Source organism: Magnolia sinica, chromosome 8 (assembly GCF_029962835.1).
Source record: "Magnolia sinica isolate HGM2019 chromosome 8, MsV1, whole genome shotgun sequence".
NCBI lineage: Eukaryota > Viridiplantae > Streptophyta > Magnoliopsida > Magnoliales > Magnoliaceae > Magnolia > Magnolia sinica.
In genome coordinates, this window is record NC_080580.1 from 15,380,981 (window position 1) to 15,525,159 (window position 144,179).

Genomic DNA, 144,179 nt, shown 5'->3' on the forward strand with positions numbered 1-144,179 from the left:
CCTGTTCATCAGATCCATGAACACGGCCGGTGCGTTCGTGAGACCGAACGACATCACAAGGAACTCATAATGACCGAAGCTAGTCCTGAAAGCGGTCTTCTGCACGTTCTCATTTTTGACGCGCAACTGATGATACCCTGACTGCAGATCAACCTTCGAAAAGTACTGCGCCCCTTTCAACTGATCAAACAGATCATCGATCCTAGGCAAAGGGTACTTGTTCTTCACAATTACTTGATTTAACTTGCGATAATCAACATGGATTCCATTTAACAAAATTTGTCACAATACAAGTAGTGCAGCATTACATGAATTACGACAGGGAAGGCATGTGAAGAAAAACATCTAAAACTTCAACCAACAAACAACTTCCAACTACAAAGCCAACAACGACTACACACAAAAAGAAACAACACAACAAAGTAAAGGACGACTACAATGACAATTACTTGTCGGAATCAGGAGATGGAGGCGGGGCACCCTTATCCTGCAAGAAACACAGGATAGACTTCAGAGTTCTAGTCACCTTCTTGAACTTATGCTTCACAAGGCCTCGAGGATCCACAATATCCTGGCGTAGACCAGCCTGCCCTTCCTCAAGCCAAGCGATACGGGCATCCCTGGCAGCCTGATCTGCGCTCTGCTCTGGTGCCACAGGAGGAGAACTCTCACTCGTATCCTGTGCCTTAACTTTTTTCTCGTCCTGCTCTGTTTCTTCTTCAATCTCAGCTCCACCTTCGCCATAACTCTCATTATCATCGCTCTCTATCTCATCCTCACTTTCTGAGGCTTGTCGACAAGGACCAATTTCCATCTACTTAAGGGTCGTCAGATTAATGTGGTGAACAGGTACGTGCTTTTCTGCCCCAAGCCGATAGCCAAACTCATGTGCAAGCTTACAAATGAGTCGGCCAAATGGGAGCGACTCGGTCCTCCTAGTCGAACGAGTGGTGAGAATAATCTAGCGCAAGATGTACGTCGGCACACATAACTTCGCTCCTTACTCCACCTGATACAGAAAATCTACCATCAGGCGCGTACACTCGCTGCGGTTGCTCCACCTTGGGTATACATTGAACGTACACATGTGGTGAAGCAAGCGAAAGTCATCCGTCATGTTGGTAGCTAGAAGACTTCTATTAGGCTACCATTCGACCAGACGACCACACAAGAGCGGGGTGCGACGATCCCTCTCGCGCATATTATTCAAATTCTTCTCACTAGCATGCACCTCACCAAGTGGCACATTCAGGAGTTGGGATATCAAAGCGACATTGACCGTGACCTCTCGACCGCTTCCACAAGGAATCTTGAACTACAGAGGCTCTAGCGAAGGATCACGAATGTTGGCATAAAAAGCTCGAACAATACTTGCATTGGCGCGATATTCGCCCTCAAACAAGGGACACTAACCAGCCTCTTCCAGGCGCTCTAACAACAGAAACTCGTCATACAGCCGCGGATCACCATGAGCCTCAAAAAGGACCCTACGACCTTCATAGACTCCATGAGATAGCTCCGCCAACAAGGTTCTTCCAATGGGAGTTCGAGGATCAAGGTCCCGCTTGGTCTGAAATTCACGGGTGGCGGTCGTGCTCGCGGCGGCACCTCTCGACCTCCGTGCACGGGTTGGGCGACTAGGCCCGACTTCATCCACGGGCGCTCTCTTCTTCCTCATTAAAGAAAGAAGGGTAGAGATGGAAAAGATGGTCGTGATAAACTCAAAGAAGGCCATGAGAAATGAGAGAAATAGGAGAAATGGGAAGGATGGTGAAGCTTCCACACACTTGAGATCCCAAAGAGGTATTTGAGAGCCCAAATGAGAAGAAAAGAGAGTAAAATCAGCAATGGGGTGAGGTTTTTGAGATGGGTTGGTTGGGTGTGCACGAAAATGGAAGAAGAAGGAGATTAGGGAGAGAGTTTGGTGGAGTTTTAGGAGAAACTTGAAGAAAAGGAGAGCTTGGGAGGGTATTTTGTGAAGGAAGTAGGGTTTAGAAGGGGTTTTAATCAGCAAACCGTGGAGGGGTGGGCCACACTAGGCCCTAAATTCGTCGGCCCGCCCAGCCTGGCCCGCTGATCGGCGAGGGCTCGCCGAACCGGCGAGGACATCGCCGGTCTCTGGACCTTCCGGCGATGACTCACCATTTGGGCGAAGTCCTCCTTGCCCCTTACCTTGAAAATGATGTGGGTCCCCTTGGAAATGCCCCGATCGGCCCATTTGTCCAATTCGACGCCTATCGGGCCATTTGGGTTAAAATCTGATTCAAACACTGATTTACTGACAATTGAAGGGTTTAGATGGAAAGATAAACCATCTAGACTCATTAATAGATGGTCTACAAGAGATTTTGGGTCGCTGTGTGTGATCAGGAGTGCGGACAGACTCGATCTCGGCGATCATTTTCAGTAAACTTTCGCCGATATAAGCAACGACACACATACAGAAATCCTACGATAAACTCGCACCCAAATACATTAAAATGGCGACAGCATGCGGTGTGCGACCATAACCCAGGTCCGACTTAATCCAATTATACTCTAATACCAACTTGTAACGCCCTGAAATTCGGGGGTCGAGCATAACTCAGCTCCCGAGTTTCAAAACATCACTTATGCAACATATTTAATGATGGATGTATGTTGTCTGTAAGAGTATATAAAACATGGAATAGATTACGCCAAACTGCAACATGATTCAGGGATAAGTGAAGAACGCAAGCGGAAGACTTAAAGAAATATATGTGTACATGTGCAAATCCCTGAAATACATATACATACCAGGTCATACTTACAAGTGTTACTATCAAAATTACAAACATTAAATGATATCATCTATTCCCAAAAAGAAATCCCAAAATCCCACGCATCAGAACAAGGCTCACTAGAACCCGCCTGAAAACTGCATGAAAGAAAATGCAGCCTCATCATCATCAAACTCCTGCTCTGCCTCAGGAGCCGCATTAATATCTGCAACTAAAACAGAGTCTGGTGGGTGTTTAAACACCGTCTCAGAACGTGGGAGTGAGTGATCAACTCAGTGGAACAATAAAGCAAAGGTTAACATGTTATCAATTCAATCAAGCAGTAATGATAAAGCAGAATAATCAAACATGTCCTAAGTACTCTTGTTAGTGCAAGAATGTATGTAGAATGATACGTGCCCTTGTGCGTACACCCTTAGCGTCTTCATCTTACGTTACGCATGACATCGCCTGAAAGTGCGCCACCTCTTCCAGGCACATGCAAATGCGGTGCATGAACATGATTACCAAGTTGTTATTAGTCCTTTTCATACAGCAGGATTGGGAAGCTAAGGTACCTTCTTCATATCAATGTCCAAAACAGTGATCCATTCTAGGGTCGTCGGTCCTAGACATCTCATACGATCATATGGTTTTAGGTCGTTGCAAAGGGCTCGTCACCAATCAATGCACGCCTATCATACCTTTGTTACTACAATAAGGCTCATCACCTCAATGCGGTATCCAGGCATGCTCGAGGTCACTACAAAGGGCTCATCACCAATCAATGTAGGCAGACAGTACGAATATAGTGTCCCATACCACCATAATCGGCTCACGAGTTTGGTTGCTCACTGGTCACTATGGGGAGACTTGTCACCCCAGCGTAGGCCGACAGCTCGACCACGGTATCCCATACTACCATGTCCGGCTCATGAGTCTTAGCGGATCCATGTACAATGGTTAACAGGATTTGCACTGGTAAGTTTGGTACCTTAGATTCAAGAAGTAGCGTCCATACATGGTGAACATACATCGGACAATCGGGTTACTTGACGAATTCGACTAGCACGAGCGCACGTTGAGTTGAACGATATAGAGTGCACAAACACTCCGTGTGGCCAAACCACTGCCGACAACTCTAATACGACTCGGGTTTGTCAAATCACGTCCTACGTGGCGAAAGCAACTTCAGCCACGAACTCAAGGCCGATTACCGATTTCCTGGACTATTCATAGTCCCAAACACATTCCACTACAACAGATATTCATATCAACGATTTAGAATAGTAATGGAACAACAACTCAAGTCATGTGATATGTAAGCAATTGAAGAATATCAACATAAAATGGATTTAAACATAAGTAAAACCTGAAGTTAAACAACAAGGAATTTGACTTGCAAATAGGAAATCATACACCACAATAAGAGAGTTGAGAATCGCTTCTCAACGCCCGCAATTAAGTTAATACATTACACTTTAGATCATTCAGACATTTCTACAAATACTTAGAATACATAGTTCAACATACATGACGTATGTTGAAATACACGCATTTGGACAATTCCTTTTGCCAAGGAATTGACACACACACATCTAGTACAAATACACGACAAATAATCATGGCAATCACATGTTCATATTTTATACGTATACGGTACTTTATACATATACAAAGAATACATAAATCTCAATATAACACATGCATATCAGGAACGCATAATAAACATAGCATTTGGCATGTAAAATCTCATCCATAACAAGAATAAACCATTAGCTGACATTGAAAGCCTTGAAAACCATAACCTATACAATTAAAGTTCACACCTTAAACCAGAAAAAGAGCACCGACTGATTCAGACGATATGTCTTCGTCAACGGCGACAGGATAACCTAAGGCAAGAATAGAAATGAGCTACAACAATACATAGACTATTCTAAGCTCTAAAACAAATTAGGGTTATGTTAACTTACCTAAGGATGAACTTAGAATCGCCGGAATAACGATTCAAAAGTGATGGTTTAGGATATAGAGTAGCAGGAAAGAATCTAAGGATGATTCACCAACTTCTCTCTCACTTTCTTTCTCTTTTCCCCTCTCTTTCTTAGCTAGGGTTAGGAAATTCGTATGTAAAAGAGAGCTAGGGCTTTAAGGTCTATATATAGGCCTAACATTGATGAAAATAGCCCCAGGGCCAAGGTATACTTAGGTTATAACCAAAACAGGCCTCTCTCGATCCAACGGAACACTTCTGGTGGTCCTTTTTCCACGTGAGGTTGGACTTAAGCTCACTGACCATGGATCTAGGTCAGACTGAGTTTTCGTACCGATCGACTTTACAGATCAGCCGTGGCGGACTACACTCAATTCAACGGTCACCGAAACTCGATCAGGTTCACAAGCATCATGACATGCCTAGGCCATCTTCCCTGATCCGAGGGTGAAATTGGGTTAGAATCCAACGGTCAGATTGCTTAAAATCATCGCGCAAGTGACACGACTTAGATTCATTTAATTTCTCACTGTTCTCACACTTTTCACTCTGGACTCAATCAAATCGACCCAGAACATCATCTGGACTTGATTTTTGAGGTGATGACGAAGTCCAACATGGTCACCAATACTGCCTAAAATCATCGCTATCGGACTTTCGACGCGCGGTCCAGGTCCGATCCAAAGTTTTCAAAAATTTTCAAGAGCAACTGGATTTAGCGATGGATCCCAGATTTCAGAGTAACATAGCGCTAATGATGCTACACGTTTTGAGTCATGCAGATCAAATTTAAAGCGATTGATGCTAATTTCACAAGCAATCGAGGTTAACGCTAATTACCCCACAATTAACTTCTATGGAAAATAGTGGTAGTACTCGGGTCTTGGCACGAAATTTTTCGGGTCATTACACATCCCAAAATTGAGGCTGATCCAAAGCTCAAGCAAACCACACCATTAAAAAAAACAATAGGGATTGAATGCCTATTGTTGAAAGCTTTTTGTGGGCCACAAAAGTTTTCACAAAAAGTTTTGGATCAAGCTAATTTTTATGTTTTTACATTGTTCAAGTTTATGTAACTTATGAATAAGTTAGATGGCTAATAAACATCACAGTGGGCCCTAAAAAGGTTTGAACTATTGCCACTGCTTCCTATGGTGTGGCCCACTTGAGCTTTGGACATGTCTCATTTTTGGGATCGTGCCCTAAAATGAGCTCATAACATGAATGGACATCAACGACAAAACACATACATCATGGGGCCTAAAAAGCTTTTTGAGTGCTGAGCTCGGTACTAGTGGGGTCACTGGCCAATCCAAGTCCTTGGATTTGACTACTATTTGGGCCATGCCTGAAATGACATGCCAAAATAGATGGATGACAGGGACAAAACACGTGCCTCATAGTGCTTCCTATAGATTGACCTTATCAACATCTTGTATGACAAATAAACATTACATCAGTCCACATAAAGTTTTTAATAATAGACATTAAATCACTACTGTTTCCTTAAAGTATTGTCATTTCATTTTAGATTTGCCCATTTCTAGACTCATTTCTTAAAATAATGATCCAAAATGATTTAACTGCGTAACAAATATATCATTATGGGCCCACATAGGCACGGAGTAGCATCTGGTATTGTGGATAAGGGTGCAGATTAGGTGCTACCCCGCTGTTCACATCTTGGGACAGGCGGAGGCTCCCAGGGACCACCATGATGTATAGATTTTATCCGCACTGTCCATCCATTTTTCCATGTCATTTTAGATTATTATCCCTAAATAAGGCAAATCCAAAGCTCAAGTGGACTACACCACATATGCTAATGACGCCCACCATTGAAACCTTCCTAGGGCCCACCATATACTTTATTTACCATCTAAACTATTGATATAGTTATATCCATATGGATGGTGTGAAAAAACAAATATCATCTTCATCAGAAACTTTTGTTGTTCCAGACAATTCTCCAACGGTAGGAATTTAATCTCCACTATTTTGTCCACTTGAGCTTTGGATCTTCTTATTTTTGTGCTCATAATCTAAATTGATTTGAAAAAAAATAAAAGGACGGTGCGGATGAAATCCATACATCACAGGGTCCCTCCGATCCCTGCCTGTCCTGAGCTCCGAACCTGCGGGTCACCGAGACATCCGTGTCCTGAAATCGGATCGCGTACTTAGTTACTCTGCTTTTTTCATACTGAGTAAACTCTGTTGGGCCACCATGAATGCATGTGGTTTATCTACACCGTCCATTCATTTTTAAATATCATTTCAGGTGTTGAGTTCAAAATTGAAGCACATCCACAACTCAACTGGACCATTCCACAGGAAACAGTGGAAATATTGATTTCCACTGTTGAAACCTTTTTAAGGACTACAGTGATGTTTACTTGTCATCCAACCTGTTAATAAGATATGAAGTAAAAGCAAAAATATCAGCTTGATTTAAAACGTCTGTAGCCCCAATAACTTTTCAATGGTAAACTTTTAGATCACACTGTTTCCATTGATGTGGTCCACTTGAGATTTTTATAAAATTCATTTTTGAAATAAAGCCCTAAAATTATCTGTTAAAATGGATGGACAGAATGGATAAAGTGCATGAATGAAATTGGGTCCCACATAGTTCAGTAAGTACACTTAGGGCACTAAGTTACTCAGTACCCAATCCGCTTCCCCGTGTCCTCGACGGCGGATTAGCTAGAGTAAGGCCCTCCGTGTCCTCCGCCGCGGATTGGCTACTGACGCAGCTAGTTGCTACGTGGCTACTGTCGTTGCTAAAGGGTACCGAGTAATTTAGTATGCTTTTATCATACTAGTAAACTTAGTTGGCCCACCCTTTAACGTATGTAGTTTATCCACACCGTCCATCCGTTTTTCCATCTAATTTAAGGGGTTGAGCATAAAAATGAAGCATATCCAAATATCAAATGGATCATAACACTATAAACAGTAGAAATAATGATTTCCACCGTTGAAACCTTTTTAGGTTCCACAGTGATGTTTATTTGTCATCCAACCTGCTCGTAAGATCATCCAGACATGAATAAATGAAAAACACAAATATAAGCTTGATCCAAAACTCCCATGGCCCTCAAGAATATTTCAATGGTAAACATTCAATTCAATCATTTCACGTGGTGTGGTACATTTAAACATTGGATATGCCTCTTTGTTTTTTACTAAGGACAAAAATGAATGAACTCAGCAGATAAAATACATAACACGGTTAACCTCTCAGAGCTTACTTAAGTGAGTTACTCACTAGGCAATCTGCTTCTCCGCTAAGGTGCTACGTGAGCCCTAGCATGATTTACGAATTTTATCCATGCCATTCATTTTTCTTGTACAAATATAGCATTTAATGGCTTGATCTAAAAAAAGAAGCCATCTAAATGTCAAGTGGACCACTTCACAAGAAAACAATAGTAATTGAATTTCTACTATTAAAAATCTCTTAGGCCCATTATATCATTTGCTTGATATCTAATTTGTTGATTAGGTGAAACACATATAAACAAAGAAAAAAAAAAAAAAAAAAGATTTCAGCTTGATCCGGAACTTTTGAGGCCTCAAAAAGTTTTGAATAGTGGTTGTTCAATCAACATTGTTTTTAGTAATGTAGTCTACTTTAGAATTGGAACTACCTTATTTTATTTTAGGCTCATGTCATAAAATGATTCAAAGAAAATGGATAATCAACATGAATGAAACGTATGCATCATCGTGGGGCTTGAAGAATACTGTGGTTACTGGTAGCGAAACTTGCGGGTAGTTCCACCTTTGGCTTTTTAAGTCCAAAAATCTAATCCAACTAGCATTCAGGTGACCCACAAGGCATGAAAAAACTAGAGAGGGGACATCAACCATTGATTTGTGTTGGGCAACCGTGCATGTATATGTGTAAAAATCTGACCATTATGAAACTAGGTGAACTAAGTGAGAATCAACTGTAGACGCTCCTCTAAGTTGTCGTCGTTTCGATGGCCCACCTGAGTTTTGGAAATGGGGCCCTGTAAAAGCCCTACTGATCAGTGCTGTGTGGGAACGACTATGATATATGTGTTATATCCACGCCGTGCACCCACATTTACAGATCATTTTTATGGCATTAGACAAAAAATGAGATAGATTCAAATCTCAATTAAACCACACCATAGGAAAACAAATGGTAATTAAATGCACACCATTAAAAAAAGTAGCACTTGAACGCTCACCCTTAAAAACTTCTTAAGAACAAAGTTTTGGATGAATACTGTGTTTTCCTTTTATTTTCCTGTGGTGTGGTCCACCTGAGATTTGAATCTACCTATTTTATTATCTCATACCATAAAATGACCTGGAATATGGATGGACGGTGTGGATCAAACAAATACACCATGGTGTGGCCCACAGAGCACTGCCCAAGATGGTGATACCCCTACCATACGGTTACCGTGGAGCCCACCTTGATATATGTATTGTGCATCCATCCATTTTCTCATATCATTTTAGGGCATTATTTAAAAAATGAAGTAGATCTAATTATCAGGTTGACCATACTATAAGAAATAATAGTGATTTACCGTTAATGAACCACAAAAGTTTTGGACATAGCTGATATTTGTTTTTCCCCTCCATCCAAGGAAACGCACTGGCTACTCCCCCTAACACCATCCCCTTTGCTGGTGGTCGGTGCTCCGTGGGACCCACCATAATGTATGTGTTTCATCTATTTTGTTCATCCATTTTTAAAGATCATTTTATGGTTTGATCCAAAATATGAGACGTATTTTGATATCAGGTGGACCACACCACATGAAAACAATAGTGGTTGGGTATCCATTATTCATATCCTGTAATATTTATTTGACATCCAATATGTTGATTAGGTCATACAGGCCTATATGAAGGGAAAAAACAAAAATCAGCTTATCCAAAACTTTTATGGCTCTAAAATATTTTTTAATGGTCAACAATCATTCAACACTGTTTCTTATAATGTGGTCCACTCAAGATTGTAATAGACCTCATTTTTTATCTCAGATTGTAAAATGATCTTTAAAAATATATGGACAGCATGGATGAAACACACACATCGTGGTGGGCCCACGGATCACCAACCACCAACCATCGGGTGGTGTCAGGGGAGTAGCCAATCCGTTTCCTTCATCCAAGCTTTATGTGACCTTGTAAAAAGATAGGATGGTAAATAAACACCAGGGGAGCATTAAGGTGCGCCCTAAGAAGTAGGACCGTCAATCCCCACCGTTTTTTAGGGTATGGCCCACCCGATAATTGGATATGCTTTTTTGGGATAATGCCCTAAAATGACATGGAAAACGGATGTATTTTCCGTTTCCGGAGTGGAAACGGATTGGCTACTCCCCCTGACACGAGCCCCGGAGCTGGTGGTTGGTGCTCTGTGGGCCCCACCATGATGTATGTGTTTCATCCATTCCGTTCATCCATTTTTAAATATCATTTTATGTCTTTATCCCAAAAATGAGAAGTATATAAATCTCAAGTGGATCACACCACAGGAAAAAAAATGTGATTGGATATCCATCATTTAAATCCTCCAAAGGCCTGCTGTACTTTTTATTTGACATCCAATCCGTTGATTAGGTCATAAAGACCCAGATGAAGGGACAAAAAAAAGATCAACTTGATCCAATACTTTTATGGCCCCCAAAAAGTTTTTAACGGTTAAAGTTCATTCAACACTGTTTCCTGTAATGTGGTCTACTTGAGATTAGGATATATCTCATTTTCTGTGTATTACCATAAATTGATCCAGAAAAATAGATGGACGGAATGGATGAAACAAATACATCATGATGGGCCCACAGAGCACCGACAACCAGCTCCGGGGCTGGTGTCAGGGGGAGTAGCCAATCCGTTTCCATACGGAGTATGCATCAAGGTGGGCCCCACGGTAAGGTCCGTACCGTCTTCGGTGTGGTCGGGCCTCAATTACTAAACTACCCTTATAAGGAAAATGACTAAAATGCCCTTCCCCTGGGATCCTATTGTTAAAGCCAAAATGCCAGCTAGAAGCGCATCCAACTACGTATATGAGTATATATATACTCAGCCCCGAAACCAACGGAATCCCATTTCTCTTCCTTCCTCACTCACAGACGGATAGAAAACAGGAAAAAGAAAAGAAAATACAAAAACCCACAGAAATTTCAGATTTCACTCTTTCAAATGCAAAGACAGAGAGAGAAAGAGAGAGAAATCTGAGAGAGAGAGAGAGAGGGGGAGAGAGAGAGAGTGAGAGATGTCGAGGAGCTTCAATAGCCCTTCTAGAAGCCCTGGGAATTCGAGGTTGCAGCACGTGGGTGCGGTTTCTCAGAGGCAGAGATCTACGGCCGTGAAGAAGACTCCAGAGCCGCTACGGCGGGCCGTGGCCGATTGCTTGTCGTCGGCATCGTCGCTGTTGTTGCCGTCGTCTCACCATGGGAACCCTTCTGTGGCCGCCTCGGAGGCTGCGAGGAAGCTTCGGGTTTGTAATTTCTGTGGGCAGACACCTTTTGGCTTCTCTGTATGCATGGGGGTTTTTGATCTTGAATATATGAGCTTTTTGTGCATTTGTTCATATTCGGAATGTAGTTATTATAATGAGATCTTTTGGAGGTGGTTTTTAGTTTAGTGAATGGATTTTGAATTCTGGTTTTGAAAGTCCCTTTTGTTTTTCTGAATACTGGTTTTGTTCTAGAGGTGATTTTCGAAGTTGTTGTTGGTGCTTAACATTTTGAAATTTGGGTCTTGTGCTAGAGGTTTTTTGGAAGTGGGTTTTGCTTGTTTTGCATTTTTCTGTTTATTTTCATTTTGTTTGAATCTTGGATATTGTTTTAGAGGTGTGATTGCAGTGTGTTGGTTTCCTGCTTTTTGAGCAATAATAATCTTTCTAATTGTGGTTGAGTTCTCTTTTATTTTAGTGTTGCTACTTTTTGGTTTCGAGATGAGAGAAAGATGGCACCTTTACTGGAGAATTCTGAAGATTTTCTTTCATGAGTGACATTCATGGTGGCATATGCCCCCTGTTGTGAATCCAGATAATTGGATTCATACGCCTATTATTAGTTCCACATTCATTCCTTTTGCATTCCCTTCATAGGGAATATGTTGTGATTCGATGGAGGGATACTGTGAGAAGTCCACATAAGTAACGCAAGACCCACAAATCATGGCAATGCTCCAATGGAAGTGCTGCAATATAAGAATTTTCAGCTACCAGTTATCATTCAAATGATAAATCTTGCTAATAACATCAGAAATAGAGAAGAGTGTCAAGCAATCTATTTATTTTTTGTTTTTGAGGGGGGTGTTGGACATGGACTCATTCCATTAAAGTTTGGGTTGGGTCTGAGTCGGATCCAAGTGAAAGCCACACACCCATTTATTTAATGCGTCAAGTCTTAGTATAGGAGGAAGTGGACTTGGCCAATTTATCACATGGGTTGAGTTTGGGTCCAGTATAGAATTTGTACTTGAGTTTTCACACAAATAATGTTCCAAACTATCCAATGGTGGTAGCTATCAATTTTTATGGTAAAGAATAAAATGTCATGGAGTCCAAATTCAATGGGTATAATTAGATAGTCAGGGTAGTTTGGTTGGCGTTATTATTGATATATTCTCCATTGAAAATGGCCCCATGATTTATAGTTCAAATTGTCACAAGTAGTACATGGGTAATCACGTTTTAGGAAAAAAGTGGTGAACCATTGTAGTCTAGTCCAAAAGGATAAAAAAAAGAACCTATATGCTTAATTAACTGCTTTTTCCTGGGTTTGGTTCAAGTCCGAGTGTGGTCGGGTCTGTGTTCAGTCCATTTTAGTATGACCAAAATCAGATCCATCTAAAAATTGGGTCCGGGTCAGGTTGATTTTGAGAGGACATATACCCCACCTATTTTCTAATTAGGGTCAAACTTTTGGACTGAATCTGCCTCACAGGTCTAAATTTTGGACCCAGATCCACTAATCGTTGGGTTGGGTTCAATGAACTATTGGATAGGCCCGACCCATTTGCACCCCTATCCTAAGTCCAAATCCAAGTTTGGATCTTAAAAGAGCTCAAGTTCTTAGATGTTTTTGAGTCCAAAATCACATCAAAGTTAACAACCAATAACGAGGTTTTGTATGACTTGAACTTTAATTCTAATCATCATAGCCTTATTCTAGCTATTAGGGGTTGGCTTTACATATATTATTTTGCCAAGCATTCCTATCTAAGGACCCGTCCTAGGTAAGTGTACAAGCCTTATATTCCGTCTCACCGCCTCCAATCAAGTTTTCCTCACCTTCATTCAGGGGGTGCAAACGGGTTGGGTCAACTCCATGCATAATTGGATCCTACTTGACAGTTAGTGGGGTTTAGGTCCGAATTTAGACCCATAGGGCGACTCTAGGTCCAAAAGTTCGACCCAGGTTACCAATGGATTGGGTTTGGGTCATCTCAAAATCAACTCGACTTGGATCCAGTAGTTAGTTAAATGGGTCTGATTTGGGTTATATTAAAATGGAGTTGACCCAGACCCAAACTCATTAAAAAGTATTTAATTAAGCACACAATTTTTTTTTTTTTTCCTTTTGGGCTAGACTATAATAATGGTTCACTATCTTTTTCTAAAATGTGGTTACCCACCCACTACTTGTAACAATTTGGACTTTGCAAATTATGGGCCATTGTTGTTGGAGAATATACAAAAAATTGCACTAAATGGACGATCCTAACCATTTGATGTTACTTGTTAAATTTGGACTACTGGCCATTTTATTCTTTACAATAAAAGTTGATAGCCACTATCAATTAGATGGTTTGGAACAATATTTGTGTGAAAAGTAAATTATAATTTTTATCTGACCTTGACCCGGCCCATGTGATAAATGGGTCGACTATTTTCGAGTTGGACTCGACCTGAATTTTAATGGGTTCTATCTTGGTCAAAAATTTTGATCAATTTCTTAAATAGGTTAGGTAGGGGCCTGCCTCTTGACCCAACCCGACACACTTGCACCCCTATACTCATTTTAGATTTCAACCGTATCAAGGTTCCCTGCCTTATTAAGGTTGTCTTTAGCTTTTGTAACTAGGGTTGGCAACATGTCCGGTTATGGTTGTCAAACAACCATTTACTCCAAAAGCTTAAGCTGCCAGAGTGTGGTGTATCAATGTATATCAAGGGACTTTATCACTTCAACACCCCCCGCATGTGCGGGGTGGGAACTCCGCACGGGAACATACTGACGAGGGTGGAGGGACACTCACACCATAAATAGGCCGGGCTTGGGTTTGATTTCCCGGTCCCTGGGCCGAATCTGATTTTTCCTGACCCCTCGTGGGAGAATAATATATTGGTAAGGCATATTTGCTACTCTCGAGATTCGAACACAGGACCTTCTGCTTTGATACCAAGTAGAGAATGATTTGATGATAATAATGTGAAGAAAAGAGGAGAAGATTGAGAGAGAAGAAGAAGGAGGAGAGTTTGGGAAGGATGCTGTGTTAGGCGTACTTGCCCTAACACACAATATTTTATTATAATATAGCATATAGTACACCGCAGGAGAAGAGGAAAGTGTATGCATGCACTTACACTAAAAGGGTCACTACTAACCACATACATAACTACTAACCACATTCACAATGCACTAGTATTCTCTATAATGGTTGGTCTAGGTCAGCCCTAGCCCAATCAATATACTAGACATGCTAAGCATTATGGCCCGAATGCCTCCCAGGATCTATTAACAGCCCACCTAAAATTCATCAAGCTCAACTCGACTTGACCTAGCCTGACTCGCGACTTGACCCAACCTTGCATGACCACACTTGGTTTTAAGAATGCAATATGAGGCTAAAGGTATGCCAGCCCCACTCAATTAGTGGACAAACAAAATACATCATGTATGATGTATCTATAGCTATCAACTTTAATTTGTTTTGGGTTTTGGGCAGTGGTAGGTCGGTTCATTTGGTCCATCCATTGATAAGCTATATGGGTAGGTTGTGTTGAGTAGGGTTCAACCTGAGCCCGACCTATTTACTTAAACGTGCTACATTTTCCAACCCTAGCCCAACCAACTACCCATCTAGCCTGCCCCAAACCCACCGTAGAAGTCAGTTGGGCTAGTTGACCCGTGGGCTGACCTGACCCATTGCGGCCCCTATCCATAATCAATGGATGAACCATCTCGATCATCTCTCCATCATCATAATCTTGTGTTGTCACTATGCTTAGGCTGATTCAAATGTCCCCTACTTTGATTCTATCCTTTCTAGTTTCTATTCAATCCACATTCTACACCCATTTCAACATCCTCATCATTGCACTTGTCCTCCTCTGTTCATGTTGCCTCCTAACATCCCAAGACTCTGCCCATACACCATAATCAGTCAAGTGGCTGTAAGCCGTCTTATTTTAATCTCCCTTAAGCTTCATTGGCATGACCACACAACACTCTAGACGCACATCTACACTTCATCTATTTAGTTCCAGTTCTATTGGAAACATCCTCATCGATTTGTCCATGCTTTTGAACTTTAGACCTGAGGTAAGGAAACACGTTGCTTTGAGAAATCTTTCAACCATTGATTTTGACCAAAAACTGGCTTCCGCAATTATACTGCTGAGTTTACATTCTAATTCTAATAACAATTAAAGATCCCTTACAAGTTAGCTTTAAAACTTCTACACAATTGAAAATTATTAAATTGCTCATATTTGAGCATCTACCAACTGCTAAAACCCCAAACTGTTACGTGAATGGTTCCTCCAAGGTTCATTGGATTTGCCCTTGCATCTTATCGTACTGGCGTATTTGACAGGTAGTCTGTTACTATATAGATGAATTTGACAATGATTTACTTTGATCCGTAAGATTATCCAATTTCTGCTTCAGTTTCTGCCTTAAAGTCATTCTGTATGAAAATACTATCCCATTACCTTTAGTGCGAAGTTTCAAAACACCCATGTCCTTTTGGGCCTTCCCCATGTCCTTTTTACCCAGTGTAGTTCTTGGTCTCCGTTGCACGTGGTCAAACTGATTCATTCTTACCTATTGATTCTACTCCTAAGTTCCCTTGAATGCATTTCATCTTCCAAACTTTTTGATAAGGCATGCTTTACATTGTCTTGTTTTGGTAGTATGAAGTTTGGATGTATTTAAGAGTGGCTCCTTTTAGTTGATCTATCTTGATTCCATAAGTTATCTAAGATTATTATATTGGGGTGGGGTTTCCAATCTTGACTTTGTCATCGAGCCTGTAACTGTATTTTGCTGCCATGATCGGTAACAAAGTACAGTAATGGAATGCTTGTAGGTTTTAAAGCTTGTAAAAAAGTACAATGTAATGGAATGCTTGTAAGTCATCTAAGATTATTATATTGGGGTGGGGTTTCCAATCTTGACTTTGTCATCGAGCCTGTAACCGTATTTTGCTGCCATGATCGGTAACAAAGTACAGTAATGGAATGCTTGTAACCGTATTTTGCTGCCATGATCGGTAACAAAGTACAGTAATGGAATGCTTGTAGATTCATATCAACTCTTCATTAATAGCCAAGTTAGGATGCATGCATGCTACTCATACACGTTCAATTCCATTTAGACCCCACAATGATTTTTTATTTTATTTGAGAATCTCAGCTTGAACTAAAGCATCATAAGAAAAGCGTTGTGGACTTGAGCATCATCTAAATATCCAAGCATCCCACAGTATGGAAGAAGCATGAAGAATCTGAAACATCAGTCACCTCAGGTAGGGCAATGGATCCATTCAGTTATAGCAGTAGAATCTCAACTCCTCAAGCCATTCCCGGAGGAATTTGCAGATCCATGAAAAGATACTTCATCCCACCAAAAGAGAAGGAACAAGTACGGCGAGGGGTAGAATAGAGGGTAACCGAGGGATGAGTGGTGAGAAGGGCAAGGAGAGAAGAGAAAGGTAAAGTGGTGGCAATCGAAGAGTCGAGTCATCGTTCCTAGCAGTTGTAGGAAGAGGAAGGGTGGACTATGGTGAGGAGGAATGTCGAAAAACATGGAAAAGGGATGGGAAGACGGAGATTCCATGAGGTTTTGCCTTTGTGAGATAACATCTGTAGGAGTTGGATCTCATGGAGGGGTTGGGAAGGTAAGGACATGTGCCGTTTTTCGAAACGGGTACGCACAAGAATATGTTGGGTCGATCTCGAGAGAATATGATGGAAATCCTAAGAGGTGGCAGGAATCAAATGGGCAAATTAGAGCTGTCCACGTGTGGGGAAGACACATAATCCATCATCATATACGACAAAGGATGGCAGGGGGCTCGGGAGTGACGTTGGGGTTGAACGGAGGTTCGGATGACAGATGCTTCTTTTGAAGAGGGTTGGGGAATGGAGAGGAGGGTTGGAAGTAGGCTTGGAGTTGGAAGCAGGGTTGGTGTTGACAGATGTAGAGGAGTAGGGGGCATGTGGTATCGGAGAGTTCGACACGTAAGGGGGAGAGTCATAGTGAGAGAGGGAATTTGGCCAGGTGCTTTTGGCGGGAGTCAAAGCGAGGTGACAGGTCATCAATACAAGGGATGATGCCACGTCCTTGGTGATAGGAGGCTCGTGCCAGGCGTCTCGAGCTGATGGATGAGGATGCAATAGATGGGTGGCCAACGGGGAATCGACAGCCAGGTGGTAACCTTAAAGCCAAGGTGGGAGGCAGAGTTTAAAGAGAGTAGGGCACCCGTACTTAGTTGCCAGTTGAAGCAACATCGACGATCATGCTCAACTTGACATGTGGCTAGGGAGAGCATGGTGATAATTTTTCGCTTGTCTCTCTTGTCATGTGCGAATGAGGGTGGGGATTTCTCACATGGTCCTCTATATTATAAAGATTGCTCGTTGGAGATTTACTTTTCGGAGTCAGATAACTCTTGTTACAATTGATAAATTGATATATGTGGCGCGAATTTGAACTGTTTCTTCTCTCCTAGTGGAAGCGGTTGCCCAATAGATGTAGACGTGGATGATAGTTTGTGTGGAAAGGAAGCAAAGACTATTCAGGCACAGACCTTGTATAATTCTATTGATGGGCCTTCTCTAAAGGAAAGTACTAGAGGGAGGGTCGCGAAGGAGATGCAGGTGTTCTTGCCAGCAGAGGAGGTTGCCAGTGACGGACACTTGATGATGCTCTCAATCTTACATCACTGCAGGCTGCTAGGGAGGTGTCGGGTGAGATAAGTACAAACGCAACACTACTACTTCAAGTTGTGGAGGTTTGTCGATGACCTGATGATGCCCATTCGTTGTTGGGCTAAGAGCTGGAGTGGTACAGAGACATGATTGAGCGTGTGGAGAAGTGGGTGGGGTTATCGTTTGGTGTAGGTGACAAAGATGTTATGCTTTCATCCAATTTGTCGAGAAAAGGGGAAATCAGAAGCAAAGGGAAGCACAAATGCAGATGCCTAGGAAGATTTCAAAGGGATAGAGAGAATTGCTAAACTTGGAACGCTCGATAAATTATGATTCAGGTAGTAAAATTAGCTATGGGAAGATGGGGAGAGGGGCTTGAACAATTTCCCAGTGAAGATATTTAGTTGGAATGTCAGGGGGCTAGGAAGTAAGGACAAGAGTGGTCAAGCTAAGGATGTGTGTAACAGATACAAGGCTCAAATCATTTCACTACAGAAAACAAAGCTGGAGTCATTCGACGATAGGCTGTTGGACTTAGTTTGGAGAGTTAGAAACAAAGGTTGGTTTGCATTGAAGGTAGTAGGGATCTGCGAGGGGAATAACGGTCGCTTGGAACAAGGACAACTTTTGGAGCGTGGAAGAAAGCTCAGTTGGCACATTCTCTGTCTAGTTTTCTTTGAAGGAGATGTCATCAGGCTTTAGATGGCTGCTCACAACAGTCTACGGACCATGCCATCTTGATCGAAGGCATTTATTCTGGTCAGAATTGAACTTTGTTAGCGCAAGTTTCAGCTTACCATGGTGCATGGGGGCCGACTTCAACGTCATCAGATTTGCGTATGAGAGGTCGAATGGAAGTCGAGTGACCAAAAGTATGATGGGCTTAGAGGAGTGGGTCAACCATAACGAAACAGTAGATGAACTGGCGGGATGGGCTAGGTTTTTGTGGACTAATGGGAGGGAAGAGCCAACGCTGTCTCGGTTGGATAGGTTTTTGATGTCTACTAACTAGATTTAAAAGTATCTGCTAGTTTAGTTGCGAGGACTTTCTAGACCAATATCTGATCATCAGCATATACTTCCGGAAGTTGAAGAAGAGAGTTGGGGGCCCAAGCCAATTAGGTTCGAACTCATGTGGCTGGAGCTAGAAGGATTCTTGAATTTTGTCAAAGAATGGTGGCAATCTATTGAGATAGATGATTTTATTGGTTTCAGATTGAGTTGAAAGCTCAAATTATTCAAGGGCAGATTAAATGCATGAAAAAAAGGAGTTTTATTTATTTATAAAAGAAATGTTGAAGCCAAGAGCATTTTAAGCGAAGAACATTTCTTTTATATTTATTTATAAAAGAAATGTTGAAGCCAAGAGATTAAGTGAAACAAATGCTAGAAGTGTGTTCGATTGATTCAATATCGATGAACCTTGAAAAGATGATTGAAGGTATCTGAACTGACGAGCGAAACTAAAAGAGGGAAATCTCTGATCTGATTGCACCAGACTTGGTTTGATAGCTCGAATTATAGAGCATTGGGCATATAGAAGGCTATTACTTTGATAGCTCCTTCATTTAAAGATGGGGTGACCTTCTTGCTTGGTGAGGAGATTCGTATTTGTTTTTGGGAGGATACTTAGTTCAAGGATAGAGCATTGGAGCTTAACTTCTTGAGGCTTGCAAGGTTAGCTCCAACAAAAAACATAACGTAGCTAGTTGTTTCTCTTTACTTGGAGCAATTAGTGTTATAAGCATTGACGATATTGGCCGATATATCCCATGAACTAAGCAGTGGGACACTTGTGCGATACGAAATGCACAAGTAGTGGGATATATCCAACATGTTCGATCCGGTGGGCATTTTCGATTTTCGATATATATTTTTTTCCTTTTCTATAAATCATATTAAATTAGTGTCAAATTGTTACAAATCCATGAATTTTCATGTTTTGCGAGGAAAATCATGGATTGGGAGCTTCGATTTTGAGTAGATAGGCCAAGTTGTGGAAAATTGAAAAAAATAAAAAATTTCCAATTTCTAGCAAATCGGTTGTAATCTTTGTATCCAAACATAAAATCAAACATGTATGTAACCTGATCTAGTGATTCTTCTTTTGCTTTTGAATATATTGCTTGTGTTTCCACACGTTTTCTCTTACATTTATAAATTATATGAATAGACTTTGAATATACTTGCATCAATTCATTTAGACAATGCATAGATTAGTACCCCATACAAAGAAAACCTATTATGTGCACTTGTTTTTTGTAATGTTTTGATTTATAAGTGTGTATTGATGTCTTTTTTAACAACCACTGAAGTTTCATTGAAAAATTTGATCAATTTCCCAACGTTTCCCCTTGTTTCCAATAACAGTGATATATTATGCGATACAACCGATATATCCCATGCGATAATTGATATGTATCCGTGTCCCAAGGGCATGATACGTAACGCGATAGCGATATTTCAAACACTGGGAGCAATTACATTATATTCATCCATCCCAGGCCTTAAGGGATTCACTGGTTTGGAAAGCTCACCCATTGGGTAAATTTTCAGTATGGTTTTTCTACCAATTGACACGGAAAATGTCGGATACAAGGAGACTAGAATTTTGACAGGGGTTTTGGTTCTATGGTGCACGTCCCAAGGTGGCGGCTTTTGTATGATTGGTAGGGAGAGAGGATCATAACCATAGACAATCTCTAGAAAAGGTCTATGATTCTTCCTAATATTTGTGTTACGTGCATGAATGATGCAGAATTGATAGATCGTCTCTTCATTCATTGTCCATTTGGACGGGAAGTGTGGAATTCGTTCCTAGCAGTTTTTAAAGTTGATTGGGTAATGCCGGTATCAGTAGAAAGATCTTTTATGGGTTTTGGCATACGGGGCGGGAAATTGTAAAAGGAAGAGTCAGTGATCTTGTTGGCAGTCTTATGGGGGGAACGCAACAGACGCTGCTTCCTCAACAAAATAGGAACTTGGGAAGAGTTAGCTTGGAAGATCAAAAGGGAAGTGTTAGAATGGGCGTCCGGGATAAGGAATGTAAAAGCTTGTAAAATTATGTCTTTGCTCAGATTGTAATTTTGGGGTTGTATTCTTTTCTGCAATGATGTTCATCAAAGCAGTCCTTGAATAAAATTAAATCAGTTATCCTTAAAAAATAATAATCCTGAAAGATATGTTCTTGATGTCGTGTAACTACAAATGTCATATCTTCTAGATAACCAAAAATTCCAAGTTTCTTTGTTGAATTTTACATCAAGTTGAGTTTTACTGGCAGGACTATCTAGCTGCTCCATCAACAACTGACATGGCTTATAGTGTACTTTTGGAACATGCACTTGCGGAAAGGGATCGCAGGTATGTGCCATAGATTTGTTGTAAATGGTAGCAGGTATGTGCCATGGATTTGTTGTAAATGGTAACAGGCATGTGCCATGGATTTGTTGTAAATGGTATGGTTGAATGACTTTATATTTACCTAAATTTTGTTTTGCGAAATTTCATGATCAGGCCTTCCTTTGGTCGCATTTCTCTCTGATCCTTCCCTTATTTAAAGACAACAACCTTCTATGTAATACTATTATTTTCTTTTCTAATGTTGAATGTTGTTTGCACCAGTCCAGGGGTTGTTGCAAGGTGTGTGGCAGTTTTAAAACAGTATCTTCTTCGGTAAGTTGTTCTTTGCAGCTTTTGGTGTTTGCTAAGGTATTTGGCAGCAATCTTTATTGCTTATGACTGCACGAGAATCCTCATGAATGTGACAGGTCCGATCTGTTCACCAGTGGGCCCCACTGTATTTGTTGTAGCCTGAAAAACTCTCCAGCACCTTATTTTGCCCACCTGATGACTGGACTAGCCTGCTATAGATCCACAAGACATACATGGTGGGGCCTGTCAGATGAATAGCCTGGATTCCACATCAAGTTAATGTGTTGACGGAGTAGAAATATAGTAATGAGTAGGGATCATATTTCTCTTACTACCATGTTTAGAAACAAAGTTAAAATTTGATTGCCTTTGTTTTCGATTCTAGAGCAGATTTGGGAACACTCGCTTGTTTTTTGTTTTACCTTTTTTATAAGCAACGATTTAGAATGGGCTATAGCACTTGCGAACAGACAAGGTTAACTCTTGCTAAAATTTGGCATTATTAGATCTTGGATTTCTTATGATAAGGACAGAAAAAGCTAACAAAATGGTATGACCTGCATTATGGTCAAGGTATTGATGATCTTACTTGATTAGAGTGAGTTCCACAAGATGTAGTAAATGTTGGTCAAATTAGGTTGGGTATTTGAACACCAAATGGCAATTCATTAAATTGAAGTTGCAGACTTGTGATGTGATCCAACCTTTGTATTTTAATTGATATTATGTAAGCTTTGTTGGTTGAATAAATAAAAGAAAACAGAACAGTTTTGGAAATTGTCTTGGAGTCTCATGCATCTATCATATGTATGTTTTCCAATTGCTGCAGATATGTACCCAAGGAGCAAACATTACAACAGATTGACTCTTTTTGTGTAAATTGCATAGCTGAATGTGCAACTGTCACAAATCGAACAGCATCTACGTCGCTAAAATCAGTGGGCCAACATTCTGCACTATCAGTGACGTCTGGAACTGTTCGTCCGCCCTCATCACCAGTAGCCAGCTTTGCATCTGGAGCACTAGTGAAGTCATTGAATTATGTTCGTTCTTTGGTGGCTCGACATATGCCGAAACGGCCATTCCAACCAGCAGCATTTGCCGGGGCCTCTACTGCATCAAGACAATCTCTCCCAACTTTGTCGTCTTTATTGCGTAGATCTTTTAATTACCAGTTAGGCCCAGGGCCTCTCAACGCTAGGGAATCTCCTGAGAGGAGAGAATTTTCCGGTTTGTCTGCTTTGAACTCACCAAGTTCTGAAAGGGCTGATGTGGACGAAGGCATCAAGTATATTGCTATCGATGTCCTTAAATGGAGATGGTCTGGGGACAGAGAACAACAATCATCGTCTGTCACAACAAAAAGGTACATAATCTTACTCATTTTCTGCTTTCGTATATCTTTGCAAGAGGCTGTCCACATGTGGCCACAATTGCCAACACGAATGTCAAATTCAATCTGTCTATCATTCCGGTCCATTGTCTGTGGCGCAAAAACAGGCAATCCCCCTCATCAGGTGGGTCCACATTCAACACACACGTGGTTCACCTGATGAATGGACTGGCTTGATTTCTTTGGCCAGGGCACAGTACTGAGGATAGTGGGTTCATTCAATCAACCCATTATTTCCCCTTCCATGCAAATTAAATGCAAACAGTAAAATCAAATACAATATGACTCGTTAACTTGAGTACTAAGCACCTCTAGATTAACATCACACTAATCAATTTTGAGGCTCTGACTGAAGGACTTTGAGAAATCACTTGTCAAAAGCAAGGAATCATTCCCTAGCAATAAACAACTTCTCCCCTTTCTCTATTTATGTAGAAGTCAACTACTACATACACCTTAGCAATACCTATCCAGAGAAAAACCTAGCCTAAAACAAATCTTAACCACTCACGACTCCAGGAATAACTTGAAGCAACCCTAAGTTGACCTAGAAACTACAATTTGTGCTCCTATTTACTTTGCACTGTGTTAAAATTCCCTCATTAAACTAATAAATTCATCCCAAAGAGAAAAATTCTACAAAACAGCAACACAACCATCTTGTTCTCATGGAAAAGCAAGGAAGAATGCTCACATATAATGGGTCCCACCTGATGGAGCTCTTTGATCCGTCGTATCTTTGCCACTTTTTCATGTGTGGCCCCTTGATCTGTATCTATCTGCACATAGAACTAGCAAACCTCTTATTCACATTACATTTGATTTTGCATTGTAATAGTTTCCTAAGTAGATGTTTCATTGGGTTAGTAATTGATTCTGATATCATCTGCGAGTGAAAATTTTAAGATTCCACCTGTTCATGAAAATTCTAACTTTTGTAATCCAGCGATGGTGTTAGGAGTGCCCAAGAGCTCCATATACATAGTTTCTTAGAAGTTGGCGCTGCAGCTCTACTTGTTGGTGATATGGAACCTAAAATGAAGGGCAAGCCTCAGAAATATCCCTACACTCGAGATATATCTGATCTTGATCCACTCCTGCAGCCCTCGACAATTGTGACTGCTACTAATTTTGCCTCAGCTCCTTCCCATTTGAGAGCTATAACTGCCTCTAAACGCATGAAACCAGGCGCTCATCAAGTTTGGTATGTCCGTTTGCGTACTTCTTATTATTGCGCTGTTCCATTCTCCACTGTTATTTTAAATTTCATTTGTTTTCTTGTCATATTGGTGGGTTTTTTTTAGAGGCAGAGAGACGTGTGGGTCCCATCCTCAATTGCACCCAATTGATCTTATTTTCTCTTGTCTTATTGGTGGGGTTTTTTTAGAGGCAGAGAGACGGGTGGGTCCCATCCTCAGTTGCACCCAATTGATCTTGTTGATCTCACTACTACCATTCTATTATTCCTGGATACATTATTGTGTACAAAAGGTAAACTTGTAATTTTACAGTTGATTAATATAAAGAGGATAACTTTGGGATGGGTGTTAGAGAAATACCCTACATTGTCTTTCTTCTCCTCCTCTTTGTATGCATCTAACTGATATCTCATCTATGGTTGAGATTTGACATGTTTGATATTGGTGACTAGTTTTTGTTTTGCTTTTTATTTTTATCATTTCACAGGGCCGAGTTTTTTTTTTTTATAAAGTATTTATATCACTGCAGTTGGGTTATACTTGATATCTTGTCCCCTTCTCCGTTCCTAGTTAATGATATGTTCCCCTATAGGAAACTTCTCCCCCCCTCCCTCTCTCTCTCTCTCACACGCGCGCACACGCACACACACTATAGTATCTTTCTAAATAAAAAGTGTGCTAGGTTGTGATTATGATTTGATTAGTGTGACTGGGATTGGATTTGATTTAAATAAAGAAGATTAGGTTTGTAGGAAAGGTTTCTAGGTTACTCCCTATTGGACATGTTTCTCTGTATGAGGAGTTGTAATGGTTGGAGAGATGGCAATGAAGAAAAATATTAAGTTTGTTTAAGGTGGATGATCACCCATTGAAGAGAGGGGCATAAAGAATTGGTATCAGAGCCATTGTTTGAAACATGCTTTCAGGCAGTTAGAGATGGAGATGATGATGTTGCGGGAAGGTTTTGAGTAGCAACATCAGGTCACGATGGGATAACTTGAAGTGGTGGAAGAAAAACAACAATGGCTCATAACCAGCATCGAGGTTAAGTTGGATCAGTTGCTGAATAAAGGGAATCCTATCCACGACAAGGAACAATGCGACTCGATGAGCGTAGAATATTCCTGCCATGAAGCAAAGGATGCATGAGTCAGTTCCAACCATCAAGTAGAACAGGGTGTTGTTGCCACTGACGGAAACATTGGAAGACTGATCGGGTGGATGAGACACTAGAAAATCGAGTTTCCTCGGTTTGATGGGGAAGACTCTCTTGGATGGACCTTTTGGGCTGACCAATGCCGATCAAGAAATGGTAGAGCTAGCGACCATCCATTTGGGAAGAGATGAGACGCCATGTTACCAATGGATGGTGTGAAATTTCAGCGAGGTTACCTAGGCGGAATGGTGGTACAACACTGCCATCATGAAGGCACTAAGAAAACCCCATATGGATGTCATATGGACAACTACCACCCACGTTAATATTTATTCCTTGGAATGACTCGAGTGAATCAATGCATGAGAATGGCAAGACCATGATTGGGTGCCAAGTCTTTTCAAGAGAAGCTCCAGTGGTCCCAGGGATGCATGAAGTTACAAAGCACACTTGATGTGGACTCCCAGTTGATGAATGGATTTATCATCAGTTTCACTGAGACTGACAATTGGTAGATGACTCCATGTAAAAAACCGGGCATCACTGCAGCAATGGTTTCCAAACTTTTACCCTTGAGGACCCATGTTTTCAATATTGGTTTCGATAGATGCGTGGCACCCTTGGGATATGGAAACATATTAGGTATCACATGAAAATATCGGATGTATCACGTAATGTATCGCTGTTTTTGGGAAACATTGGGAAATTGGTTGAATTTTTCAATGAAATTTCAGGGATTTTAAAAAAGACATCATTACACACGTAGTACCTGAAAGATTACAAAACTCAAGTATACACATTAAGTTTTCTTTGTATAGGGTACTAAACTATGCGCTGTCAGATATAAGTGATGCAACTGTATTAAAATCAGTTCATATAAAATAATAAATAAACAGATCAGTAATATTTCAATAATTCATATCACTTATTTACACATTCAATGTACTAAATGCTGACACTAAGGGCCCGTTTGGATACTACCAAATAAGTAGCTTTTTTAACTTACATAAGTTAATAAGTTACTTTTCTTAAATAATTTAGTTTGGTTATTAAACTTAAATAAATAGCTTTTTAGAAAAAGTAACTTATTTTCATAAGTTATTTTTTGTTGCTTTTCAACTTCCAAAAGTAACTTATTTCCTTCATTTTCATTGGTGACACAGTAACTTAGGAAATTATTTAAGGGAATATGCCCTCTGTGACCACGAACCCTTTCTAAGTTCATGAGATTGGAAAATCATCCAATGAATGGGTAGATGATCTAGTGGGCCCCACATGATCATGGCCCATATTAAGGTGGCCCCACATGATGGACGATCTATATCAAATGTCCACCCCTAATGATGAATGATCCACATCCAAGGCGAGCCACATGATGGGCAACCCACATCAAAGGTGGCTTCACATGATGGGCAATTAATAATGGTGGGCCCTACATGATGGATGATCCACATCAAGGTGGACCCCACATGATGGACAGTCCACATCAAAGGTCGGCCTAACGATGAGAGGCCCATGTCCAAGGCGGGTCCTGCATGATGGACGACCCACATCGGAGGTGGGCCCGCCTGATGGATGGTCCACATCAAAGGTGGGCTCCACATGATGGGCAATGGATATTGAAATGAGCCCCACATGATGGACAATAACATTGATGGTGAGCCCTACATGATGGATGACTAATATCAGAGGTGAGCCCTACCTAATGAACCGCGCACATTAAAAGTCGGCCCTAATGATGAATGACCCACATCAAAGGTGGGGCCTACATAATGAATGATCCACTTCAAAGGTTGGCCCCACATGATGGACGATGGATGTGAGGGGGACCAAACAAACTCTCGGAAAATTACTTATGATGTTAGAAACCAAATATGCTTTTCTGCTTTTTGGATGATTAGTATGTTATTTACCAAACATACTTATCTGTCGATCAAGTAGAAATCAAGATAAGCTACTTATGGCATAGGTAGCTTATCTAAAGTAATTTACGATCCAAACACCACCTAAATATGTCCTACATATATGGTGCATTTATTTAAAAATATTTTCTTAAATTTTTTTTATTTATAATTTTTAAAAATTAATCAAAATTTGAAAATAAATAAGCATGATTGATGTTAAGATCAATATGCACTCATAAATACAAAATATTAGGCTTTGATCTCGATTTCTACCGCCAAATCCCCTTTCCTTTCCAAGCAATCGAAAATGGGTGGTCAAAATTTCCTTAGGAATGTAATGAAAGCAAAAAGTTTCATAAAAAAACAATTTTTTTAATATTTTTTTATATTTTTAATATTTTTAATTTGTAGAATTTTTGGCGATTTTTCCAATATTTTCGTAAGGGGGACTTGCACACTTCAAGGTATTGTTGATACCTTGCAATGCATTGTGTTACATAACGATACATATCGATACCTTACAATACATAGCGATATATCGACCGATATAGCGATATTGGGAAGTTTTCCAACTAAAGCTTAGTATCGTATCGGTGCTGTGTGATATCGATAATATCGATCGATATTATCAATACTAAGACATGGTTGTCTAAGGGGAGTGGGATTTTACATTCCCCTTTAGGAAACATATTTATATCTATCTACCTATATTTGTCTCTCTTAAGATAGTATCTAAATAAAGAAAGTGTAGTCGGTTATGATTAGGATTTGATTATGTTATTTTGTTTGTGACTGGGATCTAATTTGATCCAAATAAAGAAGATTGGGTAAGTAAGAAAGATTTGTGGTTACTTTATATTGGGTTGGTTTCTCTATTTAAGGAGTTGTAATGGTTAGAGAGATGGCAATGACGAAAAATATTTTGTTTGTTGAAGGTGGATGACCTCCTACCCATGATATCGACTTACCTCTTTCCTCTTTCTTTTTTCTTTTTCCCCATTTAAACACTCGCATTACAATTTCCCTAGTCATAAAAATTAAACTCTGTTGGCGTACTGCATACCCATAATTAGTGTTTGAAATATCAGTATTGCGTTATTTATTGCATCCTTGGATACAGATACGTACCGGTTATCACATGGGATATATCGTTTTTATCATGTAATTTATCGCACTTTTTGGGAAACATTGGGAAAATGGTTGATTTTTTCAATAAAACTTCAGGAATTGTTAAAAAAAGACCTTAATACTCACTTTTAAATAATGCCATCTCAAAAAAGGAGTGCACATAATAGGTTTCCTTTGCACAAGGTCCTAAGTTATGCGCTGTCTGTTCGAACTAATGCAACTATATTCAAATTGAATGCATGACATTTAGAGTGTATGCGATGATCATTTCATCAAACATTCCTAAATACTTCGAAATTAGTCTCAATTGACAGCTGGTTGAAGGAAAATTTCGAAAAAAGATTAATATTTTAATAATTTTTAATTAAAAATATTTTTCATTTTCCAAAAATTGACAAGGACTTAACAAATCAGTAGATCATCCCTCATACATGCTCGATTTCATGTTTGGAGTGCAACATTGCAAGCAATTTGTGAGACATTGGGGAAAATTTGAATTTCTCCAAAATTTTCCAAATCAGACCACCTACATTCAAATTTCGAAATTAGAGTGTATGTGATGATCATTTCATCAACTAGTCCTACATACTTAGAAATTAGTCTCAATTGATAGCTGGTTGAAGGAAAACTTTGACGGAAAAACATGGAGAACACGAAGAACCAATGGATATCGAAATCGAAGCTCCAACTCCATGATTTTTCATGCAAAACATGAAGAACCAATGGATTTATCACCATTTGACACTGATTTAACATAATTTCAACACAAAAGGGTTCGGAAATTGAAAATGCTCACTGGATCGAACATGTGGGATATATCGACACTACCTATGTGTTTCGTATCGCACAGGTAGGATACAAGATATATCGGGGGATATTTTGGCTGATATCGTCGATATTTGAAACATTGCCCATAATGTTTCTGTAGTTATCAATGTTGTCAAATTGCATATGCCATGGTATGTGACCAGCATATGCTGTTCGCATATGCGATCGCATATTGCTCTAGTTTTTTTTTTTTTAACGGGAAAATTGAAAAAAAATCTTAAAAACTGGGTAAAACTATGCCTAGTTACTACAAGTGATTGGATTGGGTTCTTTTACCTATTTCATTGTAGTGTTAGTGTTTGAGACTATTAGACCATCTATAAATTAAGTTATATATTAATTATTTATATTATATTTACATAAAATTTAACAAAACAATATGTGATTGCATATGGAGTATGCCATCACATACTCGCATATGCGATCGAATACTTATTGCACAAAAAAGTAGGCCATTGCATACTATGCTGGATGGCATATGTGATCACACATGACAAAAATGGCAGTTGTGGACTGATTTTCTTGTACTTTTATAAGCTCTGACAATCATTATGTCCTTTATGATACCGATAGTGGGACAAGAGATATGGGTTGATAGTGGATAGTGTTCTAACCGTATGCTGACATGTTCAAATCATTAAGTGCATAATATGTCTTGTAGTATATTAATGTTCAAAGGTTTGCCAAGCCCACAGACATGTATAAGGCATCCCACTTATGTGCACATGTATCAGTGGTCAGGTTTGATACTTAATCTGTTCATCAGGTGGGTCACACTGTGCAGGTACCCTGGCTCAAAAATAGGCTGCTCCACTCATCATGTGGGCTGCAATTTTAGAAACAAATGGAAAGCTTTGAAAAGCTTATACCAGTTCTTTCTACTATGTCCATTTCTTCTTAGCATTGTGTCCCTACCTGATCGATGTACCAGCCTGATTTTTGGGGTAGATCATCTCCACAATGGGATCCACCTGATGGAGGGGTTGGATCTCTCACATGTACCACATGAATTCATTTGGTGATGTTTAGATGGGATGCCTTATGCATGAATGAGGTTCACAAATCTCAAACATGTACATGTAAGCTTCAAAAGCCTCAAGACATTGTTTATCAATCATAAAGATATATGAGTATGAATGTAGTAAATTCGTGAAGAGATGAGTATTGTGTAGCTTGCTGTGTTTGAATTTTCAGTCTGCTTCCTTTTTTTTTTCTGAAAGCTTATTCCATCCTTAAAAGATATGAGGGATACAAGCAGTCAGAATTTTTGGAGCAAATCCTTACCCATATCTCATCCAAAACGTTGTATCCTTATCCGCATCACATTGTCATGGTTTATGAAGGCTCAACATTCTGTCTGCAGTGCACACACGCCCGAATTCAAGTTGCTAGGTTCTGGTGCTTTACATTAGTCTGCCACAATCAGGTCTGAATTGCATGAACTTTTTCCCAGGTGCCACTCGCTCTGAACAACACTTCAGATTCGTGTTCCTGCTCCTTATTATGATCAGTTTATACTTGTAGCATTTTGAAACAAATGCTTTACTTCACACGTGAGACTCCTACGCTCCAGTTCCTAGCTCTTCATGCATTTATAGATCTGACTAGGGTCTTTCTATATGTTAGAGCCAGGCTGCTATATGTGGATACCATGTTTCATGTGTTTTTGTTGCTCTGTATGAAATGTGATGTCACTATTTTGATTCTTTCTGAGTGATAACTAAAATTTATTAATAAAAAACATTGAAGCATACGACTTAAATGAAGGGAAAGTATGGGCTGATGGCTAGTTTGGTAGTTTTTCTTTGAGTCGATGTGCACCGGCTGGGTTATGCCGAAGTCTGTGGAAGATCTGCTTTGGGCATGGCATGGAGGCGGGAAGGGTATTCATGGAAAAGCTGAGTGGCGATTGCTTATTATGGCAGTTTTCTGGGTGATTTCGAAGATGAGAAACGACAGATGTTTTAGAAATGTAGTGGAAACTGAAGAGAAGGCCACTGTCAAAATGAAAAATCTCATCTCGTATTGGGTTATGTACGCCTAGGGGCTATAGGCTGTTTGGCCTTGGGCTCTTTTCTCTTTTTTGCTGTTTTGTTTTGGGGTGTATTCTTTTTTCGCGTCTTGAGAGTCTTTAATAAAATTTCCATCACTTCTAAAAAAAATAAAAATAAAAAAGAGCTGATGGCTAGTGACCCTCTCATCACTCCCTTGTTTGCAAGGCTCTCGGCCTTCCCATTTGGGTTGCTAAAAATACAGGAAAGGGATATATTAAAATCCTGCACTAGGGCTCTTATCTTGGGCATTACAGAAACCAAATTCCATGGCTTGTTGTTCCTGGATGTGGAGAAGATAACAGCTGAAAGCTGTCTTGGGCCGCCTTCAACCGTTACCATCCTGGTGGAACTTGGATAATATTTTTAGACCCTCACTAAGGGCAATAACCTCTGCTCCATTTGGATCCATGTTGCCTCCTGGCCCCAAGAAAGACATTTGCAATCGCTTCTTGAGGAAGCTCCAACATTTAGTTTCCATGCACTGAATGTAACTAGGCATAGTTTTACCCAAACTAATGCATTTAATCAGAATGTAATCGTGCTTTGTGAATCTTAAAAAAAATGTAATTGTGCGGACATTGTGTGTGTGTGTGTGTGTGTGTGTGTGTGTGTGTGTGTGTCTATATATATATATATATATATATATATATATATATATATATATATTACGAGTGTATTAATTTCAGAATCTATTATGGACACCCTCATTTTGGCTGTATATGCCTTTTCGTTCTACTTTTGGTGCCTGAATAGTTCTTTTGGTACTATTCTAGCACCATGAGTAGAAAAATAGGGGTGCATGCAGCAAAAATGCAGGGTGTAACTGCGGATAGCATTAGCCCTAATTTTATGTGGGATGCACATTGCTATTTAAGCATTATTTGCTTGATTATTGTCTTACTTGAAACCTTATAGCAATATAGAATTGTATTATGGATGCTGTTTGATTTTATGTCAGTGGAGAGTTTCTTGCTATGATTTTGACGATTGAATTTCTTTTCCCAGGGAGGATGTTCCTGTAAACACATTCCGTCCCCGTGCTCACCCTCTTTTCCAGTACCGGCATTACAGGTATCTGATGTAAAGCTTTCTCCATTCTGTGTGCTGATTTCAAGTATTGAGGTCTGTCATGTGTGTGTGTGTGTGTGTGTGTGTGTGTGTGTGTGTGTGTGTGTGTAATATATATATATTAGAGACTTAACAACAATCAAGTGATGTGAGAGTCTGAAATTCTTCCGCTTCTTGAGTTGTCTTATCATAACCTTTTATGTATATATATATATATATATATATTGTTAAATAGAATTGATCATTAATCATTAAGAACTAAAATCTACACTTGTGTCACTTGTAAATTGATGTAGGCAAATTTTGGAGTGCTATTCTATAAAAAAGAGTTAAGATATCTCTCTTATCAATGCCTTACTGTGGACAGTGAACAGCAACCGTTGCGGTTAAATCCTGGTGAAGTCTACGAGGTTATAGCTGCAGTTTGCTCAGAGACCTCTTCACCGAATGCGAATCTTATGACAATGTCATCCAGATTAACTAACCGCAGTGGAAAGCCTTCCATGGATGTTGCAGTCAGTGTCCTTATCAAGCTTGTAATTGACATGTATGTTGACCAGATTTATGGCTTATTAAGATGATCTTCTTCCATTTTGTAATTACTTCCTAGAGTTCTCTGTTGCATAATCTTTTCCCATATATATGCTGGTTTCACATAATGTATTTGTGTATAGAATCCCTTTGGCTTTTTTTTTTTCCCAACTTGTGCTCAATTGCAGTGCAGTTTTATACTAAAATACATATATGTCATGTCAGTGTATGGAACTGACAAACATGTCCATGTCCAAGTCTCATTGGTCTGCTGCAACTCAAATTTCTTCCTGAAGCATCCACATTGTGTTTCTTACAGCTTGATTGGCAAAGCTATCTCTTGGATGTTGGATGAGAAGAAAAATCCAATATCATTATGTGCTTGCTGTAATCTTCTCAATGAAGGACTGTGGCGCTTCAGTTATGAAACACTGGAGATCATACCCTCAGGACTAATTTTTGGAGTGCAGGATTTCATCCTTTCAATATTTTTCAGTTTAAGGCAGATGATGAATTATTGTTATCTGACTTGATAGATTACAACCAGTATGGAAAAACTTGATTCTCTCCACTTGAAATTAACATCTGAACTTAATCCATAGTCATTATAGAGTAGCACGAAAAAAGGATAACGTAGATATGGATTGTTTTATTCGTTCAATTTTTCCCCTTTATTCATATGCTTTATTAAGTGGTCATGCCCTCCTTTTGCAGGTATGTCTTGGATTCTCGGACTGCTGCTCCCCTAACTCTTTTTATGCTGGAGGTGCTGTATCGATCACATCTCAACTTCTGTCTATGATAAATGGAGCCAAATTTTCTCAAATGTTTTTTAATCTCTTTCAGGAGATGCTTAAGTCACCAAGATTGGCTTCTAGGCTTCGAGCTTTTGATTTGATTCTAAACGTTGGAGTTCATGCCCAATTATTGGAGCCCATGTTACCTGAATACACTCCCACAATTGAAGAAGAGGAGGAATCTTCTCAAGAATCCTATCCTACCAATGAAGCAGAGAACGAGACAATAGCAAAGGAAAATATAGAGCCTGACAAGAAGGACAAGCGATCCTCGGCTATTGATAACTTCGAGTCATGGCTTTTGGGCATTCTGTATGAGATTCTTCTTCTTCTTGTTCAGGTATTCCTAATTTTCTTTTTTGCGAGCTCCACTGCATTGTATTAAAAACATTCCTCATGTCTGCTGAGCTCCTGTTTAACCATTGGCTTGCAAAATGCATGGCAAAGCCTACTCTGATGTCTGCATCTTCAGCTTCTTGATGCAATATTGAATTGATTCGCACAAGAATTAGTTCTCGTGAAGGAAACAGCTGCAACCTTCCTTAGTATTCATAATGAGGAAGTAGTCTTCAATTGGCAGTTACACGACTTCGAAATCTAACTTGAAAGTAACATAACTGCAAGTTGGAGTCCAGGCCCTCAATTTGAATACTTGGGAAGGTAGTTGAAATTTGGTCAGTGCCACCTTATTGACCAACGACAGCAATTCAATTCAACAGTATATGAAACACAACCTTATTCATCATCATCTATGCCTTATCCCAACTAATTGTGGTCAGCTACAGCCTACATGAATCCTGTTCTGCCATTCCACTCTATCAGGGGCCATAACTTCAGTTAGACCATAGGTCATCAAGTCCCAAACACAACCTTATTAATTATTGTTATTACTATTATTATTGTTGGAAGTTCTAAAGAGCCATGTTTCTGTATGTTCCTACGAAGCACCATATTGGGATGATTTTATTCTTATTAAATTGTGTTTTTATCTTTGATTCTCATTTACAGTGTTCTCGTCTCTTGTAACCAACTATTATTATGTATAGGCCATTATAACAGAGATAATGCATCATTTCATTCTTCGTCATTCTATATCTTTCATTGCTTTCTTCTATTTCTCCAATATCACATGTTAACATGGTACTGGAGTGGTCTTGTGGGTTAGTTAATTACCCCGTCATCTTCATCATCATGCTGCCTCCAGTCTTTTGTCTGTGTTAGAAGTTCTAAAGAATCATGGTTTGTTCCTATGAAGGAACATACCGGGAGGATTTTATTCTCATTGATGGTGTTCTTATCTCTTGTAATTAATTGTTATTGTAAATGAGCCATTGTGGTAGGGATAATGCATCCTCTCATTCTCCATCATTTTTTATCTTTCATTTCTCTCCTCTTTCTCTAATATCATAGAATTTAGGAATTATTATTATTAGTATTATTATTATTATTATCATCATTCATCACCATTATTTATTAGTTTCTATAGCAAAAAGAGAAGATCATTACTATGTGAAATCTTTATTTTAGTTGGTGATGCACATTTAGTTCTTTTTTAAGGGAACGATTTATATGGTTTTATTTTGCTTGCTTTGGTGCATCTTCCTAATGTTCCACACCCCCCCCCCCCCCCACCAAAAAAAAAATAATAATAATAATAAAAAAAATAAAAATAAAAATAAATAAATAAATAATAATCTTACTCAACAGTTCCCATCTAAGTTCGTTTGCTAAACATTGGTCTATATTTATGTGCTTAGGTGTATTCTACTACATTTGGAATTGTTTTACTAAGCATACTACTGCATCTTCTATTTAAGTGATCTGGTGCTTTTTTTTTTTTTTTTTGAACAGTTGGTCCTTCTATATTGTCAACCATGTAAGTCATAATGTCTGCATCTTGAGTTTTTTATTTTTATTGTAGATAGTCAAAAAGTTGATTGCAATGTGAGATCTCTAAACTGGCAAAAGAAGGTTGTTGAATCATTCAAATGAATTTGGGGATAGGTTCTTTTACATTTTTCTAGAATAATTTCTTCACTTCTTTTACATGTAGAGAGATTGTAAGCTGCATGACGTCATGGGATCCTTAAAGAGGTGGGAAAAAAAAGAAAGAAAGAAAAGGGAAAAAAAAGAAAGAAAAATTAAAGAAGGGTCTGTGATTTTCAAGGATTCAGAACCAAGGGTTCAAAAAGACTTAACTCTAGATATGAACCTTGGTTATGGAGATTTGAAGGTGTTGGTATCCCTTCCCCCTTTTAGTACATGGTTACTATTTCTTGATGGTGTTGGTTTGCTTGGAAAATTAAGAAGTGGAAATTCGGCAGCTTATCAAGGTGAATTTCTAAGCTAATTGAGAAGGAATTGAAACAAAGAACACTGAAAGAGCAGGCGACAGTGAAATACAGGGAAAGAGATGTGTATAACTGCTGCTCAAAATCTCCAGCAGGTCATGCTCAGTATGGCAGTTCTCCAGAAGCTCTTCTCCGGAGCTTTGATCCTTTAAAGGTAAAAGGAGGAGAAGAGTAGACAAAGCACTCAACTCTGGCCTGATATCTAGCCTAGGTATAGGTTGGCTCCATAATTTTTGTGCGCCAGAGTTTACTTCTCTTCTTCTCACTTTGAACCCCTTCTTCCAACTTCCATCGTTGTCTTCTCTAGGATTTATGCAAGAACTTTTTGTCATTCTCAGAGGTTTTGGGTTGCTAAGTGAGCTAGAGGTTGGGATTTGAGACCAGTTAGGAGGGAGACCGTTTCAATAGAGCAGGATGCCTCTGTTTATAGTTTTAAGCAAGATCCTACAGGGAGGCTGGTTGTGGGACTGGCAAATTTCTCTAATGGATGGGAGAGAACTTAAGGTTCTTGTTTTTAATTTGGGTTTGTCCGAAGTTTCCCTTGCCAATTTAGATGGCTGATATGTCTAAGTTAGGTGTTTGGGATTTTTAGGGTGAATGTATCATTTAGGTTTTCTAATCAAAGGCATGAGAATGGGAGGTTTGTATGGCTGCTCTCAGTGTTCTTCAGAAAGATCATTTTTGTAATTATTCATAGAAGGGTGGTTTTCCATGTCTAGGAACTGATTTTATTGTTGGACTGGACTTCATCTCTGTTTCCTTGTTAGCTGGCCCTGTTATAAAAACATTTCCAATGTTGCTTAATGTGATCTCATGAATGCAATGACTTTGTAAAAGGAGAAAAAACAACTAAATTGTCTGTGGGTTTGATCTGAAACCTAGGACAGGGCTATGATGGCTTTACGTATTCTGTTTCGCCAATCATTCCAGATTCAAGAAGCTTGACTGAAGTTTGATGGACAACTACCCATCTAATGTTGGCTATCCTTTACTGAGCTGGGGACCATCACGTGCAAATTACAATATGCATGGGTGCTTTTGTGGACAGGGAGAGTGGAGTACAGTTATCTTGGTTATATCATATATGACCTTCAAATTGCTACATGCATGGGTGCTAAAAGTTAGTATCAAAGATTCTGGAATCATGCACAAGGCAAGGCCTGATTCATGCTATGTTGGGTTCCTTTCTTAAGAAAATTCTTGAGCAAACTTTGTTCTTCTAATGTTTCCAGTTGTTTTAAAGACTGGTTAGTGTTTTATAGGGTTGTAGCTGGAGTAGGCAAAAGTGTGTCCATGGCCATCCCATGAGCTAACGGCCTGATTCCAAGCCCAACTCAAACCCACGATCTATGTAACTGGGCTTGGCCCAGGCCCAGTCTACTAGCAAGTACTCAACCCAAAAGTTTTAATTCAGCTGGACCAGACCAATCTATCCAGACTCTAGGCAGATTCAAGACCTGGTTTGACCCGCTTATTATTAGGCCTCAAGGACCAATCCACTGGCCTCAAGGCTCAGGCCAAAGACGGAGGAGGGCCTTGCCAGTCCAGTTCAGTTATAGTTACTTTTAGGAGAGCATAGTGACAATATTGGCAATAATTTTGGAAAACATGATATTATAAAAATGGAAATATTGCTAAAATTTAATGAATGTTCAATTATCATTATGATTGTAAATATCGTGATATTACTGTGTCATTTTGTGAATTTCTGGGAATCATGGTTTTTATACTTTTCTTAACACTTTGTATCAATAAAGGCAAAATCAGCTATCCATGAAGGTAATGGATAGTGATAACTGATACATGGGACCGGTCTCGAGGCCCCTTCCTTAGGGATGAGAATATGAGAGCTCATTAACTTCCAGAGGATAGGGCCTTAGATGGGATTGCTCAGTGTAACACATTCTGTAAAGCAGTCCCTAAATAGTTGGGACAAGGCTATGGCAGTGATGATGACTACGATGATTGGATATCCCTGCCGGATTAACAGATAAAAACCCCCAAATTTTCAATGAAATCAAGGTGCCAAAAATTGCTGACATTGAGTTTTTTCACTTTGAAGAGAGGTGTTTGTCATGTTGGTTCATCTAGAATGTATAATAGTTTCTTAATGTTCTTTGCTTATAACAACATGCTGATTTTGCTTCTGCTGTTGCATTTTGTTGGGTTTCTCAGACGTATTTATCTGTCTTTGTAATATCCTTCAAACCTTTCACAGACGGAAGAAAGAGAAGAAAGAGTCTGGGCATCTGCTCTAAGTTGCTTACTCTACTTTGTTTGCGATAGAGGTAAAATATGGAGGAGCAGATTGGAAGGTCTTGACATAAGGGTGAGAAACCTTGTTTTTTCTGATCTATACTTGATTTTTGAATATGCCAGTAGTGTAAATTGGTCACTGCTAAGGTTTAGTAATGCATTTCTTCTTCAAAGAGGAATTGTGGCAATTGTGTAAATTGTTCATTTCTAATTATTTGGTTTGATCGACCCAATTCTTGGAAGGGGAGTTATATTATTGTCCTCAACACCAGTATCATCTGGCCTTAAGCTGTACTAGTGGGGCCCCTGGTTCGGTGGTACAAACACTCTTGACCACTGATTTGATGGGTCCATCATGGATGATGCACCAAGCCCCAAAAAACCAGATTGGGATATCCTATCCACTGAATCTTTGGATTTGTCCATTGAATGTGGAGGGTTTTCTAATCGTTATTCAGTGGTGCCAGTCAGAGGGTTAAGAATTGAGATTGTCTAGAGGATTTTTGGGGCATTGTCCATCCATGGAGGGGGTCAATGATTTTTTTTATTGAACACTAACAATATCATTAATAAAAAGGCCGCAGCCAAAAATACATGTAAACAACATATTTACGACGACTACCATGAAACTGGGAAGTGGCTCAAGAGATTCAAAGCCAAAGCCCATTCCATAACCTCACCTTTAGCCCTATTGAACACGTCTATGGCTTTCCCTTTTCGGTTTTTGAAACATCAATCATTTCTCTCTCGCCATAGACCCCATAGCCATGCTAGCATACTCAACCTCCAGATTGTTGACATCCTTTTCCCCGTTCCCCCTCCGTGCCATGCTAAAAGAAAGGAATCTATTGAACATGGAAGTACCCACACCACTCCAAAAAGCCGAAAAAAGTCATTCCATCCTTGTCTTGCGAAAGAGCAGTGGATGAGAGGTGATCAACAGATTTGGCATTTTGGAAACAAAATAGACAAACGTTCGGAAGAAAGAAATTCCTTTTGCAAAGGTTGTCCACAGTTAGCAACTTGTTTCTCCCCCACTAGCCAAGTAAAAGCTGCCACCTTTAATGGAGCACCATATCCCCATACAAACTTGATGCAGGACATGAAATTTAAATATGATGTGTGAGATTTCAGGCTTAAGATCACGTTAGTTCAGAAACAATTACACAAATTCCACATCCCACACAAAAAGTCCAAACACTCAATTAAGGAGAATCTATGCGGGTCCAGGCCTACCCATGATAGGGCCAGATCAGTAAAATTTATGAACCAAACGATGCTCAAAGATAAGAAATAATCATCCACACATACATAGTAATCAAACCCTAATCCAAGGGATTTCCCAAGTTCAATTCAAGAAATCCTAGGGTGAGAAAATGGGGGCAAATAAATTGGGGCTAATGCAAGCTAGGGTTAGAGTTTATGAAATAGGAATGAAAAGAGAAAAACAAGAGGAAAACCTGACCCAGAGAAAGGTCCCGCGTGCAGACAATGACCCGGGGCTGACGCACGTGCACAGGTGGGCTGGCCGCACGTGTGATGGAAGTCCGCCTTCCCAAATTGACACCTAAGCCTTAGTCGGCCAGGGGAGACCTCCAATCCCTCCAAGTTTGATGACGATCCGACGTAAGGTCGAGGCGTAGTGCTCCGCCAAAGTTTCAACCTTCCTACAGGTCCAGATTCTGAAAATTGGCTGTAGGGGAATGAATAGCTGTGAAAGCTGGGAAATTCAAAGCAATAATGATGACAAAAGATGAGATATAGGGATGGGGATAGATGTGGCTTCATACCACGTAGTTAGCCCTTTAAAAAGGGAGGGCTTCGCACCCACATTTAAATTCTTCCACAACTCACTAAGAGAGCAGAAAAATAAAGTAGGAATTTTTATTAAGCTTAAATGAATTAAAAGAACTGCAAGGGGTGCCTATTTATAGGGAAAATCCTATACCCCTAAATTCGCGCCATGTGCGCAACCTATTACTTGGTGATGAAGTAAACTAAAATAAAAATCAAACAAAGAAATCTAAAGCGTTCATGATGTTCTAAATAATAACAATAAGCAAAACCTAAAATATGAAATCAATCCGACTAGTGGCTCACGATCATGAGATCCCATGGTGGACTTTTCTTGACTATCGGGTCCACTTTTTGAACAAAACTTCGTCTTCTAGCTAGGAGGCCCTCCCCGAACGTCGTCGTCGAGCCAAATTGACGGTGGGACCCTCCTACTCCGTGCGTACGTGCGTAGGTGGGGTGGCATGCGTGCGCATGTGCGCGAGATGTCCCCATCAAAACTTAGTTGGACATACCCCTTTGCTTGCAACACGACCACTTAACATTCAATAGAAAGACTTATCCAAGAAATTTCTTGATTTATCTTTTAACCGTCTAAGGGAGTCCAATCCATGCTTGCAATTAGTGGAGACTCCTTGGCTAGCATCTCAAGAAGATGAACAAAATCCTCAAACTCTTCATCGTCAGGATCCCTTCTACACAGGGAGCCCACACCACATCCTCTCCCCTCATGGAAAAGCAAGAAGCTACTTTTAAACCTTCCTCCCTCGTTATCCTTGCTAAACTTGGGAACATGTCGCTCAATTTGATATCTCCCCCCCATTTATCCTCCCAAAATCTAATATTTTTACCATCCCTCAAACTAAAACCTATAGCAAAGGGAGATTTGGTCCACCACCCGATTTTATCCACCCCATATTTCCTACCCAACATCTCTCTCCACCTAGCTCCCGATTCTACGCCGAACCTTCACACCCATTTCCCTAACAATGCAAGATTCATCTTCCCTAAAGTCCTAAGGCATGCTCCTTGACCAACTGGTTTACACACCTGATCCCATTTCAAAAGATGAAATTTATGCTTCTCTTTCGCATCTCCCCATAGAAAGTCCCACCTTACTTTCTCCAAACTATTGAGCATTGATTTGGTACTGGAAGATTCGACATTGACATTTTGATCAGGGTACTTCTCCCACCTAGGGATAGATATTTAGAATGCCATTTAGAAATCTTCCACTCGCATCGGTCAATCACTTTATCCCACATAACCATTGTTGGTCTTCCAATACACAACGGAAGCCCTAGATAAGTAGGCGGAAAGGAACCCTCCCCTGCACCCGAAGATCAACGCGAACTTCTGAATTTCTTCTTTTGATAAACCGACCCCTAAAATCTCACTTTTGATGATGTTAACCTTTATACTCGGCATTGCCATGAAGCAAAGTATAATCGACCGCAAGTTTTGTATGTGCCACTCGTTTGCCTTGCAGAAGATCAATGTGTCATCCGCATATTGGTGGTGTGAAATCTGGAACTCCGAGTTATCCACCCCAAAGCCTTCCACCAAGCCAACCTGATGAGGACATTATATCACGTACACCTTTGTGTACGTATCAGAGGAGACGGGCCGCACCGATTTGTCTATGGCTAGACGAGTACTCATGTTCATGTTGAAGACCCCCTGTGCATGTGCAAGCATCTGGAAGACCCCACACTGGGAAGATGCACATGGGTTGCTTTAGGGAGTGATTTGGACCGTTGGATTTGAGGGACGTGACGATCGGGCTGTTGATCGTAGACCATTCTCGTCATCATAGGACATAATTATGTTTTAGGATTTAGTTTATGATTGATTTATGCTTCGGACACCTTATGAGTGATTTTATTTGATTTTTCATTAGACTAGGATTATTTTGGTCAAAAGTCATTAAACAAGGTTTAATTTGCAAGTTTGGAAAAGTCTTGAGGCTATATAAAGAGAGGGGGGTGCATGTGACCTCCTCATTGCTTGTTTTTGTGAAAAAAAAAAGAAAAAGAGAAGATAACTCTCTCTTGTTTTCTCCCTAATCTTCATGTGATGTGAGGATGTCTTTCATGTGAATTGGAAGGAAGATCGGTGCGAGGCCTATTTTCATCAACGGAAGTGCGAGGCTTCCATCTATCTCGACATTCACATCTCTTCATCAACAATCGATGTATTTTCTTCAAGTTTCTTCTTTTCTTCTTCCCCCTTTCTCCAAATCCATCAACAACCTTTTGATTCTCCTCCTTTATATCATTCTTGACAAGCCGAACCATAAAAAACCAAAACCCAACCCTACTTAGCCCACACATGTGACCGTACGGCCAACTGTGTGAACCCATAGGGCTGGCCATACGGTTCCAACCCTTGTCCCTTTGGCTTTCCACTACCCATACAACAAAACCGTACATTCTCTTATCTAAACCCTAACCCTAAACCTAAAAAATCCCAAATCTTCCAATTTTCCCAAATTACCCAACTTTAGATATTCAAAACCCTCAATTAAAACCCAAATCCCTACATTCCCCACATCCAAAATCCGAATTCCCTTATCCTAATACCTAATACCTAAACCTTTTAACCCCTTTACCCAATTTACTCCATCAACCCTAATTTCAAGTTTTCCCTAATTTTCCTAAACACTAATCTCACCCTAGGTAGTAATAGACGTTCCTTTTTAAATTAGGCTTAACCCTATGCTATTTGGATGTTTCTACATCCATTAGATCCTAGTTTCTTGTAGGATGATGTTAGGCACCCTAGGCTTAAACTATGCATGATCTCCTTTTAGAATTTTGATATTTGTGATGTGATGGTAGCAAGCTTTGTGATTTTCATTAATTAATTGAATTTTGCTGATTGATATCTCACATTATCTGAGATCATGTATTGGTCCTACATCATAACCTATGTCCATTTCTCAATTAATCTGCTAAATGTCTCGATAACTGTCATAAATAAGTATGGAGATAGAGGATCACCTTGTCGAAGGCCTCTCGAAACTGAGAAGAAACCGTTCAGCGATCTGTTAACCAGACTAGAGAATTTGACCGATCTCACACGCTTTAGTATTCAAGAGCGCCATTTCACTCCACAGCCCTACCTGCCCAACATGTAGTTCAGGAAAGCCACATGGTCACATGCCTTCTCAATATCTAACTTAACAACAATACCTTTGTCTCCTCATCTATTGCATGATTCGATACATTTGTTAGCCAACAAAGAACTATCGACTATCTGCCTGCCATCCACAAAAAGCCCCTTGAGAGACCGATATTACTTGACTCAATACCGCTCTGAATCTGGATGCCAAAACTTTTTCAAGAATCTTATAAGGGCCACCGAGCAAACTAATAGGACGGAAGTCTCTAAGACATTCAACACCATTCCTTTTAGGGATGATGGCTATGAAGGTGGCTCCTAACTCCGTTGCTATTGTACCTTTTTTGTAAAATTCCTTCATGAAGCCTATAATATCCCCCCTGACCACCTTCCAAAATTTATGATAAAACAATATTAGAAAACCATCCGGCTCAGGGGCTTTACGCTGCCTTCTGACACCGTTTTCTTAATTTCTTCCTTTGAGAATTCTTGTTCCAATGCTTGCTCCGCTTTTAAGGAAAAGAAGTCGAATTGCAGGTTATCAAACACTGACTCGCGCGAAAAGTCCTTAGACAATAATAAGATTTAATAGAAATTGACTATAGATACACATATCTTTGCATTGTCCTTTATTCTTTCTCCTTCCACCACTAATGATTTGATTTTGTTTACCTGCACTCTAGCACTAGCGATGCCGTGGAAAATTTTGATATTTTTATCCCCCTCTTTCAGCCAAGTTGCTCTCGATCTTTGGCGCCATTTGATTTCTTCCTTCAATCTCGCATTATATTTCACACGACTACCTCGCGCTACGCTCTCCTCTTTTGACAATTCCTCCACCTCTTCTTTCGAATCCAACCTTTGTATCTAATGAACTGTGAAGTCTCCTCCTCCCAACCTTGCAAATGCTCTTTTTTTTCACACACACGTTTCCTTTTTCAGTGTCTTTAATTTCTGAAATAGAGAAAAACCTTCGCCTCCTTGCACCGAAAAAAGATGACCACCAATCTACTACCTTCCCCGCAAAACCTTCAATCTCTAGCCAAGCAAGCTCAAATCTAAAAGGATGCGGACCCCGATCTTCCTCATCCAACTCCAATAAAATTGGACAGTGATCGGAAATAGGCTTAGATAACCCTCTTTGGTGAATCAACGGAAAACTTTTGGCCCATTCTAAGGAGATTAGTAATCTATCTAGCTTGGATTTGATTGGGTTAGCTTGTCCGTTTGACCATGTAAACTTCCCCCATAGGTAAATCCACCATCTCATTTTTCAGGATTCATTCAGAAATTTTTTTGACCGTTCCGAGGAGATTTAGGAATCTATCTAGCTTGGATTTAATCGGGTTAGCTTGTCTGTTTGACCATGTAAACTTAACTTCTCCCATAGGTAAATCCACCATCTCATTTTTTAGGATCCATTCAATTTTATTTTATTTTTTTTCATTCTTTGGGTGATCCGACCCCCGTTTGATTTCTCATGTAGAAATCTAACAACATTGATGTCCTCACCTACATACCAAGGTAGGTCCCATTTACTTCTACTTCTCTACGTAGGGCACCATCTGGGATTTTTCTGCCATAGCCTGTCAACCCACAACCTCACTCCCTGACGCTAACTGCTGAAAGTATGCCCCCGTTGACTCTGTTGCGCAGGCTTCTCTGCTTCGATCTATCTTCTCCTTGTTATGTAACGAAATAACGCTCCTTGGGATGCTCGAGGAGAGCGTCATGATTGCTTGCCCTTGAAGAAACTGATTTTGCCCTAGCTCTGCCGTCAAGGGAGTATCCTTCCTGTGTTCAGTTGATTTTTGCGGACGAAATGCCCCAAAACTGCCTTGTAAATCGTTGGGTACAATGCATGTGCCATCACTTAAGACGTTGCTCAGATGAGTCTCTAAATGGCGAGAGAACTGTCATCCACATGGGCACGAAGGTCCATTTGAATACTCAGGTCGAGTTGGAGACCTTTGTTTCCACCACTTGAATTAAAAGCTACGCCTGCCACCTCGCCACGTGTCAGCATCTTCGATTTTTCTGATGCGTCTCGAGCAGCAACTTCATTGCATCGATTGACACACCTCTTTTGAAGCTTCTTCTGTACCGCACGACGGAGACTTCAACCGAAAGGTTGCTATTTCTTTTTCTCTGCCAATGGGAGAGCAACTGCAAAACGTCTCTGCCGGCAGTATTTCACGGGAGCATGACGGGCAGACACCTTAATCAGAACTCTCCTCCGCCATTGACAAAAATCTTCCCTTTGCCCCATCTTTCTTGTGCTGCTCCTCCAACTCTTGTAGCACCAAAATCCGGATCTTAACATCCTCCGCCCTCAAAGTGATCGTTTGGGGGTGTGAAATCTACTTCCTCCTTCGAATTTTTAGCCATGTGAAATGTAATTCCTCACTGTTATCTGTTCGACTGTCTACCGTTATTACAGAGCCAATAAAAACTCTAATTTCCTTGAAAAGATCATCCATCCAAAATTCCAACGGAATATTCCAAAACTGATACCAATGCTCCTCCCAGCCAAATACCGACCAGTCCTCCCATTTCTGGATGTTTCTTACTACCCCTTTTCTATCTGCATTGCAGGCTGCAGATATGGCTTCCGCACGTTCTTTGCATCCCTGCAAAATAAGCATGATATCCTCCAGTATTCTCTTTACAACTATGTCCTCTTCCTCTATTCTCTTGCACTTTTGGAATAGCCACTCCACTAAGCCCGACTCCACGACCCCGGTACTAATTGCGGTGGCAAAGCAGAACTCCAGAGTCTTCATAGAATCCTCAAGGACTTTTTATGAATTCTCACTTGTACACCTTCCGTAGCCACCCTCCAAAACCATTTTTCCTTTACGTCTTGTATATCCTCTGCTACAGTGGTCCCTTTTTCAAGGTCATTTGTGACAACGTCCTTGAAGGACTTGCCATTTGTCGTCAGCCCTTCAGATACCCCTTTGGAGACCCCCATCTTTAGTCTTTAACCCCACCTCTCTCTGGCCCATCTTCTCTTTTGTTTTGGCATATGCAACTCCTGGTTTTGGTCCAGGCCTTCTCTTCTTTGTTCTTCCTTTCCGAGCCATACCTGACCTTATGAACTCTTTTGAGTTTCTTTCCTCTAAAGCTCTCCCCATTCAGAAGCTGAACTGCCCTTTCGTTCTCTTCTTCAGTGCTCCTACAAACGAAAGCTAATCCTCTGATGGAATTAGAATCCCTTTCCCTCGGAATCACTACTTCCATTACCACACCGGCACCTCCAAATACCTGTTCAAAGTTGACCGGCATCCATCCTTCTGGAAAACTTTCTACAAAAAGAGTAGGATATTCAGAAAGAGGCATGGAGCCCTTCCTACCTGATCCTCCCTTCTTCCTATGGTGATATTCCAACCCCCCTTTACATTCCCATCCTCCATATCCAAGGTCTACTCGTATTTCCAGGTTAAATTTGAAAACAAGGGGGCTTCATTGGATCAGCAGTCTAGATTCTCTAACGAGGGGCCCACCAAATTATGAGCATTGGCAATGGTTAGGTGATAGAGTATAGGATACTTATGAACAGTACTACAACTATACATACTATAGATAGCTATCACAAATTCACAATGGATTCATGTATGTCTATTAGGATCTCTACACCTCCCTCTTCTATATATCCCAGTCATTCTCAATGAGATAAACACAATGTACTTTCCACAATATAGTCTCTTTTGATTAACATGGTATCAAAGTCCTCGATTCAGGGCCTTTTATCCTCACTGTTCATCTTCAGCATTGTCACTACCACAGCTGAACCTATCTTCATCTGTAACCAAGCCCACCACTGGCCCAAAATTTGTCTGATTTGGTGCTGAGAATCTGTCAAATCTACATGCATCTGCTTCCCAGTTCGCCATTGTTGGCTGGGGCTGGCCTGTGGACAATCCTGCAACCTCATCTCTGCTGCGGCAAAATCCTCTTTATCCACCATCTCTGCCATATGTGGCAGAACCCATCAATGACATTACTACCTTTATCCATCACCGGCCACCCACCCACCGCTGTTCTCTAATTTGCCATCTCTGATCGACGGACCGACTGCCACCTTCGTCAAAACCCACCGTCATCTTTGATCAACTGGAAACCACCTTCCGGCACCGTAAAATTCGGCGGGCAGCATAGTCATCTCTATCCCATCCAACTTCCGGTGGTTAATCAATATGTCACCATTGCATCTCCAACCAAACTCTGATACTCATCATCCTGCTACAGCCTCTAGCTCAAATATGTTAACTCTGAATCTGTCAAAGTTCTATCCCATCCACATCTTTGTTAAGATCCAACCTGAGTTGGATATGTTTCCAGTCATCATCTCCAGCATCAACCCTGCAAGAACCGATCACCTTCTTCTTCATCCGTTGCCGGTGATAAATCTAGCTGTCTCGTTGGCATGTCTGCACTCGATCTTACCAACATGTCTCTTATTGTCAACAGCCAGTAGCACAGTCATTTGTTGATACACCCCTTTGCTGAAACCCTCTTTACCTGTAATTCTCTCCCCCAAATTCTAGCAGTTTAGACGATCAACTTTGCTTGCATCACACCCCACAATGCTGCCCCAAACCCAATCTGCCGTTGACCTCTTATTTGCCAGTACCTAGTCATCATTTGCTGGATCAGTGATCGATTCTGTTGCCTGCTGGCGTCTTCGACAGCCCGCACCACACCAAACCCACTAGTTGTTGCTCGCTGCTGCCACAAAAGCCCCCACCATCTGTTGAAGAAATGAGGAAGAAGGGTGGTTGGCCTCTATTCTGCTCTCTTTTGGTGCTCTTTAGGAGCATCACTTTCAGTGTTCTCTGAGTGCATGGAAATGTCTGTGCACGTCCGCTGCCATCACCTCCATTTTATGATGTTCCTGAGACAACACTCAAGCTTTCCTTCGTCGTTCATCGTATCATTTGATCAGTTCTAGCCTTCTAGGCATAGATCACTCACATTTTGTGCATTGTTGCAGGTGTGCTTTCACATGCAGTTGAAAGTGTAGGCCCCCTTTAACCATTGCAGGTGTAGTTCACTCACCAGTTATGCATTGTTGTATGTGTGTATTTGTGAGATTTTGCATGTAAATGGTCATTTGGTGGCTCGATGGTTGTCGAGTTTGGATGGCCTACTGTGTGAAGATTTGACGGGTGATGAAAGCTTGAAGATCTTGTATTCAAACATGTTGTGTTTGAGGGGGAGTGGTAGCGGCGCATGATGGTTGTCATCATGTTTTCCATGTATGTTTGAAGCTGGGCATGATTGATATCTGCAGATTCATAAAAAGAATAGAAAAAGAGTAAATAAAGGAGAAAATAAGAAGGAATAAAGGAATGGAGAGAAGAGTGGAATGGTTAGAGAGAGAATAGCCTCCACACGTCTGCACTCTATTATTTTATTAAGGCTTTCGCTTATTTGCTGAACATACAATATTGCCCCTCTTACTTGAGTGACTTAAAGAGAGATATAACCATGGGCCTAAAACTCTATCCAAACGCATACTGAAACCCATAAGCCATAGGGTCTACATGCTGGACAATTTACATTTGACACTCCCTCTCAAGCTGGAGCTTTAATATCATGCATGCGCAGCTCGGCTATAAGCTTTTCAAACTGAGACTTCCAAGTGCTTTGGTGAACAAATCTGCAATATGATCATGGGAACAAATATATGGCATGACAATTTCTTTTTGGAGTTGATTTCACTTTGTCATCCCATGGAACACTGCACTGGATTGTTGGTGATTTGTATAACAACTTGATTGTCGTAGTGTGAATTCATTGGATTTTGAACTACAAACTTCGATTCTTTTAGAAGTGATTTCAGTTAGACAAGTTCACAAGTTGTGTGTGCGCCATGGATCTATATTCCACTTCAGCGCTGGATCCTGCAAAAACATTCTACTTTCTACTCTTCCAGATAATCACATTACCACCAGCAAAATTGTAGTAGCCTGTGGTCGACTGCCTATCATGTCTTAACCCTGCTCAATACACATCTGAATAACCAGCTACATCAAAAATGGCTATGAGATCCATATAAGATACCTTTCCCAGGAGCACACTTTAAGCATGTAAGAATCCTCATGACTGTGGCTAAATGTATAGCTCTGGGAGCTTGCATATACTGACTAACTGCACTAACAAAGAGGGCAATATCGAACCTAGCGATGGTTAGATAATTTGTCGACGAGTCTTCTAAACATACCCAGATTTGTCAACAACTCTCCTTCGTCAGGATCAATTCTAAGAAGTGGATGCATTGGTGTATTTGTGGGTTTGTCATCTAGCATACTTGTTTCTTTCAACAGATCACAAACATATTTCCTTTGGTACAAATTTATCGCAACTCAATATCTCGCCACTTTGATATCTAGACAATACCGAAAGAAACTATTAAAAAGCTTTGAAAGAAAGGAAAGACCGGTGGGGTTGGATGTCCAATCCTATTGTATTTATAAGACAAAATATGCAAATTACATAAAATACCTCTAGGTAAAAGGGAAAAATTGGAAACAGGAAAAAACTTAAGAAATAACATATAACTAATAGGCCCAAAGGCTCACAACCCAAACCAGGGGGCTCACAACAGACCCATATATACTATGACACTCTCCCTCGAGCAAATACATAGATATCAATCATGTCTAGCTTGCCTTGAATATGTCTTCCCACTTTAGTTGAAAGGGCCTTTGAAGATATCAACAAGTTGATCTATAGACCTAACAAAGGGAGTAGAAATAATGTGAGCAGTAACCTTCTAATGAATAAAATCAGATCAGTGAGTAAAAAAACATCCATGATCCTCAAAACAAGATGAAATATGTATAAAAGAAGAAGAAAAGGAAGAGAAGAAGAAGAGATGAAAAATAAATATGCTTTGAAGGAGAAAGATCAAGAGAGAGATGCAAAGAAAGAAATCCTAGGAACAATCCTTAGGCTCTGATACCCTTTTAAGTAGAAAAGCTTTGAAAGAAAGATAAAACCAGTAGGGTTGGACGTTCAATCCTATTGTATTTTATAAGACAAAATATAAAAATTACATAAAATACCCATAAGTAAAAGAGAAAAATTGGAAATAGGAAAAAAGTAAGAAATAACATAAAACTAATGGGCCCAAAGGCCCACATCCCAAACTAGGGGCCCACATTAGGCCAATGTATACTATTACAAAAACCAAGATCTTTAATTTGGATCTGGGAGTGAAGAGGTGATTTTAGTTTGTCAATTCCTTCCAAATCATTACTTGTAACCACCATATCATCTACATATATCACAAGCACAATATAATCAAATGTAGTATGCCACGAGAGAACTTAGGGATCTAACTCTTCATTCCATACGATATCACCATTGTACTGAAATTTTCAAACTAGGGTTCTTAGTGACTTTTTCAACCTTTGCACACCTTGGAAGACTCCTTGTGCAACATACCCAGAAGGGTGCTTCATAAACGCCTCTTTTGTATTTCTCCATATAGAAAAGTTCCTTCACTTCTAGCTGAAATAGAGACCAATCGTGATTTGTAGTTATAGAGATAACAACCCGTATTGAATTGAGTTTCGCCACCGAAGAAAATGTATCTAGAGAATCAATTCCATAAAGTTGGGTGTAGTCCTTGGCTACCGACCTACCTTTGTAACGATCAATTGATCCATCTGGTTGAAACTAAATCATGCAAACCCATCTACATTTAGCTGGTGTGTTACTTGTTGGAAGATTAGTTAATTCCCATGTACCGTTGGAATACATGGCGTTCATCTCTTCATCCATAGCCCTTTTCCAATTTGCATGCAACAATACATCCTGAACTATCTTAGCAATAGAAACAATGGATAAAGCAAAAGAAAATTTCTGATAATTGGTGGATAAGTGATTAAAGGTAAAAAAATTGGAAATAGGATATTGAACGCATGAACATTTACTTTTACGAATAACAAAAGGTAGATTAGTGACTACTTCATTATATACGGAAAAATCTAGAACCTCAGTAGGTGTAGTAGCTGACGGTGGGGAGGGAGAGGAAATAGTCTGTACTAGGTCTTTTATCCTTTTCTTATAATATGTCTACGTGAAATCCCTCTGAGTTGTTTACTCAATAACAAAATCTAATGGAAACACATTTGGTAGAGGAACTTCCATAGGAGTAACTTTTGCAACACGTTTAGATTTAATATAAAAAGGAGCATTCTAAAAAAAGTTTACATCCACTTATGTTTATTAAGTGAAGGACAACAACATTGATAACCTTTTTGCTATTAAAAAAACATTTAAAAAAAACACATAGGTAACCTTTTTGAGTGTGTAGCCCAGAAAAATGCATTTAATGGAATGCTCCTATTAGGGTCTGTTTGGCCGGGCAGACTGGATGGGATTAGATTGTATTGGAAGGAGCAATCCTGGGATTGGCCGGGCGTGCCAAATAGGCACGTTGAACTTCTGCCTGGATTGGAGCAATCCCATGGGATTGCCAGTAATCCACTGACATCACCATCATTACCTTGAAATCCACCCAATCCCTCCCAGTGTTCGAAATATCGATACTATCGACCGATATTATCGGTATCGGGCTCTAGCGAGACGAAACTCCTCCGATAACCCCCGGAAGATACCGAAAATCCAAAACTTCAGATATCGGCCGATATTATTGTCGATATCGCACCTGGGAGAGCATCATTATGCGGAAAAAAAAAGGAAAAAAAAAAAGAAAAAAGAAAAACTTTCAACTGTAGATTTCGGTACCTGTAAAGAAGAACGCCTGATCGGAAGCTGTGTTTGATGGGCCATTTGAATCGAAGCCTTTGATTTGGAGAGATTTGGCCGCGAAATCCGCCGAAATCATTGAAATAATCGGCATTTGGGAGAGATTTTAGGGTTCCGGCATCCGGAACCCTCTCTGCTTTGAAAAAAAAGGGCCCCAAGCCCTTATGTAGAAGAAGCGGATGGGCTGGTGCATCGCACGTCACCGACGTGTTGACGTCACCAAGTTATGTGGGTCCCATCATGACGTATATATTATATCCAAACCGTTCGTCCATTTGGCGAGCTCCTCGTAAGGCTTTATTCGAAAAATAAGACAGATCCAAAGATCAAGTGGACCACACTGGAAAAAAGCAGCGGGATATTGAACGTCCACCATTGAAACCCTTTTGGGGTCACAAAAGTTTTGGATCGTGTGATATTTGTTTTTCCTATTCATCAAGGTCTTTGTGACCTCATGAACAGATTGGATGGAAAACAAACGTTATGGTGGACCCTACGAATGTTATAACGGTGAGAATCATTGTCCTCACTGCTATTTGTGGTGTGGTCCAATTGAGGTTTGGATGTCACTCATTTTTGGGTTCGTGATCTAAAATGATCTCTCCAAATGGATGAACGGTGTGAATATAATAAATACATTATTGGTGGGGCCATGTAACTCTTATCTCCTTTGAACTGTTTGTACAACGTGTACTACGGAACCGGATTGCGTACTGAGTAACTCAGTACCCCTAGCGTACTGAGTAAATTGTGTGGGGTCCACTGTTATTTTTTTATTTTATCCACTCCGCTAATCCATGTTAAAAGATAATTTTATGGCTTGATCCCAAAAATGAAGCAAATTAAAGTCTCAACTGGACCAGACCACAGGAAACATTTTGATTGAACCTCTACCATTGAAAATTTTTTGGAGGCCAAAGAAGTTTTGGATCAAGCTGATGTTTGTGGTTTCTCTTCATCCATGTCTTTGTCATCTTATGAACAGGTTGGATGACAAATAAAAATTACTTTGGACCCTAGGAAGGTTTCAACGGTGGAAATCATTATTCCACACTGTTTCCTCTGTAATGGTCCACTTGAGCTTTGGATTTACTTCAATTTTGGTATAAACCCCTAAAATTAGCAGTAAAAGTGGATGGACGGTGTAGATAAACCACATACATTCACAGTGGGTCCAACTGAGTTTACTCAGTACGATAAAAGCGCAGAGTGACTCAGTACGCAATCTGATTTCGTGGACGTCTGGGCTTCGCATGAAGTTCATGCGCTGAAAACTTAGGTAGGGTCCACCGTGATGTTTGTGAGAAATCCACTCTGTCCATCCGTTTTTTGAACACATTTTAAGACATGGGGCCAAAAATGAGCCGGATCCAAGACTCAAGTAAGCCGAAAACGTGAGGATTGAAGGTCCATAGTTGAAATATTCGTGGGGCCACAGGTTTTTAATCAGTCTAATATTTGGGTATTCAATTCATCCCAGTAGTGATGACGTAATGAACGGTATGGATGGAATGTAAACATCACTCTCGACCCAGGAAGGTTTCAACGGTAGGAATTTCCCTACCCACCTTTTTCTTTAGTGCGGCCCACTTGAGTCTTGGATCCTGCTCAATTTTTGCCTCAAGTCTTAAAATAATCTCACAAAACTGATGGATGGAGTAGATTTCTCACAAACATCATGGTGTGCCCCACTCCTGCGAAAGAATTTAGTAGGAAATCCGCGTCCCATCTTGGCACGACACATGCCCATACCTCGTATGGTACACCAGCCAATCCACACCCTCCATCGATTTTCATAAGTAATTTTAAGGCATGAGCCCAAAAAGGAGACAGATGAAAGATCAAGTGTACCATACTACAAGAAAATGTGGTGGCAATGATGTCCACCATTGAAGCTTTTTAGGGCCCACCATAATGTTTATTTGCCATCCAATCTATCCATGAGGTTTGACAAACCTGGATGGGAAAACATAAATATTAGCTTTATCCAAAGAAAATTATAGGCCCAAAATAGTTCAATGGTAATCATTCAATGAACACTATTTTTTGTGTTGTGGTCCACCTCAGATTTAGATATGCCTTATTTTTCAGCCCATGCCCTAAAATGACATGTTAAAATGAATTTCAATTGATGTTTGGATGTGACTCATTTTCATACATATCTTTATACATTTATAAATGGTATGCATCATATTTAAATATATTTACCTTAGTTTAATCAGATAACGCATAACTTAGTACCTTATACAAAGGAAATTTATTATGTGCACTTCTTTTTTGATATTTTATGATTTAAAAGTGTGCATTAAGGTCTTTTTAAATAATCCCCAAAGTTTCATAAAAAAATTCAACCATTTTGCTAATGTTTCCCCATGTTTCCCAAAAAGTGCGATAAACTATGCGATACAAACGATATATCCCGTGCGATAACCGATACGTATCTGTATCCCAAGGGTGCGATACATTGTGCGATACCGATATTTCAAACACTGATCCCTCCTAATCCCATCTATTTTGCCTGGGACATGTTTGGGTGGACGGATTGGAAGGGATTGGTCGGGCGGGCCAAACATACTCGGTGGTAGATTCCCTGGATATAGCAATCCCATGGGATTTCCGGCAATCCACTGGCGCATCCATCATTACCTGCCATCCACCCTAATACAATCTAATCCCATGGGATGGGCCCGTCCAAACACGCCCTTAGAATGCTCCTCTACGCATGCCAGTATAATTGGAAGTAGCTAAGGCGACTTATCAGAACTAGTAACATGAGCACTGTCAGATTCGTTCCCAATAGAAACTCGTTGAAGTCTAGCATAAGCCTTTGCAATTGAAGAGATTGATGTACCACCCAAAATCTAATCTTTAGTAGAGTGGTATTCTTTTGAAAGGCCAGACAAGAGTTTCACAACTTTCATCTCTTCCATTTGCTTCTTTATAAGAGTTACGTCTGAAGTAATGGGGATGATAGATTGAGTGTTTTTCCCAGATATTGGTTAGTTTGGCAAAATATTCCTCCTAGGCAATGGGGACAATTATGCGATCTTTCTTCAAGATGATCTGATCTTCTGACTCATTCCGATGATGGGGACAATTATGCCTTTCATTTTAGCATTATGATATTCCTTCCAAGGTTGCGGTGCTCTCTTGGCTGGTAGGTAAAAAGAAAGTGCTGATGATTGATAACCTACAATTGCGAGCTATGGTTATTCCTAACAGATGTTATTTGTGCGAGCAAGTTGTAGAGACAATTAATTATTTGTTTATTTTCTGCTCCTTCACGTCCAAAGTGTGGTACAATTTCTTATCTTATTTCAATTCGTTTTGGGTTATTCCTAGCAACGTGAACAATCTTCTTTGGGTAGGGTTGTACACGAATTGAGTTAGCTCGGTTAGCTCGCTCAACTCGACTCGAAAAAGCCCGACTCGACTCGGTTCGAAACTCAGTTTGAGCTGATTTTTTGAGCTCGAAAAAATTTCGAACCGAGTTCGAGCTTGCCCAAGCTTGACTCGACTCGGATCGAACCCCAACTCGAATCGAACTCGGATCGATCTAGTTCAGTGACTCGGTTACTTTGATATTGATGTTGCTCACCAAGTGTTCGATGAAATGACCTAATGAAGTACCGGCTGGTGGCAAGGAAGGTATGTATATGAAACAAATACCTTTTTTCTTGAATTTGATGTTGCCTACAAGGTGTTTGAAGAAATACCTGTAAAACTGTTGCTGCTGTTTTACATAAAGTGAGCATTTGAAGGTGCAGTTCATGTGTTCGTCAAAATGCTGCATAGGTGAACTCGGCTCAAACTGGCCTGAGCTGCTGACCGAACCGAGCTGAGCTGGCTAGTCAGGCTCAAGGACCGAGCCGAGCCGAGTTGAGCTGTGCCAAGCTCGACTCGTGTACACCTCTATCTTTGGGTGTGGCATGAAGGAGGGTTGGTCATCAAGAAAGGGGCCCTGTGCCACATGGTTCTTCCTTGGTGGGGGATTTAGAACGAGCGGAATAGATGTTGTTTTAAGCATGTATCTCGGCCTGTTGAGGTTGTGATCCGGCTTGTGAAGGCCTCTATTCTCAAAAGCATTGATTGATCGTTGTTTTTTCCCATGCTTTTTTATTTCTTTCTTTGGGCCTTTGCCTTCCGTGTATTCTTTTCTTGCTGGCCGTTGCTAATGGGTCTTTAATAAAATTCCGTTACTCTTAAAAAAAAAAAAGTTTGGCAAAAATCTTCATTCTGGAAAGAGAAAATCTCCTCATATAACTAATACACTTGAGATATATTTTGTTTAGAGAAGTACATCTTTTTCATGATATCCCACACGTCCTTCACGGTATTCAAGAATACCAAGTCGGAACTAACTTCAAGTTCCATGCTATTCAACAACGAAGATCTAATCTAGGCATCATCACGCATCCACTGTCAATACTTAGAATCAAATTCCTCTGGCTTGGGTTCCGCGAGGAACTAATCCTTCTCTCGGGCTAAAAGAAATACCTCAACGGACTTAGCCCAGAGTAAGTAATTTTTCCTGTTTAGTTTTGCGGATGTTATTGATGCATTGAACGAAGAATTAAGAATTCCTCCCAGTGATGAGGGATCAATTATCACACCTTTTGGGTGCATAACCACCTTGAAATTGTTTTTCTTCAACTTTATATGGAAAAACTTTGATCTATGATCAGATTTACACACAACTACACTCCATGGCAGTAAAAATATGAATTTCCTGCCCTTCATCATCTAGGTTTCACTCAACCATTAACTATGCATCTCAAAGCTTTGTCACAGATAGCATAGATCTATCAAAAGACAGCCTTTCAACAGAAAATACTGGAAGAAAACCACTTTAACATCACCTTTACGAAGAAATCAGCAAGCCTTCGTCTTCCAGACTAGGCTCCTACGCTCCCTTTGCAAGTGGTTGCATTTACTTGATGATGAATGCAGAAAACATAGTGTTTTCTGCAAGAAAACCACGAAAAATACTTTTTTCTTGAGGTCAATTAGCACACTAAGGTTTTTGGGGCCTCCATGACTTGATTTGGGTGTTAGGGTTTTAAAGAGGAGATTTAAGATCCGAATCACACATGAAATAGCTCTGATACCATGTAGACTCGTAAAAAGAATTGAAAAAGAGTAAATAAAGGGGAAAGAAGGAAGAGGCATGGAGAGAAGAGTGGAACGGATAGGGGAGAATAGCTTCCTCATGTCCCCACTATTATTTTATTAGGGCTTTCACTTATTTGCTGAAATGACAATATTGCCCCTCTTACTTAAGTGACTTAAAGAGAGATACTATAACCATAGGCCTAAAACTCTACTCAAACATACAAAAGCCTGTGTGGTCCACACACTGGACAGTTTTACATATAGCCCTGTGCTCCAGCTTGAGGAGGAGTGTGAGAGTGAAGGATACGTATGTACAGCTGCACATCCTATTGATAGATATCATAATGGATCCATGTATATCTATCAGGATCCCTACAGTTCTCTACAAATCTCGCTCCTCTTCTATATATTCCGGTCATTCTCAATAAGATGAGCACAATAATGTTTCCACAATGTAGTCTCTCGCAATGTACTCTTTTTTATTAAAATTAGGAACTTTCAACTAAACCATGGACCCCTCTTTTACACCATCCTCCCTCAGCAGCTATGTCTGCTGAGATATACTACCCGTTAATTCCTGGTGAGGCTGGCCCAATATGAATGTAAGCCAAGTATTTAGGCTCCATTTTGGGCAATGACACTGTAAAAAAAAGTAGCACTGTTTGAGAAAATTTAGCACCTTGGGGAGTGTGGTCAATATCACTTCCCATTGAAAATTAGGCTGGCAGCTAAATCTCAAAGAATGGTGATTTGGCCTTCTACACTGTTTCATTTCTAGCAGAATATGCAACATTCAAAAGGTGCCTGATATCTTCATATGAATTTGACATTGTCATGCCTTCATTATTTGCAGGTTATTAAGGTGCTTTTGGAGATTAGCAGGGAGCATTCTTGGGCAGCAGCAGTTCGTTCCAAGCTTATTTGCATGTTGACAAACATGTGCTATCAAGTTCCTAATGAGTCCATGGATCCTGACCCTAATATTCCAATATTTGTTGTCGAACAGGTTGATCTGCTTGGAGGGATTGAATTTATTTGCCTTGAGGTATTTATATTTACTCAGTTACAGATTGATGCATATCAATGTTCTCTTTTCTTTTCAGACAGTTATTTATGAAGTTTAGAAACCATATTTGGGTCAATATAAATCCAGTGTTCGAAGTATCAGTATCGCAGTGTGTATCACATTGCAATCTGAGGGAAACACCGGGCAACTTTAGGAAAATGGTGGTATTTTTTCAGTGAAACTTCATGCAATGGTAAAATAGTAAAATACACATGGTTTCACACTTTGAACTCAAAATGTTGCAAAAAACTAGGCTGAATCTTATTCCCTTTTGTCTTTCAAAAAAATAATTTACAAAAGAACTGTGGATAGTAGTTTTTCATTGCTTAGGGGACAAAACAATGCCATGTTGGACCAAAAATGCTCCAAATCTCTCTCTGATCACAATTTCTCCACCAAATTCATGTGTTGATGTGAAGCAACTCAAGTGGAGTTGTGAAAACACAACTACAACGAGAATCCCCCTAAGAATTTAACTATATCTGCGACTCGGATTTTAGGAGAGTGAGTTAAGGGTTATTTTAAGAGTATAGAAGTGGTTAATTTCATACCTATTGGTATGATATGATTGAACATTGATGCATTTTCCTTTTGTTATTTCTCTCAACTGATAGACAGGCAGACATTTTGGGAAATTGGGCCTATAGTTTATTGTTTCGAAGTTCTGTTCTCCTTCTACATGTACTGTTTTTTCAATCTGGTCCCTGTTAAGTTTTATTTTGATTGCTGAAAACTGAAGGTAATTGCTGGATTTTGTTTCCCTAGTTGATGGAAATCTAATTTGAAAAAATTCTAATTAATTTCTGGAAAGTCAATCTCAAGTGCTGGAACTTTGTGCAAAGTCACTGGAAATTGAGTTTAGTGCTGATTTTCATTAATCCGTGTGGTTAAATTTTGGTGGTGGAAACTCATTCTGGGCCTATCCGATTATTCTTGTGATTGATGATTGCAATTGAACAGAACATCTAATCCCTAGGTCAACTGCATCGGTAAGTTTCTAGTTTTTTCTTTGCTAATATTTCCACAAAATATGTCCTTAATGTAGTTGCTGTTGCTTTTACTTACATATATATATATATATATATATATATATATATATATATATATATATATATATATATTATGTCCACAAAATAAAATAAAAAATAAAAAATCCTCTCAAGTTTTTATTTCTTCGCAAATTAGCTATGGAGGATGTAATAAAATATTTCTTGGGATCCTTCTCTGTGAAGCTTACACCTTCTTGTTCTTCTTTTCCACAGTATTCACAAGCAAACTTGAGGGAAGAAAAGAGGAATCTATTTCTTGTTCTTTTCGACTACGTTTTGCATCAGATAAATGAAGCTTACGTGGCTGCTGGAGCTTCCGCATACAGCTATGAAGACATCCAACCGCTCGCTACAATGCTTACTCTTGCAGATGCGCCTGAAGCTTTTTACATTGCTGTTAAGCATGGAGTTGAAGGCATCGGAGAGATATTGAGAAGATCTATTTCTGAATCATTGTCCAGATATCCCAACTTTGAACGCTTAAATACGGTAGATTTCTCTGAAGTCTGAATTGATGATGTTAATTTTCTTTTGAAAGCAGAATGCAAGTATATGATATATCTGAGATTTCTGTGGAAATCTTGCAGGCTTCTTGCGTTTTGTCTTTGCAATTTATGTGTGAAAATTCTGTTTTGAGCAATGATTTAGCATTACACCCACCCATTCAGTAAATACACTGTTTTTCTACTTCTCATCATTCAAGAGTAAGAGATTAGTTAAAAAAAAATTTCAGCAGCAACAATTTTATTGAAGGAGCAAACTAAGGGATCTATCCATTAACATAATGGATAATAGAAACTTATATTATTATATAATTTAGCACAGAAAGATGTTGCCTGTCCAAAGTTTAGGGTACAAAGTCATGGTAAGACGGTTATGATATGGCCATATCGGCCCCCTCCATTACAGAATATGGGGGTGAATTGGTCAACTGGGAGAAAAATGGGCTGTATTCAGCTAGTATCAATAGACTCTCCTGCTCCCCGCACCCCCCCCCCCCCCCCCCTGCATTTCGACCCCAAAGAAAGCTTAGAAAATAAATCTGGGCCTATTTCGGCAATCAAAAAACACAAGGTTGAGTCAGATTCAACGATTCGAACGAGAATTGATCATTTTGTGGAAAATTGGGAAATGGGGATAATCATTTTTTTGTCTTTTTTCTTTTTTTTTTCCCCCTTCCTGAAATGCTAATCAATTTAGTAAAGCACAGCCGAAGCCAAAGAATACAAGAAAAACAGGAGAATAAATACAAATCATTCACTTTGGCCATTATTCACCAAATCATGCTTGATGCATTTGATTAGGGCGCCATTGTTTGACTTTGAGCAGGTCAAGCTGACAGACATCATTCTTATTAAAGAATGGTCTGATAGACCATTGAATACATGTTAAAGATACAAAAAAAAAAGAAGAAGATAAACTATGACGTTTTACTCTTTTTTTAGCCCAATAATTTTTCAAGCCATTTTGGGCCCATACAGTCTGAAATGCCCTGTGTCATATCATTTTTGGGGCTGACCGATATGCCTGCTGATACTGTTATTCAAGGCCTTGGTCTAGATATCCATTACAAATCTATTTTCTATAAAGTTTCTTTTCTTTTTGCAGCTTTTGGAGAAGATCACAAGGAGGCTTGATTCAACTATAAGCATGTTCACTCATTTGGATGAGGAGTTCTCGTACATGATCCGCATAACAAAATCTTATAAGTCTTTGGAGAGAATTGAGCATGGACTTGAGGAAGTTGATGTTGGCATGAAAATTAAACTTTCTTGGGCTACTTTACATTCTCTTCTTCACTCAGAACGATCTTCCTATCGCCATAATGGCTATATTTGGCTTGTTGAATTGCTTGTTTCGGAAATTAGTGAAGGGGATACAAGTATTTGGTTGAATATCAGTAATTTACGGAAGCAAATTGGAATTGCTGGTAATCAGGATTCTTCAATGGACTCGTCAGTTCCTTTACCCATTTGTATTTTGTGTGGGCTACTGAAGTCAAAGCACAACTTTATTAGATGGGGATTCCTTTTTGTCTTGGAGAAGCTTCTTATGCGCTTGAAATTGTTGTTGGACGAAAATGAGCTGCAGCAGAAGGGCAGTGGGGAAGTTGTTAGTTCTGGTCAGAGAGGTAACTGCCTGGATGAAGCAAATGCAGTGATAGACATAATGAGCAGTGCTTTGTCCTTGGTTGTTCAAATCAATGAAACAGATCGAATCAATATCTTAAAGGTATTTATATGGAACTTTCTTTCAATTAACATCCGTTGAAGAAGTATGTTTCCCAATAAAGATAAATAAATAAAAAATCTGTTGATATTGATTTTGAGGCAATCTGTGATTATGAGTATGCAAAGCTTCTGTATATTCATGCAAAATGTCAAATGTGCTATTGTCCGTCAGTTTCAAGAAGTGACCCAAAACATAATGCCTTCCTAAGTTGACCGTGATTGAATATGAAGTTTGTTATCGTTTTTAAGGGCCCATTTGGAAGCTCCCAGATTTTTGCTGGATGGGATGTGCACACTCAAATTGCGATTCTTATGCAACTTGTGGTTTGGAGCAGAAAATGCAAATAAACTGGAGCCTGCCTAATGTGTTTCTTGTTACTGCTCTGCCCCAAATACAAGATGGGCTGGCTATACCGAAAATTTGGACTGAATCCTGATTTGGGCAGACTACTAAACAGGCCCTAAACAACAAATACAAGCCTACCTGTTCTGCTATTTACACCGAAGTCAGTTATCATCGATGAATCATTCTTCCTTCCATCATCATTTTCAGTCTTTCTCCAACAATCCAGGGTTGGTTTTTAAATGGTGGATTGGCAGAAGTTATATGATTGGCTGCCCACAGAACATCAACCTTCCTCCTTTACCTGTGTTCTGTACCAGTCTTGGTAGAGGCTCTTGCCCACCATTTTTCCGACTTCCCTTGCCGACATTATTCGATCAACTAGAGGCTATTCACCTTGGAGATGTCATCCGAATTTTTAACGGCTGTCGCCATGGCACATCAGATACCACATGACATGCAGTGCTCATGGTCCATAGTTCCTAATTCCCAAATTAATTATGGGCTATTCCTGCCTATCTATTTGAGATTAATATAAGCTATTCTGGGAATCTTTTTTACATACTTGGTTTACACTTATTGATTAATGGCCTTTTGTAAGTATACATAGCCTTAAAACTTCTTCTTTTTTTTGTTTAATCTGATAACCACCTCTTATTTCTTCAATGCGATTTATTTCTTTCTTTTTTTCATCTAATTGACTTAACTTTTCTTTATTAGGCATGAGTGTTCAAAGAAAGTGTTGCAACACATTACCTCTCCACATGTTTGTTGTGACAGATCCTCTCCTGACTTTGTTCTGTCTATTTGAACAGATGTGCGACATGCTACTTTCTCAGTTATGTCTGAGAGTTTCCCCTGCAACTGGAGTGTGTCTTGGGGATCTCACATTCCTTGGTAACCTTTTTGGGTGTACAAATGAGAGCGGTAGGGCCGATGGAGGTCCACGTGTCCTGCAACAAGTAAAGAGCCATGGCAGAGATGAGCTGTTGGGAGATATCGGTAGCAGCAGTCAGCCGGATCACCCGCCTTTAATTTGCAAGACCACATCGATGGCAGCATTGCTTCTTAGAGGATATGCTTTTGTTCCTATGCAATTGGTGGAACGTGTTCCGACTGCTTTGTTCTATTGGCCATTGATTCAACTAGCTGGTGCGGCAACAGATGATATTGCTCTTGGTGTTGCTGTTGGCAGCAAAGGAAGAGGCAATCTACCTGGGGCTACATCTGATATTCGAGCGGCCCTCCTTTTGCTTCTGATTGGGAAATGCAGTGATCCTGCTGCATTTCAAGAAGTTGATGGAGAAGAGTTTTTTAGGTAAATGAGCTCCTTACTCCCCCATGGAAAATTTCTAAGATGAATTAAATGATCCTTAACCTGAGGATATTCATGGTATCCTCAGGTTTTGCAGTTGAAGCCCATGTTTCAGCAATTCCAGCCAATGATATGCTGGGTCCACCGTCGATGGTCCATGCCCCAAAATTTTATCCATCCAATCTTTGGCCTTTTGTCAGTTGATGTGTGCGGTTATTGTATTCCTTTCTGAACCGTCTATTTAAAATCCATCAAATGACAGGTTATTCCATGGAGATGATTTTTGGGGCATGGTCCATCCAAAGTGGACCCATCAGATCAATGGTCTGTATCACCAAGCGATGGGCTCACTAATCAAAACTAAGGACCTGAGGATGCTCCACAAATCCTTGAGTTGAGGATCTCATGATTCCTCATTTTGTTAATTCGGGTCTTTCCACATATCAAACCTGTTGCCTTGTGGTTTTGCAGGGAACTATTAGATGACACAGACTCAAGGGTCGCATATTACTCTTCGGCGTTTCTTTTGAAGGCATGTGCATTATCGTTTCTAACATGTGCTCATCACATGCTTGTTTCTTATTTGGGTTTCTAACATTTTGAGAATATTTACTGATTGGAGCCTGTTGGATCAGCGAATGATGACAGAAGAACCTGAAAAGTACCAGCGCATGCTTCAAAGTCTAATTTTCAAAGCACAGCAGGTGGGTCCAGTTGGCATGCTGTTTGAAATCAGGCATTTGAATGTGTAATTTTCCTCCTTGAATAATAGATATAGAACTTTGGCATTTGAAGCTAACTCATGTTGTCCTGCTGATCAGAGCAACAACGAAAAGCTACTGGAGAATCCATACCTCCAGATGCGTGGCATCCTTCAGCTGTCGAATGATCTTGGAAATCAACTATAATCTAATTGACCTGTTTGTATCATATGTGGGTTTTGCTTGGCTTGGACAAACACAGCTAACATTGCACTTCGGCAGCTTGTGCTTGTCAAAGAGCAACAAGTTGGAATATCTGGCTGGCATTCGACACCATTATAGCCATCAGGTGATTATCTTTCTCAAATATTTGGAAGAGCTTCAAAATGCTGTATTTGGCCCGAAAAGGATTAAAATTTTTGTACTTTATCAGGCCACATATCAATTTGGATGGGTATGCATTGATATGGGTGTCGGATAAGGCTGAATAATTTGGTTGTATCTTAATAGAGGTTACAATGCTTGGGCTGAACCAATGGTATTATGGTTTAGACCATCTTGGTTTACGGTTGAGCTCTACATTTCAATGATTCAGATCATTTATCTTGTTGCCCCACCATGGATGGGTGATTGACCCAAAATCTCCACCCTGGAACAGCCCTAGCCATCAGGTAGTTGGATGTTTTCCTATTTTGGATGCATATTACTTTTGACTATCCATTCACATGTCAGAATTGGATGGCTAGGAATCCAACATGGGTGGCTTTTTTCAGTATCGTCCATCCACTTTGTGTTCCACCAGATGAACTGTCTAGATCGCCAAAAGGTTGGCCCCACCTGCATGGAATACTTACCCAAATGAAAAGCCATCAGGTCTGACCAAGGGTTGTATATTTCCTCATCTTAATAGTTGAATGGCCATCATCTGTACGGAATGCTGGCCTCACATGGTTGCTTTAGACATCGATGTTTAGGATAGCATCTCGCTGGTCATTTTCTGAACCAGGTTCCTGAAAATGCCAAGTGATATCTATCTGCATCTTTATCACCGTCACCCCATGTTGTAGTGGGTGTTGTCGGTTGAAGTGGGCCTGATGAAATTTGTTGCAGTTTTGTTCCAGGCACCCAAGCAAAGCTTTTGAATAGCATTTTTCTGTTAGGAAGCAACAACTGAAGTGCACCATGTACAGGAGACCTTTGGAATAACTGAATTCATTGATTAGTTTTACTACTTCCTTCTGCCACCAAATGTGGTCGGGTGGACCTTTTTTATTTGATGTTCAGGTACCATCTAAAACCCTGTTCTTCTTATTATTATTAATGTTATTATTTTGGTTATATCTTAAGCGTCATGTAATAGCTACTCACAACAGTAGGATTTTGAATCCTATTCTCCCCGCCAAGTGGGAACTTGGCATGTGAGAACGAGATACGGAAGTTCATCAGTCGTGTACCCCAGTGTCTTTAGTTTCAACTTATTTGTGGCCAATTTGATGGCCGAACGCCTGGTTTTCAGGCTGCCACGTTTACATGCACATGATGGATCCCTCCTTATGGTCTGGATCTCCCATGTGTGTCAGATTGGCACTTTCGTGGGGAGAGGAGGATTCAAACTCTTCCAGTGAGCAGCCATTGCATCTCTTCATGTGATTTGGATTGGTGATTTGTTTGTTTCCTTTTTCCAGGTTGAAGCAGTTCCAAGTTCTGTGTTTGAAGAGAACTTTAATTGGCATTTCAAGATGTGCTTTCTCTGTACAACTGACTTCCCTCTTTTAAATTTAATTTGTACTCATATCTTTTTGGAAACCGAGGTTCATGCAATGTTTTTGTGAGGCATCCTCGGGTAATAAACTGGTTCTTGTATTTTAGTGAAAACAGGAGCTGAAAGTTAGTAGTGGACGGTGGAGACTGATGATGGCCGGTCGCATCGCTGCTTCTCGTACGTCTTTTGATCCTTTGAGTGATCTTTCAACTATGTAAATCTCTTAACTTGCTTGTTGTTGTTGGTTTTTTTTTTTTGGTCGCTGTTCTATCCGACAGGGATTGTTGTAAAATGGGTTGTTGACAGATTCACTTGGTAAATGTTATTTTGAGTGTTTGATTCAGATGAATCATTTGGGGTCTTTTCTTTGAAAGTTAGCAGCAGGTGAATGGTAATTATATGCATGGCTTTTTTCACCTGTTCCCAAGATATATGTACAAACAGATCCAGACCATTTATCCAACAGTCCCACAATTTCTGGGCTATGACCTGATTATGTGTACAATAGAACAATTCGAATCACTCAGTCGGAAATGACTTGTAAATGGACGTCGGTCCTCTTTTCCTCAAATCAAGTGCTTAGGAATGTCCGTCTGGGCTGTTTTTGGGCCATGCCCCTTCCCTGGCATGGCCCGCTGAATGGATGGTCCGGATCATGTAAGCTTGCCCAGTTCCCGATAGGAAATGGTGTGATCATGGTTGCAATTAGCTTCATACAATTAGAATAACTGGTAACAGCAAGCAACAAGGTTGGAAGCTACAAGAAAACATGCATTACTCCTGAAGTTCCTTTCAGCATTTAGGAGTAGCTATTCTTTGATTGATCATATAGGCAGCCGACCCAAGTAGAGAACGGACATCCAGTGCCTATTTGAACCAATCAAAGGAGCGGAGGCACCCCTACAATGAAATGGTCATTCTCCTTTGGAACTCGTTTGACCTATTGCACTTGTATTATTGGCTTGTAATTTTTATTTTTATTTTTTTTTAATTATATTTCATATATCATCGCAAATGCTGTACGGCTTGAGTCGGGAAGACCCGAGAGGGCCCTCCTATCGTAAAAGCAGAAGCACGAGAAAGGAATGAAGAAGTAGTAGGGGCTTGAGGTTCTCCCTGCCTGCACTTCCCATTCAAGCCAGCTCATCTGCTGGGCAATTGGCTTATCTGGGGCAGTGCGAGAAGTGGACCATGAAGGAGTGAGAGAGAGCGTCAATCCTTGTACACCAATACCACATGGACCATGAAAGGGAGGTGCCTGAGATGAGGGCAGAAATCACAGACAAGGAATCACTAGCAATCTCCACAAAGCCACGGTTAGCACAAAGGCTGAGCCCATCAAGGATTGCTCGGATTTCAGCACGGTGTTGGATCCGATTCCGTAGGAATAGGAGAACGCGAAGAGAGTATGGCTGGCCTCATCTCTGGCTAGAGCCCGAGTTACCCCGAGATGAACCATCAATGTTTAGTTTGATCCAGCTAGGTTGCGGCCTGACCCATTTAACAATAGAAGGAGCTGATGGGGGGCTGTGGCGAGAGGGCATGCGTAAGGCATGGATGGCTGCTGATGGAATTCCGTCGATGGAGACATTGGCAGGGAGGAGGGCTTAGCTGGATGATCCAACGATGGATGTTGGCTAGAATGTTGGAGGTTGAAGCGTCGAGTCCGTCGAAACAAGCTGCATTCCTGGCTCTCTACAGCTCCCAAAAGATGAGTGTTGGCATGAGGCCCGGATCTTTGGTGTGGAGGTGGCCGCAGTACACCAGAGCGAGGTCATTCCAACAGCCATTGCAGGGGGCAGGCTGCCCATGCCCACGGCCCTGATGAAGTAATCCCAAACTGTCTTGGCTTTGGAGCCTACCAGAAATAGGTGATCAATGGATTCCGTCTGTGGAGTTAACGGAGCAGGGCAGTAGTTGCATCTAGATGCAAATGGGATACCCTTACTCTGGATTCTGACATCCACTGGGATTGCCTTGTGGATGAGTTTCCAGGTCAGCAAGGGCAGTTTGGGAGGCAATTTGGGGTGCCAAACCCATCTCGACCAGGTCTTCTTCCTGCTTGGAGACGGAGAATCTGGGTTGCTAGGCTAACAGAGAATTCCCCTGAAGAGGAGGGAGTCCAGAAGCATTTGTCGGCCGTGAGAGAGGTACAAATACCTTCATCCCTGATATGGTCGAATACAAACTGGGGCAGTAGGTTGCGCAGGGAGGTGAGACCATTCCAGCCAGTGGGCCCTATCAGATCCTTGACTGAAGCCTGCAGGAGGGACGCGGGGATCGGCACAGTTGCCCATTTGAGGAGGGGGCCTAGGCCAGACCAGTTGGTCGTCCAGAAATTGCAGTCAGCTCTGCCCACCAGCCAATGAGAGTAAGGAGCTAGCAGCAGGGTGAGTTTGTGAATACGTTTCCAGATTGGGAATGCTACTGCGCACGCAGGGCCTGCACCTTGCCTTTGCACGTCAGCTGCATATTTGGCTCTAATGAATTTAGGCCAATAGCTGGATACATCACGGTGCTGGATCAGCCAAGCCATCTTGAGGCGGAAGGCTTTCATAACTATTGATAGGCTTTTGATCCCTAGGCCGCCTTCCGATTTTGGGAGTGCAATCGCTTGCCAGCTGTGTCAATGACATCTTTTTTTAGTTCCCTTCCAGCCCCAAAGGAAGTCAGCAAAGGAACTTTGGAGGTCTTTTAAGATGCTAGTTGGGACGTCCGTGGCAGCTAAGACGTGGATGGGCATCCCTGATAGGACGTGATTGAGAAGTGTTAACCTGCCAGCCTGTGCGAGGGTTCTAGCTTTCCAACTGGCCACCTTGTTGAGAACTTTGACAAGGAGTGGCAAAAAATTAGGCACGCCGAGGTCTGCCATTGAACTTTGGAGGTCTTTTATTGGCTGGTAATTAGAACTTCTGTGACTTTTTTGAAGAATTGCAGTTAATTCATGGACTTCTAGTTCTCCGTAAATGATAGGCCAACTGCTTGTGAATTAGTAGTTTTGGCGTGTTTGGTTGCCGCATGTTTTGTTTTATTTTATTGTTTCAGGCCATTTGGTTGTGCCATAGAAGGATTAGCCAGGGAAAACAACCCGAGTAGCGGTATGCTTGACCCAGCGAGCCTATCCCAGTTTTGGGACTGGGTTTGGACCTACTAGCTTAGCCCGTAGGCAGGGCTTGGGTCAATCAATTTTTGACCTGGGATTGGGTTCAAAGTCCTTTTAGCCAAACTGGGCCCACCTTTGTCTGTACATGTTATATCCTACAAATATGTTATTCTAATCCTCATTTCGGCAATACACATATATTGCATATAGACTGTTGATTACGTTCTTCTAAATTTCTGTTTCTTTGTGAATGTATGGCCCACTTGATCATCAACGGCTGAGGCCCATCTGATTTTTTGGCATCGAGAGGCTCCTAAAAAATCTTTTTTTTTTTTTTTTCCTTTTGTTGGAAACTGTTATGTATGTATGATCTAAAACACGAAGTTTGCTAATTGGAAACGTGGGAGCGTTGCCTGTAGACAATCAGGCACACGTGACAGTGAAACGAACACATGTAGAAGATCTGGGCTTTCCATCTGTTGAGCTACACTGTTTGGGTTTTCTACCCTAAAATCAGGATATTTTGCATCGCAGGTGGGCCACTAATCAAATACAGAACAAATTGACTGAAATTTTGTTTTAACCGTCAGTTTACTGTGCATTGGGACCCACTTGAGGACTGAAAAGATCTGGTCTTTTTGAGGCAGAAGATCTGAGTTTAGAGGCAGCCCCTGCATCTTTAAGCTCTGTGGGCCCTGGCGATGTCCATCTGACATCTGGTCGGGCCATCAGATTTGCCAGTTCACAACCTGAGCCCAAGCCCAAAAATCAGGCAGATCTAAAAGTCAAGTGGGACACACCTCAAGAACCAGCTGGGATTGAATACCGACGGTTGAGAGCTTCCTGCTGCCCACCATGTTGTTTGTATGCCATCGAACCCGGTCACAAGGTGATCCCTACTGGGATGAACGGAAAAAACAAATAGCCTGATTTAAAACTTTTGTGGGCCCCTGATGCTTTCGATGGTGGACGTTGGATCTTCGTTGTTTTTTTGGTCGTGTGGACAGTTTTGAGTATAATATAGTAGGATTTGATTGGACTATAACCTACCATAAAAGAAGAAACCATCGAAATGAAACGGTTGATGATAATAAGTATGGGACAGAGAAAGAACCCTAATTTTGTTTTATAAGGGGTAGAAAAAGTATAATATGAGATTTGATTGTAGGATGAGAAGGACGGATTGGGATTGGGTACTTAGCCCTGGACCAAGCATCCTCCACTTGAAGGGTGACCAGATTTGATTGGATAGCAGGTTGGTGTAACCTCATGGCTCAGGGTTGGTGTGACCTTATGGCTCAGTGGTGGACTCACAAGAGTTTCAACACGAGGTCATGGGTTCGAGCACCCATTGTCCCGTGAGTGGGTAGGCGTGTGTGAGTGCGTATTAAAAAAATAATAATAATCATAAAATGAAATTGGTGAGAGGGAGAGACATAGATTGCGTAGTGAGGCGCTCACCAAACTTTATGGTGATGTGAAGACTCCACGAAGCCCACTGTAATATATGTGTTCTATCCATGCCGTTTATCTAATTTTCCAACGCATTTTAAGGTGTGAGCCGAAACTTGAAGCATATACTAAGCTCAAGTGAACCATACCACAGATATCAGTGGGGATGAAGATGTCCACCGTTGAAACCTTTTAAGGGCTCACATTAATATTTATTTGTCATCTACTCTGTTGATAGGGACATATATACCTGAATGAAGGAAAAACACAAACATCAACTTGATCAGAAGCTTTTATAGTCCTAAGAAGGCTTTAAAGGATGCTTGTAGATCTTTCAACCCAAATATACGCATATAATGGTAAGGGAACACGTTGATAATAGAACATTCTTCTATTGTATATTTTAATATATCTCTTTATATATAGGCATGCTCACCTATGCACGTGTGCACCTTTGCACATGTGTCATGGGTGTCGAATCCGAACGGTCCATAAGATGTGGAATCCCATGAAACCTTAGAGGGTGAATTTTCACCCTGATCTAAGATTCTGGTGGGCCATAGAAAAGAGAAATTCAAATCAAGGGAAGAAACTGTTTACATTTTTTATGGCCCACCGAAGTTTTGTTTCAAAGTAAAAATTGGTACCAAGGGGTTTCATGAGGTTCTGCTTCATGTGGACGGTTCAGATATTCGAGACTCATCAGATATGATGAGTTCTCAAAAAAGTTTGTATGTCGTACATATGAACTGGTTCGCAGGTGAACGTTACGCTATATATAATATATATTATGATGAATTCTTAAAGAACTTGTAAGAAACTCTTTATAATAAGATAGGGACGGGAAAATGAGATTAAAAAAAGCACATGGCATACATACACCACCCTCGCGCGAGTGCGAATCAGAGGTGTATGCGTGCCAACGAATTGATACCGGCCGACGACGACTCCCTTTTTCCAAAATAGCAATAGTCTAGCAGTGGCTGCAGGTGCGGGGCACATGATCCAGTGGTCCCGCATCAGTTGTAATTAATTAAAGTTGCAAATCTCAACTAAAACGCGTGGCTTTTAAAGCTGGTCCGTCCGTGACGTGTAACCCACATGCATGCCAATCCTGTCGGCAGAGGATTCGGTCATGCTTGGGTTGCACCAATTTCCGTCAGTCCATTACAGTCGGGTCCAGCTTGATATATGTGTCGTATATCTGGACCGTCCATCCGTTTTTTCAGATGATTCTAGGTTAGGTTCCAAAAAATAAAATAAATTCAAATTTCAACTGGACCACACCACAGGTGATTGAACATTAAAAGACAAGTTTTGTACAAAGCCGATTTTTGTGTTTCTCTTCGTCCATGTCTGTCTGGCCTGTTTTTCGCATTATAGTCCACCTAATATCTTTGTATAATTTAATTTTTTAACCCATCTAGTAAAATGAGCTGGCAAAACTAATGAACGGTGCGGATATATAACAGGGACATCAAGGTAGGCCACGGTCTGAGCCTGACCGAACTCGGTGGTACCCCAACCTCACCGAATCCGCTCCCCGTCCTGTCAATATAAAATGATTAGAGGGTGGTCCTCGTGGATGATGAGGCGGATTGCATAGTGACAGTGCCTGCACGGAATCTGATATTCTCATGATGTATGTGTTTAATCCACGCCGTTCATCCATTTTATCAGCTAAGTTTAGAGTATGAACTCAAAAATGAGGCAAATCCTAATCTCAGGTGGACCACCCCACAGGAAAATAGTAGTGATTGAACGCTCACCATTAAAAAGCTTCCTTAGGTCTACTGTAATGCTTATTTGTCATCCCACCTCTTTATTATTTTACACAGACGTGGATGAAGAGAATGCACAAATTTTAACTTGATCTAATTTTTCTATGGCCTCCGATAAGTTTTTAATGGTGAGCGTTCAATTACCACCGTTTCCTATGGTGTGGTCCACCTTTGATTTGGATATGCCTCGTTTAGGCTCATGCCCATCAGGGCATGTTTGGACAGCCAAATCCCATGGGATTGGATTGTATTACGGTGGATTGTATCTTTTTCGAGAAATTACTGACTGCATAAGTGGATTGCTTGCAATCCTATGGTTTTCAAAATCTAGCGAGTCACCTATTGGGATGTTTGGACAGGTGGATGGGATTTGCCCTATCTAATCCATGTCGTGTTTAGACGGGCATGAGATTACAACATATTTTATATGATACACCAGAATCGTTATCATTGGTGTGACTGATAGAAATCTTTGATCAGATCTATATTTAGTATTTATGGTTTAAATACGGGTTTGCATCTGATAGACGGAGTGGATTTACATGCATATACATAGTGGACTCCACATAAGTTTTATATCATCAGCCAAGAAACATGTGCGCATCTCTGCGAGAAATACTACCAATCCTTCGAGATATCTAGCAAGAAAATTCCAAATCCAGCATGAAATTCATCCAAATCTACCCTCCAATCCCATCCTTCTTCACTCCTGCGTAGCCCAAACACAATACAGACGCTGCTGAATTAAAAAACCTATCCACCCTAATCCCTTCCAATCCCATCTAATACGCCCGGCCAAACGGGCCCAAATGAGTTGGCAAATGGATGAACAGTGTGAATAAAACAAATATATGATGGTGGGCCCACACACCGACCAGTGACTTGGTACTGGCAGGGTCAGTATGCAATCCGCGTCCCGTGGATGAAGCATATGAAGAAAATCGCATTCAATCATGGCTGTTCATTTAGTGGCAATTCCATGATGGTTTAAACGAGGTAGTCAGCGGCCTGAATTTAACTGGCAATATCAGAAGGTCGAGGTTGTGCAATCTGACGGTTAGGATTGTTGGCCAGTATGATTTGTACGTCTTTGGATATGGAGGCTACCGGGTATCCCCCATGACATGGCCAATCACAACGATGGGCCACCTTAGCCGTGGGCACGAGGGGCCTGCAAAACTGGGTATTTTCCTGACCGTGGGGTCCACCTTGATGTATGTGTTATATATCCACGCCGTCCATCAGTTTTTTCACTTTTGAGGAGATGGTCCCAAAAGCTAAGCAGAATCAAAACTCAAACTTTTTTTTTTCACACGCGCTGCACGCCCACGCACGCCTGGTGGGATTTCACCACCTGTGGGTTTCGAACCCAAGAACTCTTGCTGAAACTCCTCAGGGTCTGTTTGGGCGGTGGGATTAGAAGGGATTAGTGGGATGAGATTCAAAAAACATAATTATTACCCATCCCAGGGATTGTCCCCTGTTGCCATGGGATAAGATTAATGCCCTGCTTTGTTGATAATACGGTGGTCCACTGAATGGATATACCCACCATCATTTGAGATTACTGTGCATAACACACATGTGTTATATCTAAACTGTTCATTTGTTTTATAATCTCATTTTATGGCATGGGCCTAAAAATGAGGTAAATCCAAAACTTATGTGGCCCCAAAGAACTTTTCGATGGTAAGTATTCAATCTCCGTTGCTTTCTATGGTGGGGTCCACTTGAGCATTAGATTTACCTGATTTTTTGGCCGATGCTCTAAAATAATCTCTATAAATGGGTGAACGGTGTGGATATAGCCCACACATCATGGTGGGGCTTACAGCAACTTGCTAACATTAAGTGAAATTGGCATGGGACCAATGCAATTCTATTTAATGTAATTCCAAGCTTTTCCATTCTTTCCAAGCACGGAGGGGAATTGGCACAGGACCGATGAATCCCATCCCACCTAATCCCTTCTAATCCCACCGCCAAAACAGACCCCCCTGTTTGGGCAATTGACTTTGGTGTATTAAGGTGAATGGAATTATCATGTCAGTTATATTTAATGTCGTTAGTGGATAGTCAGGTGCTTTTGGGAGTAGATGCCAATCCCATGCTCAGTAGGTGTTCTGTTTGGGTGTTGTATATTGCAATCAACAAGCAGCTTCTGAAAAGAGGCGGTTTGTTGATTCCACACGCGTGTGGTAGCTATGCCCATCTACACGCCTACACATGTGCTAACATAAGATATGTGTATAAGATTGGATCTTTTCATCAGGTGAAATACATTATTTAGATATACTTCAAAGAAGTTCATACTAATTCACAAATAAGGTGGGCCATGGATTACAAAACAAATGGACGGCCAAGAAAAGTTCCTTTTGTACATTGTGACCCAGCTGAGTGTTTCTACCTGAGAAGATCTGGGCATTATTAGCAACCACATGGAGAGCTCTGATCTTTCACTTGCACTTGATATTGGCACGTGTCTGCCTATAGGTGAACTGGGCTCTATACACGTGTGTAATTAGCTATTCTCTGTAGCAGTGGGCGACGATTTCAACAATCCTTCTCCATTCCCTCTGAATACGTCAGAAGACGAAAGACCTCTCATGTTCATCGCCGTCTAAATAGGCCAAGTGATGGGATAGGAGGGATTTTATAATCCTATCCCACCTAATACCCTTTAATAAGCTATAAGTCTTTTGTCCAAATAGGCCCTCAAGTCTATCACTCAGGCAAGGATCAAAACCTGATTCAAATCACAATGTAGTAGTAATTGGATGTACACCATTATAAACTTCAAGCTGTGATAAATAAACATCGTTGTATGCCTTACAAAGTTTTTAATGGTGGGCATTTAATGAACATTGCTTTCTATGGTGAGGCCCACTTGAGATTTGGATCTGCTTCATTTGTTGTTAAAATGATCTTCAAAAATTGATAGGCTGGATATACAACATATACATCAAGGTGGGTCCCTCGGATAAGGAAATATCCCTTACGGTTTTATCCGGCTGACAACTAATCCGCTCCCCTGCAAATGGACGGTTAAGAACGGGTAAATAATACGGTACAGACGTTCCTATCAGATGCGGTTTGGCTAGTTACGCTGACACCAGCCGGATGGCTAGTGGTCAGTGATATGTGGACCCACCATGATGTATATGTTTTATCCATGTTGTCCATCCATTTTGAAATATAATTTTAAGGCTCTATCAAAAAAATGAGTTAGATATAAATCTCAAGTAGACTACACCATGGGAAACAGTAGTAATTGAATGTCCACCAATAAAAACCTCGTAGGCCTACTATAATAGTTATTTGAAATCTAACCTCTTGATTAGCTCATACAGACTTGAACGAAGGAAAAAATATATATCAGCTTGATCCAAAACTTTTGTGGCCCCCAATAAGTTTTTAATGGCGGGTGTTCAATCAACACATGGCGGTCCCCTTGAGATTTGGATCAAGCTCATTTTTTGGCTTATACATTAAAATGATTTTTAAGAATGATTGGACGGCATGGATGAAACAAATAAATCATTGTGGAGCCCACGGAGCACCGACCATAGTTGGCTAGTCGCAGCGTGAGTAGCCAATACGTTTCCGTTCCTATATTATTGTGAAGCCTCCCTCACCTCCACCGTACGCGACGGGAATGACAGGCTATGCGGGCTGTTAAACTAGTTGGCCCTACCATGGAGGTCCATGCCCCACCAATAGGTGAATCTTAGCCATGATATTGCCGCAATTCCCCTCCCAGATGTCAATCTTGGGTTATCTTCACTTGTCACTGTCCATTTGAAGGGCACCGAGTACATGTCCAGGATCCTCCAATTTCTTTGATTTTGAATCGTAGACCATCCATGCTAGGAAACACTATATTAACGGTCCCGATCTATTGAAAGGCAGGCTCCATCATGAAAAACGGTTGAGATCCAAGTTCCTAACAACTTCAGCAATCGGATGCTAGGATTGTCGAAATCACATCTTGTGAGCTACCTCATGTCCATGAGGTGGATCACCACATCCCCGGGCAGAGGTGGGCACAGGACAAGTCGATTTGTCCCACTCATTCACATTCAACTCGACCTGAATTGAACCGGTGAGTCGATCCAAACCAAGTAGGTTTTACTCAATCTAAATTCAAACTAAGATGAGCTCAAATTATTTAATAACTTAATCTAACTGACTCGAAACTCAATCTAATTAGACCCGATTGGATCTAAAATCCAACTAAATTTGTGTTCGAGTGTGTATATATATATATATCTCTAGCTGCCGCACTTTATTCTGACTTGATCCCAAACTCTCTCTCCCTCGCTCATACTCCTCATCTTTTAAGTCTGACAATCACCAACCACTATCACCCCGTCCCTTCTCCTCTCTTTCATGTACACTCTGGGTTTCTCCCTCTCTCATCTCTCAATCTAACTCGATGCCAACTCAACCTGACTTATACTTTTGACCGGATCAGTCCAGGCCGGACTCAGATCAAGCCAGAAAGGCTGGACTCAGGGTTGAATCACCTATTTCAAAATCGGATGGAGTCGAGTCAGCCCTAACTCGGTTCGACTCGAGTTCCAGGACCCTGGGCATACTACTCTGTACTAATAGCCACGCGCCTTTATCCAACCTTTCCCAATCAGATGCTAACACGTGTGCTATTCCCTCCACCCAAACAGCGCTTCTCTTCCTGCTATAGAAAATTGCATGTTACTCCACGACAACGGCGAAACTCCGTTTACGTTGGATCGAATTTCTGTCCAGAAATCCCTGAAAATTCCAAATCTCCTTTCAATCTCATCTCTCTCAGACAAAATCCAATGTAGGATTTCTATTTCTCAGAAATCTCGAGCTTCTGTTTCTTCAAAACGAGAATCTGTCTCCCGTTTTTTTGAAATTAGGGTTAGGGTTTGGGAATCTTCGCCTTCTCAAATGCGTTGTTTGATTGGACTCTCAGCAGAATGCCGCAAGCTTCGACGTCTACGAGCTCTGCTTACCTAGCTGCTCTTACACAGGAGATCGAGAAAAAGCTCCAACGGGTGGGATTTGCCGATCCGAATTCATGAAAATTTGATGTATTGGATCTCTTGTTTGTGTTATTTCATTGTGTTGTGTTTTGATTGTGGAAATGAGATTGGAATTGCTGTTTTCAATGGTGCGTTTGGACGTTCAATTGAATTGAATTGCGATAAGTTGATTAGTAGAGTGGAAATGACCAAGAGGGATTAGCCCTCTGATAGAGATTCTTGTCTTTTCAACTCCCAACTCAAAAAATGCATGGAAATGTAGTTGGGTTTCGATTGACATTATGAAATTATCAACCTCCGTTCTGGCCATTTGCCTTTGGATTTAATTGGAATTATTGCAATCAGTTCAACTGAGTGTCCAAACACTCTCTAAATCATGCTTCTGGTCACTGTTTATTTATTTTGTGGATCTACTGAAATTTGATTTTTAGGGGTAGTTTGGATGCGATGGGTTTAGAAGGGCATAAAGACTTTGTTTCCAGGAAACAAAGTCCCTGAAAAAGAGATTCTGCTTGTCATGTTTGGGTAATTAGGTGGAATCCAGAAACCATGTTTGAGTATTGGGAAAGAATTTCCAGGAATTATACTCTGCATATTCACAGGAGAGGGAATTTGAAAATACGAAAGTTGACAGGGAATTCATTACCCTGCAATTTGTAAGCTAGACCCTACCAAGGAATTTCAAAATGTTTCTTTTGGTGGAAATGGATTCCAACAGGAAACCAATTCCAAGTATTTCCAGGGGCCTAAACACAAGAATTTGCATCTACCTATGGTTTTCATTTCCATAGTGGCTATTTTCCAGACACCCAAACCACTCTTTATGAATTGAAGTGGTTAGGATTTTGCTGTCTAATGTTGAATCTTTATGGTTTTTAGATGATGCCATGGTTCATTCTGGCTTGGACAGATTCTTCTTGAATGAAAATTGATATGTTTGATCAATGGCTGTTTTGTCTTTGCAGGCACTAGCATCTCAATCTCAGCGACTCAACTTGTTGCAGGAGCTGTTTGCGGATATAGCTTTAGAGGTTGATGTTCGAGCTAGGGGTAAGGAACCAATGCATTCTCTGCTTTTTTTTCTCTCCTGAGTGTGTATGCTCAGCAATTCTGTTTTGGCACTTTCAGGCTTTTATTTAAAAGGAAAAGAAGATATGAAGGGTGTTTGATTGTGCATACACTTCTTGACATACCATTACCAGTAACTTAAAGGTGCTTAGTTTTACAAGTGGGGCCCATTGCCTGATGATCAAAACTGTGACATGATGTGCTCTGTCCTCACCGTGGATGGCCAATGCCTGTATGACATATACTGATATACATACAGTCATCGTTTCATAAGATGACATCTCCAGCTTTGAGACCCTAGTCTAGTGAGGTCATTTGCCTAGTGTGTCAGTGTTTTTTTTTTTCTCAATATGAAGTTTTTCTTATATCTGGTACGAGAAACCCACATAAGCCTGAAAATGGATGTCCCAACTCATGCGTAGGCCATTTACCATGTGCCTAAAAACAACATCTAAAATTAACATTGCCCAGGAAATTATATATGACAACTGCCAACCTTCCCTATTTGCATACGGACACATGGGTGAACCAAAACTTGTTGGCTGGGGCTCATCTTCAATTGGAGATTTGCTAAGTGTTTCTCTTCAGCAACAGTTGGCTATTCATTAGTTATTAAGTTGGCTGAATTTGATGCTTGCCTCCCTCTTTCACTAATAGTTGACTGCATGCAAGTGAGCTTTGGAATATTATGAGTGCTGAGTAAGGAAATCCAAGGAAAATAAATACGAGTTCCTGTTTATCTTCTTTATTTTTGGTATCGTTCCCAGTCCATTTACATACAATTGACTGGACGCTTTGATGCCTGTGCACAGATACAAACAAATTTGCTACAGGCCAGAGCCAATATCCTAGTTGAACATCTAACATTAGCGGCCTTGCATGTTATTTATACAAGTTGTGTCATCATTATTTTCTAAATGATTAATTGTGAAGATATGTTCAAAATGGAAGAACAAAGTTATGAGATCTCTCAGAAAATGTTCAAAAAAAAAAAAAAAAAAACTTGCTATAAAATGGTAGAGGTTGAACCACTGAACTTGTGACAAGTAGACTTGAGAAGTAGCTCTAGTAGGCAATTTTTGTTATATGTAACAAGTGATAGTGATAAATCTCATGGTGTTGAGGCAATTCATGTACATATAACCCTCCTTATCATCATCACATTGCCATCTCACAGCCTTGCCAGCTTTTTGGGGTTAGGTTTACGGATCTTGTTTCTCCAATCATGCCAAAGTGAAGGTTCTATCCATGGTAACATGCCTTCATGCCCCTTCTCACCACCTTGAGCCAAGTCCTTTTAGGTATTCCTTTCATTCTCCCTTCAAGCGCATTAATCCTAATCAATGTTTCTTGTGTTATCCAAACCATCTCCAACTTTTGTAAAACATGGTCAAACCATCGCAATTTGCACGACATTTTATCTCCTATTGGGGCTACTTAGGCTGCTAGAGATGTCTTCATTCTTGATTCTATCCTTTCTAGTTGTTCCACACATCCATCTTAACATCCCTATCTCTCGAATGTTCATCTTCTGCTTGTGCTTGTTCCTAATTGCCAAGACAGCCCCCTATAGAATAGCCTGTTGATTAGTTGTGTTATAAAATCTTCCCATTAAGTTTCACTTGAATGCAGCTATCAAACAACTCTCCAGAAGCATGTCTCAACCTCATCCACCCATCTCTATATCTACTACAAAAATCCCCATCGATCTCTCTATCCCTTTGAACTATAGATCCAAGGCATCAAAACACAAAGAATCTCCGAACCATCCTTCTCATGGATTAAAGGTTTGCCCGGTACTAAGTCAACCTGGTATCAGTGGAGAAAGATCTGGGTTCCTTGCTCCATGTGTTCTTAGGTATGGTGTATGCATTGTTCGGAGTATCACCGTATTATCGATATATCCTTGATATTATCTATATCTCCAGCTCAGTGATGCCGATAACACTAGTGGTGATACCGATAACATTGGTGGTATAAAAAATTCTACATATTGGCAATTTATCACTAAGTATTGCCAATCTATTTTTATCACCAACATATCGCCAATCTTTTTTATTATGTAAATTCTAGGCATTGCTTGTGTCGCCAATGTATCACCAATATTTTCGACTGTGTAAATTCTAAGTGTCGCTTGTATCGCCAATGTATTGAAAATATTTCGATAATATTGCCAATGCATCGATATCGCCAAAAATATGTTTATCAAAAAAATTTTCCATTTCAAATTTTATTTTATTTTATTTATTTTTATGGGCGCATGGTTGTGTGCGGTGTTCAAATTGTCAACGATAATATCAATAATATCATGATATTATCGTTATTGCATTGTGGGCGATATCAAGACAACAATCTTTTGTTTCCTTTCCAGTTGTTGACGATTTCTCGGCGAAATATCACGTGTTGTCGATATTCTGAAATATCGATGGATGTTTGAATGGATAGATGGGATTAATGGGATGGTTGGACTGATTTCTTAGGATAACACATGCTTTTATGTCCCCATTAAATGGAAACTTATCATGTATGCATTCATTTTGCAATTTTTTGGTCCCTAAACATGCAAAGATGTGTATTTTAGTATCTCTTGAAGTTTCATCGAAAAAATTCCACCGTTTTCCCTATGTTTCCCTACATGTCCAATTATTGGTGACATCCATATTATTTCTGTATCCCCGGCCAACGAAACTTGTAGCGGTACCAATATTTCTAACACTGGGTGTATGTATGGTTGCAATGCTTATTAGCATGTGGCGGTAATGCAGGGGCATTTTCACACCTGGCTCGAGTGGGGTGGCCTGTGGGATGCAGGGACATAGTTGGGGTGGGCGGCCTGTGTGAGGCGTGCCCCACTCATGTGAGGAGGGTGGCTCGTATGAAACAAAACCCATGTGAAGTGGGGCCCACAAGGTGGGTTTAGCCAAGGTCCTAACTCATGGGATGTGGGGCCCAGGCTATGAGATAAATGGATTAATTCGTCATGATCTATCAATTCAAGCTTTTAGAGCAAGTGATTAATTGTCCTGCGTCAGGTGGTCAGTAGTATATTGATCACTTGGTATTACTAAGGTGACACTATATATGAGTGTGTATTTACATTTGTGGCATGTGTACCTATGTGTGTATGTGCATATCTCTATAATGTTACTGTGAATATTGATGTTATGTTTTTAGTTCTTATAGATTGAATCTTGTGATCTACATGCAAATTGAATTTGGACTTCTGTAGCTAGTCACAGTGCACTTGGATTCTGGTGAATATTCTAATATTCCTGTACTACAATTGAAAACAGACATAATTCTTAGCAGCGATGAAGAGGAGGTTACTTTAGCAGAGGATGGAATCTCTAGCTGCTTGTGCTTTTACGACGTGCTTGCTGACCACTATGTTAGGATGCCTGAAAATGGAAAACCTATCCTTGATTTAATTGTGCAACTTTGGAGCCAGTCTTTTGCATCTCATATATTTGCCCTCCTTTTTCACAAATGGGTAAGACATGCATTAATTGAATCATTTCATTGCAGAATTTGCTTCCCAAACTTCCTTTTTTTAAAAAAAAACCAATATCTATAGAATCTTTATTATCGAAATATATTTGTGATAGAGTAGTGTTTGAATTATCTCCGATATTATCTTTATCTCCAGCTCAGCAATACCGATAACACTGGTAGCGATACCAATAATGCTGGTAGTATAAAAAATTCCAGGTATTAGCAATATATCGCTAAGTATTGCCAGCGTATCAATATCGCTAATGTAATCGCCAATATTTTCAACTATGTAAATTCTAGGTGTCACTTGTATTACCAATGCATCAATATCGCCAATGTATCACCAATATTTTCGACTATGTAAATTCTAGGTAATGCTTGTATCATAAGTATATCGATGATATTTCAATAATATCGCCAACGAATTAATATCATTAAAATTTTGTTTATTAGAAAAAAATTATTATTATTATTTATTATTTTTTTATTTTTTTATGGGCACATGGTTGTATGTAGTGTTCAATTTGTCATTGATAATATCTCGATATTATCGATATCGTAACATGCGTGATATTGAGACTACAATCTTCCGTTTCCTTTCCAATTGTTGATGATTTCTTAGTGAAATATCACGTCTTGTTGATACTTTCCAATATCGATGGATGTTTGGATGGAAGGTTGGATGGTTAAATAGGCCGGGTGGTATGGTTGGACTGATTTCTTACAACCAGTGTTCGAAATATCGGTATCGTGTTATGTATCGCACCCTTGGGATATGGATACATATCGGGTATCGCATGAGATATATCGGTTGTATTGCATAATGTATCGTTGTTGTTGGAAACATGGGGAAACATTAGGAAATTGGTCAAATTTTTTAATGAAACTTCAGTGATTGTTTAAAAAGAGTTTTAATTGTATGAGGTCCTAATCTATGCATTGTCAAACTGAATTGATGCAAGTATATTCAAAATCTATTCATATAATTTATAAATGTAAGAAGACAAGTGGAAACACAAGCAAAACATTCAAAAGCAAAAGAAGAATCACTAGATCATGTTACATACATGTTTGATTTTTATGTTTGGACACATTGCAACCGATTTGCGAGAAATTGAGAAATTTTGATTTTTTTTTTCAATTTTCCGCAACTCGGCCCCGTCCCCTCAAAATCTTGAAATCGAAGTTCTCAATTCATGATTTTTCATGCAAAACATGAAAAAACATGTATTTGTAACAATTTACATTGATTTAACATGATTTACAAGGAAAAAAAAAAAGATCGAAAATCGAAAATGCTCACTGGATTGAACATGTGGGATATATCGCACTACTTGTGCGTTTCGTATCGCACAAGTGGGATACAAGATATATCGTGGGATATATCGGCCGTTATTGTCAATATTTTAAACACTGCTTACAACAACACATGCTTGTAAGGCCCCATTAAATGGAAACTTGTTATGTATGCATTCTTTTTACATTTTTATTTTATTTTATTTCTGAATATGCAAATATGTACATTTTAACATCTCCTGAAGTTCCGCTAAAAATTCCACCATTTTTCCAATGTTTCCCCGCATTTCCGGTTATCAGCGATATCGATATTGTTTCCATATCCCTGGCCAACGAAACTTGTAGGGATGCCGATACTTCGAACAACTTGGCTCCACAAAATTGAGCCTTCCAACAAATAGTATCAAGAATTGAATGAAATCACACCGGACATTAGATGTGGAACCACTAAAAACTAAGAACTTATGCATTAATAAATTGCTTCATATTGAAAACTTGTTTTAGAAAATTTATCTCTCGTTCCTGCATTTCACCTATGGAGATGGAATGATTTGCTGCACGCCTATTGAGCTTTTTCTAATGGTTGCCAAGGATTGAATAAAAGCAGATTGGATGTTGGATTGGGAGAATATTGCGATCCTCTTCTTCATTCGTACTGAAACTTTTTTTTTAGGGTATTTGAGGAGAGTGAAAGAGCAAAATATTCCAAGGATTGGGTGGTTATGTCCAATGTCTAGTTGCAGAAAGCATGAGGGGATTGAAAATTCGTCAATCATGGTGAGCTGTTGGTATGATCTGACCATGAGTGAGCTGTTGGTATGATCTGACCATGCCTGGGTTTCTCTTCAATATTTTTAGTAAAGTTAGCTGCTACAACTCATAAGCAGCAAATGCAAGATGGTCATGCCTATGGTTACAATATTATGGTTGTAAGCGTTCTTCAGTTACATATTCTGGATCTTACATTCATGAAGTGGTGGCAAGTGCAAATTTTAATGAAACCTAATACTCTAGGATATGGTGTTGAACTGGAGGGGTAATGCTGAAAGTTATTTTAAAAAAAAACTGCTGTTGTCCTTCACATGCACGCGCATGCACAACAATCTCATATTCATGAGGTAGTGGTAAGTGTGCAAATTTTAATGAAATGTAATACTCTAGGATATGATGTGTGGAATTAAAGGGGTTATGCTGAAAGTTACAAAAAATAAAAAATAAAAAATAAAAAAATCTGTGGACACTCTCTCTCTCTCTCTCTCTCTCTCTCTCTCTCTCTCTCTCTCTCTCTCTCTCTCATATATTGGTGTACAATTTTTTTTAAAAGCTTGACTTAAATAAAACTTTGTAGAACTTTTTATTTGCACTTCTTGCTTTTTCTTTACACCTGCTTACTTTCATATTGAGAAGTAGCCAATATATGTTTGGTCCTGCGATGCAGTTATTTGAAGTGCCACTTGAAAATTCAGAAGCCCTCCTTCGATATGCATCAGCGCTTGTTCAAGGTGCTACAAATGTTTTCTGGTACGGAATTAGCATCTATGCAGTTTACTAATCCTGGAATAGTTAATGTTGCCTAAGTCTCCCTTTTATTTGAAATTGGATCTCACTTAATTGTATTTTTCATTTATTCACTTAACAATCTTGTGAAATAAAACAATGGAATCCACAGTTTAGATGAAACCTGCACCTTGGAGGGATTTGGCCAAGGTGACAATCATGATGGAAAGGATTGTTTAAGATGACGATATTTCATGGTAAGGACGTGGGAGTTTAGAATGTTAGTGATGCTCATCTGTACTTTTGTAGCACTACTTAGATTCTTTGTGTTGTATTAGGTTTCTTAGAATCTTGATGTAGCCCAAAACCCCAAAGAAATGGCAAGATTGCCTCTAACGTAATGTTTTATGAAGTCAATCAAGATAAAGCCAGTGTTTTAAAATTTGGACTAACTGGAAGGGGATGGTTGCGCTAGTTTGGACCAGAATCAGCAAGCAATACGTGCCAGTATAATCCGAGCCATTTGCTAACAACCAGTTATTTGTTAATTCCTTGTAGTTTTATAATCTTAGATTAAGTCATTGTTCTCTCTCTAAAAAAAATTAGATTAAGTAAATTTCTAGGCTGAAACGGCCATAGCGGGTCGGTTGGAGGGGTGGTTGGACCAAACCACCCATGAAAAGGGGTTGAGATCTGATCTGGATTTTATGACATTGGATAACGTTTTGAGGTCACGTAGGAAAATGACAGTGGCTATATTGTCCCAGAGACCTTCCCTGGAAAGTTCCAATCATATCTAGTCTTCAAGAGGGAAGGAAGCTTCAATTAGGTAAGAGATCCTTAGTAACCTTAGTTAGCCATCACATAAAAGTGAAACTCATGGTTACGGGGCCGTAAAGGCCGTTATGTAAAGGTAACGGTGGCAACTGTTGCACATTATGGGGTCGTAAAGGCTATAGCGGCCGTTATAGAAAAAATGACTCGTAAAGGCCGTTACAGCCCCTGTATCAGCCTGTTACGCTCCCCATAAAGGCCATAATGGTCCATTACGGGCCTGATACAGGATCTTTGGGTTTTTTTTTTTTTTTTAAATTTTAATTTTTATTTTTAAGGAGGCTGTAACAGCCGTTATGGGGGCCGTAACAGCCGTTACAACCCATATCGTAGAGTTAACGGTGGTAGCCATTATGGTTACCGTTACGGAATACCTTGGACTGAAACTACAAATATGTCATAGTAACCACTTAGCTCAAAATCAAAGTCCAGTGTTATTTATTTTGTATATACACTCTTTGGATCATGTGGTTTAACTAATCTGGTTTTACTTGCTTGCTTCATGAATATTCATTTTACCTTAATATTGCGTGAAGCTAATGAAGTAGAGCAACACTGGTTAAAAGAGTTTCTAGACCATTTCTGTAAAGTTATCTCAGTTATCTTGTTAGCTCCTCACCAGCTAAAGGAGAGTCCAGACCAGCTATATGAATTGGGAAACTCTGCCCCTGTTGTAACTCTTTTCTCTTACAGTGGCAATTGCCATCTATAAAAAGAATGTAGTATGTTCTTTATATGCTTTGCAGTAGTATAGGATATATCTTGCACTGTATTAAGATGGTAGTGGAGTGGATAATTCCATACACTTTGATGTAGCATGCGTGGTGCCATTCCTAGTAGTGAGCATTATTCAACCTTAATAAAAGTAACTACTTACTCTAATTAACAACAATTACAATGTAGAGATTTAGTTTTCAACAGTACAGTAACACAAATTTATTAGAACCAAACATACAAGCAAAAGCAGCTTAAGGATCAAAGGATGGCGAGATATTAGCTTACAATCCCAATCAACCAATGTTAACATACCAATAACCCTCAACATCATCTCTTTTAGAGCCCCCCAAATGATAAAAGCACCGACTCTTGGGAAATAACTCTATTCTTGCCATTTGGAACACTGCCTCCTGGTGTCAGATCTGTTAGTGAAGGTACAACTATTGTGTTCCTTCCATAATGATCACAACTAATGAGGTTAGGCACCATAGGCACCATAGATCTCTTCCTTTGCCCTGAGTGTCTCCTCTCCATGCGGCAAACAGCTAGCCAATTGAGCCTGGCATGGTCCTCATACAGAATGGTGCTAAAAATGTCTTCCAAATAATTGAAGCAACCTTGCAGTTTATGATAGGTGATCGGGCCATAATACAACCATTTGTGATCATCATTTTTCTACTGCGCAGATGATCAATAATGCCAGATGGTCAACCCACCAATTGTTTTTAGCCGCTAACCACACAAACACAACCATCCTCTGATGGCCCAGATAACGCCAGATAGTTGCTGAAGGCACTGTGATGATAGATGATACCCTTATTTAAAGAAACAAATGAAAGACATAAGAGATCGATAACCTTATTTAATTAGGAAACTAAGATAAAATGAAGAATATTTAACCTTGTGAATATTTTTCATTAAAAAAAAAAAAGGTTAACCACCTTGTGAAATTTATCTCCACCCAATCCTTGTTACCTAGAGAACCTTATGATCCTGGCAAGCATGGAACATCATGCAAATGAAAGCATCTGCCATAGACGTAGCAGAAATATATGTTCTTCCCAACTGTCCAATTTGTGGGTTCCATGATGGATGGAGCATAGCCTAAAATACACAATAGTTGAGAAATCCAAGTAACAGATGTCAGTTGTCCACTAAATGGATGGCTAGAGAGAGAAGTGTGAACCGGCCAAATTCAATGGGCAATTTTCCACTGGTTGGATGGTTAGGATCATCTGACTGGTCTGCTATTTGGTATGCTTCATTTTCAATTGGGGCCAAGACTTTGGACGGTATGGTTTGAGTACATGTATACCAAGTATACATCAGGTGTGTGCATAAGCATGTTTGCAACACTCTGCAAGAGTATCATGTAATTCATTGTTAAAGTTTAAAGTATAAACTGCTCAAAGCTTCAATGGATTCCTAGCATAAAATCTATTTCTGAACTGTATTTTTTTTTTTCTCCATCTCTACAGAACCCTTCCACCTTGTCATTATTTTTCTATTTGCACCTATACCGTATTACCATTATACAACAAGAAATTAGGGCAACCGTAGCACCAATTTTGAGGTCAAATGGATTGCAACCTCATGCCTAAACCTGAAAAATAATAAAGGTATTCAAAAGAAGCATGCAAGTGGCATTGTCAACGTAGTAAAGCCCCATTTTCAACGTTAGTAATAAGATTATGCCCCATCAGCCAACTTTTTTTTTTTTTTTTTGAGCAGGAGCATGTGGTTGTGGGTGATTGCGTGCATCCCCATTTTCAAAGTTAGTAATAAGATTCTGCCCATCAGCAAACTTGTCTTTTTTTCTTTTTCTTTTTCTTTTTTTCTTTTTTGAGCAGGAGCATGTGGTTGCAGGTGATTGCTTGCATCCGCAGGGAATATTCTCACCTCAAAAAGGGGTGGGGACACCCCGTGTTGTCAATACACACACACACACACACACTCACCTTATGAATCATAAGGTCTGTACCATTTAAATAACTCAACACACACAGATACATGTGACGAGAGGTTGAAGAGGTGATTCATGGCACATATGCTGATGTGGAACGCATGGAAACTGTGCTGTTAGTCAGATAGGGGCAACTTGGAACAACCCCTGACCCAAAGATCAGTTTCGTCCACTCATCAGTTGGGCCTCATGTGTATTCGAAAAATGGATGGTAAGATGGCCAGCAGTCTATAAATTCAATATACTTTTGTGACCCACCTGATGGGAGTACATCTTGGATTTTGGACCAGGGCATGTGCAGGGTGTCCACCTGATGAATGGCAAGGTTCCAACCCATGTAACCTTATCATGTGTTCCATGGATTACCTTTTTCAATCTCTTCTCATGCAGTTTGCCTCACCAATCCTCCATGTTTCCCTTGGCATTATAGATTCCATTACAAGGCTTTCAGACTGCAGGCTAATCCGATGTCCTGAAAGCACTGGAAAATCACATGTGTGTAAAGAGGCCTCCTGTGGGACACATGAGATGTGTTGCCTGGATGCATCAGCTGCCATCTATTCTCGAAATTGTTTATGATTCTTAATAATACTGGAATGGGAAGTATTGGTTCTTGCACCAGTTAGTTTTTGCTCATGATTTCTTGCCTCGATAAGCTTTTGGAGCCAATTGTATGGTTGTTTTGTTTGTAAAAGTTCAACTGTATTTGCAAAGTCAGTAATCAGTATGTTGTCAATTCATTGCCTTAGCTTGTTTTTGGGGATGAGTTCAATATATTGTTTTTGCTAATGAAAACTCGGCTACATATGCAAAGTCAATATGCTGTTGATTCATGTACTTTTTATTGGCTTCTTATTCTTCAAGTTTGAAGACATTTCTTTGTTTATTGGTAGGATTGACATCCAAACAAACACAAGACGTTTCATCTCTTTGTTCCGCGTAAGATGCTTCTGAAGATAATAACTTTTTGCTGTCCATTCTTATTTTGTTTACCACTCTCCCTTTTTCATTTTGGCACTTGGTCTTATGATGTTGATGTGGATTCCCTGTTACTTATATTGTAACAGTATCTACTTGAGGAGGTTGCACTGGTACCAACATGCTTAAATAAAATATCCTTGCAGGTCTGCATAATTCGCTTCTTCTACTCTCTCTTGGTCAAAATGATTATGTTGCTGTTTATGGTTCTCTCAGCAGCACAGGTCTTATCAGTTATCATCAAAATCATATGATGTGGAAACAGTTGAAATGTGATTCATGAAGTGGTTTTCTAAGATGTGTTGGAACATTTAAAATGTGATTCATGAAGTGGTTTTCTAAGATGTGTTGAAACAGCTAAATGTTGACATGCCCCTTATTGCATCTTAATTTTCAGGCCCAAAGGGATCTCTGTCTTCTACTTTCCAGGTTTTTCTTCTTTTACAACTTAGGTGCGGATATTTAAGTGTTTAACATTCTGTTAGTTAAGTACAGGTGTCCATTTCTGTAATTCCATGTTGGTTTGTTCTTAGATACAGTTGACAAGCTTGAAACTTTTCTAAAGCAATTTCCCGTCTTCCCAAATTCCTTCTTGGTCGGAGGTCCAGCAGACATTTTTGTTATTGAGCTTACAGATCAGGTATATACTCATTTAGACCAAAAACTGGAGGCTGGTGCATACAACAATGAGTTGGATGTTTCTCATTACTGAGAGGTAAACTGATAGAACTCATGTTATTCTGATGGTGCCTTATCTGTCAGCTTCAAAAGCTGAAGGTGGAGCCAGTATTACTACATTACCTGTTACAAATGCGAGCCCTCCAGGGTAATGTCTCGTATAGTTGTTACTACCTTAGTTTTTTTACTGACCCTGGCAATGTTTTGCAGTAGCCTATTTTAGCTAATGTAGCATGACTAATGTTAATAGGATTGGAGCTGAGGATGACAACAAGTACACGGTTGAAGGCATGCCTCTATAGCTTCACATCTCCTGGTGGTCCAATGTATCCAACAAGAGCTGTTCGTCATGCAGCCTGGGATGCGTTGGATTTTCTCTTCCCGGTGAGTAGATTTTTTTTTTTTAATCTACTTTATCCTAGTAGAGACTAGAGACAAGAGACTAGCAGTTTTCGGGGACTCAAAACATTGGCCTAGATAGTAACACTTAGAGATTGAGCCATGCATGTGTAGGTATGAACTAAACTAGACTCCCTTTGTGAATAGCACACAGTAGTTGTGCTAAGGGGGATACTTCAAAACCTGAAAAAAATTGACTCGATTTGATGTTCAGTTGGGTCAAGTTGAATTGAATACTTGGGCAAGTCTTTACCTGACTCAACTCAGTATGTAATTATTAGTTTAATGATTTTTATCAATATTTTACATAGTTGTATAAGATAAAATATTAAAAATTGAAGAAATATCAAGCAACGGTGCTCAACGTGCTGTTTAGAAGCGTTAGTACTTCTGAGAGAGGTCTCTGGTTTGAACCCTCCCTCTTACATTTTATATAAAAACATTTTCCAAACGAGTGACTTAGCTTGGACAGTGGCAAGTCATGTTGAGTTGATTGAGTCAACTCGACGAGTCATGCCGAGTCACTCTCACAATCGAGTTTCATGATGACTCGGATCTAAATCTTGTTGAGCTGAGTTGACTTGTCCAAGTTTGAGTTGAGTCATCGAGTTTTAGGACTACACTGAGGGATGGTGTGGGACCTGAGTGTATTTGCCTGCAACTCATGTTTGTAAGCATGTATCAGTGGGTTACCTGCTAATTGTGCAGCCAGCTACCTGAGCATGCCATTTCATGAGTGCAGGTGCCACATGATTAACAGTTTTCCTGGCAACAGCTCCTCCATGACCATCTCCACCTGCTCTCCCTTTGGGGTGTGCATGTAGTACTTGGGCTGGGTGTCAATATTATCTGCCATAGCCAGTGCCAAGGGCCCACGTAAAAATGGAAGCTGATGTCTGGTGGATTGCTTATCTTAGAACTTCCGGTATCTCCCATTGAAAGCCAACCTCAGATAGCTGGGAGAGACGCTAAGATGGTGGTGGTGATGGGGGTAGTACCATTGAATCATCGCTTTTAGTTTGGCATGTTTTGTTTTCCTAATTTGTTTTCTATCAAAATTCCTGAAATAGTTAAGCATGTGACTAGCATTATCTCAAGGACTCGTAACCCTAGTGAATGGTTTTTGGTTGGGGTATGAAAAATATTCCATGTGCACAGCCAGCAGCTGTGCATTTGTAAATCAGGGGTGTGCTCCCCTAAGCTTATGGTGGTACTCGGGCAGATGTGTGGCCCAGTGATGTTTACACAGAATCCTCAAGGTGCATCACCTCAGAAAACTCTGTCAGAGCCCAAAGATTAGCCCAATCCAAAACTCAGATGGGCCACAGCAACCAGAATATATAAAGGGAAAGCCCCTATTGTGTACATGTAACCAAGCCTCATATAACTGTGTTGTGTGGTCCTTCCTTACTCATACCTTAGTGGTAGACTCACAAGGGTTTCAACACGAGGGCATGGGTTTGAGTACCCATTGTGGTGAAATCCCACTGTGGTGTGAGTGCATATGTGTGTGGGGTGTGAATGCAAAAAAAGAAAGAAAGAAAAAAAGCCTGTTCAGTCCCTTCATCCAGTCCATATGAAGGGTTGGGCGAAAATACAGGTTTTTCAACTCAGGTAGGCCCCTGTGAAATACAAGGGTGAGAATTCCTTGCCAGATCATTCCTTCACTTTTGGATTTGGACCAGTTTAAAATCCTATGGGATTTTCTGAGGTGATGCATCGGATAGACAGGTTAGATGGTGTGAATACGCTGCGAGGGTCCCACCTTCCCATCATCACCTTAAGTTTAAGATGGTATCAGTACCACTAGAGGGTGCCCTGTAGAGTAGTGATTTACCTTTTAGAAGTTGGCCATTTATGATTTCATGCCTAAAAGCCATCTTCTAACATCGCAGTGTACTGTTGAATCTGTCATATGCAGGTGGGACAGTATCCCCGTCATCTCATAAGCCTCTTCTTCCGGTTGCTCTACCCCTGGTATTGGCCATCATCCTGTTGGAATTTCATCATGTCTTGCATCAGGGCGGTTTTCTACTCCATCCTAAGGTTGATCTTCTCTAGTTGGGACAATCTGAGGAAACCCAAAAGCACCTAAATCGTGAAAAATCAAAATGAGGATTCGATTCATTCTCTCCTCTTCCTCTATGCAAAGGCCGGCTAGTTGTCTCCATGGATGATTTAACATTTATATTCCATTATTGTGTGTTTTTTGGTTCATAGCCTCCATATACCCTTTCTCATTGGCTGTCTTTTAGGCTGGTTGTTTCATGCTCTAGTTTTGCCAGAATTCAAGTGCAGCTGCCCCTTTCAAAACTGTTCAGTTGTAGACCAAACTTTTCCATACTTCTTCATTGCTGGTCATTACAAATGTTAGCAATGTTCTTGATTGCAACTGGTCGAACTCAGACGAGGTAGGATTTTATGTGTAAACCTTACCAGCTTTTCTAGATTGTACCTGCTTGGAACTAGGACATTGTGGGGATTGATAGATCTTCAAAGCTGAATGCTAAAGGGGCAAATCATCTGTATCTACTGAGGCATTTAACAATGAGGGATTATATGATGAGAAAAACTTCGATTCTCTGGCAGGGTGAGATAGATGATGTGCAGGCACCTAGAAATTACTTGAGATTGTATATGTGGTCAGTGATTTAAATATCAGTATGGATGCACATCTCACACCCTTGGCATACAGAAACATATCAGTATTGCATGGGAAATTATCTTGGGAAACATTGGGAAATGAAGGAATTTTTCAATAGAACTTTAGGATATGTTGAAAGAAACATGATTACACATTTAGAACTCTAAAAATTCACAGAAAGCACTAGTATGCAAACAAGTTCCCCTTGTATAAGGTCATAAGCTGTGTTGTCTGATGTAATTATATTCCAAACATGTATATATAATTCATAAATCATACAATACAAGTATAAAACAGATTCCCCCAAGTAAATTTAACCTTAAGAGAAAATTAATTTTTTGTGAATTCTTTTTGAATTTTCGGTAGGAGAATGTATTGCAATGTATTGTCAATGCATATCACAATGTAACGCAAGTATCAACATGACGGGAATTTTGTGAAGGGTTTTTGGCAAAATATCGCAATGTATCTACATATTGCGATACTATGTTGGCATATTACGATATTTTGTGTGATACAGGGGAATTTAATGACTTCCTCTGTATAAGCCACATGCGATATTGATAGTATCAACTACATATTGGCCAATACCATTGATACATAAATCATTGTGTGCTATATAATATTTCAAATTATAACCATCAAGATGTGAGTGAGCTTATTCAATTATTATCAGATTTGTGGACACTTGTTGGACAGTTAAAAATGAAAAAATATCCAATGGTTTTACTTACAATAAACAAGCTTGTTCACAAATCAGAGAATAGGAGGATTGTTCAATCAATATGATTTTTGGACTATAACTCAGTGATGGTAGGTTCCACAATTTAGTCGAGTTTAACTTGAGTTAATGTACACATTGTGGACCATTTCCAAGTGCTTGCATATCAAGCATGATGAGCAATCGGAGTATCACCCCCCTTACATGATGGGCATCCTGCATCTTTGCTTACTAAATGAGTTTTTAAATTCTGGCAATTGGGACCAGTGGTTTGGTGATGTGGAGCATTGGTATATCTTGTCCCACGAAAGTGAACTGCGTTTCGCTTATAGGACAATCTTAATCTATCTGTTTTTGGATGGTTTAGAAGAGAGAACAATACCAATTCAATTAGAAAAAATCCTAGTAGTGATCCTTTGGATCTTTCATTCCATGCGTGACCCAATATACCAATGGTCTGGATTATGAAACCATGGAATGAAATATCCCAGGGACCCACCATTAAGGATTATTTCTAGTTGAATTGATATTGCCGTTGTACATCTTCATAACCATCTATTTGTAGGCTGCAAATAGGCACCGGTTTCTACGTTCTGGCAAGTGGGACCAGTTATTTGGTAATGTGGATCATTGGTCTGTGGTGTCCCATGAAGGTGGATTATGCTTCACAATCCTTATAGGACAATCCTAACCATCCATTTATAGCCTACAAATAAACATTTTGGAAGAGAGAACAATAATATCAATTCAACTGGAAAATGTCCAAATAATGTTCTCTGGAAGAATGAAAGATTTCAGGGAACACTATTAGGACTTTTTCCAGTTAGTATTGTTGTTGGATCTTAACCGTCTATTTTAAGGCCGCAAATAGACACAGTTTTCTAAATTCTGGCAAGTGGGACGAATGGTTTGGTAATGTGGACCATTGGTCCATCATCTTGTCCATGCTTCACAAATTTCCTCATTGGACAATTGTAGGTTACAAATAGACCCGGATTCAATAACAACACTATCAAGTCTTGTTCCTGGTTGATCCATTTGTAGGTTACAAATAGACCCGGATTCAATAACAATACTATCAAGTCTTGTTCCTGGTTGATCCATTTGTAGGTTACAAATAGACCCGGATTCTGGCAAGTGGGACCATTGGTTTGGTAATGTGGTCCATTGGTCTATCATTTTCTGTTAGGTAATGTGAATCAATGGTCTATCATCTTTCGTCAGGTAATGTGGACCATTGGTCTATCATATTCCGTTAAGGCGGACTATGCTTCAGAAATTTCCTTATGGGCAATCATACAACACAATACTAATTCAACTGGAAAAAGTCCTAACAGAGGTTCCTGGAATCTTTTATGAATCCGTGGAATGAAAAGATTCCCGGGACTACTACTAGAACTATTTCGGGATGAAAATGGTATGGTTTTTTTATGTATCTTCTTGACCATGTATTTGTAGGCTGCAAAGAGAAGTGACTTTCTAAATTCTGGCAAGTGGGACTGATTGTTTAGTAATGTGGATTAGGTAGGGCTGGGCGAGAAATGCACTCATTGTCTATAGAGTGATCTATAATGTCCCTTGATAGCATGTTTGGGAGCTTGGATTTGAAATGCATTAGAATTTAAATCACAATTACATTAGAATCAAGGTAATTCTGAATCCTTAATTGTGTTTGGTTCAAGAGATAGAGATTACCCGATTCGAACAAGCCTCGAATCACTCCAAGCTATGCCCTTGAAACCTTAAAATGAATTAGAAAGCTCTCCACTCTTCACAAATCCCGATTACACCCATACATATAGCATATACAAGAATCACAAGCAAAATTGGAGACAGATCTCATACTTACACAATTCTGTACGCGCGCTCAATGGCATCAATAGACTATCGATTGAATCAAACACCATTGATGTCATCAAGTATAACACCAAAACATTGCAGCGACTAAACATGGGTTTTTCAGATTTATTTATTTATTTATTTTTTTATGGAAATTTGATGGCATTGGCAACCCGTCAATGACATCGAGCATAACACCACAAAGTGTGCAGCAACCAACATGGGATTTTCATTTTTTCTCAATAGCATTGAACAGCCGTCGATAGCATCGAATGGTCTCAGGATGGCATCACAAACCCTGTTGCTGAAAGATCCGAGACATCAACAACAGGGCCAGTGGTTGGTAATGTGAACCATTGGTCTGTTGTGTCCTGCCAAGGTGGACATGCTTCATAAATTTCATTATAAGACAATTGTAACATATTCATCTGTCTCCTACAAATATACAATTAAGAAGAGATACAATAACAAAACCAATTCTAATTGTTTCCCGAGATCTTTCATTCCACGTCGTGACCCAATAAACCAACGGTATGGATTATGAAATCATAGCCCCTACTTGTCATTATTGGAGAACTATGTATGCTAAGTAAAGATGAGGATCATGCATGCATTAGGGTGCCAAACAGGGCTAGCCCATCCAGATTTGGGTTGAATCTCAAGTCCTGTGGGTTGGAAGAAACATTGGCTTGCATTGCCCCAAGGCACTAACAAGTTGGCCCGTACACTTCAGGCCATTTTCCACCTATATTGCATGTTGAAAATTTTGTGATTAGCCCAGCATATGTGGGGGTGTGACTCTTGACTGGTGTGGATGGAACATCTTTCATGTGGATTTGATCTACTCCATCCATCAGGTGACCACCCTATGTTCGGACTGGGGCCCAAAAATCAGGCTCCCGTGTGGGCTATACCATGTGGAATAATTGAGACTGGAGTGCCACTATTAAAACCGTCCAATTTGTGTGTGGTTTCCATAGTGGTTATACGGCTATTCAATTCGCTCGTCTGGCAGGCCATACCAGGATGAAAGGATGCTCTGAAAATTTAAAAAAATAAAATCAGGACATTTCAGGACTCATATGAGCCACTTTCCATCATGTGAATTTAGAGGTATTAGGCATGATTTGACTGCATTTGATGTAGCCCACCTTCATCTTAGATTGCACTGATTTTTAGCATCCACGGTGAAAAAGGAGATGCACCTGATGATGGATGGGGTGGATATTACGCATCTTCCCTCAGTACTGCACATAACGGTCTCGAATCGAGTCATGACTCGCCCTAGTCAGGGTTGTGTCTGTCCAACTCACCCGACTCAGGGCTACTCGTGCTATCTAACCCGGTTGCTGCCAACTCAGACAAGTCTTCAAACCATGACGTTTGTGCCCTCTTGGATTCTCGTTGGCACCCAAAATTCAGGTGGACCACACCATAGGGAACGGTTGAGATGGGGACGCACAAGTAAAAACCTTTCAGATTGTGTGGACTACACAAATCCATCCAGAAGATTCACTCCAATAGGATGAATGGACGGCCCAAAATCCGCCGTCCATTCCATAACTCTGGTGGGCCACGCTACATGAGTTTAGAGCTCTGAGGCACAATAAGACGGAGCTTTGGGCACCAAGAGCACGAGAGGCGCACGTGATGAACAGATTGCTTGTCACGTGCACTTGGCGGTGGGCCACACAGGATATATCGCTATTATTATTTAAGGGTTATTTACAAATACCTCCCTCAGTTATACGACAATTATACATAACTCCTCATATTATTACATATACCTCCCCTCTCTTTCACAGTTCCATTGCAAATTTTCCCATGACAGTAGAAAACCGTTTGCTAGAACCATAATCTTTGAGCAATTGACTGTTTTACCCTTGTCTCATATAAAATTAGTTTTAGATGTGGGCCCCAGGTAGTGCATGTATATCATCCAATCCGTTCATCATGGTCACTACATTGTAAAAATGGGACACTCCAAAATTACGTCGATCTAACCATCAGATGGCCGACCAGGTGAATTTGGAGCTTTTTGGGTGGCTGTCCATTGGTTTCTACGGTGTGGCCCCTGTTGTGATTGGATTAGCCCATTTTTCTTATCATTGTGTAAGCAACCCTGTTGGACCAGTTGAATTGCATTTATACCTAACAGTGGGGTGTTTGGCGCATGGAATTAGATGGTATTAAGTGGGATGGAATTGCTTTTTTGCAATGAATGCATTTGTCTGTGGATTGTCTCTTAATGCCATGGGAGTGAGTTATTCACATTGGTGTCTGGATCACGTAGAATGTAGGGCTTAAATACATGTTTTGATTCATGTAGTGTTTGGTTGTATATGGAAAATAACTACCAATCTCCAAAATTGTATTTGAAAACTACGGTGAGAAGTAAGGTGGGCCCACCTTAATGTTTGTGAGTAATCCATCCCATCCATCCATTTTGTGAGATCATTTTAGGATATTATACCAAAAGTCAAGTAGATCCAAAACTCAAGTGGGCCACACGAGAGGAAAGAGTGGGGAAATAATTTCCTACTGTTGAAACCTTCCCAAGCTCCACCTTGATGTTTATATGTCATTCCAACGTTTAAAGTTCATTCCTGCAAGGATGAACTGACAACATAGAAAACTTTAGTGTGATACAAAACTTTTGTGGCCATATGAATGTTTCAATGGTGGTCACTCAATCCCCACTGTTTTCTCTTGTGTGGCCCACTTAAGTTTTAAATCTACCTCATTTTTGGCTGCTTACCCTAAAATGATCTTGTAAAACAGATGAATGGAGTGGATTCCTCACAAATATCAAGGTGGGCCCCGCCTCCATTACCACTATAAGAACTTTCTAGCTCATGCCTTTAGGAGGAAATCCCATGGATTTCGCAAATCCCAGTTGAATTGGGAAAAGCCTCCCAACTCCATGCACGGGATCTAATTGTTGGAGGCCTATGATGAACCAAACAGGAATGATTTTTTAAACCAAGGGATTTAAAGCTCCATCCCACTTAATACTATCTAATTGCATACGCCAAATACCAACTATAGTAGGGAGGTATTGGCAATAACCCGAAAGTGAGGGAGATGAGTGTAATGGTTATATAATTGTGGGGAGGTACTTACAATTAACATCTTACTTTAACCACTTGTCTTAGGATTGCAACTTGAGTTTGGGTTGACCCAACCCAAGTTTGGGTCAAGCTGGGTCAGGTTGTCAAGGTCCTTGGGTCGAGCTCAGGTTGAAAAATGCCAACTAGATCTGATATGAGGTTGGTTTTGAGCTAGGCAAATTGGGGTCAGGTTAAGTCAGGTTGAGAATAATCACATATATTTTGGTAAGGTAGGGTGGGGTTGGGTTGAGCATAGAGGAATTCAGTTAGATTTGGGTTGTGCATTGTTGAAATTTGTGGCTTTAATTTCTGCTGAAACATGGGAGTTTAATCAATCGATAGAAGCCCTATTCGAAATGAGGAAATCCCAAAATTTCCAATTAACTCTCTGGATAATTTTAGACATGTTCAATTAATTGAGCATGGAGGATCGATGGATTGAGCTAATTCTGAAAAAAAAAAAAACAAAAAAACAAAAAAAAAAACAAGTTAGCTCTCTAGACACTTTTGAGAATGTTTGATTGATTGAACATTGTGACGTCAATCGATCAAAATATCATCGGTCGATGTTGATCGATCGATGGTTAGATCTACAATGCACGTAGTTTCTGCGTAAATGTACAGTTTTGTTTCTAATTTCATATTTGGGGTTATATAAATGGCTATAACATGGGATTAGGGTATTAGGAATAGAGTTGTACACGAGTCGAGCCGAGCCTAGTATCGCCCTCTCGTACTCGGCTCTTAGTGCTCGAGTCCTACTCGTACTCGGCTCTACTCGGCCATCGAGCATGGATTCTCTGCTCGTACTCTACTCGCCCGAGTATGAGCAGAAAATGAGTCGAGTCGAGGCCGAGCATTGTATAGTGGGAAAGCAGTGTATCATACGTACTATGGACTGGTAGCATCATTTATTAAGCAAGAGTATACTGAGGTGGAAATCTTATCCATTCCATTAGGAAGAACTATCACATTCGAGCAAGGTACCACAACTTTTGGTACGGCACCATATTTTCTACCAATATGGATGCTTTTCAGGTAATCTTCACCATGAAAATAGTAGGCCCCACAGAGTAGATAACTTGGAAGAAAAATCAAGTTAGAATGCTTATCATGTGAGCCACGCCAATGGAATCAATTGACCATGGACGATCTGACTCAACATGCAGGTATGGTCCACCTAGTTATCAGATTGCAACGATTTTCTATAATATTTACATTTATGTTGAGGTCTGTTGATTTCATGGAACTGATCTCGTATGTAAGTGCCACGTCAGCAAAAAAAGATGGTACGGTACCACAAGCTATGGTGCCGTTACTTATAGGTGTCATTTCATTGAAGTCAGAGGACTTTATTTCATGCCTTGAACTGAACATGCGGGACTAAATCTTCAAATGAAATTTCAGGTCATACGTGCTATATTAGATCACATGTGAAAGATCCAACCTAATCATCATGTATTTCGTACTACTTAAATGCCTTGACCTGAAAATCAGATCAATCCACTCATCACAACGGAGACAAACCAACGTAAAATATCAACCTTCAAAAAGGAATGCCTAATTTTCATTATCCTCTGTACACGCGTATCTCGCTTTATAAGCACAAAACTCATATATTTGGTTGAGGGCATTCATCCAGTGGGAGCACGTGTTTTTAACGAGTCGAGTATCAAGTATCGAGTCGAGTACCGCCTTACTCGTACTCTACTCGAAATTAAAACGAGTCTTAAAAAACTGACCGTACTCAGCTCTAACTCATGACGAGTCGAGTCGAGTCGAGCGAGTAACCGAGCATACTCTACTCATGTACAGCTCTAATTAGGAACTTGTTCAAACGAAGAGTTAGGATTTTGAGAAGGCTTTTTATTAGATTTTCACATCTGTAAGTTGATTTCATCTCTTGTAATTTGTTTTCATATTGGATTGTTGTCGCTTTGTGCCGTGATTTTTTTCCCACAAAAGTTTTTCCACGTAAAAATGTGTGTTCTCTATAATTACTTTGTTGTGTTTCCCAATACTTGTTTGATTCGACTCTGAGATTGCTTTTGTGCCCACAACAAGTTGTATCGGAAAATACGTTGGGGATTCATTTAGAATCTGAAAAATGACAATGAAGGGATTAAACGTGAAGTATGAGACAGAAGTTTAATGGGAAAAATAATTTTGAAATATGGAAGGTGGAGATGAGAAGCGTTCTAATTCAGCAAGGGTTATAGCATGCACTCCTTGGAAAGTGAATCGTGCAGAATTTGTGAATGAAGAGGAATGGGAAGAACTTGATCAGAGGGTGATTACCTTGATCCGATTATGTTTGGGTGATGACATCCTTTATAATGTCCTTGATGAGACGGCCACCGCAGGGCTATGGACAAAGTTGGAGAGTTTGTACATGACGAAATATCTCTCAAATTGTCTAAATCTGAAGAGACAACTCTATAGTTTGAAGATGACAGAGGGTCTAGATCTTGATGAGCACATCAACACTTTCAATAAACTAATTTATAAACTGACGAGCAAGGAGGTGAAGATCGATGAAGAAGATAAAGCCTCAATCCTATTAACATCCCTTCCGGATTCCTACGAGAATCAAGTGTATATTTTGTGCCATGGTAGAGATACCTTGGATTTATCATCGCTATCTCATTGCTTCAATCAAAGCAATTGAGAAGGAAGAACGGTGGGGAAGGTACATCTACGAGAGCACTAGTTACAAGGGGAAGAAGGGAAGAATGTCTGAGCAAGAGAAAGGGAAAACGGGATCGAGGTCCAACTCGAAGGGCAAAGTGAAGTTGAAATGCTAGAATTGCAGTAGACAGGGACATATAAAGAAGGATTGTTAATCTCGTAAAGCCTAGAAGGATTAGAATTCATATAATTCTCCAAGGGAGGCCAATTTAATGGAATCACGTGAAGGTTCGGATGGTTGCAATATTTTATCGATATACAAGTCGAGTCACTTCTATCAGGAGTAGATTCTGGATTCAGGAGCATCTTTCCACATGACCCGACACCGGAATTGGTTCATCACATACAGCAAGTATGATGGTGGCATGGTTCTTATGGGCAATGACAGATGATTGGAGTTGGATTTGTTTGCATTAGAATATTTGATGGGGTTGAGCGTACTCTGACCGATATGAAGCATGTTACAGATTTGAAGAAAAATCTAATTTCTTTGGATGCTCTCGATGCATTAGAATGCAAGTTCACAGGTCATGATAATATCCTAAAAGTTTCAAAGCGGAAATCACTGTTATGAAAGCACAAATGAGTAGAAATATCTACATATTGATTGAGAATATTGTATTAGGTGGAGTTGCAACGTCTGTAGCGGAATCCATGTTAGCACTTGTGTGGCATGAGCGCCTAGGTCAAGCGCGGTATGAAAGTACTCCTAGATCGTGGTTTAATTCATTCTTTTAAATTTTTTTATTTAGATGTATGTGAGCATTATATATACGGTAAACACTCAAAATTATCATTTAAAACCAAGAAACATGGTAATAAGGGGCCATTAGATTATGTGCTCTCTGATGTATGGGGGTCGCCACCCTTTTTTTTAGAAGAGTGTTGTCATTCTTCGTAACATTCATTTATGATTTCTTTATAAAGGTGTGGGTTTATTTCATGAAGAATAAGTTTAATATTTTCGCCACCTTCATGATGTGAAAGGCGGTAGTGGAAAAGAAGATAAGGTGTAAAGTGAAAGTGTTGAGGACAGACAACGCCAAAGAATTTACTTCAAAGGATTTCAATCAGTTTATAAAGATGAGGAAATTGTGAGGCACAACACAATCAAGCACACACTAGAACAGAATGGTGTGGTGGAACGTATGAATCAAACTCTTTTGGAAAATGCCTGAAGTATGTTGAGTAATGTTACATTGGGCAAAGACTTATGAGTTAAGGCCGTTAACACAACTTGCTATTTGAGGAATCGGTCCCTATATATGGCTATTGATTATAGGATTCTCGAAGAAATATGGAGTGGTCAGAAAGTAGACTACTTAAGGATATATGTATTTGGTTGTAATGTTTACTCACATATACCGTTTGTTGAGAGAGATAAGCTAAACTAAAAGATGAAGAAGTGTACCTTTGTTGGTTATGGTGACAGTGTGAAGGGATACAAGTTGTAACTATGCCACAAAAAATCATAATGAGTCGAGACATCAAGTTTGATGAGAATTCCTTATTCCGGAAGGATGAACACAAGGAAACAAAAAATCCAACGATGATTACTGTTAAAATCGATGAGGGTGAGACACTTAAATAAACTAAGCCACAGGAAGAGGTACAGGAGCAGGTGGAGCCACCACCTCTTAAGAGAAATCTACCACAGGATCGCAGATTACCTGTAAGATACAGAGATGACTCAAACTTTACATTCGCCCTCATTATGGATGAGGGGGACCCATCTACTTTTGAGGAGGCTCTTGATGACGTAAATGCAGAAAAGTGGATAGCAATGATATAGGATGAGATGGATTCTTTGTACAAGAATGAGACGCGGGAGCTGGTAGAGCTTTTGGTTGGGCATAAAGTGATCGGTTACAAGTAAATATATCAAAAGAAACAGGATATGTACAAGGCCAGATTGGTAACAAAGTGTTATCCGCAAAAGGAGGATGTCGACTTCAACAAGATTTTCACACCTGTGATTAAGCAAGTATCTATCATTACCCAATATAATCTTGAGCTAAAATAGCTGAATTTTAAGATTGTTCTTCTATATAGGGAATTGGAAGAGCAGATTTATATAAAGTAACCAAAATTGTTCAAAATATAAGGGTCAGAGAATAAGGTTTGCAAGTTAAGAAGGTCGTTATACAGCTTGAAACAGTTGCCTGGGCAATGATACAAAAATTCCGATTCTTTCATGTTGAGCCAACAGTTTATTAGAAGTGAATTCCGATTACTGTGTCTACTTTAGAGCCCTAAATGAAGAAAAATTTATTATTCTGATATTGTATATTGATGATATGCTTATTTCTAACCAAAGTATGTCTGAGATCAATCTATTTAAGGCCTAGTTATCAAGGACATTTAAGATAAAAGATCTGGAAGCTACAAAGAAGATTCTTAGCATTGATATACACGATAATAGAGAAAGAAGCAGGTTATGGTTGTCTTAGGAGGAGTATCTTGAGATAGTCCTACTCTAGTTTGGGATATACAAGGCAAAACTGGTTACCAAGTTCCCTACGCTGCCCACTTTTGGCTTTCTTCAGAATAATGTCTTATTATAGATGAAGAAAAGCAGTGTATGTCTCATGTGCCCTAATCGAGTACAGTTGGCAGTTTGATGTATGTCATGGTTTATATGAGATCAAATATTTTACATGCGATAAGTGTTGTGATGAGAAGATATATTTCTTACCCCTGCAAGCAACACTGGGAGGTTGTGAAATAGATACTTTGTTACATACAATGTATAACGGATTGTGTCTTGACATTTGAGAAATCTGAGGAGAAACTTGTAGGCTGTGGACGCCGATTATGCTGGAAACATGGATAACAGAAGATCTTCTGGGTACTTGTTCGTACTAGCAAGTGAAGCGATTGACTGGATGTGGAAGCTTCAATCTATGTTTGTTATTTCCACAACTGAAGTAGAATATATGGCAATGACGGAAGCATTCAACGAAGTGGTTTGGCTGATAGGTACGATAAATGAGTTGGGGCTTGAATAGAAGGTCATGCCGGTGAATTATAACAGCGAAAGAGCAATAAATTTGGTGAAGAACTCAGTATACCATTCCCGAACTAAATATATTGATGTGTGCAATCACTTTATCCGACAGATGCTAAAGGAAGACAATTTTACTCTTAAGCTTGAGCTTGAGCTGGAGTATCAAGTCATTCGACAAGCAGTGAAAACCTGGACATGTCAATCATTCAACAAATTATAATGTTCTAAATAAATGGATAGCCCATGATCCGAGCCAATACATGGTTTTTGGCCCATTTAATGAGTGGATTTGTCCCCTCTACTTTAGTTGTAGGTGATATTAATGGCCAGTTTTCCTTTTTTCATGTCTTGGATATTCTAAGCAAGTGACATGCTATATTTGAGAATATTTACTGACAATATTATACATAAACATTCCTCGTGGATTAACCCTCTTTGTTTATATTTGAAATGTATACTAACTTAAATGTTATTTGAATGTATTAACTATTGCAGAAGTATAGAAAATGATATCTATGCTAAAAATAGTTGGAGAGTCAAATTATTAGTGCACAGATTTGTGCACCTTGTTTGTTAATCACTTGAGTCATTATGTCATGAAGTTGATTGAGCCCTTAGAAGCTGAAGACCAAAGATACAAGTGGACATGCGCATCAAGGAGCAAAGAACATGTATATGAGGTGCCTTGGTGACCCTAATCCTTGACCCAAAATAACCCTTGAACCTTTAGATGATTTTATCCCTATAAGTAAACCTTGTTGATCATCCATTAGCCTTAAAAGTTTAATTGAAATATGATAAGTAAGGTTAGAAGAGGTGTAAAGCTGCTATAAAATCATATGCCCAAAACAGCAGATTTCGAGTGGTCCTCAATCACTTCGATAAGTTGTCAATGGGACTTGATCCAATCAAAGGTCCACTCGATCCGATCGAAGAATGAGTCCAACAACCAACAGAGATAATTCTGAATTTTCTCCATGAGATCACCAAAGAACTTGATCCTATTGAAGAACCTTTGATCCTATCAAAGGCCCTTTCGATCCTATCGACAAAGCCGTTAACTAGCCATTTTATAGCCATTATAAATCGATTTCTTATAAAATGGCATTCGGTCATTGGGCATTTTGATATGATTTTTAGTGTGAAAGAAGCCTAGGTGATTCCATGTTCATATCTCTCATCCTAAGTCTCTAAACCAATGAGTTTTAAATCATCTTCCTTGATATTGACACTCTTATGAGGATTTAAACCTCCACTTTGAAGATGAGCTTGAACTCCACCATTTTTTAGAGATTAGACCCAACCTATATTGGCATATCCTTATCCAAACTCTCTAGAAGACGCTTTTAGGTGAATCCTCTAGGATTACAACCTTCTGTTAGTTGTTGGAGATTCACTCAACGTCTCATTACCTTGGTCGCCTCAAAGAAAAATCACATGAAAGGTGTTTGATCTTGGAGCTAAAACATTGGCAATGCATTGGTATCAATAATTAAGAGAGCAATTGAGGAGCTAGTTCAAGCACAGAAAAGCTTTAAATAAGCGACTTAAGTACGGCACACTAAAGGGGCTTAATTCAACAAGTGTCATTTAGCAAGTCTATACTCTCTTTCCTTTGTAGGATTGAGGATAAGAATTTGTACACACTCATTAGGGTCTTGTGTAGGACCTAGGCTCTTGTGTAGGGCTGAATTCATCAGACACAGGTGTGTACGTATTAGTCACCATAGATAGCTCACGATCTGAGTCAATACATGGTTTTTGGCCCATTTAATGAGTGGATTTGTCCCCTCTACTTTAGTTATAGCTGATATTTATGGCCAGTCTTCTTTTTTCATGTCTTAGATATTCTAATCAAGTGACATGGTATATTTGAGAATATTTACTGACAATATTGTACATAAACATCCCTCATGGATTAACCTTTTTTGTTTATATCTAAAATGTATACTAACTTAAAGGCCATTTGAATGTATTAACTATTGCAGAAGTATAGAAAATGAGATCTTGTGAGAGCCTCTGACAAGAGTGTATGCTAATTCCTTAGACTAGGACAGAGGTTGTCGGTCCTTAGACTAAGACCGAGGTTGTTGGTTAACAGATAAAAAACTAATTAAAGTATCTTGCGAGAGCCTCTGACAGGAATGTATGCTAGGTCTTTGTGTAGGGTTGTAAAGGTTAGAGGTGAACCAGATAATGAAATCTGGTACACTCATGGGTTGAGTGCATCCAGCAGGAGTAGAATAGAGAAACCAAACCAATATACGTGCTTGTGTTTGGGATTGTTACTTAAGCACCTGTTTAATTATGCTTATATGATTGATTAGTGAATTGTATATATACATGATTAGATGAATGTTAAGCGTTAATACGTAGCACATCTCACACACACATGTAAACTATATTTTATAGACCAGGATCTTAGCATGTTGCATCCTTTGTAGTCTATGTGATTGGACGCACTATTGGCTTGGAAGCCTCCCCCAGGACATAGCCTTCATTTCATAGCTCCACCCACCTTTCGTGTGTAGCCGTAGTATCTTATACCACGTGCGATTTTACAAATATTATCTAATTTCATTAGAATAATAGAATAAAATAATTAAGAAATCAACACAATATGAAACTTTTTAAAATTCTTATCTTATATTTCTAGTGTGGTGAATCTTAATGTAGTGATATAAAGAACGATATAACAATGCTATGAAAATTGTTATTTGTATAACTATAATAGAGTTTTAGATATTAAAAGTAACAAAGTGTTCATAATTTCATTTGAAAATTTCTTAGCATGGCTAATATTTTTGTTAATTGTAAGTTTGAATTTACTTATCTGTTATTTTATATTTAGGATGAATAAAGTAACAAAAATATGGTGATAATTGGAATATCGAAGGAAATTGAAAGCGGTAAAATCTCCTACATATGATGTAACTTTTCTTCATAAATTTCTTAAATATTTCATTGCAATGGTATACTAGTTGAGACCATTCATTTAATTATTTAGTTCTACTATTAACTGCACAACAAAAAACGAATCACTAGTAATAATGAAATTCACAAACGTTTTTTTCCTTAACATTGTTGTACATAGATCATTCTTCTTCTTTTTTTCTTTTTGTAGTTAACTTGCCGTTAGGTTGTGTACAGGATGACTCGACTCGTCCGACTCATTCAAACCCAACTGAACCCGAACCGAGTGGGTGAGTCGATCTGAACCGAGTAGACTTCGTCCAATACGAACTCAAACTAAGTCAAGTTCGGGTCACCCAGTAACTCGACTTGACTCGACCCAAATTCAACTTGGTACTAACTCGACTCATTTCGAAACCCGACTCGTACATATAAAAAGACCTAAATCTAATGGTCGGGGTAATTCGGGGTTAGTGGAAGTAACGATTGTTGGAGATGGATTATGCAAGGGGATATGACAGATCTGACAATAGACAGGTGAAAGAAAAGATGCAAATGAGGGACGAATGGTGGTAAATGGGTTTTACAGTTGGGTCCAAAGAATATGAAGCTGATGGTTGTGGAACAGCTGGACCCAAATAATATGATTGTGTCGTGATCAAAATGGGTTTTTCTTGTGCAAAACATAGCTAAAGTTGATGGTTGCAAATCCAAATGAGACACAGGTCCTCCAAACATTAATGCTGAGGCAGTAGGTTACAACAAGGCATACACCCAGATTTGATGTTTCGGATCTGAGATGTCGTGTAGCTAATGGAGAGTTTGTAATTCTAGTAGGTGCACCTATGTTCTAAGACGCGATTTCTGCCCACGGATACCCGCGGCACCCAACCCGACTCGGTACCTGTGACTGGGTCAAACTCGGTCCGGGTTAGTCAATGCCAGACCCGGACCCGGATCGGGTCAGGCATGCTGGACTCGGTACCGAGTCGGGTTGAGTTCGGGTCAGGTCTATTTCAAACCGGGTCGAGTCAGATCAACCTAACTCAGCCCGACTCCACTCGATGCCTGGCTTTACTTGCCTTGAGGTTGGTCCAAAAGATATGAGCACCGTCCAGTAGCGAGTCACTACTGGGCAATCCGCGTCCATGCTTGCCGTGCAACATCATCTCCTACGTTGATTCCCGTGCAACACTCACCTCGACTAACGTCGGACTTGCCATGATGTTAGTGACAAATCCACCCGGTTCATCTGTTTTGCCAGTGCATGAGACCAAATAAGAGGTAGATCTGAAGTTCGATTTGGTCACACGACAGAAAAAAGTGTGAAAGTATGCTCACCGCTGAAATACTTTGGGGCATAGTGGCCACTTTAAGCCTTTGATCTGCCTCATTTTTTACTCCACCGTAAAATGAGCTATCCAAACTGATGAACGAAGTGAATTTCTCACAAACATCAAGGTGGCCTACGTATGGTCAGGGTGAGAGTTAACGCAATCAACGTCAATAAATGAGTTCAGAGGGGTGGTTGGACGTTTAAGTCCACAGGATAAGGGTTGCCCAACACTAGGTGGAGCCCACCATCTCATTTTAGAGTATGGCCCAAAAATGAGCCTATACAGAGCTCAGGTGAGCCACACGAACAGGAAACATTGGAGAGCTCAGGTGGGCCATCCTCACTGTTGAAACATTCCGTCCATCTGTTAACCCAGCTCATTTTAGAGCATAGGTGAGAAAATGATGCATATCTGAAGCTCAAATGGGCCACACGACATGAAACAGTGGGAAAGAACTTCCACCTGTTGAAATATCTGCATGCAATTGTGGGGCCCACTTTGAGCTTTGTATCTGCCTCATTTTTGGGCCCATGCCTTTAAATGATCTGGAAAAATAGATGAACAGGATGGATTTCTGACAAACATCAAGGTGGGCCCCACGTACAGTCAAGGTGAAGGTTGACACAAATGATTAGCGGAGATGCCGCAGTATAAAAGTACAAAAATGAATTCGTATGAATAACCAACAGCAGACGGTTTAGTGACTAACTGTGAGAAGTATAAGCGGGTGAGAAATAGTTTTAAAAGCAGGAGGATTTTGGTCCATAGCTTGTGTGCAGCACATGGCACTTAAGCGTAAGATCTAATCCATCCATCAAGTTGGTCCGACCTTGTACATGTCTTCACAAAAATAAAAAATCCAGTCCAATCTGCGCTCAGACCCTAACATTAGAAACAGGTGGATATGTTAGAAAACTTAACGACGGAGATCTTCAGAGTCATACATTTGTTTTGCAAATTGTCACCTGCATGACCAGTGGATCAACCTGACTCTTTGGCTACGGCATCAATATGGTGGTGTCATTCTGATGGATCGATTGGATCTCCGTCCTATTGTGCCATACGCGTCCAGGATAGGCAAAGCTCCCAATAGATATCTAAAATAGTCACAACAAGTACAAGTAATATAGAACAGAAATCTTGCAATGAAACCAATGGTTGACAGTGCTGGTTAAGTGCGCCTCCCTTAGGATTTTCCAAATCCAAATCCAATGTGAAACCCTTTTGAATTTGACAAGCTCCTGAAATGAGAATGCATCCAGTAAATCCATGTAACTTGTCAAATTCATGAATACGTAGTTGGATTTGGATTTAGCAAATTCCAAAGCCAACTAAGAAATTAAAACTAGAAATCTAAATAAACCTCCAAATCTATGGATTTGGAGATCATTTATTGTAAAGGATTTACGCCCTTTTTTTCTCTTCTTTTTTTTTTTCCTATTCTTTTTTCACTCCCATAAGAGCCATTTTGAGGATTTAATAAGTCTTCAGTTTTTTGGGAATTCAGATTTGCCCCCAAATACATGGATTTATGGAGGTATGAATTTGGAAAATTCAAAGATTTAGCTAATCCCCAACAAAAGACATCTGCAGAGATTTGAACCCATGGATTTCAGACATCCACGCCCCAAATACCTCACCCCAAACAGCCCCTACAACAAAAGTCTAACGCAACGCTTTAGTCAAGTTTGACAATGTACTTGCTGTTGGATCTGCACATCTGCAAGATTCCAATGAGGAAGATTGATTGAGCTAACAAAGAAGAGGACTAGTGATTTTAATTTGATTCAATAAACTCCACTGGTAATTTGGAGTGCATGTAAACACATACTTCTTGATGCATTTGATTGGACAGCCTAGAATATTGGTTCTGTAAGGTAAACTGAATGCGTATACAAATGGAATTCATATGATTTGTTTGAGAACTCAAAAAATAAATAAATAAATTCTGTATGTCCCCGGGTTGTTTGACAACTGAACTGAATCGTGCAGCTAATTGAGAAATGTGGGCTCAGGAAACATACATGGAATTTTCAATATGAAGGTGTGTGTGTGTGCGTGTGACAACAATCACTGTCGATTTGGGGTGCCTGTACCACATAAAATCAAAATCAAGCAATGCAAAACGTAATATTAATCTACATGCTCCGGGTTTAGTCCACGACTGACAGGTACAACACATGCTTAGATTTCATTTGGCCCCGAAAGAAGAAAAGGAAATATTACCAACCACCCACCCAAAATCCTAGTTAAGATATTAGAAAGACCTGGACAAGGGGATCCATATATAACACCATAGCACCATCGGGCCTCACAGTTGGGTGAACCAGTCCATTCATCTGACAGGCCCCACCATGGATGGACGGTACCCAATACTCTCCAGGATGGGTCAATCCTAACCCTTCAATTGGTGGCCTGCAAATAGACATTCAAAAGAAACAAGAAAGATAAGCACCAACCGTCCATATTCAAAAGGGGAAATGGCCGGCATTTGGACGGATAAAATCTTCGGATCTGGGAGATTATCGAGGCATAACCCATCCACAGTAGGACCATCAGGTCAATGGTCTGGATCACTGAACCATGAGCCCCGCATAGTACATGCCTCAAGCTAAGAGGATCATAAAATTCCTCGTCCTAATTATACAAGCACCAGCACCAGCATTAACAGTGCAGCATCCAGTCAAACATCCCAAAAGACAGTATTCGACACTCCCATTGTGTTCTCAAAGAGACAGAAAGGACTTAAATACCTTAATTCAGATTAAAACTTCTGCAGACTATAAGCTTTTGCGATACAGCCCCGTTCCCGACTCTACCATGCAGCTGAATTTACTGGTTCAGGTTGCCAAGGCATGACAGTTTCTGTATTGGGCCCACTGTGTAAAAGAAAGAGAAGTAAAAGTAGCAGACGCCACAAATCAGCTGCACAGCACACTCAGCCGCAGCCAGTCCATTAACCCAAGAACTATGTCAAAAATACGAGGGTCGGTAGTAACAGTAAGTCAAAAGGAAAAGGAAACCCCATGCCCCCAAAATCAGTAACCGTTCTTCTTTATCCACCATCGGTAGGAAATACACAGACGATTGGGTTGCATCTCACAACAAGTAAGCATAGCTGTAGTGGGGAGAAACTGTTCAGTTGATTTGCATTGCATGATACTTGTCCAAATCGGCGTCAAGATCTTCTGCCGTTAATTGGTCACCACCACGGCCCCTCCCCCTTCCACGGCCCCTTCCCCGTCCGCGACCATCACGGCCGCCGCCGCCGCTGCCGCCGCCCCGAGGCAAGCCCATAGAGACTCCCCTCCCCGGCCAACTGTTTCACCACCATATATCAAAAAGATGAAAGTTAGGCCCAACCTGACATGAGAAATAAAATCATACAGAGATAATCATAAAACATAAATGGGGAGAACAGCTTTCCATCGGATGCAACAGACACAAGCGCCTGTGAAATGTAAACTGACATAGCTGTGTCATTTAATGTTGATGCAAGAAGGCAGTTTCAACAAAAGTAATGCTATCATCATAGATGTCAAAGAAAAAATTATAATATTTATAATTTTTTTTAAAAAAAAAATTTTAAAAGGGCAAAAGTTGAGAGAAGTATAGAGTTGTGATTTCTTTGGATGTCTCCTTGTACCTTCGCTTTCACAGCATTCCTATAAATGAACCAGCATTTGGAAGGCAATAGCTGCTATACATTTAAGAATGGTAATTCCACATACACATGTGAAAGACGTGGAGGTGCAAACGTGTTTCAGTTGGATCACATATGTCGTCAGCCAATTAGGAGAGGAGTGCCATGATCAGATCTGTGGGTTCTGCACCCATGTGAAGTGACAGAAGCATGTATGCACCTTTCTCCATACATCCAATTAGCATTCCTCTGCGAATTCTGCTACAGGTATTCATAGGAAGAGGATTGAGCATCCTCTTTGCACCACATACAGGCACATGTGCAAGGTCTGAGGTGTTCATCAAGTCCGTCCTGCCAGGGACATGCCCAGGCTCAAAAAGCAGGCTAGCCTTGTCACAAGTCAACCAGGTGTATGGTATAAATTTAGTAAAATCTTGTTTATAAATTTAATTATTAAATACCTATTCAAGTCTAATCGAATCTTTGAGCTGACCCAAACCAATTGGGTATTTAAATAATTACATAATTTTGGTTGATTTGAGTTTTTGAGTTTTTTAAACTTTTTTTTTTTTAATTTTTAACACACGCACACACACCCCACACACTCGCGCCTTGGTGGAATTTCACCACCTAGGGATGGTCAAACCCTTGACCAGGTGTTGAAACTCCTAAGAGTCTACCACCGGAGCAGGAGTAAGGATCCGACGTCTAAGTGGAATTTCACCACCTTCGAGTTTTTTAAACTGTGGAGGATAGTATTTACATAATTTTGACTTTGGACGTGTATTTTATGGTGTAATGGGCCATTCTTTGGTAAGATTGTTGCCTGTCAGCTTGACCTACTGAAAGTCAACCAAATAGGCTCTAATAAAAACACAAAAATAATAATAATAATAATAACGATGATGGTGATGATGATGATTCCATGGATTAAGATCCATTACATCGAAATATAACGAAAAGAAGATGGGGAAAAAACAAGTGATGGTTTACCGCTTATTCCAATTTTTCTCGATTTGTTGAATACCCTTCAAATCTTGCGTTTTGATACTTAAAATAGGCCTAGATATAGTCAAAAAATGAGTTTCTAAACTTCCTCTCTATGGTTGAAATGAATTTTTTTTAAAAAGGTTTAGAGAGAGAGAGAGAGAGGCAAAATGAATATAAAAAAATTTGAAATGGGGCCTTCCCATATTGTCCTATATCGGTAAATACAGGCTGATCTCACCCATCTGTTTATAAAGGACTGGTTCGCCCCATATCGCATAACAGACCTGGTCGATACAGTTACAATATACCAGTATCATAACAAATATTCAAAACGATGCTTGCACTGGCATCGCTTGGGCTTATGGGAAATGCAGGCCTTTATATTGAGGCCATATTTGGAAATGTTGACTAACTCTGAAATGAAAACAATTTCCATTGGAACCCTACCTTTCACAGGTAGGATGGGCTCAAAACCAATACCTCAATCCGTACCCTGTCAAACAGGGCTGCCACTTGGGTTTGGGTCAACCAGAACTTGGTTGGGTTGTCAAGGTCCTCTAGTTGGGTTCGGGTTGAAAAACATCATTCTTGTTTGAATTCAAGTTGGGCTTGGGTTAAGCAAATGCAGGTTAGGCGAGGTCAGGTTGGAAATAATCACATGTATTTGGGTCGGGGTTAGGTTGGTCAAGTATAGAGAACCTTGGTTTGGGTTTGGGCTGGGCACCACAGGTTGCAATTCGGGTCAGTTTGGGTTGCAGGTTGGCTCCTCTTGAGGTCAGGTTGGGCTCGGGTCCCTCAACCCGACCCAATTGCTCAGGTTGCACCCCTACTGGCTACCATTCCATGGAATACAGTTTCTACTTTGCTCGTGAAAAAATAGCGTGGAATACTTTTTCCTCTGCCAAAGTTTTCCAAAAAAAAAAAAAGCAGAGACCTACTCTTCAAAAAAAAAAAATGGAGAACTTTGTCACCCAAAGAAGGCATTCAATCAAGATTCCTGAGGCAACAATAGGAAACAAGCCAACTGGGGCATCTCATTTTGGTTAGTTTTCCGAGGTTTTCCATGAAAATTCACACTAAAAAACAAACAGAAAAATTACCATCAAAATCCAGTCTTCCATTTCTGTAGGAATCCTCATAAGTTCCCACATCTACATTTTAGTTTCCTCCATGCAGACCCAACCTAAATGAACTAAGGATGTGCAGTACTCCATGGAACTTAGCCATCATCATGTCCCTAGAGAAGAGAAGCGAATAGCTTCAGCAAATCCCTTGTCAGGGATTGGGTCTATAGATCTTCTGTGTACTTACCCATTGCCTTGAGGACAGTTGGGCTGGGCTCAGGCTGAGCCTCTACCAGACCCAACCCACCTGAGCTGCACCCCTACTGTCTCTGATTCCATTGAATCCTATTTTTACTTTGATCACCCAAAAAAAAAAAAGTGCGGAATACTTTTTTTTTTTTCCTTTTCCAAGGTTTTCCAAGAAACTAGTAGAGACGTAGTCACGCAAAGAAGGCGTTCGGTCAAGATTCCTGAGGCAACCATAGGAAACAAGCCAACTGTGGCTTCTCATTTTGGTTAGTTTTCCAAGTTTTTCCACGAAAAGTCACACTCCAAAATAAACAGAAAAATAACCATTGGAATCCAGTCTTCCATCTCCATAGGAATCCTCATAAGTTTCCCATATCTACACTTTAGTTTTCCTCCATCCAGATTCCAGACACAACCTAAACAAACTTAGGATGTGCACTACTCCATGGAACTTAACTATCATCATGTCCCTAGAGAAGCTAATAGGCTCTGCAAATCCCTTCTCAACGTTAGGGTCTATAGATCTTCTCTATACTTTCCCAATGCCTTGATGGATGGTTGGGTTAGGCTCAGGTTGACCCTCCACCCAACCCACATGAGTTGCCCCCCTACTGTACCATTCCATAGAATCCTATTTTTACTTCGCTCACTGTTTCCAAGGTTTTCCAAGAAAATAGCGGAGACCTATGTCACTCAAAGAAGGCATTCAATTGAGTTTCTGAGCCAGCAATAGGAAACAAGCCACCTGCGACTTCACATTTTGGTTAGTTTCCCAGGTTTTCCACGAAAGCTACACTCCAAAACGAACAAAAATTACCATTGGAATCCAGTCTCCATTTCCATAGGAATCCTCATATGTTTCCCATATCTACAATTTAGTTTTCCTCCATCAGGACACAACCTAAACGAACTTAGGATGTGAACTACTCCACGGAACTCAGCTATCATCATGTCCCTGGAAAAGCTAATGCATCAGCAAATCCCGTGTCAAGGATGGGGCCTATAGATCTTCTCTGTCTACCCATTGCCTTGATGGATCCATGTATCCTTTCGCCCTTTGGGGCTCTTAAATAGATTCAATTATCTTTAGCATTTTTCTTCATTTTTTTATTCAGTGCCCATTATGGGTTCATCAGTGGCAGACTGAAAATTGTTTGATAGGCAAGTTTTAGAATGTTGGGCTGCAAAGAGGTGAAAGGAGCATATTCAATTTTCGAGGACAAGAATATCAAGCATTCCACTATTGAGTGATCAAGCATAGATCTTCTCATTGCCCCGAAAATATCATAGTTTTTTACACATCTTGAATATGATTACTCACAGTAGGAATTCACTGAAGTAGCACGCCCAGACATTACACTTCTGAAATGCATTTACATGGTTCATCCCTATCTTCATTGTGCAGCTTATCTCATACCAAAAAGTAATGTACTTTCGTCTTGCTATTTTTTCATAGGTTATGTCGGATTCTGATCTGTAGCCTTACTGCTTCATTTATTAAATTTGTTTCATTCACTCTTTTTTTAATCAAAGGAGAAATAACAGGAGAAGCACGGACTACAGACTACACCGGAACAAATGAATGAGGAGCTGCCATAGTTTTACTAGTCTGTCAGCCATGAAAAGATGAAAGCTTCATGGAAAGGCAATCGAACTAAACCATTCCATGTGCATTGCGGGTGTCATACATACATACATACATATAACATAGTTAACATGAGGCATCAAATATTTGATAATCAGCATTCAGCGATGCTCTTCTCATGAGCACTTCGGACTGGAAAATTTAGAAAAGTTTTAGAGGTCAAACTAAGAGTATCACTGGAATTCAAACTTGGAACTTAAAATTTTCATTCTAGTAGTAGAACACCTAAAAGGGATACCTTCTTGGAATGACATTAGGATTTCCCAAGATGCTGCCTGTAATCTGAGGCACAGGAGCAGGGGTTATAATATTTGTCCCCACAATCTCTATTTTCATTGGCTTCCCATCGAGCTGAACATTGTTGTATCTCTTAACAGCCGCTGCAGCATCTGCCCGCCGTGAAAAGACAACTTCTGCTGTTCCCTAAAGAAAGAATCTAACTCAACTACACGTGGGGCAAAAAGATCTCCTGTGATGAACCAGACAAGGCCAAACTTGATGAGGTACCTTTGATCTTCCGCTCCTATCATAATGGATTGAGTATCGTTTCAAGTCACCAACCTCTGAAAACAGCTCCTGTACAGATTAATTTCACATTAGAAAACCAAACAAAAGAAGTTTGCAGTGCTTTTTCTTTTCTCAAGAACTCCGAATTTCCAAACACCGCTATAACTAAGAAGAAACAGAGGCAATAAGTAAACTTGGGTTAAGAGTTGAAGACCAGTACACCATTATAAAAGCATAAGAACCTTCACATCTGAGGAACAAACCTCTGTGTAAGTCCATTTAAATTATCAATTGAAAGACAAATCCATATAGAGAATGAAAGAGTATGCTGAATTACAAAAAAGTTGCTAAATCACATGTCATTAGAGAACAACTGTCAACCCTAAGCATTGCTATTTACTCATCCTTGTGGTTAGCTTCACCATGAATGTGGTGTCCCATCAAGATCAATTAAAGGAACAGATAAATTCCTAGAAATTGTGTACCTATGCCCTGGGGTTGGAGCGTCTTCCTTTGGCCATCCTATGGAGTTGCAATGAGTTATCCTTGGTCCATATCATCAAACAACTCAAAACCTTGTTACCCATGTGATGAGTACAACTCCAGTTTAAGGTGAGTACCACCTCAACAGCGACATTGTATCCACCAAAGCTCCAACAACACGCACACCCCCATTAAACAATGCCTGGTGGATGCTTCCAAGCCCCAAAGTTCCATTAGGCTTCTGGAAAGGGGTTGCAGCTACCATCGAAATGTTGTCTTCAGCAAACTGCGATTCAAGGGATTTTTTTAAAACTGAAATTCATTGTACTAGTCCACTATTTCTGAAATCCTGACAATTTTTTGACATTCTTGTCAAAATATATGTGCTGGTGTGCTTGTGTCAAAAGGGGGGAGGAGGAGGAGAAATAAGATGGAACCCCAATAATTGCAGGCTCTTAAACTTTTTTATCTAAATAGAGAAATATCTAAAAAACAACACTAAGGAAAAAGCAAAGTAAAAATTACCTAGAGAGTGTTCGTTTCAGCAAAAACAACTTGAATAATAGAAATCCATTTAAAAAGGATTTCTTTCATATAGAAGCTAGAACATGTTACGAGTTTTAAAAAATTATAATTAAAAAAATTTTAAATCGCTGCCTTTTTAGATACTACTAAGTTTACTTGATATTTTTTACTAAAAATTTTATATTGCACACCAATTCCAGATAAGTTTCCAAGACAAAAGACCTTCTAGATAACATCCTAAAATCTAGTGATAGTGCCCACAGCCTCCATTATTTCCAGATACATGTCCATGCTATCCAGTGATAGTATCCATGTAACTCCAAATGTTTCTCAAAGCTGTGCTAAATTCAGGATCGTCCAAATTTTCATATCAGTCTATCACCTTATTTGGTAGAACAAAGTCTTCTAAAGGATTTAACAATATCATCTTCCTATACCTTGCATGCTCCAACCCTGTTGGTCATCACTGGCGGTGGGAATGTGATGGCCCAGACAAGTAGCCTATAGGGCCTGGACCCCTAAACTTGGCCTGAGGACCGGGGTTTGAAATTATGCTCAGGTTCAGGTCAATGATGAATGGCCCAGCTCAAGCACCAAGTCACACACCGTGTTGTACACAAGTGTGAGATCATCTAGTCCACATTACAAAAAATTGTAAGATCCAGTCGGTCCATCTTAGGGACCTGCCATGTAGATGCTTCAGAACGACCCACTCAAAAGGTGGGCCACAGTGTTAAAACAAGCAGACAGCTCAGACAAACTCAATCAATATCATCTTAGCTGCCCACTTGTTTTGTAAACTGTGGCCCCTACTAATTTGTGAATCAGCATATTTTTTGCCAGGTCATCTCCACTATGGGACCCACCACCCCAACTAAGGGACGTCTAGGATGGTGCACCAATATAGGAACCACCTTTTTATTCCTTTTCTTTATAGAGCCAAAGCCAACTCCTAGATAACGTCAAATCTGTTACTAGCATACAGTAAAACAAAACCACTAAACTGCACCAAATACATACTGATGAAGTAGAGTCCTCCAAGTCTAGCATAGACAACAGATGATCAGCTTGCCGTGGTGATCACATTCTATGAAGGCTCAAAAGATGTCCCATCCCAATCCACTAGCAACATCAAGCAGTCCAACCTACACAAAGTTGGGGGAGTTTGACCACCAGACCAGGTAAACTTGCCCTGTGGAAAGATCGATGAACTAATTCCACTACCAATACGAGTTCAAAGAATGTTGCCACAAAGTTGAGCTTGAACATTAACGCAGCCAAATCAGAAATGTTGGGGGTTCATACAAAAGAGGCTCAGCTTCATGGCTTTGCTAGCATTTTCGGTTGTAGATCCATCTCTTTTCCTTCATCGTATCTTGGCCTGCCACTCAGGAAACCAGCGAAACCTGCTTGGGATAGGATGATCGAAAGGATCGAGAGACAGTTGTCTTCTTGGAAACATAGACACATGTCGATGGGGGCCCACCTCACCCTTATTAAGACTGTCTTCTCAAATATGCCAACCTATTTCTTATCCCTTTTCAAATGCCCTCAATCTGTGATTGACAGACTTGAGAAGCTCATAAGGGACTTTCTTTGAAAAGGGGCATCTGACTCTAGGAAGTTTCATCTTCTTAGGTGGGAAGAGGTTTCCAAACCAGTTAAGGAAGGAGTAGCAAGTATTAGGCTGATTCGGGAGATGAATACAGCTTTGATCAGGAAGTGGTTTTGGAAATTTAGCACTGAAGAGGGTAGCATGTGGAGAAATATGATGGCGGAAAAATATGGCACCAAAGATAGGGGTTGGTTTGTTAGGAAGTCTTCCATGTACAGGGCCTCCTCGATGTGGAAAGCGATCGCGGGGACTCAGCAGCTACTCCTTAAAGGTGTTGCCTTTTAGCTTGGAAATGGATCCTGAATCCGCTTTTGGATCGACACTTGGTGTGGTAGCACCACCCTTCAAGAATTATATCCAAGGTTAGCCCACTCAGTGCCAGATCGCTTTGTTCTTGTGACGAATTGCTTTTCGATAGTGGGAGAGGATATGGTGTGGTCCCCTCCTTGTAGAAGGAGCTTATTGGAGACAGAAATTTTAGACTTCATCGGCCTCTTAGGTCTTCTTAATTTTTGCTTGCTGGCGCCTCTTGAGGATAAGGTCCTGTGGTCGTTTCGCTCCTCCGGGAAATTCTCGGTCGACTAGTTTTATAAGCTCATCTACATGTCTCCTCAACTTTCAGGGCTTTCTCATCCTTTCCACCATTGGTTATATGGGGCTCCTCCTCGGGTTGCAACCTTTGTTTAGCTAGTCAAAAGGAAACGTAATGCATGGGCATTTTCACACCGGACTCAAGTGAGGTGGCCTGTGGGTGCAAGGGCACACTCGGGGTGGGTGGCCCGTAGAACCCATGGATTTGGGGGCCATGTGAGGCGGGTGGCTCGTATGAGGCGGAACCATGCATTTGGGCCCACGAGGAGGGTTCGGCCGAAGACCTAACATATGGATTTGGGGCCTGGGCTGTGAGATAAGGGGATTAATTCGCCATGCTCTATCAATTCGAGCTTTTAGAGCAAGTGATTAATTGTCCTACATCAAATTGGTATTAAAGCGGGAGGTCTCGTGTTTAAAACTCTATGTCGGGGGTGATTAATGCGGGAGCATTTTCACACCTGGCTCGAGGGGGGTGGCCTGTGGGATGCAGGGGCACACTCAGGGTGGGCAGCCTGTGGAACCCATGGATTTGGGGGCCGTGTAAGGCGGAACCCATGGGTTTGGGGCCCGTGAGGGGGTAGAACCCATTGATTTAGGGCCCATAAGGAGGGTTCGGCCGAGGACCTAACCCATGGATTTGCGGCCTAGGCTATGAGATAAATGGATTAACTCATCATGCTCTATCAATTCGAGCTTTTAGAGCAAGTAGTTAATTGTCCTGCATCAAAACACATTCTCACAATTAATAGCCTTCAGCGTAGAGCGAGGACTCTCCCCAACATTTGTCTCATGTGCATGGTGAATGAGGAATCGATAGACCATTTGTTTATTCACAGTCCTTTTGCAACCAAAATCTAGTCATACTTTCTCTTCTCAACGCACACTGATTGGGTTATGCCAAAGTCAATGCAAGAGCTTCTTTGGGTATGGCACGGAGGTGGTACGAGAACGCACGAAAAGTGGAATGGAGATTGCTTATTATGGCAGTGTTTTGGGCCATTTGGAAGGCTAAGAATGAACGTTGTTTTAGGAATATAGTGGAGAGTGTTTCTACGGTCATTGCTAAAGTGAGAAATTTGATTTTCGATTGGGCTGCTTTTGGGAATTCAGCTCTGACTAGCTTGTCTTCTCTATTTGTTTGAGCATCCTTTCTGGGTTGTATCCTTTCCTTGCTCTTTTGCGAGTTTGTTTAATAAAACTTTTGTTGCTTCTCAAGAAAAAAAGTTCGAAGAACCACTCAAGAGCCCTGTTACTCTTTGCATCAAACAAATCAAATTCGAAATCTCCTACACAACACCAAGGGCCACTAAAGTTTCCCTAGACCAAAATAAGCTCTTCCAATAATGCTTATCTATTAAGAGAATTATTTGAAACGCTCTCGTGGGGTATACAACCCCACAATAACCACGTGGAATGAGCTATTAAGAGAATTGCAGTGAAATTGTTTGAAACACTTTGATAACCATGAAATAAACTCCTGATTAGCCTAATCAAGACCATCCTTGTTCAAATGACAGCATAGGAGGTTGTGTTTGCCTCTCGCTATCTATATCAACTATGAGACTATCCCAAACAGCCATGACCTTCATGTCATGTAAAAGCAAGAAACTAGACAAGACCAAATAAAATTACCATCCACCCAGTAACGATTCACCATGTTAATGACCTCAAATCTTCCACATATCGATTAAGTTCTTTAATTGATCCAAACGATGATTCACTAGAGGGGGTGCCAAGAGTGGATGAGCGTGTCAAACTCTACGGCACTCAAATACTTGAAAATAGGTTATATAGCATATCACATCCAGATAAGTAATCAATTTTAAGTGTAGAACCATACTCACGTTGTATCCGTGCCATATGTGGGTATCATATGTAATATACCCGTAGGAAAGGCCAAAACCTCTTACTTCAGCCACATATCCTTACCCAAACAACTCAAATGTACTATGAAACCATGATAAAAATGAAAACAGAACATAGATTGACAGAATGATCACTTAAAGGGCTGGAAACTCCATAAAACACTGAAACAAATTCTTTTTCCTATTCCTAATTTTTGTAGTCTTTTACTTATAAGAAGCCATGAACGGAAGATGAAACCAATCAAATCTCCTAAATTCCTAATCCCTGTCTAGAACTAATTGACATTATTCTTTCCTAATCAACTAAATATCCAAGATACAAGTATCCCAGGATATCCCATATCTTCTCTCACCACTACGTAAATCCTAAAATGCATCATAATCGTCATCATCAAAGCCTTCTTCCAATTAAATGAGGCCGCTACAGGAATCCGGTTCCGACATTCCACTCTCTCAAGGACTGTATCCTCATTTACAACCCAAAACACCAAATCTGAAAATTTATACATATATATATAGTAAGATAAGCTAAAGATTGAAACAAATGATTAGTAACTTAAGAGGAATTATATGATTGATGGCATTTTCAAACAGTATTCCATAGTTCGGTCACCCACACTATCAGTCTGCTAAGTTCCACTAAGGATGAGAATGCCCCAAAAATCACCCAGATTGAAAGATACCAACAACCAATATTAAGACCTTTTACAGTTGAATGCAGACTGTTGTTGCATTTCTCTTCTTAACCACATATCTATAGTCCACAACTGAAAAGGTTAGAACTTTCCTATCAAGGAGATTTTTGGAACACAATCCATCCACAGTAAGACATTACAGGCCAATTATCTCAGTTACTAAACCATGGGCCTTGGTTGTCAGAATTGAAGACCAGCATCTAATCTAATGTCCACGTTTAACACAATCAAGATAAAGAGGGGCACTCAATAAAATAATAATAATAATAAATAAATGAATGAATAAAAACATGTCTAATCTAATACCATTTAATGTAGCATAGAGAGATTCAGGCTGCATTTGAATGTCCAGCAAAGCCAGGCCAGATCGATTTGCTTCCATCCGAAACTCAAACAGCTCCGTCTTAAGAACCTAGTACGCATCAAGCTAGGCTCCTAAACCAATGAGGATCATAACACTGTTTGATATCTCATCTAAATCCCACCACTTGTTCTTCACATGCAGTTCGAATACCCGAAATGCCAAGAGCCCTAAATAAAAGTAAAGCGGATGCAAACCCGGTTCAAAGAGAGAGAAAAACAAAACCAAAAAAACCCACACTGCCAGAAATTTGGTCGACATCCAAACACACCTTTAATGTCCAAAAATCCCTCCAAATCCAATCATTCACAGAAATAAATTTATATATAAAAAAAAAAAAAAGTGAAAAATACAAACCATGGAACATGTAAAATCCCTTATTATGAAAAAATAAAATAAAATAAATTTAAAAACGGAAAATTACCTTTATATCCTCGTTTGACACGCCGTAATCCAGGTTCGAGATATACAGCTTCGTGCCCGTCTCTATCGCCGTTGACCGGGGCGCCGCCGCCTGATCGGCGAACATGTCATGCTGCCACGCCAACACCGGCGCCGGAACCGGCTGTCCTCCGTACGAATAAGAGAAACCAGAGACGTCAGAGAAATAACGGAAGTACCATTGAACACGGGTCAAGAACAGAAACCCTAGCTTGATTTACCTTTCCTGCGGAGTAAGGGGCGGACCGGGTCGCGGACCGGTTTGGGAACCGGCGAGCTGGGCCGGGTCCGGAGGATCCTCGCCCTCTGCCTCTCAAATTGCTGCTGCCGCCTGACGATTTCTTGTTGTTTTTTATCAGATCGTCGAGGGACATGTCCAAGGCGCTGGACATTTTCGAGAAATCTAGGGTTTGAGGAGCGGGCAGGAGAGGGAGAGAGAAAGCGAGGGTTTTGCAGAGGTCTTTTGAAATAGGACTAGAGGAGTTAATAATTAACGAAATTACCTTTTTTAATCTTTGTATTAATTTCAGAAGAAAAAAAATACATAACAAAAGGTGTCGTGGTGTAGTCGGTTATCACGTCAGTCTAACACACTGAAGGTCTCCGGTTCAAGTCCGGGCGACGCCAATTTCGTGTTTTTTTTTAAAAAAAAAAAACCTTTCTTTTATTTCTTTCATACGACACTGGTGTCGCCCACCGGCGATACGGGCGATGGTTTAGTGATCGAGAGTCCTTGACCAACGATATACGGGCCCCACAAGGATGGACCATGGGTCCATGCCCCTGTAATTAAGCCTAGGTTGGAAGATCTGTCCATCATTGTAACCTTTCTTTGGCCAGATGCAAACCTTTGCTCTTCCCTTTTACATGTTGTTAGTTGATAATTTGCCTCCACAAGATTTTTGGCCCACCATCCATCTTGCAGTAGATCCATCATACCAACCGTCTAAGCCGTGATCTGTGGCCCACATAAAATCTAATCTCCACGCTGCTTTTCGTTCGGATCAAAGCAATCTACGTTTTCTTGTGCATGTGAGTGTCGTTTATCGAAAAGTGCAGCACGCATTTCATAAGATTGGCATACGTTCAATAATCCGACCAATAAACTTTTGGCCCATGCTTTGGGTGGGCCAAGTTATAGAAAAATAGGACAATATTTGATGAAACATTGGGTGTAGATTATTTTGCTATGGTTGACGCTCCGAGCCTATTTGCCCGTAAAAAACATAGATGGTGGATTAGATTGTTATAAACTTGCATTGTTTTATTTTTGGCCTGTAGCTAATCCGATAGATTATTATGTTGCTAGTCAATCGGTCTAAATATATCCACAAAATACACCATGTAGCACCCCAACCGGCTTAAAATTGGCTTAGTGTCAGCCGATTCTGACCAAAACCGATGGACGCACAGCCAGCTACAGGTTTTGGTTCAAAACTAGTGAAGTGTCAGTGGATTCCGATCAAAATCGGTCGATACTCTGCCAGTTGCGAGTTCTACTATGGTTCAGGCTCAATTTGCCTTGCTTTCAAACGAAGCTACGGCTCAAGAGAACCTAACTTAACCACATATCCTTCCCCAGATGCCTATAAAAAGAGGAGTATTGGGAGAGAGATTGAACGGGTGGGAGAGCTCCTTAGAGGAATCTGACTCAGACAGAGTCCAAGAAATAGCGATTATGAGACAAAGACAGAGATTCTAACTGTGTACTTTCGATCTCTTCTAATCTTCCGAACTCTTTTGTTCTATTTTAACTTCAATGCGAACGTTGTATTCTCGATCTATCATTTTTCACTCTGTATATTCCAATCATATTACTTTGAATACATGATGTAGTCTTTGCTCTGACATCACGTAAAGTATGTTCTACTGTTGTCTCTACTGAGGATCATCTATATCAGAGTACGTGACTTAAATGTATAACCAAAAACTCTATGTTCTTTTTCATTTCTGTACTTTTATTGGAAAATAATTTTTTTATCATTACTATTTTGTTTTCGGTTTATCTTTTATAGTTTAGAAATCTAAAGCTTAGTATTTTACAAGAAGTTCTTTAAATCCCAATTGAAAGTGTACACCTGGCAAAGTAAAGATTGTGTTTCACACAAGTGGTAAAAAGGTGCCTAACTTCTTCCATTTTCCGTAACTGAGGCTTTTACCTAAAATCCATGGCGCAAATCGAACCAAGAGTTATTCGAGTCAGAAATTCTTCAGTTGTCTCGATCTGAGGGTAATTCCACTGATTCTAACCAACCATGGATTATGGAACTTTTATTTTAACCAGTTGCTACTCTAAAACAGTGTTCACTCGAACCAAGTGTGCCTCCAAGGGGCTCAACATCGAATGGATATGAGCACATTACACGAGGTGTTACGAATTGTATGAATATAATTATTAGCCTCTCTTCTCAACCCTTACATGAGGTTCACGTATGGAGGTCTTAGCTATGAGTTATACTAGATAGACTTCATATATGGGCCTTCATATGCTAATCTTCATATTAATTAAGTGCCTGAAATCATCAACCTAACATCTAAACCCTTACGCGAGGTTCGAGTATGGATGTATTAGCTATGGTTTTACTAGATCTGAATAGACTTCGGATCTGGGCATTCACATGCCATTACCTATATTAACTAAGCATGCAGTATTATAAGTTTATGAAAGATACATGCCCTGTGACTTGCCAAGCATCCAAATCTTGTCACATAAAAATATCTGAGTAAATTATAGACCTATATATATTTATCATCGTGCACACATACGCGCATATCCATCATTCAACCCATGTAACCATTAAACGGTTCAACCCGGATGCCCAGTGGGCAGTCTCGGGGAAGTTTCCCCATGCGTTCACACACCAATCTAGAGTAGGTAGGGTGACTCCCTGTCGCTGTTGCACATGTGGGCCGGCACACGTGGGCGGACGCTGATGTAAGCGAGGCCTAGGGGCTTGGGCGAGCTACCAATGATTGGCAGGATACTGTGCTAGCAGATTACTGTGTATGCAGTAGGAGGTTGAACTTGTCCTACATCGGAAGTGATGTCCGAAGTAATGGTGGTTATATGTGTGGTTCGAACCTTCATTGTACAGGGCCTTTTGGGGGCGACCCTGAGAACAAAACCGTGTGGGCTGTGCCCAGAGCGGACAATATCGTACAATGTTGGTCGGGCCATTACAAATGGTATCAGAGCCAAGGACGACTCTGTCCTTGGTAGGAGATATTGTGACGCCCCGTCACTGTTGCACATGTGAGGCACGCGTGGGCAGACGCTAATGTGAGCGGGGCCTAAGGGCCTGGGCGAGCTACCAGTGGTTGCAGGCTACTATGTATGCAGTGGGAGGTTGAACTTGTCCTACATCGGAAGCGTTGTCCGAAGTAATGGTGGTTATATGTGTGGTTCAGACCTTCCTTGTACAAGGCCTTTTGGGGGTAACCCCGAGAACAAAATCGTGCGGGTTATGCCCAAAGCGGACAATATCGTACAATGTTAGTCGGGCCGTTACATAGGCACTACTCCACTTCTGAGGAATCTTAGAAAAGGACGCCAATGATGGTCAATGAGGCATAAGTTGGTTTCCACAAATATTTTGAATTGTACATGTCAGGCCTATTCAAAATTTTGATTTTACATCCACTAACAGCCTTAATCTTGAACCATTTTTATTTTACAATGTGGAGGTAACTCATATGGATTGTAGCACCTCTATTGGTGTATATATGGGCCAATGGTCCCCTAATCCTATTGATATAGTTAAGATCAACCCTGGATGACGGATATCTCAGTTAAATACCAAACTAGAACATCTTGTTAATTGGATGCTAGACCTTTTTAGACCAGTCGCGTATTTCATTGTTGGTAGTATAGTTTTACAACAATTAATAAAGGGTTGTGAACATCTGACCTATAAAAAATTATAACGTCAATGGTCTTGTCAGCGAATTCCAAATGCATTCATTCATAAGACATCTTTTTGGATGTTTGGATTCAAACAACGTTTTATTTAGGTATAGATAAGTTGGTCATGATTTGTTTAGTCCACTCATCATAAAACAAAAAAGTTAAAGACAAATATCAAATTTTGACTGTTGGCTAAGATAGTATGTTTCTTGAAAAAACATGGAATAAATGTGATTAAAGTATATTCATATTTTCATGCACAAATGAAAACTTAATGTTATATGCACATACATCACGTGTTCCAATTATAACATGCATCATCATCTATATTTTACTACCCCACATTCGACCACCAATGTTGCCATCAACTTTCAGGCGCCCTATATGTGTCACCCATGTCAATGCATAGGTGTGCAATAAGTCTTATGTTTACCACTATCTATCAATAAACTCTCAACATACGACACATGTTTCCATGGTCCATGTTTACTCCCTCTTTCAATATGCTATAGAGACAGTAAACAAAATAGCTAGTCCAGGATAGAATGACCTAAATATCTTATCCAAAGATAGCGTGGCTTACACAATTTGTCTGTAATAAAACAATGCTTGTAACCAAACGTGCCTTATAATTACTCCAAGTGCCTTGACAACTTATTGGAAATTGAGAATGCAATAGAAACTTAAACTTAAAAGGGAAAAAAAAATAGGCCTTGAGTTGTACCCATTTGTGGTATTATCGAATTTCTAAAGGACAATTTCAAAAACAAATCATACCTTGATCGTGTCTTACAATCATTGCAAAGTATTGATGTTGCTCTTCTAACCAACGAAATCTCTCCTGAATAGAGATGGCAATGTGATGAGTTTGGACTGGGCCAAGCTAGGCTCGACATTTAAGACCAAAGGCCCAAGCTCAGGGCAAGCCCATCACAGGCCTAGCACTCCTTGACCAAGCCCAATGTAAAAGATTTTGTTGGATCTAAGTCCAAATTTTGATAAAATCCTAATTTTTCACTTGATTGTTTTCAATTTAGTCATTGATCAAGTAGACAACACATGAATGAAGAAATATACATTTTAGAGGAATGAGTCCAACAATCAACATTGAAGATGGATATGTTGTATGGCCAAGTGTTAGAATGGCATGAAGAGGATATAACATTGTATATATAAAGTCGAATGGAGTTGAGCTAAAATAACTTAAGCATGCCATGCATACGAGGCCTGAGCTCGACCCATGGGCCGGGTTAGTAGGTCCGAGCCCGGCCCCAAGTTGAGTCAGGCTTGTCATATCAAGTGGGCTATTTGACCCATTGCCACCATCGCTTCCTAATTTGTCTTATAAACAAGGTAAGGAGGGGACCACATCATGCTCGAGGTAGGGTTGGGCGTAGTTGGGCATGCACAAGTAAAGAGTTGCCCAAAGTGTATGATGGAGGAAGGAGAGAGATGTACTTTGTCTCTTCTTGTCTTCTACTTTTCCCACCAGACACTACAAGAAATTTCACTTTTACCTACGAAACATTTCGTAGGTAAATGATATTATTTCGTAGGCAAAGAGTTTTACCTACGAAATATTTCGTCAGTAAATTCGTTGGTAAAAAGCCGTGGCTAAAGACTTTTACCGACGAAAAAATGTCATCGTCGACAATGGTAAGACGTTTACCAACGAAATTAAAAACTTTGCTGAGACTTTTACCTACAAAGTGTTAAGACTTTTACCTACGAACGTTTTCGTAGCTAAAAACACTACAAGAAAGACACTTTTACCCACGACAATTTTCGTAGGTAATATTTTTGCCAACGAAAATTTCCGTCGAAAATTTCGTTGGAAAAACTTTTACCAACGAAAACAAATTTCGTTGGGAAAGATAAGACTTTTACCAACGTTGTAAACTTTTACCAACGAAAAAAAATTGACAAATCTTTTTACCTACGAGTATTTTCGTAGCTAAAAATATTTACAAAACTTTCACCTACTACCATTTTCGTAGGTAAAAATATTTGCAAACTATGTACCTACGAACATTTTCGTGGATAAAAATATTTACAAAACTTTTACCTACTAACATTTTCGTAGGTAAAAATATTTTCAAAAACAAATATTTTGTTACAAAATCTCTACCTACTAACATGTTCGTAGGTAAAAATATTTTCAAAATCTCTACCTACGAATATTTTCGTAGCTAAAAATATTTACAAAATGTTTACCTACAAATATTTTCGTAGGTAAAAACGTGGAGGAGACTTTTACCTACGAAATATTCTGTAGGTAAAAGTCTCTTTCACCACAAAATTCCTCATATACACCTGTCATACTCTTCCTAGTATACACCTGTTATATAACATATTTCATCGTATTCACATTCACATCCATCTAAACCCAAACTACGTAGATCCATCCAAACATAAACTAAAAGAAAAAGAAAAGCAGAGAGAAATTAAAAAAGTAACGATACATTGGTAGGTTAAGAGATTATAAGAAGAATGTGTACAAGGACTTTCATATGCATGAACAGCTTGATAGAATAGAAGAGAATGTCGTCCGTTAATTATTTTGTTAAAAACAAGAAAGATTACATTGAAGCTACAAAAAATATCCTTGGTTGTTTTTTTTTTTTTTTTTTTAAAGGATAACTAAATCCTCAGGTAGAAGTTTACATAATTATTGTTAATTAAAATGAGATCAAATCATTTTTAAGTGTCTACCAAATAAGGCCTAAGAATGTCCAGGATTTTGTGATTCTCAGGTAGAAGTTTACCTCGTTGTGCTCTTCTTGCCCCATTTACAATAGTATAAGCTTGAACCCAAGATGGCCACCCCTATAAATGCTGTCACGCTAGCGAGGATCACAGTTTTTGTTGCTTTCCTATTGTCCCCTATTTTAACAGTGAATTCTTTTGCATTTCAGTAGCAATTCTACAACCAGCCAGCTCTGCATATCAACGTACACTTCCAAGTTTTCTTAGGAAACCCTTTATCAGACATAAAATCTAACCATTCCCTATAAAATACTATGCCAACTCTAACATCACCCGAAAAACATAAAATCTAATCATTCACTTCTTTGAATTTTTTTTTATAAATAGGTACCTGCACCATAGAATTCCTTTCAATTCTTTCCCAGTATCCAAACAAATTTTCTGGATTCAACAGAATCACATTTCCCATGCCCAAATGTGACAAATAGAATCTTTCTCCAAGGATTTGGCTTCGTACAAAATCAAATCTTTAGGCCCGTTGAAGAAAAAAGGTTTGCATTCATACAAAAATGCCACTGAATAGTATATACAATATCAAATTTCAAGATTTATATTTTCAGTAAGCAAGTGATATTGAGAAGAAATCTTTACCTGTGAATGCATATAGCTCATTCCTTGAGTAAAAGAACCCTAATGAGCAATCTAGCAAATTCATTTACCATAGAAACAATCAGAAGACATTATGACATTATGATAAGCTCATGCAAATAACACTCAAATCTACTATAACCATGTGATGTGAACATGATAATAAATAAATAATAATAAATCATAAGGGTCTATTCAATTCCACCTAGTTGCTAGGGCCAGGCTACACTGCGAATACATCCTTCTTGACAGATCCAACACTATCCTTGGCAGTTCCTATCACCCTCTCAAAAGCTCCACATAAAGAATTTTATATATATATATATATATATATATATATATATATATATATATATCTCATAACCTAAAACATATACCCCAACCGGTGTATAACCAAAAATGAAGAAGATGTAAATTTTGGTTACCTCCAGCTGCAATGGCAAATCCATCCCCAAAAATCAATACGAAAGAAAATAAAAGGGTGTTAGTTTAAACTCCTAAAACCTCAAAATGTAGGAAACTTTTACCAATTCAAAAAATGAAGACCAATATTACTACTCTTCTCCATTAAAAAATAACAGCGGACTTCTTCCCATTGCACGCAGGACCATTGGCTATATATTACTTGCAATCGATCATCAATAGGACAATCAACAAAAAGAAAAAAAAAAAAAATAGAGACTAAATGTAAAAGAGTCATTGTTCAAAGGGTTGAGATATTGCTATATAAAGGAAAAACTTTAGTCGTGGCTGAAAGGTTCACATTCTTATATCAATGACATGGATAACATTAAAATTTAAAAATGTCACAAGGAATTACGAAAGTTTTGCAACAAATCAATATAAAGAGCATTGCATCTATGACCCAGATTAGATTCCCACATATAAATGGAGATTACCTGCTTCGCTCATTTCCCAAACAAAAAGAGCATTGCATCTATGACATTACTTTTCCTGCTTCCATTTGGACCCACTAATGCTGACAAACTCTGCACATGACAGAAAATTCAAATGAGACAATAAACATGTGAGTCAAGATGGAGTGCACAGAGCAAATTCGCAGGCAATTCACGCTCAGGTAACCAGAAAGTGACCAGATACAGCACCACCAGAAGCATGACAGGTACCATGCCCCATGTCATTGCTGCACACTTGACATGCATGCACTAGATCTATAAGCCAATGATAATTTGATTGGCTTATGCATCTGAACAGTGAACTATTTGGCACAAGGACAAAAAAAAAAAAAAAAGAGAGTAATTAAAGGAAAGAGAGATATAAGACTTACGGGCACATGCACAGACTATAGATTCTACATAATCTGACTTCCTCAAAAAAACCTTCCAGTAGTCTCAACATAACGCATATTTGGCTTGCTGCGAATGGAACGAATATTAGTCTGCAACAAATTCCAGATGTGATTTAACACAAATAAGCCTTTGATCTTGAAACAAATTATCGACTGATGAAGAAATCATTCTAGCATTGACCTCAGTGAAAGGACGGTGAGGATTTGGATTGTAGCATGCAAGAACAGCCACAACTGCTTCCCTGTATGCCAACCTCAGCTTTAACTCCTCCAGAATTTTAGTACTATCTTCTTGACATGTTTTAAACGTACCCTTTTGCTGCAAGTGGGTAGATTGAGAACATGTGTACACAGTTGAATTAGTGAAACACTATAATTATCCATGTAAGTGGGAAAAAAACAAAACAAAACACCTACCCTCTTCAAGGCTTCCAACAGTTCTTCTCATCCAATGTAGTCTAAATCCTTTCTAGCAGTTAAAATTCCAGGTTCATTCCTACCAATCAGTTGCAAGATGGTTTTAAAAAAATCTCCTCATGGGAAAATAGAAACAATTCATTAGGAAGTAACTAAAATATATTTTGCAGCTTTGTGCTAGTGAAATCTACAGTAAGATCTGCAGTTTCTAGTAGAAGGATCTCCATTTCCTCCTCTGACCAGAAATAATACAAAGCAAATGAACCATAGGAGAAGGTAGCTTTTATGATAAGGTCCAATAACTAAGGAACCAAAAATGAGAACTGAAGAACCAGCATCATTTGAACTAGGTTCTTCTACTATAACATGTTATGACCAATCTTGAGAAAAGCCCACATGTTATAAATAAGCAGACGTAAAATGACAAAGAAGTATGAAGGCTTATCAACACCTGTCACTGCCACAAGTTTTGAGCATGCCAAACTACATGGTTCAGTGGTTTAAATTGTTGATGTGATGCACTCAAAAAAAAAAAAAAGCCAAGATTGCCAGATCCTAGTCATTGATATTTGGCCAGTTTTCTATTGAGTTCGAACTATCACTATTTTTTCTTTCTTAAATGTATACTTCTTGGTTCTGTGTTGAAGGGTTGGAATATTTCAATCTTGAGGAACTTTGGTGTGTGGGTCATCAACAGTGAAACCCATCATTTTAGTGGTTTGGATAACTGAACCATGAGCCACACTAGCACAAACTCAAGGCATGAAGATCATATAAGAACTGAGGCTCAAAGGAGGCTAGACTACTACTTCCTTATTTTCCACCATCTCTATTACCATGGTGATTCATCCAGCCCACATGGGGGATGCAAGAGCACAAAATCTGAGCTCGTTGGCCATCATACCTACAGTAAGGATAAAAGAAAATCAATATGACAGTTTATGCTTTGAAAAAAGATGGAACTATCCAATCAAATAACAAGAGAAAAAGCTGTCTTTCAAAAGACAATAAATAAATAATCAAATGATAAGAGAAAAATATCAGAACTAGCGAAAACCTTCTCATATATTTTCTAAAATTTGCAAAATTCAGAAAAGTTAATCAGGTCATGGCTTCTGTTTGTTTTTTTACTTATTGAGGTACCAAATTCATGGAAAAATAATCAACAAACGTAAACATAAAAACAGAAACAAATAAAATCATCTCAAAAACCTAGTTTTGCCTCTTGAAAATTGATACATATCACTCACTCTCAAATTACATTCATTTGCTATATCCATCCATATATATATGGATAAATGGATGGATGTGTGTATGTGTGCCTAAATGAGAAGAAGCAAGAGCATGTCCACAAGCTATAAATCACCCTCGCCTTGTATGCAAACACATGATTCTTTTTTTCAATGGTGTAAGCAAACGCATGATTAGAACATTTAAAGCTACAAAATTTGAGAAACCATAAATGAGAAGTGCAAATCCCTGGAGCTATCCCATACACAATTCCTAACTTAGTGAATGATTTTTTTCCCTTCATAATGACTAGGAGAAATGATTCACACAGTCCCCTCCTTCCCACCAGCCTGTCATGTTTGCTAACATCCCACCTATGAAAAGATGGACCCCACCAAATATCACCTGCTGTAAAAATCAGGTTGACCTATTTACTTAGATAGGCAACACCTGTTGGTGGACCCTGCTGATTTTTGGATGTTCTACACAAGTGACAGATTGACAAGAAAAATAAGATTTTTGTGATCACATATAATAAGAGTAATCATGGGCAAAAACGTTTTCTGGATAGTAAAATAGAAAATGTTTAAACTAAAGAAAACCCACAATCGCCACATAGGTTTGTGTACATACATACATACATACATATACATACATCTTAGGTATATACAGATATACATATATGCATGTGTGTATATGTATGGAATCAAGGGAGCAAGGTGAGTTTTAATTTTGTTTAAACATATGTATGTATATACATATATGCATGTGTGTATATGTATGGAATCAAGGGAGCAAGGTGAGTTTTAATTTTGTTTAAACATACATACATACATATATACATGCATACATACATATCTGGAAAGCCCAACCCTTGTGGAAATGTCATGTTACCATCTCAAGATGGTGTATTGTAGGGTAACAAATGGGTTCAGCTGGGCCAATGCGGGCCATGATGAACTTAAGTTAAAGAGAGCACATGAGGTAAAGAACCTAGTCCCAAGCCAGCCCAGACTGCAGGCCAAAGATCGCAGCCATCCTTGTTGTCATCGCTTGGCTGGGTCAGGCCATTGACCCAGTGGGATCTACCAAATGGAAGGCTAGCAATCCTCACACGTTACAAGTGGTGCACACTTACAATTGAAGAGTTTGTTGAATCATTTCAAAGTGCCATTTACAATGATGCTGTTTGTTTCTGCATTTTGTTCTTTCTAGTTATATTTGACTGATTTGTAAATACTTATTGCTACCTTGTTTCTGCCATGAGACATGAAGCTTTTGCAGTTTAGAGGTGGATTTTTCTGGTTTTGTAGTGATGTTTTCTAGATTGGATTCTTATTACTACAAAGTGGTTTGCCTTGTTTTAAAAGATTGTTTTTGAGCTCCATTTTCCAAGAGATGAAAGACTGGTAAAAGGAGTTTTCCTTTTCCCCTTTTATTCTGTGTTGCTATGAAAGTACTGGATGCTGTACTGCTTTGATTTTTTATTTTTTTGGCTTTTCTCTTTTGAACAGATAGATGCTTTGGCCTTGTTTTCAATCAAAGAAAACAGGGTATTTTCCTTCTTGCATAGAACCTAGTTTTTCTAGATTCTGTGCTTGAAAATCCTCACATTACAATTCATATCTCATCTTATACAAGGTGGGTCTTTTTCCTTTATGTATATGTTTCATTTAATTGAGAAATCCAGATAGATGTTGAATTTTCTTTTATCATAAATCGTTCAACAAACTGCCTCTAATTAGGTTTGTTCTAATGGTAAAAAAGTTCTATTGGAGTTTAGCTGTATTATCTCATCTTATACAAGGTTTTTTTTTTTCCATATATCTTTCATTTAATTGACAAATCCATATAGATTTTGAAATTTGCTAATCCTAAATCGTTTGATAAACCTCTTCTAATTAGATTTTTTTTGCTAATAATAAACAGTTTTTCTTTTGGGGGTTTAGCTAGTTGGGTCCTTTTCCTTTTAAGCATAGATGTGTTTCATTTAATTGAGAAATCCATATAGATGTTGAGTTTTCACTAATCTAAACTGTTCACTAAACCACATCTAATTTGATTTTTTGCTAATAGTAAACAGTTTTATTGGGAATTTGCTGTTTCAAGCCTTCAATTACCATTTAAAACCTCTGATCTTTCAAACTGCAGATCTGCTCCAAAAAGTTTAGAGGAAGGTTGTCATTTGAGCTATGGGCCTAAGTGCCTTTGTGGGTTTTGGGCTAGTTTGATGGGAATCAAGGAGCTGCCATTGCAATTTTCTTTTGATGTTTTTGTCTTTTTAGCCTCATTATCAAGAGAAAAAAAAAAATCAAAGACAAAAACATCAATGTGGCTTAGCCTCATTAAGCCCTTCTCTTGATTAAAATTTCCCTGCAATTGTATGGAAGTACTAGAAGGGTAATCCTATCTGTAGTCATGTCCTAGACTTCCATCAATGTGGCTTGTATCCCCACTACCTGTGTCTGTAACTTTGCATTCTGCTTCATCTTCTTCTCTCTCTCTCTCTCTCTCTCTCTCTCTCTCTCTCTCTCTCTCTCTCTCTCTCTCTCTCTCTCTCTCTCTCTCTCTCTCTCTCTCTCTCTCTCTCTCTCTCTCTCTCTCTGTTTCTTGTCAAAGATCCTCCTAGAACCTTTTCTATTTCCTCAATCCACCCCAGACCCATTCTTCTTCTCGAGTTTCTTTACAACCACTGTTGTTAGTCCGTATACACCTGAATCCTGCCTCTAATGGCCATTCACAATCCTAATCCCTTGCTACTTTCAAGCTTCTAATTCTCTGAAGGCATTTCCCAAAACGAGCCATATTCCTATTCCTACCGTTCCCTAACCTTAGGCCTCGTGTCCTCACGAACTTATGGACATGCTTTTACTTAATAAGATGATCCATGGCCTCCCTAACCCTCACCAAGAAAGTTTCTTCAATGCCTTCTTGTCTACTAAGGAAGGAACATTGCATCTTAAACAAAGACATGAAATAGATGCAAGGATTTGCTTCCAAGTTAATAATTTACGCTCAACCCTCTCTGTGATTTCCTTTAATACTCTAGAGCCTTTCCACTAAACTCCCTATATCTCAACTTGGCAACACCCCACGAATGCTTTTGCAGAAACGGCCCATGAAAAACATTATGTTGATTTGTTCTTTCCATATAGCCGACAACCTTGCTAGCATGGATAACCTCGATAACTTCTAAGCCCTTCTCCATTGACAATCTTATTTACCAGGCTTCTAGACAGGCCCCTGTAGACTCGGGCATCGCTCAAGCTCTATGAATGCTATCGAAACCTCTTTGATTTTTGTCATTTTGCAAGTTTGTCTCATCTCCCCTACCATGATTAGAGATCAACTTCTTCCAAAGATCGATGGATTTATGCGTAATGGAAACAGATCTAATGTAAATACTGCAATACTGATGTTTAAGTTACAAGATGGAAACAGATCCAAAATGGAACCTTGAGAATGGCAGGGAGATAAATTGTTGTCGCATGTATTTCACGAAGAAAACTAATCTAAAACAGAAAATCCAATGGTAGTAGTAAATGTCAGAAAGAAGCATATACCTTGTTTTTTCTTGAAGTTCTTGCAATGGCGCCTCTCAATCTAGCAACGAAGAGGAAAACCAGTAGTCCCAGATGCACACGAGAGAGACAGAGAGAGAGAGAGATTTGGGGTTTTTTTTTGGGCGGGTGTCTGTTTTGATTTGGGCGGGCGTCTGTTTTGAGAGCGCGCCCAAATTTGGGCCGGGGTCTGGTATGGCTCTTTGGGCCCCACCATGATGCGTGTCAAACATCTACCCCATCAGTCAGATGCATCATCCCATGGTGGGCCCAGGGATTAAAAATCAAATTAATCTATGACTTGTATGGGCCACACCACATACAAAAGTTGAGAGGGGTTACCCTCCATTAAAACATTCATAATTATTTTTTGGGCCCACAGAGATGTGGTCCGCAAATCCAGACCATCCATTATGGGTGTGCCACTTGGATGAGGGGTCATACCAAGTTTCAGAAGCATCCAAATTTCAGGTGGGGCCCACTAAGTGCTTTTATATATTTTAGGCATGTCTTCACATGATTTTAGATGGTATGGCCCACCGGAGTCCCGTATACGGTTGATTTTTGGGATATCCCATAATTTAAAGGGGATCAATCAAATGCATGGTGTTGATGTTTGACACACGTCATGGTGGGGCCCACACAGCTTGACCTCATGGGGACGACATGGATTAAACACATACATCATGGTGTGGTCCACCTGAGATTTATATCCCGAAAAATGGATGAACAGTGTGGGTTGATCCTGAATTTTCAGTGAATCCAAAACTCAAGTGGACCATGCCACAGGAAATAGTGTGGAATAATGATTTCCACCGTTGATACCTTCCTTGGGCCCACAGTAATGTTTATTTGACATCCAACATGTTCATAATATCACGAAGATATGAATAAAGAGAAAACACAAAAATATATGAATTATTATGGGCCAATTATGATGAAAGTGTAAAATCCACTTCATCCATCATTTTCTCTGAATCATGATAGAATGAGATTTAAAAAATTAGATGTATCCAAAGAAATGGAGAGAAGATACCACCATTTGTACCAAAGTAGCCCATGGGTGCAAGATCTAAGTTGTACATCAGGTGAGTCCCATCATGTACGTGTCTGATTCCAGCCTACTACTCAAGTGGATTACATATTTGTATTCCTCGACCATCAAACAGCTACCCCAAACATATTAGCTATAGAACCTTGCATCACCCATATGCCCCTAGTTTCTTGAATTGCAGTTTTTTTTTTCTTTTCTTTTTTGTTGGAAGGTATAATCTCAACAAATGATTCAAAAAGACTTCAATGACCTTGAAGCAGAGACTAGAAAGTCAGATCTTTTGAATCCTCAATGATCTTCATTAGAGTTTGCAAGAATGAAGTCAAATCAACACCATATATAACACGATGATCTGCAATAACATTCACCTGTAAGCATTCACAGTTTTGCCCAAGTGAGTTTGTGGAAGGCTCAAGACTGGAGCTTCCAGGCTTCCAAATAACTCACCAGGTAGAATGTTTCTCACTTGTACATCTGACTTTTCACACCAATCAGGCCATCCTTAGTAGCAACTACAGTTGGTTGGGATGCTCCAATGGCTATGATTGCACTCTGCAGAACAGTTCATTACAAATTTGGCAGTTAGACTCTCAATTGAAGAGGGGATAATGTATTTGATTTAAAAAAACTAAAACATAAAATTCCCTTGTTTTTTTTTTTTTTATTTTATTTTATCAAAGTGGAATTGTTAATTTGATTTAAGTTGTGCAGCATCCAGGGAAGTTCCTGAAGACACAAGAGTTAGGAATTTCAATTTTTACCCATGGCATAGAATCGCAAGCGTTCCCTGCACTTGTTAAAATTAAATGACACTAGCAATGCCACCGGTCCTTGGGCCAAGACATGACCCTGACTGCTTATTGAGTGGACTGCTACTGAATTAGTTTAGTGGGTGTTTACACAAAATTATGCTAACTAATGAAGAAATTTCATGATGTAACCAAATGCACCATTACCCAAAAACAAACACCAATTGGATTATCCTAAATATCCATATTATGGGCTGAAAATGGATAATTAAAAACAAAAATCACCAACACATATATAACAAATAAGAAGAAAATCAACTCTAATATGGTCAGGATTGTTTGATTAGGATAACTTCTGTAGCTATTCCACAATGAGACCAAATAAAATAAATGGTAGGAATTATAGGGGAAAATCATTTCCCATACACAATATAAGGATAAAAGAAAACATGAACTCTGTTGTAAGTGACTAACTAGTGCATATACCGAGTCATACTCATCCAAGTGACTAACTAGTGCATTTCTGATCACCCTTTGTGAAAAACTACAATCATGCAGATTTTCTGTACTCTGAAAAACTACAATCATGTGGATTTTCTATATTTATTAAGAGGAGTTTCTTCAAGGCATATACCAAGTACTCAAGGCATCGGTTGGCCTAGTTTCTCATCTCTGTTATGCTCTCTCTGTGAGGTTTTCTTGCATTATTTTCAACTGATCCGAGCCCGTGCCAACCAAAATCATAATGTTAAATAGACCCGGCCCTAGTGTGGGGCCCACCTTGTAGATGTGTTTTATTTCTTCTTCGTGGTTTCCTTTTTCCAGTCCATTCTAGGACGTGGTTCCAAAAATTGAACAGATCAAACCCTCCACCTGCACCTAAAAATTGTGGTGTTACCAGCCCATTCTGGTTCCAAAAATTAAACAGATCCAAATACCAAGTAGACCACATCTAGGGGAAATTGTGGTGTTACCAGTCCATTCTAGGACGTGGTTCCACACCTAGGAGAAATTGTGGTGATCGAATGCTCATGAGCCAAGAACTTCCTAGGGCCTACAGACCTTAATAAGGTCAACCAGACTTATATGAAGGGAAAATACAAAGAGTCCCTGTCCCAAAAATCAGGTCGTTCGCCGCATGATCACCGAACAAATGTATGGTTGTGAAAGGATAAGCCATAGGGTTGTTATAATATTTCTTTTTTAGTTGATTTTGTTTTAATCCGTTTTTGTAGCGGTCTATCTCACTTTACGGGTCATATCTAAAGGTGGGCGGTCCCATAAGGGGCTCTATGGACCCAACACAATGTATATGTGTTATCTAAGCTGTCCATTCATCTTAACAGCTCATTTTAGGACATGAGCCTAAAAAAGGAGGCAAATCAAGGCTCAAGTGGACCACACTATAGGAAACACTTGTTATTAAGCACCTACTGTTAAAATTTTATTAGTAATGGTGTGGTCCATTTAGGCCTTAGATATGACTCATTTTGGGATCATGTCCTAAAATTACTTGTCAAAATTAATGGACGACGTGGATACACCACTATCATCACTCTGGGCCCCATAGAGCTCTTGGCAGGAGCGCTCGTCTCTAGCTCCGGGCGGTGAGTGTAATACCTAGTCTGCGCTCAAAAACTCTCCTTTTCATTTTCATTCTTTCGGGGTCTTCCCTTTCTCTACCCCTCTCTCTCTCTCATGCTACAGAAATCTGAAAAGGAGATGGCGAGCTCTCTCTCTCTCTCCATCTCATGCTACAGCAAGCTGAAAAGGAGATGGTCTCTCCATACAGTGAAGAAAGAATATCATGCTAACAGAATCTTTCGAAGCTCGACCAGCAACTCATCCACTCTCCTTCTTACTTTGGTACTCACTCTCTCTTTCTCTCTGTTTATTAATTTCTGTTTCGCCCATGGAGGATTTGGGGGTTTGTGGATCTTAGGAATTAGGGAGTTGTGGATTTTGGAAATGGGGGAATTGGGGATTTGAACACAGTTCCTCTGGATTCTAGATGAAATTAAAGTCTTGATGGCCTCATCAAATCTACAATTACAGTTGCGAGATGCCTATTTCAATTCATAAACTGACTTCTGTAAGTGGCAAACTTTCATTTCTTGACCTCATGGTGTGAAGCACTTTGGCTGATTTATATATATGTCATCAACAAAGACGTCATTATGAAAAGCTGTCTTCACATCCAATTGTCAGATCTCATAGTCACAATACGCAACAAAGCCTGATAGAATCCTTACAGATTTTAGCATCGCTATTGGCTAAAAAGTCTCGTGATAATTCATCCCCTTCTTTTGTGTAACCTCGTAGCCAAGCTTTAAATGTTTCAACGTTTCCATCCATGCCAATTTTCTTTGATAGACCCATTTACAACCAATAAGCTTGATACTCTCAGGGAGATTTACCAGGCAGGCTGTCGATGAATAAGATCCTGATCCAGATACAATTCCAATTTGGTACAATTAAATTGAATTCGGATTGATATTTGGATCCATTGAATTGATTTCGGGACATGAAAATTGGATCCTTTTATAACCAGATCCGATTCGAATCCACCCCAATTCGATTCAATAAAGATCCGATCTGAACATCTCTCTACTGTATATAATGTTAGGACAATTTTACCATCGCAAATTGCGCAGGGATTTGAAAATTAGTGAGGGTATTTTTATATTTAAAAGAAGAAGAAGAAGAAAAGGATAAAAATGCATTAATAGTATATTCAGATAGAATTTGGATTTTCGAATCTTCAACAAATTCGAATTCAGATAGGCTTTTTAGGATCCATTGGATATCTGATTGAATTTGGACCTCACTTATTCTTAATCAAATCAGATTCGGAACAAATCCAGATTTGTATCGAATCTGATCTGTTTACAGTCCTACTACTAGGGTTTACATATCATTGGTATGCATGGAATCAATTTCAGATTTCATTGCCTTCTTTCAGTTATCTACTTGGGTACTCATAGTAGCTTCAATGAAACACCGGATCCGAATCTGATTGGGCAGATTCCATACAGTATACCAACTGGTGCACATGGTGTCAAATACCAAACATCTCCCACTGTTCATTGGTGGCTAGTGGGAATCCCCATGCACATCAACCAAATGTGGAATGTGCATATGATTCCGGTCTAACACCAATGGACAGTGGGAGATGCACAATGTCACATGTACCAACTGGAATGTCGGAGAGGTGATTAAATGCTAAAAGCAACATGATAGCCAACAAACATACACTGATATCAGCAGAGTATTTTCTGCAACTTAGGAGCTTTAATAATCAAAGCTTTCCCTGTTGTTGGAGTTGCTCCTGTTGAAATATACATAAAATCCAGCTTCAGAGAGATATCATGAGGCAAAAGAAAGAGGAGAGAAGAGAATGGCGGAAAAGACCTGCTATAAGCAGGCAACAACTCAAACACCAAGACGAATCATGGAAAAAATGGAAAATAATCAGATCATGTTTACATCTCAAGTGGGTTTTCAGTAACATGCCCTCATTAAAAGAACAATGCATGAGGTTTTACACAATCCCAGACCACTGCACTTGACATAACTCAGAACTTTGAATCATTCTCTTTGCATTACTGTTGGCAGTGGCCTGAGCAGAGGCTAGCTAATTCTGAAGGCTGATTCTCTCAACTAACTAACTGCCAACTAAAAACTCAAAAAAAAAACTAAATGCCAACTACTGCTATGGAATCTGTGGTATTCAGCAAGTGAATGCAACCCCCAATGGATTCATTTTCTGGCGAAGAAATCTCATGTCTTAAGCGACCAATATTCCTCGAATCTGTAGTTTGACAGGTGACCTACTACCAAATCATTTCTTTTAAGAGACCACAAATATCAAATTGTAGTCGGCCAGAGATCTACACATGGCACGATCTAAACCATCAACTTCATTTGATTTATTTATCAGGTATTTGTATTTTTATATTTATTTATTTATTTTAGGACTGATACACAAGATAGGCATCGGTACCTTTCTTGAAGAAAATAAAGCAAAAATAGAGCATGAGAGAATATACTTATAAAATTTGAAATCCGAGGCCACCCAAGTGGGGCCCATGGTTTTGGGATCCAATTTTTTTATTTTTTATTTTATTTTAACCGATCATCAATGTGTGGGGTCCTGAAAATCTTCTAGATTGCATGATATTGGCCATTCGATAAGTTGGCCCAAAAATATGAGAAGAAAAAAAATGTATATTGATGGTCCACAGACCACTGTCAATGTAGAAAAGGAAGGTCAGTATGGAATTTTAAGAATTGGAAGAGGAACATGGACGAACTGCTGAGATCACTAAAGGATGGACCCCCAAGCTTAAGGAAAATTTAGAGGTTGTTTGGCAATGTGGATTTGAATGCAATTGGATTTTAAAAGTTATCTTCTGACCTGAATTCAAAACTATTTGAAATGCATGTGTATAACAAAAGTATTATTAAATTATTAATCTATTGTACATGTGGCATATTGATGATAGTCCCAAAGTGATCAAATTATCAGATACATTACTAATTTTATTAATAAAATTATCTCAAAAATCTTAACATTGGCCATATAAATCAACTGTTATCAGCTACATTATTAAAATTATCTAAATAATTCAAACATTCGTCATATAAATCATTAGTTAAAAAATGCGCCATAAATACATATTGTTAAAGACATATCTATACAGCCTACAAATGTTGTAGTATTTGTTTATTCATTTGGGTGTTTTTCCTTGTTTTGAATGATGGAATAGGATCCCAAGGAATGGCTTGTTAGAGCCATCGCCTTCGTATGGGCGTGGGAGGGAGAGATTAGGAGGCCGGCATATTAGCCTAATACATGGAGATTATCTCAATGATGTTGTTGTTACAGGTAATCCAACTTATCTATTTGTTCTTATTTGTTTTGGGAATTAATGTATACAATCTACATTGGTTGATGTTCATACACCCTTTTCTAAATTTTTTGGGAATTGAAGTAGTTCGTTGTAATATGGTTGTTTTATATGCAAATCAATCAGGTGGTGTGGACATTGGTTCCATTTCTTTATAGGCCTGAGCATTTTATGAAGAAGTCAACATCTTTTAATATTCATATATTTCTTTTGTTAATGATTTAAATAATCCCTTCCCTTCTCTAATACAATATATATATATATATGGACACACACACCTGCACATGCACACAGACATATATGTTGAGGTGCATATGAAATAGACACACACAACATCCATGTTGTAATTACAGTTATCTATAATGGCATTTATATTTATAAGGTCGATTATAATCTTTATATGCCATTCTACCCATTCATAAGTGAATCCAACATCCATGTTGTAATTACAGTTATCTATAATAATAATAATAATTCGTTCATTATAGTGCATTCATAATAATTATCATTGTAGTTACAGTTATTCATTATGTGACAGGTTTTCAAGTGAGATGAATGAGTTTCAAAACAAAACAGTCTGTGGTTTTGAGAAGCGATTCCCAAGATGTATGTGTGTTTCAATGGCCATCTGCACCTTGAAAGCATACAATGGAAGGTAAGGAAAGTCTAAACCATTGGAGTGACCTCTGGCCATTTGGACAGCCGTGTTTATGTATTTGCTCATAATTAATGGAGCAGACCGGATGTGTGTCGGAGCTATCTGGATGAGCGGGGTCCCCTGGAAGGTGGGAACCGCTTATGACCATGATGAAGTCGTCATTTCCTATGGACAGCATTGGAGGGATCTGACCATTTGGACAGGCCATGTTTATGTATTTGATCAAAATTAATGGAGCAGACCAGGATGTGCGTCGGAGCTATTCGGAAGAGCGGAGTTCCCTGGAAAGAGGGAACCGCTATTATG

At 39.7% G+C, this 144,179-nt stretch overlaps 3 protein-coding genes, 2 long non-coding RNA genes and 1 other non-coding gene across 17 annotated transcripts; 4 read left to right on the forward strand and 2 right to left on the reverse strand.

The window, feature by feature from the left end:
- The first annotated feature begins 10,824 nt into the window (after positions 1-10,824).
- Positions 10,825-64,033, forward strand: LOC131252965 (uncharacterized). Of its 5 annotated transcripts, XM_058253763.1 has the most exons (17): positions 10,827-11,236; positions 21,189-21,268; positions 21,530-21,580; positions 22,389-22,925; positions 23,899-24,156; positions 32,227-32,292; positions 32,657-32,836; positions 33,535-33,586; positions 33,667-33,957; positions 38,187-38,297; positions 57,891-58,082; positions 59,366-59,641; positions 60,761-61,384; positions 62,542-63,044; positions 63,513-63,573; positions 63,677-63,745; positions 63,863-64,033. In XM_058253763.1, exons 1-17 carry the CDS (start codon positions 11,012-11,014, stop codon positions 63,947-63,949), a joined length of 3,663 nt encoding a protein of 1,220 aa, XP_058109746.1. In that variant the 5' UTR covers positions 10,827-11,011; the 3' UTR covers positions 63,950-64,033. The 5 variants fall into 5 exon arrangements, with proteins under 5 accessions (XP_058109750.1, XP_058109746.1, XP_058109747.1 ...); XM_058253764.1 differs by lacking the exon at positions 38,187-38,297; XM_058253765.1 differs by lacking the exon at positions 32,657-32,836.
- A 1-nt stretch (position 64,034) lies between these two features.
- LOC131252966 (uncharacterized) lies at positions 64,035-65,853 on the forward strand. The gene is made up of 3 exons (XR_009174781.1): positions 64,035-64,091; positions 64,853-65,026; positions 65,428-65,853. It is a non-coding gene; the product is annotated as an uncharacterized LOC131252966 (long non-coding RNA).
- A 10,690-nt stretch (positions 65,854-76,543) lies between these two features.
- On the forward strand, positions 76,544-92,390 carry LOC131252968 (uncharacterized). 8 transcript variants are annotated; one of them, XM_058253776.1, is made up of 12 exons: positions 76,828-76,882; positions 77,836-77,920; positions 77,999-78,082; positions 81,232-81,428; positions 84,165-84,247; positions 88,631-88,676; positions 88,805-88,939; positions 89,113-89,167; positions 89,249-89,355; positions 89,478-89,541; positions 89,644-89,777; positions 91,714-92,390. In XM_058253776.1, exons 4-12 carry the CDS (start codon positions 81,333-81,335, stop codon positions 91,885-91,887), a joined length of 894 nt encoding a protein of 297 aa, XP_058109759.1. In that variant the 5' UTR covers positions 76,828-76,882; positions 77,836-77,920; positions 77,999-78,082; positions 81,232-81,332; the 3' UTR covers positions 91,888-92,390. The 8 variants fall into 8 exon arrangements, with proteins under 8 accessions (XP_058109751.1, XP_058109753.1, XP_058109752.1 ...); XM_058253768.1 differs by lacking the exon at positions 77,999-78,082 and having other exon boundaries at positions 76,544-76,882; XM_058253770.1 differs by lacking the exon at positions 77,999-78,082 and having other exon boundaries at positions 76,544-76,882; positions 88,862-88,939.
- An 18,394-nt stretch (positions 92,391-110,784) lies between these two features.
- On the reverse strand, positions 110,785-123,195 carry LOC131252969 (THO complex subunit 4A). Its single transcript, XM_058253777.1, has 5 exons — positions 122,950-123,195; positions 122,712-122,852; positions 116,150-116,218; positions 115,881-116,065; positions 110,785-111,370 (listed from the first exon to the last, which is right to left on the reverse strand). The coding sequence occupies exons 1-5, from the start codon at positions 123,118-123,120 to the stop codon at positions 111,190-111,192; spliced, it is 747 nt and encodes a 248-aa protein (XP_058109760.1). The 5' UTR covers positions 123,121-123,195; the 3' UTR covers positions 110,785-111,189.
- An 86-nt stretch (positions 123,196-123,281) lies between these two features.
- TRNAV-AAC (transfer RNA valine (anticodon AAC)) lies at positions 123,282-123,355 on the forward strand. The gene has a single exon. It is a non-coding gene; the product is annotated as a tRNA-Val (tRNA).
- Positions 123,356-131,260: 7,905 nt separating this feature from the next.
- On the reverse strand, positions 131,261-132,619 carry LOC131253879 (uncharacterized). Its single transcript, XR_009175326.1, has 3 exons — positions 132,549-132,619; positions 131,477-131,791; positions 131,261-131,385 (listed from the first exon to the last, which is right to left on the reverse strand). It is a non-coding gene; the product is annotated as an uncharacterized LOC131253879 (long non-coding RNA).
- Between the last annotated feature and the right edge of the window lie 11,560 nt (positions 132,620-144,179).

Bases quoted from the DNA above. Each gene is read 5' to 3' on its own strand.
- LOC131252965 (XM_058253763.1), top strand. From the start codon at position 11,012: ATGTCGAGGAGCTTCAATAGCCCTTCTAGAAGCCCTGGGAATTCGAGG. The intron at 32,837-33,534 runs GTATGTTGACCA...CTCCTTTTGCAG, and splicing joins ATCAAGCTTGTAATTGACAT to GTATGTCTTGGATTCTCGGA. The intron at 33,587-33,666 runs GTGCTGTATCGA...AATCTCTTTCAG, and splicing joins TAACTCTTTTTATGCTGGAG to GAGATGCTTAAGTCACCAAG.
- LOC131252968 (XM_058253768.1), top strand. From the start codon at position 76,805: ATGCCGCAAGCTTCGACGTCTACGAGCTCTGCTTACCTAGCTGCTCTT. The intron at 89,356-89,477 runs GTATATACTCAT...CTTATCTGTCAG, and splicing joins TTATTGAGCTTACAGATCAG to CTTCAAAAGCTGAAGGTGGA. The intron at 89,542-89,643 runs GTAATGTCTCGT...TAATGTTAATAG, and splicing joins ACAAATGCGAGCCCTCCAGG to GATTGGAGCTGAGGATGACA.
- LOC131252969 (XM_058253777.1), bottom strand. From the start codon at position 123,120: ATGTCCAGCGCCTTGGACATGTCCCTCGACGATCTGATAAAAAACAAC. The intron at 116,219-122,711 runs GTAATTTTCCGT...TAATCTGTACAG, and splicing joins TGTCAAACGAGGATATAAAG to GAGCTGTTTTCAGAGGTTGG. The intron at 116,066-116,149 runs GTACCTCATCAA...TTCTTTCTTTAG, and splicing joins ATAGGAGCGGAAGATCAAAG to GGAACAGCAGAAGTTGTCTT.